General features: G+C 40.5%; 1 protein-coding gene across 1 annotated transcript; it reads left to right on the forward strand.

Annotated features, from left to right (window-relative positions):
* Positions 1–25,794: 25,794 nt before the first annotated feature.
* On the forward strand, positions 25,795–92,962 carry MBD2 (methyl-CpG binding domain protein 2). The gene is made up of 7 exons (XM_066352280.1): positions 25,795–26,452; positions 42,880–43,039; positions 57,115–57,252; positions 84,760–84,850; positions 86,138–86,315; positions 89,557–89,695; positions 91,347–92,962. Exons 1-6 carry the CDS (start codon positions 25,917–25,919, stop codon positions 89,681–89,683), a joined length of 1,230 nt encoding a protein of 409 aa, XP_066208377.1. The 5' UTR covers positions 25,795–25,916; the 3' UTR covers positions 89,684–89,695; positions 91,347–92,962.
* The last annotated feature ends 51,217 nt before the right edge of the window (positions 92,963–144,179 follow it).

Consider the following 144,179-nt stretch of genomic DNA (forward strand, 5'->3'; position numbering starts at 1 on the left):
TGGCCACTAAGTGCTTCTTAGACAATTTTCAAGGGTCCAATTGTAGAAAACTAAAGTGTTTTTTTTTTTAATTCTTCTATGTTGAGAATGATCCAAATCATGGAGATAGCACGGCTGATTAAAACTGCTTCTTTTTAAGAGCTGTAGGTTTACCACACACAACAGCTTCAGGAAAAAATGAGCCACCATGGAAAAAAGACAAACGAAGTAAAGCCCTCGTTAGTTTCATTTATTTCCTTGTCAATTGACAAACTGAAGAACATTAACTTAATAGATGAATAGACAGTAGAACCTTGAAAACCCTAGGGGAGGGAGCAGGGCTGCAGCCTATGAGGGTGCAACTTATGCAGACACACAGAGCCCCGTGCTTAGGAGGGTCCTGCACTTGGTTTAATGTTCTGCTGTTGTCATCTTGAAATTCTTAATCTTTGAACAAGGGATCCTGCATTCGCATTTCGCACTGGACCTCACAAATTATTTGGCCAGTGCTGAAAACAAAGGAGAGAAGTGACATAGAAAATGACACTTAGAAAATACAGGGCTAAGAGCTTAAAACAGGTTATTCAATATGCCACTGAGAGTAGGTATCATTAATTCTCATTTTACCAAAGATAAAATAGCTCAGCAGAGGCTAAGCTGCTTAACTCAAGGTTATGAATCTAGTAATGGTAGATCCACTTTTCAGTTTCTCATATAAGAGAATTCATTAATAATATTTCTTCCATGAAGGAAATCATTTTCTCTGTCCATTCTCCTTGATGCTTCAAACACCAGGCAACTTGGGGTAAGGAGAATAAACATCCCTTGGATATATTAGGAGGCATAAAAAGAAAACTCATAGCAGCTAATATGTGTTGTTTTGTTGTGGGATGAATTAGGGAAAGTAGGGGGCGTTTTTGGCTTGTTTATTTCTTAAATTCCATAACCTCCAGTTTTAATTAATAAGCTCTAATCTAAGAGAATTTCAGGAAATAAATATTTTAAGCCTGTATTTTTAAATTGTGTATTTAAGTACAAAAACAATTGCAAGGCAGAATAAACATATTTAATTAAATAAAATGATGGTTGAGCCTGGCCTGTGGTGGCACAGTGAATGGAGCATTGACCTAGAACACTGCGGTTCCCGGTTCAAAACCCTTGGCTTGCCCAGGCAAGGCACAAATGACAATCAATCAATTAACAAAAACAGTAAAGTGAGTATGAGTTGATACTTCTCACTTCCCATCTCTCTCTCTCTCCTCTCTCTGTAAAATCTATCTTTAAAAAGATTGTGCTGGAAACAATATTCACGGGAGAGCACGAGGTTTCGTAGTATAACTAGTGGCCAAAGAAACAGAGGGTGTTTTAGAGCTGCAGAAGTCAAGACACTTAACTTAAAGACATTAAAAGTTACAAACACTGATGTCAGTGAAAAGTAGAAAAGTTACCAGTGCCTGCTTCTCTCCTCCTAGCTGAATTGGCCCAATGTGGTTCAGATGAAGAACCCTAGACCATGTTTAAGGGCTTAGATATAAAGAATGTGAGGGTGTTTATGTGTCTGTATTTTATGTCAGTGGGTGGTAGGTAGGTAAGGTTGACCATGGGGTCAAAGGAACAATTTGAATTGGCAAAGGCAAAAAGGGCTTGGTTTTGTAAGGTCTTTGGTCCAGTGCACTAGTTCGTAATCAGGATCAATTTTTATTTGTTTGTTCCCTAGGAGATGTTTGGCAGTATCTAGAACATATTCTTGGTGGTCGTATCAGGGAACTGGAGTTCTGCACCACCAGCATCTTGTGGGTGGAAGCCAGAGATATTGTTGAACATCTTACAGTGCACAGGATGGCCCTTCACAATAAAGAATTACCTAGCGCAAAGTGTCAATGTGCCAAAGTTGGGGCACTCTGGCCTAGTAGTGTTTATGCCATCTGTCCCCACTCTTTAACTCCCTCCTCAGCTTAAGAAGAATTGGTCTTCAGATATGTGCTTTTAATTATAAATGACATATTTTAGGAAAAGGAAGATGTAAGGGAGGGTGACAATGTTATTTAATTGCTTTTCACTGTGGAAATCTACATTCTGAGAGTAAAAAATAAACAAATGCATTTGCAAAAAAAGAGATTTAAAAAACTATACACCCCTTTATAGAGCTTATGAGTTTGCCCTAGGCAACTATGAGGCTAATGAGTCAGAAATAATTTACAAGGCTTAGATGCAAAACCCAGAAAACACAGAAAGGTTTCTGTTGGTTGAAAGTGAACTATAATTATGATGCATTGTTGTACAATGTGCTTGTCATGCAATTTTAATAACTTTCATCCAAGGATCTGAAACCCTTCGCATAAAAACTTCAATTGTCATGAAGAAACCCTCTCTCTCTCTCCTTCTCTCACTTTTTCCTCCCCCTTCCCCCTCTCACTCTTGCACACCAAAGCTGCAGTTTCAAGCTTTCTTAGTGAACCTAAAAATACTTGCTGCATATCACGTGATTGTGGCTAAGAGAAGGTGTAAGAAGCTGGCGTTTTCTAACAGCTTCTCTTTGCTTTGACCTCTTTTTGTGGTTCTGTAGTTCTGATGAAAAGCCTGCATAGTCACTTTAGTAATGACATTTAAAATGTTGCTTATCAGGGTGTATTTGATGGACTTTGCCTCTTCATTTTGGCTAGAGAAAGGCAGGAACCAACATGATCACAAATCATTTGGTCTCAGTTTATAAACAAAGTCTGCAAACTTCAGTCATTGAGAAAAAGAGAACTACCTGAGGTCATACAGAAAGTGCAAGCAGATTAACATAGGTCAGGTATATGGTGTTAAATGCATAGACAACTAACTTTAATGTAACAATTAGAAGAACATTTTCTGATTGCAAAAATAATCTGTTACTATTATGACGAATTTGGAAAATAAAGACACTTTGTCTTTTTGTAAAGCACAGCTTAAAAAAGAAAATTTTTCTTTTATTTCAAAAGTAAATATTTGTATCTATTTTATTACCAAACCACAAAACCATTTCAAGATGCCTTGCCTGAATAAATGACATAGACAAAACTCTATATACTTGTTTTTGATGTCAATTTGAAAAAAAAAATGAGTTAATATGGTCTCAACATCATCTTGGAATGGTTAATACTTTCAATTTAATCATTAATCTCCATTTTCTTGGTTTAAATGAACATAAACTCTCTATTAAGGAAAATAACATTTATATTTATAGGATTTATTTCTGAAAGTTGATTCAAAGTCTCCACTCAAGTACTTATTAATCCTCAAAGTATTGCTTGTGCCTCTGATAAAAAAAAATATTTTTTTTCATCCATTGTTTAAGACATTGCTATGAGAGAAAAAGATATCAAGTATAAGTGAAAATCAGCCATAATCCTCACTATACCTTGAGATAACCACTGTGAACAAGATATTTGCATATACTTCATCAGACTTTTTAAATAATACTTCATACAGGGTGGACATAGTGAGAATCATTTCTAATTCATATGAATAGAATTATACAATGCAGAGTTTTTTACAGACTCTTCATCAGGTTTTAAAATTTCTTTTACCTTGAATAGCATTTCCTTTCCCTGCAGGAAAATCTATTGAATCTTTTTTTTTTACTTTTTTTTTTTATTTTAGCAAGAAACAGAGAGAGAAAGAGAGAGCGAGTGTGCATGAGAGAGAGGACAGACAGGGACAGACAGACAGGAAGGGAGAGAGATGAGAAGTATCAATTCTTCTTTGATCATTGATTGCTTTATAACATGTGCCTTGACCTGGGGGCTCCAGCTGAGCCAGTGACCCCTTGCTCAAGCCAACGACCTTGGGCTCAAGCCAGTGACCTAGAGCTTCAAGCCAGTGACCTTTGGGCTCCGGCTAGTGACCATGGGATCATGTCTATGATCCCATGCTCAAGCAGCAACCTCACGGTTTCCGACTTGGGTCCTCAGCATCCCAGGCTGATGCTCTATCAACTGCACCACTGCACCATTGCCTGATCAGGCCTACTGCATCCTTTTTAATGGACACATTGTTTCAACAAGTTTACATTGATAGACACGTATTCCTGACCTTTGGTGCAGTGAACATCTTTGTACACGTTATATATACCTTTGTGCCCCTCTTCAGGAGTTTGATCTCACGACACTTCCCTAAGACAAAGCCAATCTCCTAAAATTCGATTAGAATATGACCCGTATATTTTTAAATTAATAAAAGCCATATGAAGGCACACCATGATACATGAGTCTTGTCAGTTTCTTTTCCAATCATCTTTTCAAGCCCCCCACTTGCAGCATCTGTGCTGGTGCATCCCTTCTCCAGGCCACATGGACAGTCATCTCCAGCTTAGCCTAAGAGGTGACTAGTCAGCCCCTTACATCTGTGGGCCCCAGAGCGATCCTTTAATAGTGTATGACATAATATAACTTTCTTGTGAAGAATCTTTCAAAAGCTTCCAACAAACAACCTTTAGAGTAAAATCCAAACCCCTTTCTCCTATGGTCTTCAAGGCCTCCCTGGGGCAGGCTTCACCTTTCTTCCCTACTTCTTCTCAGAGCAGTTTATCCTCTTTCTTTGCACTGGGCCACACCAGACACCAGCCCCCTTCCGTTCTTTGTGCATATATTGTGTCTGCAGGCAGCAAGCTGTAGACCCAGGAGAGATGATGCTATAGCTCCAGTCTGAGCTTAAGATCTGTGAACCGGGAGAGCTGATGGTGTAAATTCCAGTTCAAGTCCAAGCCTAAAAGCGAAAGACCAATGTCTCAGCTCTAAAACAAGCAGAGTGAGTGAACTCTCCCTTAATCAGCCTTTGGTTCTATTCAGGCCATGAACACATAGGCTGAGGACCAGTCACATTGGGGAGAGCAATCTGCCTTCCTCAGTCTATTCGACTGTTGATTTCATCCAGAAATGTCCTCATAGACATAACCAGAATAATGTTTAACCCAATATCTGTGTTAAATAATGTTTAACACGCCCTGTGGCCCAGTCAAGTTGACTCATGAAATTAACCACCACCGGACAATATCCTGACTTCAGACCACTTTGTCATTTGAAAGGTTTTTCACGGAACCTCTCAAGTGTCAACACCTCTAGCTGACCTCTCCAAACCACACTCTCCCAGATGGCCTCTGGAATTACCACATTCTCTCACGACACATCTTTCAATTTGTAATTTTATATTTGCTGTTTGCTTGCTTTTAATATCTCTCCCTTACTAAAATATAAATTGTATTAGGTCAGGGACCTAGTATCCTTGTACTTTATTGGTATCTACCAAGAACATATGTGCAATAAATAAATAGCATTTTTTTTTCAACACCAATTGGATAACTTAATAAGGTTAAAGTCCTGTATAGACAAATCTTCCTTTAGAAGAATTTAATAATATACGAGGTGGGGAAAAGGAGGTTTTCAGCTATTTGTATGGGAAATAATAATGAATAAATAATAACACAAGAACAAACTCTGTGTTTTATGTACTCACAACTGTAAACCTACTTTTGCCCAACCATGTATGTAGATAAGAACCCCTCAAGGAAGTGGAGTTTAGTCTCCACACGCTTGACTTGCTTTCAAAAAATAGAGTGTGGAAAGAGAGAAATAGTAAGTTTACAATGGAGAAACCTGGCAGCGACTGTCCTAACCAAATTATCATGTGGCTATGAAGTCCCACTGATAGGATGCAGGCAGAAGAGCATAGCATTACTTCCGTATTCTTGCCAAAAATTCATAATCTCAGTGTAATCATGAGAAAACCACAGAAAAATCCACCAAATTGAGAAGTGTTGGACAAAACAGTTAACCAGTGTTTATTAAGGGTGAAGGTCATGAAAGACTAGATAAAAGAAACTATGTCAGGGAACATGCAGACACTCCAGTACTTGCAGCCTTTTGTATCGTGCATTTTCACCAATAAAATAAAAGTTGGTTTTGAGTCTCATTTACGTAATCGAACAGCTTTCTTTGACTTGTATTTTGCTTTTCTGATGTTGTCTCTTTTTTTATCAAAGTGCTTCCTTTTTTATTGCTTCATATTCATTTTGAAATATCCCCTAATTTTTGTAAGCAGTATATATATTTCATAAGTATATTAACTATATCAAGATCGTAGAGTACCTTTTAATAATGTATAATACTGCAGTACACTAAATGCATTTTTTAAAAAGCCAGAAAAAAATGTCAATACTTTAAAGAAGTACTCAATGTTTACTTCAAAAATTCCACTTCTTTGGCCCTTTATTTACCACTCAGAACTATAGTGAAAAATTTATGATAATCTTCTTGGTACATTGAGAGGTGCTACTTAAAAATTTAATTATGGACTTATGGTATGGAAAATATTATTCAGATGAGCTTTTATTCTAAAATACAGAATACCCTATCATTGAATTGGTAGACAAAGATCATTCACTTGATAAAGAGAAAAAGAAAACTTTGTGGCTGTTGTTGCTTTCACCTTACAATTAAAAGTGACATAATTAGATACTGTACTTCAGCACCCTGTTATAAGATGCAGGGTTAACCCTGTCCCTTACACCACACACCCAACAAGTTTCCTTCCTGTGCCTCAGCAGCCCTTTTCAGTGGAGCTGAAATGGATTGAAGGGGTTCTGAGGTCTTCTTGGCCTCGGCAGACAATGTCTTCTCTAGCTCACTAATAAATATAGCACAGCAACAACATTCTTTATTTATGTCTTCAAAAATGGCCGGTTTGCTCAGTGGTAGAGTGTCGGCTCTGAGTGCGGAAGTCCTGGGTTCAATTCCTGGCCAGGACACACAGGAGAAGCACCCATCTGCTTCTCCACCCTTTCCCCTTTCCTTTCTCTCTATTTCTTCTCTCTTCCTCTCCCGCAGCCAGAGCTCCACTGGAGCAAAGTTGGCGCAGGTGATGAGAAAGGCTTCACGGCCTCTGCCTCAGGCGCTAGAATGGCTCCAGTTGCAGCAGAGCAATGCCCCAGATGGGCCGAGCATCGCCCCTGGTGGGCATGCCGGGTGGATCCCAGTCTGGCGCATGTGGGAGTCTGTCTCTCAGCCTTCCTGCTTCTCATTTCAGAAAAATACAAAACAAAACAAAAAAAAACTAGAGCGTGACCTCGATGATCATTGTTTCCTAAAATTTCTTGATCACAGAATCATCCAGGTACCAGTTTAAAATACCTCTTACTAGGCATGTCACCTAGAAATATAATAGATTGGGGTGGAACCTGGATTTTACACAAATGTCACAGGTGAACAGGCATATTTGAGTCACAAATTTTAAAAAAATAAAATAAAGCATCTGTTACTGCTATGAGGTATTACTAATGAGTACCAGAAAGAGTAAAAACTTTGCTATCAAACTAAGTTCAGGCTTCCTCATTTACAAATATTTTAACCTTTCCTTCCTGGTCTGTTTTAAAGGTAATAATAATAGTTAACTCTCAAATTTATTGCAAATATTAAATATTAAGGAGCTTAGCTCTTGCTACACAAAGAGTGGTATGGGGACCAGCAGCTAGCAGTCACCAAGAACTCATTAAAGATGCACAATCATAAGCCAAACCTGCTGAAACTGAATAGGCTTGTTAAGAAGACAAAAAGAGCGTAACTGGGATGGATGTTAACTAGACTTATTGTAGTGATCATTTCACAATATATACAAATATGGATTTATTATGTTGTATACATAACTAATGTAATGTTATATATTAATTATACCTCAATAAAGGAGGAAAAAAAGCCTATTAAGTCCCCTCCCCATAAAGAAGACATCCTGGATGATTTTTTATCTTTTTTTTTGTTGTTGTATTTTTCTGAAGTGAGAAGTGGGGAGGCAGACAGACAGACTACCGCATGTGCCCATCCGGTATCCATAGGGCAAGCCCACCAGGGGGCAATGCTCTGCCCATCTGGGGCGTTGCTCCATTGTGGCAGGAGCCATTCTAGCACCTGGGGCAGAGGCCATGGAGCCATCCTCAGCACCCAGGCCAACTTTGCTCCAATGGAGCCTTGGCTGCGGGAGGGGAAGAGAGAGACAGAGAGAAAGGAGAGGGGGGAAGGGTGAAGAAGCAGATGGGCGTTTCTTCTATGTGCCCTGGCCGGGAGTCTAACCCAAGACTTCCACACACTGGGCCGACACTCTACCTCTGAGCCAACTGGTCAGGCCTGGATGACTCTTATACATGTTATAGTTGGCAAAGTGCTGACTTGGTCAATGAGTAAGTGTTCAGGAAATACTAGATTCTTTCCTTTTCATTAATATTCACTGTATTAATCATTTTAATTCAACTGGGACTTGGTGACTGTTACCACCATTTCTTGCTGTTGGTTTAAACCCATCAGTTACACTTTCAGCCTTTGCGCAGGGGAAAGGCACCCACAAATAAACAAATGCAAGGGCAGGAAATCAAGCTAATACTACAAAAGGTAACAGGATTTCATGTTCAGGCCTTTGGTCCTGTTTGATGCCACAGGCGTGAAGATGATAATGCACATTTTTCAATCTTCTCCAATGATTTTTTCTGAGTGGGAACGTGCCCCAATGATAGTTTCCTACACAGCTTTCATGCCTACCAGTTAGCATTGTTGGTAGCAGGCGAAGCATACAGCTAATAACGAAACTGGTCACTGCTTGAGCAAAAATTTGCGGAAGGTTTCATAAAAAGATTTTGAAGGTTCTTTTATTTTTGGTTTTGTTTTCACTTCCAGAGTTCATTACTGAGCCCTGCAGAGTCAGAAGAGGAGAATTAGGTAGAACCTGTCCTACTGCATCAAAGATATTTTCACTAATTGCCTGCATTGAAATGTACAGCACATGTTAGTACATGACAAATGAAAATGAAGACTGTATTTTGCACTTTGGGGATTCACCCAGGGAACCATGGAGGAGACTGGCTCCTGCAATGATATTTTATCTGGCATGCTTTTGTGAAAACAGTGAATAAATTTAGTTTAACGTTTAAAAGTATATAGTTATTCTTAGAAATAGAATTCTTAATTCTAATTTAAACTCTATAACTTTCATCTAATTCTCAGATTTTATCATCTTTACACATTATCATTGAATTATCACATTTACAGATAGTCCAACCACAAAAAGAAAGACTTCTTGTGTTTCTGAAAAAGCGTGCTCCCCGCAAAATTAGTATCTCGTATTTGTAAGTGTTCTACAACTGCTATGTTCCTTATACAAATATTCATTTTTATTTTCTCTTTAAACTGGTGAGCATACATTCTCAGAGACTTCTGATTACCCAGCATTTTGTAGCTAAGCCAGTGGCCTGACTTCAACCACAACCACACCTCTCCCAAATTCTACGCTCTCAGAGAAAGCGGTAAGACTTGTTCTCTCCTATTGTTCCTAACTTCTTGGGGAAAGATCTGTGTCTTGGGAGAGTAGAACACCTGTGGGTACGCCTGATATTCCACATGGTCGGTCTTGAATTTACTGACCATTCTTTGCAATATTGTGGAGGGAGAGCTGTTGCTTCTTCTCTGTTTCGGTGAGATAGATTCAGCAAAGGAAATGGGACATGCCTTCCTTGAAACTGAGAAAGGAAAGAGGGAAGATGCTTCTTTCACTAAAATCAGTAGATCATTGAAGAATTAGGTCTTCAAGATTAAAAGGCCTTTGTACCTAAACTCACACAATATCAACTATCCTTTAATAGTTTAAAATGTGTGGTCCTTAAATTCACATGTTGAAGTCCTAGCCCCCAGTACATCAGAATATAACCTTATTTGGAGATACAGTCCTTAAAGAAGTAATCAAGTTAAAAAGAGGTCACTAAAGTACATACATCTTAATCCAATGTAACTAGTGTCCTTATCAGAAGAGGGAATCTCAACAAAGACACAGAGGGAAGACGATGCGAAGAGACATAGGGAAGAGACAGCCATCTACAAGTCAAGGAAAGGCACCTGGAACAGATCCTTCCCTCACAGAAGGAACTAAACCCTGCTGGCATTGATTTTGAGCTTCTAGCCTCAAAAACTGTGATACAATAAATTTCTGTTTAAGCCACACAGTTTGTGATACACTGTTACCAGCAGTTCTGCAAACAAATTCCCTTCATGAGTATTGGGAAGAGAAGACAGCAGTGGATGTTGTATCTATCAGGATTAGGGCAGCTAAACTGTCTATTGTGTGCCTATAGTGTGTGTGTGTGTGTGTGTGTGTAACTGATTTAATGATTTTTTTTCTATTTTAATCTTGGCTTGCTTTTAGCTTAATAATAATAACTGTATATACATTATAGTTATATTGCCACAGCTCAGAAATACTTCCACTTATATTTCATAATTGTCATTATGAAGTACTTCTCATTCATTAACTTTGTTGATCTTCACAGAAACCTTGAGCCGGACAAGAATTTAGCATTTCATCCTCCAGAATGGGCCAAGTACCAGGACAAAAACATCGCTCTAGCCTCTGCTGATCTCCCATAACCCCAAACAGGAATAATTGTGTCAGATAGCAACAGAAAGCAGAAAGTATCTATTCTGGTTTGGGCAAAAATTGGCTCTAGTGACTCAAGGAAGAGGTGGAACTAAGGCCAACCTTTCATGGAAAAGGTGAGATCTGAGGGGCACACCAGGGGTGTCATGCCCTTCCCAGTCTCCACAGTCCTTTCCAGATACTTGAAATTCCCACCCCTGGAAAAGGATCCTTTTAGAGCCCTTCTATGGTGCAAATATCTCTGGGGGGAATTACAGAGTTGACAATAGAAGTTTCTCTTGACATTCTATGAGAAGGAACAAAGATCTTGTGAGAAGGGGCACAGATGAACTATCTAATCACCACAAACTTCAAAAACAAAACTTGCTTGACCTGTGGTAGCATAGTGGTTAGAACATAGACTTGGGATGCTGAGGTCCCACGATGTCACCAGCTTGAGTGTGGGCTCATTCAGCTTGAGCATGGGATCATAAACATGAGATCCCGAGGTCACTGGTTTGAGCTCAAAGGTCACTGGCTCAGCTGTAGCCCCCTGGTCAAGGCACATATGAGAAAGCAATCAATGAACAACTAAACTGTTGCAATTACGAGTTGATACATCTCATCTCTCTGCCTTCCTGTCTCTCCCTCCCTCCAAAAAAGAAGAATGAATGAGTAAATGCAGTTAGTTCATGATGGATTCAAGGGTTACTTCAGTTAATCTGAGCTTTCTCAAAAGGCTACTTTTCTTTTGAATTGAATATCTACACAGAAGTCAGTGAGTTTTCTGAATTATAATTTATGCAGGCTTTTATACAACACAAGAGTTGGCAAACTTTTTCTATAAGGGCCAGGTAATAAATATCAAGGTTTTCTGAACATAAATTCTCTTGATGTCTGTCATAATTATTCTGATTTGCTGTTGTAAGTGAAAGTAGCCACAGAAAATACATAAACATATGCCTATGGCTGTGTTCCAATGAAAATTTATTTACAGACACTGAAATTTAAATCTCACGTTTTTTTATGAGTCAAAAAATATTCTTTTCTCCCTTAACCATTCAAAAATGTAAAAATCATTCATAGCTCGTCCTGTTTTGCCAACTTCTGATATAACATAGTTTCCCACCAAACAATTGAAGTTCATTGAATTCATAAATGAAATCCTTCTTGAAGTTTATCTAGTTCGGTTACTTTGTGGGGAAATGGTTCTGAAGCAGTGGGAACCTTTCTTCAAATACAACTACAAAGAACACCCAGAAAAGGGTAGTTGCTCTAGTTGAATGGGGACAGGAAGAAAGGCAGCTGAGAGCAGCTAGCTCTTGCTTCGCTCCTCTGGGCCTGAAGTACTGTTCCAGAATCCACCCAACAGTATTAAAAGCCTTGCTTTAGTCTAAAGCCACAGGTTTTAAAAAGAATGGTCCAAGATGTCATACCCACATAGAGGATAAATGGAGACAATAATTCAGGTCCATATCTGTTTATGAAATATAATATGAAGTCTTTCTCAGCTGTGTTTAGAATCCTACTACACTGTTGACCTGCTAAGTGACTATGCTCCTATAACCCCCTTTTTATGAACTTTGAATTGCGAAATAAGTTTTACAACTACAGAAATGTTGTAAAAATAGTAGAAAGAACTCTCACATATCCTTTAGCCAGAGTCTTTAACTTTTAACATTTTGCCATGTACACACACACACACACACACACACACACACATCATTTTTTTCCCTGAACTATTTGGGAGGTTCTATGCATTCTGTCCTTTACCATTTAACATTTCAGTGTGTATTTTCTGAACCCTATCACTCCTTTTGGCATATAATTTTTCAGTCACAAACATTTTTTATTGCAATCTAACCACCAAGTTTTGCCCTTCCCTAGTCTTAATTCCTTCCAACATAGCCCATATTTATGATTTTTATATACTGTTGATTTTCAAAATTTTTTCATCTGAGTTTCTCATTTTACCTAGCTAAGTAGTGACAGTCCCCCAGTTCTTTGTCTTCCTTGTGGCCTTTTCCACCTACTGTCCCCTGTACCTTGTCTCTACATTCTGGTAAGGAGTGGCCATAGGTGAATCAAAACTTTGCTGGACACTACGGCCTCAAACTTACCTTCCCAGAGCGCAGTTGTTATCTTTCAATTCCTTGTAATTAGCTCTGTATTCCTATAACAATAAAGCACTGGTCCTTTTGTTCCTTTTATTTCTGTTATTTACTTTTAGTTTGAGTTTAGAGTGGTTTGAATAGCTAAAGGAAATATCAGTAGTAGAAGTCATTGATGCATATGATTAGTGATTCCAAACAGTTTTGCTTTCTCTCGTGTCTTTTTTGTGATTTACACAGGAATTTGCTGAGGTCAGAAGACCTGAGTTCATGTTCCAGCCCTGCTATTTATCAGACAGGGTGTCTTTGCCAATCACCTAATTTCCCACAACCACACCTAAAATGATACCTAACTTCTCTATCCTCTAAAGAGTTGTTCTGTATACTTTAGGGGTTCTTGTGAGGCTACAATGATAACATGTATGTGAAAGGGTTTTATAAGAAATGTCAGAGTATTTTAAAATAGTATATATTCAAGTAACCAGAGTTGGAATGAGCCGTAGAGATTATCCAGTCCAATGGGGTCACTTTACAGATGAGGAAACTAAAAACCAGAAAGATTAAATAAGGTGTTTGTAGTCACTGAGCTGTTTGGCAGAATCAGGTTCCTTTCCTGGTTTCTAAACTAGTGCTTTTTAGATCTCAGCAAACTGTCTTCCTGGACAGTCTACCTCTTAAGCTGCCCTGTTCATTTTCCCCACAGCATGCATTGATGTTGTGAAAACGCAATCCCAAGAATCAAAATATTTTTTTTTTTTCATTTTTCTGAAGCTGGAAACAGGGAGAGACAGTCAGACAGACTCCCGCATGCGCCCGACCGGGATCCACCCGGCACGCCCACCAGGGGCGACGCTCTGCCCACCAGGGGGCGATGCTCTGCCCATCCTGGGCGTTGCCATGTTGTGACCAGAGCCACTCTAGCGCCTGAGGCAGAGGCCACAGAGCCATCCCCAGCGCTTGGGCCATCTTTGCTCCAATGGAGCCTTGGCTGCGGGAGGGGAAGAGAGAGACAGAGAGGAAAGCGCGGCGGAGGGGTGGAGAAGCAAATGGGCACTTCTCCTGTGTGTCCTGGCCGGGAATCGAACCCGGGTCCTCCGCACGCTAGGCCGACGCTCTACCGCTGAGCCAACCGGCCAGGGCCCAAAATATTTTTAAAGTATCAATTGTGTAGAGTATAAGTAAATAGACAAGCTTAGAATGGGTGAGTCAACTTAAAACACACAAGGATTATAGGTGACTTCAAATTTTGTTTGACCTTATTTGAAATATCTGTCAGAAAATCATTCTTGTTCACTGAGGTGCAGGGTTTATAAGTGTCAACAAATAATATCTATGTTAAATTTGAACAGATGAGTCCTAAATTCAAGGTCAATAAGTGGCTAATATAGAATGTCAACAGTCATCATCTTTTCATTGATCTTGTTATAAAGACACTAACACGGTATAACAGGTCAGTAGTGGAACAGCCTTGCCTAAAGCTCAGTTCAATACTGAGCTAAGAATGTAGGCTTGTAATTATTGAAGGATAATTTCTAGATGGAATAGCAACAAATTGGTTTGTAGCATTGATGTTTGGGAGAATATCCTCTTGAACATGGATTGAATTGACTCTATGTCCGTTCAAACAAAATCGCACTGGTAGAATTTAAGAAAGTAAGATTGTTTAACCGTTCTGATAACAAAAGTCTCTACTATGCACTCTATTTAATCCAAAGTGTTTATTCAAGTGAATTATAGGAGGACATATTACTAGGTTTCAATCAGAGAAAAATACTATAATTACAAAGTTCAAGGCAATTGTCCTAGGACATTAGAGCTGTCATTCATACACCAGAGATATTCCCCTGTTCTCCGTGAAGGCTTGACTGGCCAGATCCAAGATTTTAAGCACATGTTTCCAGTAACAAATTTATGATAAAGCTGAAAATTATTGAGTTCTCAGATAGCTTCATTTGAGTTTGTGCCTCCAGCTCACTAACCATGGAAGTTTAAACATGAGAGGAAGAAAGCCAGTTTTAGGTTGGTATTGATTTTTTTTTAATCTATGGCAACAAATTTTAAGGAATAATAGAATTTGAATGCCCATGATTTTCAACCAGTTCATTTAACTTTTCTCTCTTAAGTTTAATAAACATTTTCCCTTCAGATAAAAGCAATGTGGTGACCCTTTATCCATCATGGAGGTCAAATTCTTAAAAATTACTGTGGTGAGAAAAATCACTATTGCTGCAATCCTGATCACAAAGAATAAACAGTGTGAGGAAAAAAATGCGTGCCATAAAAAATTGTGTTTTTAACTCAATAAGCAAAAGTAGAAGGCATATGCTTTAGAAACTAGATTTGCTGACTTTAAATGCCTGGTTCAGTAGGTCACCCTCTTCCTGAGTCACCTTTATCTATTATTCAGGCAAAACTGCTGAGATAGTTTCTCATATTAACATCATGTTATCGGCCTATAAATGTAAATATTGGTCATAAAAATGATTTGACTTTGGGTGATGGCCACACAACGCAATCAACAGTTTAAATGCTATGGAGATGTTCACCTGAAACCTATGTACTCTTACTGATCAGTGTTACCCCTTTAATTTAATTTCTAAATAAAACTTTTTAAAAAGAATTTAAAAAAATGTAACTATCAATGCTTTTGAATCAGCCTTTTCTACCTTGAAATTGACTATTGCTTGTACTTAGGCTCTCCTTTTATTATTTTCGAGTCTCAGCCAATGCTTGTGTGACGACCAGTTTTTCGCTATCTCAGTAGTTCAGAGTTAGGGGAGAGAGGAGGAGTCAGGTCTTGTGGGCATACACAGAACACACTGTGAACCACATTTGCATGTCCTCTGAACTGGGCAGTGCTGCCAGGAATGGAACAGCATGGCAACACACATTTACATAAGTCACAAAGCTTTCTTTTTTTTTTTAAATTCAATGCCCCTAGGTCAAATTCCCTCCAGATACTATTAACTCGGACATAGACCCAGGAGACAGAAAATGTTTTGATCCTCAACATTATCAACAGTTAAATTAGGTTTGAAGGAAAATGTTTTCTCCTGAAGCCTCTCTCCTCCCTCCTGCTTTGTTCTACCCTCCGTCGGTTGAAGATAAACAGCCCGATGTAAACAGCCAGCCTGATTTTTCCACCCAATAGCAGGGTAAGAAGCTGGATCTGAGAGACCTGAGGCCTGTTGGGGCCTGCAGGAGCCCTAACACACCTGCCAGTTTTACCCGATTGGAACCTGGAAGCACAATGAACCCACAATGCTTTGAAGAGGTGGTCCCGGGATGATTCTAAGGGCTGAACCCCTGCACTATTAACCTAACCTGACCTTGTGATTGTCAGGCTCTTCTCCCTAATTAAATAATAGCCATTCTTGCTTTGGGGAAAAGCAAAGAGGATGAAGAAAGAAAAAGAGAGAGACAAAGAAAGTAAATACATTGCTTCTAGGAGAGTAGAGTGAAAGTCCTTTTCATTGTTGGGCATTAAGTTTAACACCCCGAACACTCCCTAATCTGCAATGGTTGGAAAAAATAGATACCCACTACTGTTTTAGATAGGACTCCATATTTTTTTATCTGTTTTTGGTGTGTGTTTTTTCTGAAGTTGGAAATGGGGAGGCAGTCAGACAGACTCCAGCATGCTCCTGACCGGGATCCACCTGGCATGCCCGCAGGGGGTGATGCTCTGCCCATCTGGGGCGTTGCTCTGTTGCATCCAGAGCTATTCTAGCACCTGAGGCAGAGGCCACAGAGCCATCCTCAGTGCCCGGGCCAACTTTGCTCCAGTGGAGCCTTGGCTGCGGGAGGGAAAGAGAGAGACAGAGAGGAAGGGGAGTGGGAGGGGTGGAGAAGCAGATGGGCGCGTCTCCTGTGTGCCCTGGCCAGGAATCGAACCTGGGACTCCTACACACCAGGCCGACGCTCTACTACTGAGCCAACCGGCCAGGGCTTGTTATTTTGTTTTATCAGGTAGTATTTATTTCCAAGTCTAGTTATGCACACAACTCAGCTGGAAGTCAGCTAGTAAAGTTTAAAGAGATACCACTCACTGCCTATTAAAGTTCAAGATATTTACCCTGAGGATGGCAATGAGCAAAGAGAGCTTAATTGTTTTTCTACTAACCTTTGATTTTAAAGAGATAATGCTAAGTCCAAGGGTAAATCTAAGGCTCCCCTTAGATTTCTCCTGGCAATATCTTATTATTTATTGATACAGTTAGAGAAAAGTTTTCTATTTATGTTGGCATGCTCTCCCTAGAAGGATAACCATAAAGCAAAACACAAAGAAACCTTGCTCCCATTCTACATCGACACAGGGAGGCTTACTGTAGCCCCTGCCTCGATTCTAGTGCTCACATTTCCGATAAGAATATCTACCACAGGATATGTAAAATAAAGAGGGCGCCAAACGTAGCTGAGTACCCTAACAGGCAATGCGCGCTCAGCTGGAAAGATATAAACACAAAGTTACAGGGCATCTAACATCCTAGGCATTCAGAACAGCCCAGAGGAGGTACTTGTTATACAGAGAGGAAGGTAGCAGTCCCTTTGAATTTGGTGGGGATCAAAGTTACTGACTTATCCTTTACTGAGCCCAAACTTTTAACATGATGAAATGGGTTGTTTGAATACCAAGTCTTTCCCAGATACATTGATTAAAAACATATTGAAAACCTGGGAAGAAAATGAGCAAAAGCTTTGAATAGATACTTCACACACACACACACACACAAAAAGATGCTTAACATTATTAGTCATTGGGGATATGTAACTTAAAACCACTACATACCCACTAGAAATACTAAGCTTCTAAAAATTGAGTACACCAAGAGTAGATGAACTGGAACTCTCATACACTGTTCATGGGAATGTGAAATGGTGCAATGATTTTGGACAGCAGTGTGGCAGTTCTTAAACAGTTAAACATAACACCTATATGTAATTCCATTCCTAGATATTTATCCTGGAGAATTGAAAACAAGCCCGCAGAAAGACTTGTATGTGAAAGCTCCCATCAGTTTTATTTGTAGTAGTCAAAACTTGGAAACAACCCACATGTCCATTAATAATAACTGGATAAATAAATTGTGGTACATCCACATAGTGGAATACTACTCAGCAATAAAAAGGAATGGGCCCTGGCTGGTTGGCTCAGTGGTAGAGCGTCGGCCTGGCATGCAGGAGTCCCGGGTTTGATTCCTGGCCAGGGCACACAGGAGAAGCGCCCATCTGCTTCTTCACCCCTTCCCCTCCCCTTCCTCTCTGTCTCTCTCTTCCCCTCCCGCAGCCAAGGCTCCATTGGAGCAAAGTTGGCCCGGGCACTGAGGATGGCTCTATGTCCTCTGCCTCAGGTGCTAGAATGGCTCTGGTTGTAACAGAGCGGTGCCCCAGATAGGCAGAGCATCATCCCCTGGTGGGCGTGCCAGGTGGATCCCCAGTCGGGCGCACGCAGGAGTCTGTCTGACTGCCTCCCCATTTCCAACTTCAGAAAAATACAAAAAGAAAAATAAAAAAATAAAAAGGAATGGATGATCGCTGGTCATCCCAACATGGATGAATCTTAAAATGAATAGCTGAGTGAAAGAAGCCAGGCCAAAAAAAAAAAAAAGCCCCATTTTGGGAACATTTATATAAAATTCCAGAAAAATGTTAATTAACCTATAACGACAGAAAGTAGATCAATGGTCCTCTGGGGAAGGGGTTCAAGGCAGAGAAGGATTACAAAGAGGCAAAGAAAACTTTTGAGGCTGATAGACATGTTCATTATCTTGACTGTGGTGTGTGCGCGTGTTTAGATGGATCAAATTATTCTCGCTAGGTTATGTGGTTTCGTACACTTTAATTATACTCCAGTAAGAATGGCAGGGGGTGGGGAAACACCTTGAGAAACCTAACGCTCTAGCACATTCAGATTTAGGCTCTTTCCTGGTCTTATTCCAAGATTGAGGGGAAAACACCTGGAGAAACCCAACACTTTAGGACATTCAATTTTAGGCTCTTTCCTGGACTCACTCCAGAAGAGGAAGCCTTTGTCGCTTAGGAGGCATATACGGAGGAATTGACTGCGTTTGGGAAATTGCATCGTGGATTTTATGCAGCCTACAGTTAACAAAAACTATAGTTGGCAGTTGGAAGAATGACCTTGTGTGTTAAAAAACATATCTTCAGATCTTGGTGGTAGGAGACTTATTTATTCAGATATGTCTTACTTTGTGACACAAGATGGGCTATTCTGTATCTCTGAAGGAGATCACGAATGGGGTTTTTATCTGGGGCAAAAAACCCTTGGCTAGAGGAGGTGATGTCAGACCGGGTGGATATACAAATGGTTAAATTATATATTGGCTCCATAAATCCTGTTAAAGAGAGATGTGAATTAAATTATTACTTAATTAGGCTCCTGAATTTTCTAGATTCATTCACTAGCTGTAAGTCCAGCTTTCCCAATACTATCTGGTGCAAACTCTTTTGTGCCTTTCAAACCTTCTTAAAGTCATAGACTCTTTAATCAAGCAAAATTTCACTGACAACACCATCCCCATCACTGTCCCTTCTGTAGTTAAGAAATGAAACTGACAACCACATATTTTAAAGGTTCTATTTTTAATTCTTATTGATAAGTGCAATGTATTGTAATTAGAGAATGTAACCACAGACTCGCCATGTAGGTTTTGTGAAGGATGGTTGCTGATATATCAACTTCAGAATCCATTTCTGAGTCTTGTTTGGTTTGCAGAGTTTTCAGAAATACCAGATTCATGCAGATAAGCAATTTCAATGGGTATATTTTTAAAATCAGTACCCAAGTGTAAATTGAGTATATTGTTCAATTAAACTGGCCCAGAAGCTTGAGAGAATGTTAATAAATGTTTGCTTGTAAGAGGAATCACTAACAATACCAAATCATTGATTTCTAATTTCATTTCTTACCAAAAATGGGCAGGCAAAAGCACCAAAAATTTACAGTAAGTGTTAAAATGATTTAATATGAACATTTAATATCACAACTCAGTCTGCTGTGCACTTACTCGTTATTGCACAACTTTGCTTCACGGTAAGAAGACATAAAGCAGACGTACCTGAGCCTCTCCTGATATTTCACAATAGTGCACGCATGTTGTAACAGTGCTTTTACTTGTACCATTTTATGTGTTCAGGCAAGTGAAACTCTAAATTAAAACTAGAAAGAGAAAAAGCTGAGTCAGAACAAAGTAAACTCAATAGCCAGTGAAGCAATACAGGAAGTTCAAGTATCTAATCCAGATGACAAAGGTGAAGGGGTTCTGCAAATGTGGCTAATGTCCCTGACTAGTTGACTTTGAGCCAATCAAAAGGGGGATTATCTTTGGTGGGCCTGACTTAACTAGGTGAACTCTTTGAAAATAGGTCTAGAAATCAGAAGCAGAAACCAGAGACTCCTCTGTGGGTCTTAAATAAATAAGCCACTATAAGTTCTACACCTCCAAGGACTGAATACTGCTAACAACCACATGAGCTTGGAAGAAGACCTGAGCTTCAGATTGAGACCATGTCCTCTGTCACCACCTTGAATTCTCCAAGAGCAGAGGACCCATCTAAGCCTTGCCCTGTGGTCACTGTGTGATAATAAATGTGTGTTGTTTTTAGATGCTAAATTGATGACAATGTGTTATCCAGCAGCAGAAAATGAATGCAGATGCTTTAGTCCCAGGCAAATAAACACTATAAACACATCAGGGCTATCATTCAGAGCTAAAAAATCTTTAAGCTCAGAGGTATATAGCAGCAAGAAATCTCAGGTTGGAAAACTCAGGCCAGCTAAAGAAAAACAATATGAGTCACTCAAAATTATATAGTAAGAACCTGAGGAAGGTAGTAAATATCATTCTAAACTCCAAGTAAATATGAAGCAACCCACCAACTTGAAACAGCCTCCAATGAATTAAAAGTTAATTTATAACATGTTTGACTTTGTTTTATTATCATTAACACTTTAGCCTATAAACTTAAATATATATAAACTACAAAGGCAAGAAATATAACTTTATAGTGCAGGAGCTTGCCAGATACCATCTTAATCAAGTGACCAAAAGTAACATCGCCAGTAATGGGACAACTTGAAATCCAGTGTCAGGAAATAGGATGTAATGAGAAGAACACAGAATCACTTCTGCAATGTCCCTGCCAAAGCTGCACATTACCTGAATTTAATTATGAGGCAACATCAGGCAAACCCAAATTGAGGAACATTCTATATAATAACAACCGACCTGTAATCTCCAAAAGCTTCAAGGTCATGAAAGTCAACAAAATACTGAAGAACTGTTCCATAGTTGAAACAGACTAAAAAAACAGCACAGCTAAACGCACCGTATGATTCTGGACTAGCTTCTTTTGTGATAAAGGACATTGTTGGGAGAAGTGGCTGAACTCGAATGGGGGTCTGAGGATTGTGGTTCTGTATCGATGTCAATTTCTTGATTTTGATGGTTGGTTGTACTTGCTATGGAGGAGAATGTCCTTGTTTGTAACAATTGCACATGGAAGTATTTGGGGTGATAAGATATCATGTTAGCAATTAACTTTCAATAGTGAGGTTTTATGTGCTAAGATACAGTGAGAAGGTACCATAAGAACCTAAAAATGGGGTTGTGTGATCAAAATGATGGAATCTGGAAGTGATGAAAGGACAGGCCGGTGCTGAAGAATCTAGTGATGACATTATCATGTTAGTTCGAGAAGTCAATAGTCTGGGTACTGTGCTGCTTCTGTGGGGTGAAAATGACATAGGGCTTGAAGTGGAATACAAGATCAACACTGAAGTACCAATGAGTAAAAGGACTATTAAAATTTGACAGTATGATGATCTCTCTTATTCTTACAAAACAATTATTTCAGCGGAGGCTTGCAACTATACCCGTCTACCTCTTCACGTGAATTTTGAATGGTTAAATAGCACATACTCTAAACTGCTATTTCTCTGGCAAAGAAAATTCACATTCTCATGATGGTAACAAGAAGTTCATATTTCAAAGTATTATTCAGAGATTATTCCCTTATCTCATCTGTTCCATGATAAAGCAAGGTTAGGCAAAATGAGAACTGAATAAAATTATATTTCTTTCTAACCAACTCTTTCCTTGTGTCCCTGCAATATACACCCCAGTGAAATATCTAAACTTGCTTCACTTTACAGAAAAATTATATCACTATCTTATCCTTCTATCCTATTAGACCATTCAGATCTTATAATCTAGTTTTATTCTAAGTTTAGGATGAGCTCATTTGAATATTTTTCAAACTTCTCAGGAAAAAAATAAAACAGTGACATGATTTTGAAACATAACATTTAAAGGGATAATTTTCAGCGCTCACATGATACTACTTTTAGAATATAGTATGTCTTTTCTACTCTTGTTTTTAAACAAAGTGGGGTTTTGTTTATTTGTTTTAGCCACTTGTTTTCTTTTCTTCCTCTTTGGCATTTTGCTGCCAAGCTAGTCTATTTATTCTTGATATATTTTTGATTATTTTTGGCCATGTTATAAAGACTAAGAGTAAAAACTAGGTCATTGGGGGCGGGGGGCTAGTAGGGTTGAGGGAGAAAGTTTATACAGTATAGTAATCAGACAGGTTCAGCGATTAACTTCTGGTGTTCAGTAACAAGCCCGTTAAGCTCTCACACAATGTTATATTCTCTAGACTTTCTCTTTGATAAAGGAATTCTTTTGGACTTTATCTTCCTTATTCTTTTTCCTATATCTCAATTGGATTCACAACTCAAGAATGGTAGAGGGGTCCCAGGCTTTGGGGCCCTCAAGACTTCCAAAGTAGCCAATGAATGTGATTTCTTTTTATCTTAGCACTGGCAAGATCATCCTAGTATGGACACCCTATACTGGGAATGGAGATGGGAACAAAGGCGCTTTTCCCACTCTGAGGGAGCAGCAAGTTCAAGGGTAAAGAAATCAGAGACAGTAGGGCAGTTTGAAAGCAGTTAAGCAAACAGGCTCTAAACTGAGATGTACGTGAGACATTGGGACAGCCACTTACAGCACAAAGTGTCCTGGCAAGATTGTTTTCTGATTTATTCAGTATTGCTCCTCCTTCTCTTGTGAACAGCAGCCATACTCAAGCCCTTATTTCTCAGGGATCACATGTCCTAGAATTCTGGTGTTTTGCAGACAGAATCAAGGTTAAAACCCACTGGTCAGCCTGTTCAATGGTATCTTAAGGATTTGAAACCTAAAGATAATTTTCTTTCTCGGGGTAGTACTGTCTTTCTTATTTTAGGAAGTTAAATCAAATAAGCATCTCTCCATCCCTTAATCCTAAACACTTTTAGTACTAGCCATTTACCTATGGCTAATGTAACAACCAACAGAAAATTCAAAAAATATCAGACACCACTTCTGAAATGATTTGCTTTGGTTCAAAATTTATCTCTGCTAGTTTTCTCTTGCCATTCAACTAATTAACTCTTCTTGTTTTGAGCTACACAGTGTACGAGTCTCTGTAGTCATTCCAAGTGAAAGGTAATTTTAAAAAAACTTTATTTATACTGGGTGTACTTGAAAGTGTCATTCGGCCTCCTTACATGCCACACTTGCAACATTTCGTTTTAGTTGGGAATTAGGTGAACAATAGTTGGGCCAACTTAATGAATCATAAAACTTGCTAATTGGAGCTGGAAATGTTTTTTGGTTATGCCCTCATACCTATATAATGTCTTTATACATTCTGACCGTACTGTTTATGAAAAGTAAGTTTTTTAAATATTTAAATCCTTCTTTTACTTAGTATTGTATCACACTCAAAAAATCAAATTATGATTTTGACAAATACACACTCAAGTTATGTATTTGTCAATAAAATATATGGATCTCAAAACCAGTCATTATCTCCCAACAGTTCTTGAATTCTATTTTTCTCAATAAAAAGCCAAACTCACACTCAGTTTTCTTGAAAACTACTTTTTTCTTTAATGGCTTAACCTCAGCTTTAATTGATAGACAATAAAAATAAAAAATATTTTAAAAAACAAGTCTTGCAGGGGTGACAGCTGGTGTTTCAGCACCTGCTTTCACACTTGGGAGGCAGAGATCAGAGGTGGCTAAATCTCTATTGTTTGTTTAATGGGCCAGATTTCAAACATAATTCTCTCCTGTTGTTGTCTTTCACTCTTTCCACAAGGTAAGGCCAACAAGACCTTTTCCATTCTAAGAGAGATTTAATTAAAAATTTCGTCACAATTTTACTGAGAAAAAGTGTTGCTATCCTTCTTCATGGAGTGACAGAAAATGCAGTTTTCCAGAATTATAGAAGTTTATTATTTGTGCAGTATTTTAAGGGAAACAAAGGGATGTATTTAGCAACTGTTATCATTAGGAACCTTTAGGGTCTCATCTAGTCCCTGTGAGAATTTGATCTATTTCCTTATTTTAGTGGGAGAATAAATCAGTGATTTTTTTTTCTTTTGGCACTTTGCTTTATGGTATCACAGCAGAAAAATTCAAGTGCAATTCAAAAAAGCTTTTGAAATGTCTACATGAGATTTTTCTTAACAGAGTGAACTGAACTAGCTATACTGGTATTTAGCAAAAGAAATCTGGTAGTAAGAATCCAAGTAATTACCTTAAACCAATAGTGATCTATTCCTTTAAACCTGCTTTTATAATCACTATATCATTTGACGTATAGCCTTGGTAGACATAGCATGGAAAAGTAAAAATTTCCAAAAGTATATCTTTTCCCATCTGTTGTCCCAACTACCATTTCTACTAAGTTTTTGCTCACACTTACCCTTTAGTTTTAATTAGGTGTGAGAATCAAAGCCCTTTCTCTCACAGTGTTTGTCATCCAAACTTTGATCTCATATTTCTCTGACTTTTACTACTTTGGCGGAGCCTTAGTTGTACGTTGTTCCTTAGGATGCAATTATTGCTTCCCCCTTCTTTTCTTCTTTGTCTCTTTTTTCTCCTTCAATTATCACTTTCACAAGCTGAATTCTAAATGCAGCTCTCCACAACTGACATCTGTCTTGAAAAATTAACTTCACCTTTCAACTCTTTACTGGACCCATTTCTAGATAGATTTCCTGAAGTGTATTTCAAATTAAGAACACTAAAGAAGGGTACTATTCTCAGACTCAGAGACAGAGAAGTTTGTGTGGATGAGTTGGTGTTTGTATAGATTGCAAAGGCAAATTAAATAAAGTTTGATTTTTCATTATTTTATATTAATCAGATTATTTTCTATACGTTAAACTTGACCCTCAACTTTTAGGTCCTATGTGTACAAAAACCAAAGATAGTTAATCACTGATCTGATAAAATGTACTTTATATGTTTCAGTCTTCCAAACACTTCATACTACTATATCACCTTAGATTTCTATAGCACATTTCTATAAATGCTAAACAATAGATAGAAAATGTGCTTCTCTAAAGTTTAAAGCAGTTTTCTTAAGCAACTTGGCATTATTCTTCGATGAGTGAGCCAATCCAAATGAATTCCATACAGATTCCTAAAAGCTTGTTACAGTGGGTTGAGTTAGTCTTTCAACATAAGGGAATGTTTACCAAGTCAAAGGCCACTGATACCTGCCAAACGCCATGAGTCAAAAATGTCCAAATTAAGAAAAGATCCTGAAGTGTAAATTCTAGATGGATTCCAGGATTCTGGTCTTTTAAAGGAGAATGTAGAGGTAACCCCCATAGAACTTGAGTCAAGGTTCCAAGTTATCATTTCCCTTCCTACAACTGTAATGCCGGTGGCTGAGGCCAGGCAGGTTCACATTGGATTTGGGCAGATGGTAGAGAAACTGGAAGTTGGAAAGTGTTGGGCAGCCAGACTTTGGAGGACAGGGATGCGAATCTAAAGGGATACTTTGACTCACTACTTCCATCAGAGCTGCTTGGCAAGCTTTGGAGTACACTGACGAGAAAGGGGGTACCTAACATCCCGTTAAGTGAATATTCGAGTTAGTACATATAAACTATGAGCTATATTTTGTTTGTTGTTTACTAGTTGGGAAGCAAACGCGGGTAAAAACCACACAGCGGGATATCAGCCCTCTTTGAAGCATGTGAACCAAAGCACCGCGTACATCATCCCACGAGAGACGCCGGACCACACACCTTCCGGGCTTCGCACGCTGGTTGAGGCCGGGGGCCGGAAGGGCGCGGCTGGGGGCGGAGCGGGTGCGGTCGGGGGCGTGTCCTTGAGGAGGCGGAGACAAGATGGCCGCCCAGAGCGCTTGGAGGACCTAAGAGGCGGTGGCCGGGGCCACGCCCCGGCGGGAGGGCCGCTCTGTGCGCGTCCGCTCTATGATGCTTGCGCGCGTCCCCCGCGCGCCGCGCTGCGGGCGGGGCGGGTCTCCGGGATTCCAAGGGCTCGGTTACGGAAGAAGCGCAGCGCCGGCTGGGGAGGGGGCTGGATGCGCGCGCACCCGGGGGGAGGCCGCTGCTGCCCGGAGCAGGAGGAGGGGGAGAGCGCGGCTGGCGGCAGCGGCGCTGGCGGCGACTCCGCCATAGAGCAGGGGGGCCAGGGCAGCGCGCTCGCCCCGTCCCCGGTGAGCGGCGTGCGCAGGGAAGGCGCTCGGGGCGGCGGCCGTGGCCGGGGGCGGTGGAAGCAGGCGGGCCGGGGCGGCGGCGTCTGTGGCCGTGGCCGGGGCCGTGGCCGTGGCCGGGGACGGGGCCGGGGACGGGGACGGGGCCGCGGCCGTCCCCCGAGTGGCGGCAGCGGCCTTGGCGGCGACGGCGGCTGCAGCGGCGGCAGCGGTGGCGGCGGCGCCCCCCGGCGGGAGCCGGTCCCTTTCCCGTCGGGGAGCGCGGGACCGGGGCCCAGGGGACCCCGGGCCACGGAGAGCGGGAAGAGGATGGACTGCCCGGCCCTCCCCCCCGGATGGAAGAAGGAGGAAGTGATCCGAAAATCTGGGCTCAGTGCCGGCAAGAGCGATGTCTACTACTTCAGGTACCGCCCTGGGGGGGAGGGGTCAGGGAGGTCAGGCCGGGGTCAAGGGTCGAGCGCTGACCTGGGCGGACGGAGTCCGGATGAGGCAGGGGTGTCCTAGGGAAGTGGCAGACAGACTGGCCTGGTAGTGGGTGCCTGAGCCCTTGGGTGAGAGTTGACCCTAGTACAATGACAGGCACAGTGTCTGAATGGTGAGAGCCCAGAGCCCAGCATCTTGGGTCGAAGGTGCTGGAGAAAGGGTTTGTGAAGAAAGGGTTACTCTGGTAGGGATGATGAGTCCGCTGAAGGGTTAAAAGGAGGTGTAATTCATCGAAACTGTAAAACCCAGTCACTCTTGGCTCCCTTCCCAGCCTGTCCGAGACTCATCATCACTCGAGTGTTTAATCATGCACATGTACAAGAATTAGCCACCTATGGTAACAAGGTTTCAGTTACTTTGTGGGATCCAGGAAAGTTTCATATAAAGTATCCATTTGAAATGCCAGAGGTTTCTTAGAACGGTTGGTGTTGCAGAACTTTCACTCTTTTGAAAACTGAACACTGTAGTAAGTTGTTAGACTCCTAGACCAAAATAGTCTTTCAGGGGACATTTGGCAATGTCTGGGGACATTTTAGCTTGTCACACCTTGGAAGGAGCAGTAATGGCATCTAGTAGGTAGAGGCCGAGGATGCTGCGAAGTTTTTTAGAATACGCAGGACTGCCCTCACAACAAAGAATTATCTGTCCCAAAATGTCATCAGTGCCAAGGTTGAGAAACCTTGGTCTAAGTGATTCAAGGTTTTCAGCTTGATGTGATCTTGCAATCCTGTGGTCATACTGTCCATGTCATTAGTTTGGATGACCCAGTAAGATCAGGAAAGTGCTTGTGGCTATCGATATCACTGGAATTACATTTACAGAAAAAATACAAACATGTTATAGTCAGTGGCTTGCAGGCTGTGTTTGTGAGTTGATTGAAACATTTTTCAGGGAATATATTTAGGCATTGCAACCAGTTGTCAGCCATTTGGCCATTGGAATAATGTTATGAAGGCTTTCTGTTCTTCTGACCTGGAGTTGGTTAATACATTAACCTTGGGAAAATAATATTTGTGTGTATGTGTATATGAATTGCAAATAATCTAAAATAAATTTAAAAGGTTAAACAAATACACATGTGTATGTGTATATACATACATGTATGCACACGAGAATGTGATCACTACTAATGTAAATGAGTACATTTCTGATAGTTGCTTAGATATATGTATATAGATGAGCGGTTTCAGCAATTTCTTTCACCTCAAGTAAAAAATTAAATGAAAGTGGTGTTTTATTAGAACTTTGTCACTTTATATGAGACCACTTATCTTGAAATTTTAAATAAAATGGAAAACTTATTTTAAACATCCAAAGATGGTTATCTTGTTTTGTATTTTCCCATCATTAAATGCTAAATTTACTTGAATAATACTAAGAAAGGTACTGTTCAACAAAATGTTACTCCTATCAAGTTCACTGTTTCATGTAGTGCTTGTCACAGTTATTCTTTTTGTGGATCCTTTCATTAACAGCTCCTTCTGTTTTTCAAAGCAGGTAGTATGCAAAGCCTTCTTTAAGTGTACTGTTTTGCTGTCCTGCCAAGTATATTTGATAGGAATATCCTGTATCTGGGATTGAACTCCTTGAGAAATAGGAAACCAGTTTGTTCTCAGAAGAGCATCTTAAACTTTGAATTTCACTCTCTATGATATTTCTCATGGGATGTGGTTTGTTTGGTTTTGGGATGATATATTTGTTCAAACTAACTTTTGGTTATTGCAAAGCCTTTTTTTTTTTTTTTTTTTTCTTGCAATCACGAAAAATTATTTCAAAAAGGCAAATTGCTGTATTCTGATTTGTGGTCACTTAATTTTCTTTTATGTGTGTAAATTTTTGCTATTCACTTTTTAAATACAAACCCAATAGACACTTTATGGTAGAAACACTGATATACTCAATTTAAAACAAATGTTTCAAACACTTATCTAAGATGAATCACAAACCAGTATAATGATAATTACTCTCTGAAATTAAAGTCTTTATGAGACATTTTAACATGGAATGCTTTTTACTTGTTCATGCACACTTAAAGTACACATTGCACAGTTTTATTTCACATGTGCTTAGTGCAGGGCTGGAAGGAGTATTTTTTTTTGTTGACTACCTACAAAATGTTAGTTACTATGTAGGTTTGTAATATCTAGTCTTAAGTCCCTTCTGCGAGGTTACCTTCTGAGGCTGCAGGAGACATGTAGGATGTGATACTTGAGATACTAATTTCCGCTTTCAGTGATGAATTATGGAGATCACCTACTCATAATAAAGGTGAACACGCTACAGTGTGTCCGTAAAGTCATGGTGCACTTTTGACTGATCACAGGAAAGCAACAAAAGACGATAGAAATGTGAAATCACCAAGTAAAAGGAAAACTGTCCCAGTTTCATACCTATTCAGTGCAATTCGATGTGGGCTCATGCACAGATTTTTTAGGGCTCCTTAGCTAGCTGTCCCATATAGCCTCTACAGACTCGTCACTGACTGATGACCTACCAGAATGAAGTTTCTCCACCAAACTGCTGGTTTCCTTCAACTGCTTATCCCACCGAGTAATGTTATTCCTATGTGGTGGCGCTTCGTTATAAATGCGCCAATATTCACGTTGCACTTTGGTCACAATTCGAATTTAGCGAGCCACAGAACACACTGAACTTTCCTCTGTACCGTCCACATCTCGACTGGCATGGCCGTGGGCTGCTCTGCTGTATACATGGTGTTACGTCATCATGCGCACATGCTGCCACATCATCCTACAGAAACTGGGAGGGTTTTCCTTTTATTTGGTGCAGATTTCACATTCCTATCGTCTTTTGTTGCTTTCCTGTGATCAGTCAAAAGTGCACCATGACTTTATGGACACACTGTATTTTTCAATCTAGAGTGTAACCACTTTGCATATTAGCATCCCCTTATACACCCAACCCGTTAAAAACCAGTAGCTCAAAACCCACCATATCTGTTAATAGTGGGTTAAGAACTAACCCTCCATTGGTAATGTGAACACCTGCATCTAAATTGTTCATACTGATTCTAATAATGTTAACTCCTGAATTAGCCTGTCCCTGGGGAGATTAATTTAAAGACCTTGGTGTCTGTTAATGTTGGGTTTGTCTGAATACTTATTAATTGGACTTAAACTCATCAAGAAAGCCTCACATTTTAGTAAAATGGTGTTTTGATTGTTTCTTGAGACTGCCAAGTTCTAATAGGAAGGCCTGTTTCTGGTCGTCAGTTAAGCATTATAATTATGGCTACTGTCTGTACTACTGATAGTACAATGAATGGCAGTTCATATATTATCATCCAAAGTCTGTTTTTGAAAAGGGTGTGGTTTAATAAGGTGTTGGATTCAGTGATGTAATTTCTGAAAAAGTTCATTGCCATCATATGAACCCATTATTTAAACAATTATTTTCTTTTTTATTTAAGGTTTTATTTATTGATTTTAGGGGTGGAGGACAGCGAGAAGCATCAACTAGTATTTGATTGCTTCTGGTATGTGTCTTGATCAAGCAAGCCTGAGGTTTCGAACCTGTGACCTTGCGTTCCAGGTAGAGGCTCTATCCACTGCACCCCCACAGGCCAAGCTGAATAGCCTTTTTCTAACTGGTCACTTGACTCCTGTCATTTCTAGTTTTTGGTTTCCTGCACTTGTGGATTGATGTTTCTGAAATATTATTTTCGTCTATATAGGAATCTTTAGTAGCTGTCTCATGCCTTTTGTTATCAAGTCTAAACTTGTTGGGTTCTAGACTTGCTTATAACTGGGTTAAAGACCTGGAATTCATGGCAAACGTACAGCTGCTGCCATAATATACCATGTTTGGATATTGGAAACATAATTATAAACATTTTTGACCCTCGTATTAAAATTATGATCCATTCATATCTGGTCCTTTTCTCAAAAGAAAAGGCAGTGGAACCAGAGAACATTTAAAATAAGCATAGAGAGCAAGGTGCATGACGCGAGACTAAAAGATTTCACCTGGGTCTGAAAGAAGAGGACATGGATGCAGTATCATTGAGGTCTCTACAGTCGTGAGATGTATAATGAAAGTAGGCATCTCTAGGACAGGCAGTAGAGCACAAGGTTAGAAGGTCTGGAGTTGGTACCCTAACTCTGTACTTCCTGATGGTGCAACCTTGAGCATGTCACTTATACTTCCCAGTGCTGTAGTTTGTTTCTCCCTTTGTTAGCTGGGTATTATTGTATCTGTACCTCAGTTTATAAGAATTTAACTCAAGAACATTAATATCAATAAATACATTGAGCTCTTGAAGCTTTAGATATATTTAAGGATCAATTAAGAAAAATAACTCAGTCTCACCAGGTGGTGGTGCATTGGATAGAGTGTCCACCTGGGGCATGAGGACCCAGGTTTGAAACCCCGAGGTCGCTGGCTTGAGTGCGGGCTCATCCAACTTGAGTGCGGGATCACCAGCTTGAGCGCAGGGTTACCAGCTTGAACGTGGGGACTGGCTTGTGCATGGGATCATTGACCTAATCCCATGGTCATTGGCTTGAGCCCAAAGGTTGCTTGCTGGCTTGAGCAAGCGGTCACTGTCTCGGCTAGAGCCCCCCGCCTCTGCAATCAAGGCATGTATGAGAAGCAATCAATGAACAACTAAAGTGTCACAACCATGAGTTGATGCTTCTCATCTCTTTCCCTTCCTTCCTGTCTGTCTCTCTCTCTTGCCAAAAAAAGGGAAAAAAATAACCCAGTTCTGTTACTCAAGTTTTATGCACTGCACATGTATAAATAGGTTTAAAAAAAAATTATAGTGTGGCCTGACCTGTGGTGGAGCAGTGGATAAAGCGTAGACCTGGAACGCTGATGTTGCCGGTTCAAAACCCTGGGCTTGCCTGGTCAAAGCACATATGGGAGTTGATGCTTCCTGCTCCTCCCTTTTCTCTCTCTCTCTCTCTCTCTCTCTCTCTCCTCTCTAAAATGAATAAATAAAGTCTTTAAAAAAAATTATAGCATGAATAGACCTGGAGATTATTATGCTAAGTGAAGTAAACTAGTCAGAGAAAGACATGTACCATATTTCACCTGTATGTGAGATCTGATGGACAAAGTAACACAAAACAGAAACAGACTCATAGATAGAGAACAGACTGACAGGTGTCAGAGGGGATGGGAGTTGGGGCTGCGTGAAAAAGGTGAAGGGATTAAGCAAAAAAGAAAAAGCTCGTAGACACAGCAGTGTGATGACTATGGGAGGGAGGGGTGGGGAGAGTAGAAAGGGTAAAGGGATAAACTCGGGAGGATAGACTCAGGGTGGTAAGCAGGTGCTGTGTGTATAGCTGATGTGTTACACCTGAAACCTATGTAATGTTATTAACCAATGTCACTCCAGTAAAGTCAATTTAAAAAAAAATAGTAAAGAATAACCCTAGTGGGAAGGGAAAAATTATAATAAAAGTTGTAATTATAGTATCATTTGTTACTGAAGGCTAGTATGGTTCAAGGGCATGGATTCTGAATCATTGAGAATGTCGATGTTCAACCACCTCCCCACCTATTTTGTCTTAAAAATAGGCTCATGTAGTCTTTCTTGGGAAAAATAAAAACTAGTTTCGTAAACCAGGGGAGAGATCCATTCAAAGTTCTCAAAAAATAAAATCTTGACCTTTGAAGATTCAATTTCTAGTTGCATCACTTTAGTTGTTCGTTGATCCTCTCATATGTGCCTTGACCAAGGGGTCTCAGGCTGAGCCAGTGACCCCTTGTTCAAGGCAGTGACTTTGGGCTTCAGGCCTGTGACCTTTGCGCTCAAGCCAATGACCATGGAATCATGTTGATTATCCGACAGTCAGGCTGGGGACCCTTCATTCAAGCTGGCGAAAACCTGGGGTTTTGAACCTAGGACCTCAGCATCTTAGGTTGATGCTGTGTCTGCTGTGCCACTAATGGGCAGGCAAAAATCTCTGACTTGCAATAAACTGTCCTCATAATAGTTTCCTTGGTCATTTCTATGTAGTTAAACCCAGTGTCCCCTGTGTTACTCTCATATTCATTTGCATAGAATCAGTGACTTTCTCACCAACCTGTCTTCCCCTAGGCACAATGCTGAACCCACAGATGCTAAATAAGTGCCTACCAGTTGATATAACAGTTAAAATTCTGTAAACATAGTCGTTAGTGCCTTTTTGGCCATTGCTTTATATTATCTGTGGTGTTATGCTAGAATGGAATAGATTGAGATATTTTACTAAGTCAGGTTTCTAATTTTTATTATTAATGTTGGTGGTATTATAGAAAGATAGAAAGCTTTTTTTCTTTTTTAATGTTAGAGATACAGTATTTTTTTAATATTAGAGATTTAGTCTCTATAGCAAATAAGATGATCATCAGAGATACAGTGAAAACGGTAGTCACACAGTAAGAAATCAACATTCAAATTTTACTGACTACGTATATAGTATAGGATATAGAATAGGGTCCTATATACCTTAAATTTTATGTGTATTTAGTGTCACAGCCCTCATAATTTTGGCAGCTATTAGTATTTTGCTAAATGATCTTCGTGTATTATCTTACCAGGTTCTTACAGCCCTCTGAAGCATGGGTACAGCTATCCATTTTACACACGGGGAGTTAGGATAGGGAAGTTAAGTACAGTAATATGCTCGAGGCTGTACTGCTGGTTAGTGCAGAGTTGAAGTCTTGATGCAGATGGTTTAATCCCGGAACTGCCCTGTTCTGCAGCCTCCAGTAGAGATCCCTACTTGGATTCTCAAGTATTGCAACATCTCACAACTAATCCGCCTCAGAGGGCTTAGTGTGCTACTCACATAATGTAATTATTTACTTTTGTACTCGCATGTGGAAGTTGACAACTTCAGGGCAAATTTTAGTTCCTATTTGGCAGTTCTTCTAGCTCTGTAATATTGGAGGGAAAAAGTGGAAAAATTGTGGTAAATTACCATTAATGAAAGCAGTTTTATTCTGGATAATAGATCATTTTGTCTAGAAATATATCCCTCCCCCGATTTTCAAATATGTTTTACCTAGGTTGACCCTGTTATTTCTTAGATACTCAGGCAATACATTCCCTAAGGAGCAAGCTATAGGTCTTCATTTTAAACGCATTCACTGAAATGAGAAGAAATCAGTTGTGGCTTGCAGGTTAAACATAGCTTATTGAGATAGGTTTATACAGGTCCTGCAACAAGCTCATATGCTTCTTTCAGTTGATATGGTTGAAATGTATCCTACAGACCCAGTTTCAAAAACTCTTTAGTTGAAGAAAGAGAAGAAGTGCAGTATTTATTAAGCATTTATTGCATAATTGAAAGTTTGACCTGCTTTTAGCCTTTTTTTCTTGATAGTGCCTGTTTGAAGCCTGGATTGAGAAATAAAGTATACTGCTCACAAAAATTAGGGGATATTTTGAAATGAATATGAAGCAGTAAAATATCCCCTAATTTTTGTGAGCAGTATATACAGATAAGTATGGTGGAAGTGGTGCTCTGGTAGTTTTCTCTCAACAGTACCATTACATCTTTTTGTGATATGCTGGAGGAATTTTTGGTATGTGTGCAACATTGCCATCTGTCCTGCATTTGATTTTTAGAATCTGCCACGCATAATCTTACCTGCCAAAACACCCACCCACAGTACCTGCTGTAGAGGAAATGCAGAGCTAAAAAGGAACCGATACACATATATTCTAAAAATAATTTCCAACAGAAATTGATAGATGATCTCTTTAGATTGCTTTAAAAATTGCATTTGTGAGACGTAAGACGACATTGGTTTTAAAGATTTTGCAGAGAGACAGGAAGCATCAACTGTAGTGGTTGCTTCTTGTATGTGCCTTGACTGGGCAAGCCTGGGGTTTCGAATGGGAGACCTCAGCATTTCAGGTTGATGCTTTATCCTCTGCGCCACCACAGGTCAGGACATAAATTGGTTTTAATTATTGGAACAGAAACAGGTGAATTGCAAAGAAAGTGATGCTTTTTCTTTTTTAGATTTTATAGTGGGACTAAAAGAAAATTCATAACCTTTTATTCCATGTTTGAGATCTTTTCAGACTTTTATGATGAATTAGAGATAAATCATCAACTCTCATTTCATGTATTCCCTTTTTGTCTTGTTTAGAAAGCAAGAACCTTAACCCTTTGAGTAGTACAAACGTTCACGTATGTCCTTGTGTCTCCAGACCATCCAGAGTATGACCAATTTATTTTAAAAATGTGTAAGGCAACATTTAAAAAAGGCAAATGTATGTTCTCCTTGTTTCTATAAATTGGTTATCAAATAAACATGATTTTAAGTTAATAAAACTGGAACTGGAACTAATTTCATTTTTGGAAAAAAAACCCTCACTCCCGGGGGTCGAGCATGAAAAAAACTCAATACTCAAAGGGTTAAGGCAGTGGTCAAGATAGATAGAAGTCTACATTCATTCATTTTTCTATTTTTTAGTACATCATCCTAGTTTTTTAAAAACGGTAATACAGAGATAACAGAACCTGCCACCACTAATATACTGTTTGTATGTAGTTTTGTTACATAAGTGCTAGTTTATGGAATGAGAATGATTGGTTCAATTTGAATTAGATTTAAGGTCTTTTATACTGTTTAAAATTGTGTGGTGATTCCTTAAACATTTATGTTGAAGGAGAAGGTGGAATGCTGTCATGTTTTATTTGTAGCCAAATTATAAATTGTTTTTCTTATCACACCCCCCCCCCCTTTTTTTTTGCGATGAGGGATTGGGACAGACAGGAAGGGAGATGAAAAGCATCAGCTCGTAGTTGTGGCACCTTAGTTGTTCATTGATAGTTTTCTCATATTATGTACCTTGATGGGGGGGGGGGGTTCAGCCAAGCCAGCAATCCCTTGCTCAAGCCATGGACCTTGGGCTTAAGCCAGTGACCTCTGGCCTCAAGCCAAGTGACCATGAGATCATGTTTACGATCCATGCTCAAGCCGGATAAGCATGCACTCAAGTCAGTGACGTTGTGGTTTTAAACCTGGATCCTCAGCATCCCCAGCTGATGCTCTCTCCACTGCGCCACCAGCTGGTGAAGCCCTTATTGATTCTTTAAAAATAATTCACACAATAAAAAAATGTAAAACATAAACAATACAAAAAAATTTCACCATCTTCCAATCCCTACCCTAACTGCTGAAGAAATTCTTTAATGCTCAAATTTACTTGTCCAAACTCTTCATATTTTTAAAAAGAGCTTTCTAATTTTTAGGGAAAACAATTCACCTTGTATACTTTAATGTTTATATTTTAAACATAAAAAATTTCAAACATATATACAGAAGAAGCAGTAATCATATGAAAACTACGAAGTACCCAGTTCAGCATTTGTCGATTTTATTTTATCCATACTCCAATTCACTACTCCTGACTTAGCCTTCATTATTTTGAAAAAAGTTGACATCACATTATTTCAGTCATAAGTAACGAATTCAGTGCGCTGTTTGCGAAGGTAACCACACAGAACTCAGTACTTCAAAACTAGGATATAAGAAATGCCAACAGACAATTCATGATTATTTGCCTGATACAGGCAGTAATTGCGTATGGTTTTGCTAAGGCTTATGGAAGAGGTACAAGGAGCATTGCTATTCTTGGTCTCTTTGGGTTTAGGGGTGAAATCATGCATTATTGATGGGGTAAAATACATGGTTTACACAGGATTGCAGAGGGAAACCATTCAGCCTGTTCAGAATAGAGTGAATATACCCTGCGCAGATCGCTGAGTGGATAGAGCATCGTCCTGATGCGCTGATGTCGTAGGCTCCATCACTGGTCAGGGCACCAACGAAAAGCAATCAGTGAGTACACAACTAAATAGAACAACTAAGTGGAAGTACAAGTTGATGCCTTATAGTTCCTGCCTTTACCCTCTCTTTCTCAAGTCAATGGAAAAAAAAAAGCTGAGTAAATAAACCAATGTGGTTGGAGCAGAGGTCACTGGGTAAGAGGAATGGAAAATAGATTGAAAGGTTAAGAAGAGGCGAGATGAAAAAGGATCTCAAGTGCAGGGCTAAGGAGTTTGGCTCCCTTTTCTAATGAGTTCAAGTCCATCGTAGGTTTTGATCTGGTCTTTAGTCATAGTGGTGTTTTAGGATAGCAGTCTGGAGAGTTGAGCCTATCATGGTGATTTAGACAGTGGCAGTGGAAAGGAAGGATACATACAAACGTGATTATGAAGGAACTGGATTTAGTAACTGATTAGAGATGGAAGATATAAGTAAGGTAAGAGTAGATAAGATCTACTAGGAACAAATTATAAAGGAGGGCTCAGGGTAGTTCATTTAAGGAAAGGTCTGCATTTAAAGGTTGGGAGGAAAGGATCTAAAGACTGGGGAGTGGAGAGCTGACTTTTAGATAGAATTTTCTACCTATGTGTCATGTAGTTTTGATACATGCCATGTATTTTTGGAATTAATTGGCTAGGCAGTTTTCTGACTGTATGCTTTGTACCTGAAAAGAGTCCCCCGACCTAATTCTTATGTGTGTGACAGCATCCCCACCCACAAGCAAATTGCAACCCCCAGCAGGGTGTCCCAGAATTCCACTCAGTTCTGACACTGTACTTGGAGATGGATTCCATAGGCTAAGGGCTCAGTCCCACAGCCTGCCCTCCATTTCCGATGCCAGTCATGTGCCAGGCGTAAGCCCAGGTTACCCGAACTTCTGACCATCTATCAATCAGAAGTCCCCACAACTCCCTCCTTGGGTTCTATTAATTTGCTAAAATGACTCATGGAACTCAGGCTAACCCCTGCCCCATTTACTCACTAGATGACTGGTTTATTACAAACGATATTAAAGAACCCAAATCAACAGCCAAAAGAAAAGATACATAAGGCGAGGTCCTGAAGGCGAGAGCTTCTCTCTTGGAGCTTGGGCCACGTGGAAGGAAGCATTTTGGTTCCCCCAAGTGGAAACTCACCCCAAAAAGGCTGAGGAGCTGTCCCTTTGGATTTTTATCAAGGTTCATGACATAGTCATAAATGACTAAGCCATTGGCAGTTGGTTCAGCCTCAGGGGCCTCCCTCTTCTGAAAATCAGGGGGTAGGACTGAAAGTTCCTATTCTCTAACCACGTGGTAGGCTCTTTGGCATCCAGGCACTATCCTTGAGTGTGATCCAAAAGTCACTTCATTAACAAAGCAAGACATTTCATTGTTGCTTTTATCACTTAGGAAATTCAAGGGGTTTGGGAGCTGTGAGCCAGGAAAGGATAAAGACCACACGTATATGAGATGAACAAATACGCATTTCTTATAAATTGCAATATCGCAGTACTAGAGTCCAAAAAGATAATTTTAATTTCAGATTTTTAGTCGCAGCAAAGGTTTGATTTCTGGAGGCAGTCGTTACTTAATACTAGCGAAGTCTTTTTAGTACTTTCTCTTGTAAATAACAGGTAAGCTTTAACATTTAAGGAGGTAGAAAAAGAAAGTTAATGTTTCCTTATTCTCAAACTTTTCCAGTTATTCCCCACAAAGCACTCTCTGGCGCTGTTGGGCAGTGTGTGCCTCTGAGCATGCTCTTCAGCCTTTTGGTTAAGCAGCTGCGTCCACAGTGCTGCTTGCCACACGTCGGCCAGTTCGTCTTACTCCATCCACTCCAGTTACTGCCACCCCCACCCCTAGTTCCTCCTGTTATAAATTCATGTGAAGATATACTTGTGTTTGCTCTGTCTGCTGGTCCCCTCATGACGTTTGACTACACATCGTGATTATCTATACCAAAGTGACATGAAAAAATGTGTTCTGTTAGAGTAGTGTTTTCAGTGTGTAGTGTCTCATTCATACAGCAGTTCTTCCTAAGAGGTAACTTGTGTATCAGACTGGCACAGTGTGTTACAATTGTCTAGCTCAGTAAGTAATGATTGCAGTGAGTTTGTGGAGTGACAATGTGAGTACCATCTAATTAAGGTGACCACAATTTATTACTTGTATCTCAATAGTTAGGTTATATTTTTGTTTTGTTTTTAATTTAAAAGCCATATGCCATATAAAGTTTTTTCTGCTAATCTTAGAAACCTTTAATAAGTTAGAAACCTAACTTATTAATAGTTAGAAACCTTTAAGAGTTTGGTTTAAGAAATGCTTTAAACAATTTAATCAAAAATGAAAGCAAGCAGAGACAGTTCAGTGATGAAATGTTCTTATACGAACTGGAAAAACATAACTCATGTTTTTGATTTTCACTTATTTTTTCAGGGTACTTAGTGGGTAAAGGTGAGATCACAAGTTGGTGCAGGGTTGGCATATCTAGGGGGCATTTGGGAGGGAATGTTTTTTGTGGTAGAAAGTGAAATACTAGTATTTCATTACCGAGATTAGAAGTAGTCACTCTGGACAGAGAAAACTGAAAATGACTAATATCATTCACTAGTCTACTAGGTTTTTTTTTTTATTTTTTTTTAGCAGTTTCTCTAAGTTACATATACTTTGGTTCTTTTAGTCACATGAAGGTCTGATCTGTCTGAGACCGGCGCCTACGGCAGCCATCTTAGAGTGAAGACACATGGTACTTTTGTCACCCTGAGTAAGACCAGAACTTAAATGACAAACTGTTTTTTTTGTTCGTCTAGCATTTCCTTTCTCAGCCACTTCCAGGGTCATTTTGCCGCTGTGCAGATGATCTTGTTTGTGACGGACAGAATTCCTGCTTAATTATTCCCATGGGGCCTAGTCTCTCTGATTGCCTTCATCTTCTGCAGAGGAAGGTCCCCATTCTTAACATCCACTGGGGCAGCCAAGCTAACTTTCCTCAAAGCACCAAGCCCAAGCTATAGCAGTTACGGAGAGTGAACGCCTTGCTCTTCTTCTCTGAAGGCGGCAGTGCGTGTGGCCAGTACCCGGAGTTACTCAGTGTAGAATCTTCCGAGAAGACCATCTTCATGACAGGAGCTGGGGTTTGGTAGGAATTAGATTGGATTGAATACTAGTTAATATTCCAGCTTTCTTTTCATACGCTAATAATTAGTTAAAACTTAATTTCCAACCATTTTCCTTCATTCCTCATTTAGTTTATCTGTTGAGTATGTCAGGGCTTTCTTATAATACATACTTCCTATGAGATTTTTTAAATCACTAAACATTAGAAGTATTTTAAGTCATACTAAATTGCTAATCTAGATCATAAACTGCCATCACCTCTTAACTGAGTTCTTTTTTATGCCATTCATAGGGCTTTTTGTCACTTGCCACCAGCTAGCAGGGGTGGGGGATACACAGCAGAGCCCCCCACAGGGAGAGTGGCACTGGGCCACACAGCACGATTTACACACGTGTCATGGAGGGGCAGGTGCTCCTCTCGTGGGCAGCAGCCCTGTGTGCCTCGGCCTCTGTCCCCTGCTGCCTTTGCACACACAGTGTTGGTGCATTTCTCACACTGCTGGGCAGCAGGAGCAGCAGCTGCACCCCTCGCTCTGGAAGGAGCCGCACAGGTGCAGGGACCTCCAGGACGACAGGCAGGATGCCTGTGGAGGGGGTGAATTGCTTCTCTGGGCAACTAGACACTCAGCTGAGTTCTTATGTGTTTAGATTTCCTTAATTTGAGGGAAGCGTATCTCAAACTGATCGATCTCTGATGAGTTTTGTTCTGGAGAGGCAGGAGTGTTCCGGTGAGGTTCTCGTATGCTTCCCGCTGCAGTGGCTAACTGGCGTTTTGCCTGTTACCTGAGGCTCATCTTATTGCAGGGTTAATTTGTGAGATTAAGTCAGTTGATACTTAACGCTCATCCTTGTATCTGGAAAGACGTGGCTGGAAGTCAGAAGTACATGGCATATTTTCGTAACTTTGAGTTTGGAAGGCAGGGTGCCCAAGGCTAGTGGGAAAAGAGTCTAGAAAACAATCTAAATAGACTTAAGGGTTTTGATGTGTCATTAAGGAGGTGAAGCTGTTTTGCCAGCATTGAGTCTGACATGTAGAAGTTGGTACTGAATGTGAGGCTGAGGAATGGGGCGCTGAAGCCTTGTGCTGTGCCTTCCTTCTAGCTTGAGGAGTAGGTTCCAGGTGGGCAGTGATGCTGCAGCAGAGGGCCATGCAGGAAGGTCGCGTTTGAGGCCAGCAGTGTGTGGTGTGCAGGGATGAGTAAGTTTTGAACAGTATTGAGGGTTACAGCCTATTTTATGAGACTGAGCACATTTTGAAATCTGGGTTAGAATGGGAGTTGAGGTTCGCTTCTACATAATCTTATGTCCTTTTTCCTCTGGTGTGTTCTTGTCTGCTTTGCCCTACTCTCTTACGTCTGGTTGCTATCTTTATCTGTAGGCTGAATTCTATACTTTGAATTGTGTTTCAGGAATACTTGTGTCATGTGATTGTGGAAAAAGAATGTTGATATGATTTTCCGTTGTCTTGAAGTCAGTGGTGGCAGAATACCAGTTTGTGACAAAGAGGGGTGTGTTGGTTTGGACTTAACCCAGAAAGAAGTTTTGCTGTTCCAGGGGAATATTTTATTGCTAGTTTTCCAGTCTTTTCTCTTTAGTCTTCCTGCTGATTTTTTTTTTTTATAGTAGTTGGTTGGTACAAGGTTAAATACTAAGTATAACGTGTTGACTTCTTACAGCTCCTTTCTGGTTATATATCCCACTGATTTTAACAGATAGTTTATTTTAGCACATCTGGCTCAAAATTTAGAAAAGACTTTGGGGCAATGCCTCACAGGAAAAATTTTTTTAGAGCAGACCCATTTAGCCTGATGTATAATTCTAGTACTTTTGTAATTTTCCAGCTTTGACAATATTCCTTACAGGAAATAAATTATTTGTTACGCTTCTCTAAGGAAGAACTTTGGCTAACAAAACTAATGTCAGTAGTATAAACACATTTGCAAATGTTTTATTTTTCTCTTTTTTTTTTTGGTGACAGAGGGACAGATTGGGACAGATAGGCAGGAAGGGAGAGAGATGAGAAGCATTAATTCTATTTTTTTTTAATTTTTATTTTTTTTGTATTTTTCCAAAGTGAGAAGGTGGGGAGGGAGTCAGACAGACTCCTGCATGTGCTGTACCGGGATCCACCCAGCATGCCCACCAGGGGGCGGTGCTCTGCCCATCTGGTCCATTGCAATCAGAGCCATTCTAGCACCTGAGGCGGAGGACATGGAGCCATCAGTGCCCAGGCCAACTTTGCTCCAGTGGAGCCTTGGCTGCAGGAGGGGAAGATAGAGATAGAGAAAAAGGAGAGGGGGAGGGGTGGAGAAGCAGATGGGCGCTTTTCCTATGTGCCTTGGCCGGGAATTGAACCCAGAACAATTACACTCCGGGACGACACTCTACTGCTGAGCAAATTGACCAGGGCCGAGAAGCATTAATTCTTTGTTGCAGTTCCTTAGTTGTTCATTGACTGCTTTCTCATATGTGCCTTGACCTGGGGGCTCTAGCCAAGCCTATGGCCTTCGGCTCAAGCCAGTGACCTTGGGTTTCAAGCCAGTGACCGTGGGGTCATGTCTATGGTCCCACGCTCAAGCCAGCAACCCTGTGCTCAAGCTTGTGAGCCCACACTTAAGCCAGTGACCTCGGGGTTTCAAACCTGGGTTCTCTGTATCCCAATCCAATGCTCTATCCACTGAGCAACCATCTGGTGAGGCAGTTTTCTCCTTTCAGAGTTAGTTTAGAGAACACTTAAATATTGTCAAAATTAAAAAAATTTTACCCTATTGTAAATAAGTTCAAATTAGTAGCCCAAAGATACATGGATTCCAAGTTTTGTGTGTTTATATGTGTGTTTTTTAACAAAGGTGTTGACTTTAGAAGAATTTGTTCTGAAGTTTTTTCTGATTATTACTGACATTGTGTGTATATAATACAGAAAAAACAGCATTTCAAAAGTCAGTTTGGAAAAAGGTTTGTAAGATTGAAGACTTTTGCAGGGTGCGTGTTGTGCTGTGCATGCAGTTTGTGTTGGGATGCTGTCAGTGGTTGCTGAGTGAGTGACAGTAGGGTAATCCCTAGTGACATCCGTGTGCACCAGTGGTGGACCTAGTGGAGTGTTACATTAGATGGCGCAGTATCTCTTTATAGTGAAGTTTCAAAGGTCCTTTAAAATTTGAATGTTTCTTTGAGTTAAGGTGCTGCAATGAAGAATTGATGCTTCTCATCTCTCTCCCTTCTGGTCTGTCTGTCCCTCTCTCTGTCTCTCTCTCTGTCTCTGTCACAAAAAAAAAACAAAAATAAAAACTAAAAACAACAAACAAAAAACTTGAATGTTTCTTTGAACAAATAAACCTGTAAAATTGTGATTTGGTAATAATTGGGGCCAGGAAGGAGAGCATGAAGAAAAGGTTTATGTAGAGCCTGGGTAAATATTGCTGTCTTTTGTACAATGGATGTCATCTTTCTTCTAGTCCAAGTGGTAAGAAGTTCAGAAGCAAACCTCAGTTGGCAAGGTACCTGGGAAATACTGTTGACCTCAGCAGTTTTGACTTCAGAACTGGAAAGATGATGCCTAGTAAATTACAGAAGAACAAGCAGAGACTGCGGAATGATCCTCTCAATCAGAATAAGGTGGGTTCATTTACTACAACATCCGTGTGCTATTTCAGAAGGTTTCCAAAAGTATCTTACATTTTAAATATGTAACACTGAAATTTTGGTTGTCTCAATGCCCGGCTTTTTACCTCCTTGCTAAGCATTTTGACTTGTAAATCTTACTTATTTTCTGGTAGTTGGTGATACTTGTAGAAAGGAGCCCAAGTAAATTGTGCACAGTTGAAACCTTTTCAGTGTCTGTCTCAGTCACCATACATCACAGTTTGGCCCAGTGGGACTACTTACAAAAGATAGATTCGTTGATATTTTCTCCCTTTAAAAAAAAAATTTTTTTTAAATAGTTCCTGTTGCCTCTTGTTTTAATATGCCAAGTGTCCTTACCATATAATTTGTATTAATAGTTACCTATTCATTTTCAGGATTAGAATTTGAGAAAGGGGAGTTTTTATTTTGCCTGGTAATGGTGTTGAGGATAGTGACTTTCAGGAATAATGCTCTCATCCAAATACTGTGATTCTAGGTTTTCCCATTAGCTCTTATTTTCATTGAACTGCTTAGTTGATGGTTTGTTGTGTAGAAATGTAAACACTTAGCATTTGAATTATAATGGTAGTTGTGTTAATGCACAGAGTATCTTCACTATCAAATCTCTAACCCCCTTCCTGAAGGGCAACTAATTTTGTAACCATTTTTCTCAGTTTTTCTTCCTCTAAATTTCATAGATATGTGTGTATATGTGTTGTTGCCACCATTGTGTTACACTGACTAAAAAGGTGAAGGGAAATACCAAGGGCTCTTATTTTCTAGGGATATGACTGATGTAACCCCACACGCTTCTTGGTAGTGTGTGTGCATTTTAGGAACCCCTAAGCGGCAATGCAGTAGACGGGGAGGGCTTCGAACCCAGGCAGGCAGGTGTGGTTCGATGCCCAGGCTCTACCGCATACTAGCGCCTTCGTAAAGGGCTAATGGGCAACTTCCCTAACCTCTCAGGCCTCAGACTGCTCATTAGGGTAATAAAATCTTTCCCTTAGCATTGTGAGGAAGAAAGAGGAATTTACATGAAAACATCTAGTCAAGTATTTGACCCACGTTAGCTCCTCTCCTCTCCTCATTGCACCTTCCTCAGCTCTGAGCTACTGCAGTGAGCAGTGTTGCCTCAGAAGCTGTTTTCCTCCTCCTCTTCTTACTTTTTCTGTGGGGTATGGAGTCTCTGCTTCATATCTCTTTATTCTAAATTCAGCGTCCTAGTTGGTTTACAATAGTTTAATTTCAAAAATTGTTATGGAGGTTAGAATGCACTGTTTCTCATCTATAGCATTGGTTACCATGCATGTGTTTCCATGGGACATTGGCCTGCACCTTGTTTAATGAGGCAGAATGCGAAGGGAAGGCTGAAATTGTCCCTGTAATGCTTAACTACCGTGTTACTTTGGGTGGATAGTTACAAAGCTGTTCAGATACGAGAGAGTGATAGTAGAGGGAGCTCATGTTGGCAAAACGTGGGGCCTTGAGTGTGTGATTTCAGCTTAAGAAAACCTTTATTCTAGGTTTATTTTGCTTCTTAAATATATAGAGGAAAATTAGGATTTCTTTTTCTAAACCTGCCTTTTAAAAACCCTTAACCACAGTGCTGGGTATCTGTTGAAGGGGCTCAAGTATTTGTGAAATGTTTGGAATGTTTTCACGCTACTCTGTTGTTACCAGAACCACCGTTAAGCTACAGTGAGTGTACTATGTAGATCAACTTCCTGATAGTTATGATTCATTAAAATCAAAACCTAATTCGTGTCTTTAGTTTGTGTGCACCTTTGCGCTCTAGCTGCGCTGGACTGCTCATCGTCCTGCACTATGGCATGTGCTTTCAAGATTCGGCGTGCTCAGGTGCTGTTTCCTCTGCTTGAAATGCGCTCCCCCTCCCCCTTCATCTGGCGAACTCCTTCTCATTCGAGGCACAGCTCCATTGTCTCCATCTCAGAAGCCTGCCCTGCATTCTCCAGGCAGAACCAGACCCTTCTTCATAATGCCTCTCTCATGCTTGGCTGTTGTATTTCAATAGACTGTGCGCTCCATGAGGGCAGGGACCATGTCTTTTTTGTTGGTTTTAGTCCAAAGCCTACCTCATTCCAGAAGTTTATAGTGGTGATAAATGTTTGTTGAATAAATCAATATACCATGCTTTTTTTGGAAATGCCTTTCATTGGACCTTTTTTCCTGAAGATTTATATCTGAATTTTTGGGGGCATGATCTTATTTTGCATCTGTTTTTCTTTGTTTTGTTTTGTTATTGTTTTTAGTTAGTCAGAAAATGTGAGTTTTGCATCATTTTTTAAAATAAGCTCTCTTTTGGAGTAACACCATTGTGAATATCTCTATACAACAGAAAATGTATTTTTTTTTTCCCGAAGCTGGAAACGGGGAGGCAGTCAGACAGACTCCCGCATGCGCCCGACCGGGATCCACCTGGCATGCCCACCAGGGGGCAATGCTCTACCCATCTGGGGCATCGCTCTGCCGCAATCAGAGCCATTCTAGCGCCTGAGGAGAGGCCACAGGGCCATCCCCAGCGCCCGGGCCATCTCTGCTCCAATGGAGCCTCGGCTGTGGGAGGGGAAGAGAGAGACAGAGAGGAAGGAGAGGGGGAGGGGTGGAAAAGCAGATGGGCGCTTCTCCTGTGTGCCTTGGCTGGGAATCGAACCTGGGACTCTCGCACGCCAGGCCGACACTCTACCACTGAGCCAACCAGCCAGGGCCCAGAAAATGTATTTTATGAGTAATTAATAACTATTAAGTCTTTTTTTTTATAATACAGTATAGAGAAAGCTTGGGGATTCACACTGGTGATGAGAATCTGAGGTAATGTTTTGCTGTGTGGTTATAAACCTGGCTAAAGTGTTTGATTAATTGTGTTGTTTTGAGTTTTTTAAAAAATACATCTTCAAACAATTAGAAATGTAATTAACAAAATAAACTTTGAAACAGGCCAAATTATAGTTTATATTAACTGATTACAAACTGATTTTAATAAATCTTCCATACTGAAGATGAGTTTGCTGGGTGGATAGTACATTCAAGTGTGGTTGGAAAGATACCTTGAAGAACTTTGCAAAGTAGCTTTTAATTAATTAAAGGTGAGTAGAGACAGTGAAGCAGGAATTATCTTTTGATTAACATTTACCAAGGATTTTTGCAGTACCTATTGTCACTTGTCTCAGTCTCAGTCTTACTCTGAAAATCTATTCCGTTCTTATAGACACAGTATCTTTCTGACTTTCTTGCCACTGTTATAAATTGCGATACCAAGTAGAATACTGAAGATACTCCATTAGGTTAATGGAAAGAGACTAGAGAAAGACTTGGAAGTCATCAAAATCAAGTTGATATTTGAAGTTCTGAGCAACTTTCTCAGAACTTTCTCGAAGGAAAAAGTTACAGAGCAACATTGTCCAGTCGTAATTTCTGTGCTCATGGAAATGTTTTACCCACCAGCCACATGTGGCTATTGAATACATGAAAGGTGTGGCTGCATAACTGGATTTTTAGTTTTATTTAGTTAAAAGTGTAAATAGCCACATAGTCCTACTGGCCACCATATTGGACAGCCCAGATCTAGAGCTATGTCCCTCAGTGTGTACATAAGACAACAACACCTGTGCTTTGAAAACTACATACTATTTAGGCATGTATGTAAACTTTCACTTTTCAAAGAGGAGATGTTTCAAGGTTTCAGAGATAGGATTCTCAGCCTTTTAAGAAGGAAGTTAATTTCTTAAGTTTCTTTAAAAATATAATTAGAGAACACTCTAGGATTAGATAAAGAAGAGTATAGTGATTCTCAGTGCAAGATATGTTTAAGGAGCTTAAGAAGCTTGGTTTTGTTAGAATTCCTTTTAGTGTTTCAGATGTGCAAACTCTAAACTCAATTCCCTATGCTTATAGCTCTTAACATCACCAAAATGTTTATCAATTAAAGCTACAAAACTAATATTGTAACATTCTGTAACATTAATATAACATATGATGTAGTTTACAAGTTTCTGACAATGTGAATATGGTATAAGACAAGTTATATTTTAGCTTGGCGTGTCAGTGCTACCAGTACCTTGGAAAGACTCAATTCTTTCACATTTCTTTTTTTCTTTTTTTTTTTCACCACATTTCTTTATTCATGCAAATTTGATACATTTTGAAAGACTTGGAAGTCATCAAAATCAAGTTGATATTTGAAGTTCTGAGCAACTTTCTCAGAACTTTTTTTGAAATAAAGAGCATCATAATCTCCTGAATGGAATTAATTGTAAAAGTCTGTCATTATTCATTTCTCACAGCATTGAATTCTCTATGGCTGTGTCCTAGGTGTTCATCTAGCTGGTGCTTGTTTTAATTATCTTCCACAAAATAATAATAAGTTCTTCTAGAGACTTAACTATATCATAGGGACAATAGGTGCAGTTTGAGAAACAAATGTGCTGGTTGAGTTTGGGATATGGAACGGGCAGTATGGAGAGGGGATTGGGAAGGGTGAAACTGGACATAGAGCAGTCTGAGTCGTCTAGAAAAGTAATGATGGCTTGAAATAATGCTGTAGCTGGAGATATGGGAAGGTGTGACTCAGGAGAACTAGTGCATGTAAGTCCTTGATGAGTGTAGAGAGAGGGACTTGTTGATGCTCGAATTATTTGGGGCCAGGGTGGGTAGGGAGTAGGGGAAGATGAGCAAGTTGAGGGATGGGGTGAGGAAGATTGAGTTAAAGTAGTTTTATTTCTTGAGATCTTGTGGATTCCAGGGACTCTGAGATCATACTTTGAAAACTTCTGTCATAGTGGTTTGCTATAATGTATTGAGATAGCCCAACATAAGTGACAAACAGAAGAAAAGCATTTTGCCACATGTAACCAAGAATAAATGAATAAATTAGTCTTATGGAATGTAGAAGGAACTTCCAGAAAGGCAGTCGGAGAATCAAGAGAATGTGGTGTTATAAAAGCCTAGGAAAGAAGATTTTTGTTAAATGTCATGGAGAAATCAAGAAGCATAAGAAGGACTTTGTGATATCCATTGGATTTTCAATTTAGAATGTGACTGGTGACCTTTGCTTACCAGTTTTGAGGGCCGGAGGGACCAGAAGTCATTTAGAAAGTCAGAATGTTTCTGGGAAATGAGAAGTTGAATACATGTGGTGAAAGGACATTTAATGAGAAATGTCTCCCTTCCTTTTCAGTCTTTCAGGCTCAGTCATTTTACCTAAAGGAAGTTTATTAACCAGTTTCCTGTGTGTCCTTCCAAAGCTTCCGTGCATTACAGACATGTAGACATACGTGCATGTTTACTCCTCTCCCGTAAATATGGTTAGAATACTCTTCCGGAGCTTGAATGAGATGTGGAGGAGAGAGGACAATACTTAGAAGAGACTGCACGATCAAGGAACATTATTTCCTTCAAAGGTTGAAAAAGGCTAGCTTGGAAGAAACCGTCGAGTCAGGGAAGTGTCCCACTGAGAGTCCAGGAGGCCCTCTGGGAATCTTTGAATTTGTACAATATTTTCGCCTGTGTATTCTCAAAGGAAATGTAGTTTAAGAGTTAATAACTACTGTTTTAGAAGCAGGAGAGGGAGCAAGGCCTTGGGAGAAGATGTGAGGGACCAGCTCACTTGCTGTGGCTTAATTTAGACCTTTGTTTAACTGATTAGGAATTTTTCAGTGCACTGACTTATTTATGTCCTAGGGAAGCTATGGTCAACTAACCACCACTTTAAATTAAAGAGGCCAATGGTAGGAGCATTCTGATTACCAGCTCCTGGTAGAGCATAGAATTTTTCTATCCAAGCTGAAAACAGAGCCTTTATTCCTTCCATCAGCATTCCTGGCTTATCAGGAAAGTAACTAAAACCTTGTCCAGGGAGGCTGGTGTTCTTTTCTTCAGTGTCTTAAACCCTTGCTGAACACTGTCTTCAAGTCTGTATCTGTTGGATATTGTTGGGGGTGGAGAGTGGGAGTGAGTGGAATACAGGTGATAAATCAAGCATTTCTAAGCCTTGGAAGTTATTACAAGGGATTACTGGCCTCTCCCTTAAGTGTAGGCCACTGTTGAGGACACGTTTCTATTAATTTGCGATGAAATTGATGGAAGTGGAAGTGAGGCGCAAGCAGCTGTTCCAGGAGTCCAGTGAGGAATGATGATGGCCAGGACACATGCGGTGGAGAGAGTGGATCGATCCAGATCTGTTTGAATAGAGACTTGACAGGATTTGCTAATGGATTGGATGTGGAAGATTATGGAAAAGAATCAAGTATGAACCCTTAGTTTTTAGATTGAGGGACCAAATGGATTGGTTTGCCATTTACTATATGAGTTGGTAAAATCAGTTCAACATTGAATGTGCATAGTTTGAGGTGCTTATTAAATATGTAAATGAAAATGTCACAGGTAGAATTCCAAATAATAGAAGTGGAGATTACTCAGGTATATGAAAGAATCCAGAACCAAGCCCTGAGAAAATCCAGGAATAAGAATTTGGTTAGAGTAGAAGGAATCAGCAAAGTGTATTGTGAATGACTGGATAGTAGTGTAGGCAAGACATGGGAGAGGAGAATTTCAAACGGAGAGTGGTCAGTTACATTGATTGCCACCGAGAGGCTGAACAGGGGAAGACACATTGCCATTGAGTTTGGCCGCATGAATGAAATGAACAAGCTTGGTAACAATAGTTTAAGAGGGAACAGACAGGAGATTGGGTGGGGTTGAAAGTGAAGGAACCATAACATTGGTCGGAAAGGCAATCAATAAAGTTTCTTGGGTAGTGAGGAGAATTACAAAATGGTAGATCAGAAGGATGCTGATTTTGTTAATCTACAATATTTTAAGGACTTTGGAAAGGTTAAGAATGGGGTCTTTGATGCAAGTGGAAAAATCAGAGATCAAGAAAGGTTAGCACATTTGCAGTGTGATAATGATGGTGATGGACTGTGAATCTATACTGGGTGGGGAGGACTGAAAGAAATTAAGGAGCAATGAGAAAATCAGGCTCCATTTGAGAGAAATTGAGGGGAGATGCTATCTTTGAGGGACAACCAAGTAAGTCCAGGGACTAGAGAGAAGTTTCAGGAAGGCAGGGACAGTATTTAGAGAAGGTATTGACCCTATAGGAAAGCCTGCTGATCAGTGTTAAGGATTGAAGGTGGGGGTAGGCAAGGTAAAGGGGTTGGTTTTCAAACTTCAGATCATTAAATCACTGTAGTTGTTCATGACTAGAATTTTTAAAAAATGAAATTCAAGAGGATTAGAAAATTACACATCATACTGAGTAAGGCTGAGTATTTTAGGCAACTTGTGTGTACTGAGTGATGATGTAGACGATATTTCTAATTTTAGTTGAGGTCAAACTAGTTTGAGAGGCCCCTGGAGCATGTATGATGAAATTCTATGGGATGAGTGGTGGGCGATAGTGTATATGATCTGAAAGACCAAGCTAGGGACTTTCAGTCCTCCACCTCTTCAGTTAGCTACTAGTGTAAGTCCTTTTAATGAGCTCAAATTGAAGTCCACCCATTCTGTTGTTTAAAATAAGATCCATTGATCTCCTTAAAAAACGTTTTTTAGAATGTCACATAAGTGAATTTTCAGTACAAAAATCATAGATCCCATATATATATTTCTTTATTCAAATATATCATCTATTGATTCAGAATTTATGGGCCAGCATGACTGTAAGTTATAAACTGACTTTGTTCATTGTTGTCTTCCTTCTACCCCAGGAGGTAAGTTCCGAGGGGGGCTTTGGGGCTTTGTTAATGACTCTGCTCCCCGCACGTAGTCAGTGCCTGACAGATAATAGGCACTCAGTGTTTGTTCAGGGACTGACTGCGTGAAAGATGCATCGGCAGCAACAGCATTACACAAGTATTTTTTCACTTGATCTTTATAAGAATCTTACGTATAGTTACTATTATCCTCACTTGTAGATGAGGAAAGTAACCTTAGAAAAATAACGTCTTTATTTCTCAAAGTGGGGCTTGAATATCTCTTGGAGGTCTGGGGTTTATGCAAAGCCAGAGAAGGAAAATAATATTTGAACGATAACTTGGAATTGGCAGTTTTATTACAACATTTTGGGTAGGTAGAGTAACATTCTTACATGAAAACAAACATGGCTGATTTTTAAAATAAAGTGCACAATTTGCATGAACTTTAAAGATGAAACATATACAAAGAATATGGACAATTCTGAACTGTCATACAAAGCAGCTTTATTTCAAAGCCAGGCTGAGAAATGTGGTGTTTAGAATATACAGTTTAAGTCCTTGCTGTTCATACTATGCTATGTTGTGAAGGCTTCACATGGTATCTACTACATGGATGTGTTTACAGGAGTTATTTTTCTGTATCCTTAATTTTCATAAATATATATTTTATATATGATATATATATTTCAGTTGATCTGAGAATATACCTAAGAAAGGTACAAGTTCTTTTTTCCACAGTTCCCCTTTCATAGTGGAAGAAGATGAAGTGCCTGACCAGGCAGCACAGTGGATAGAGAGTTGGGCTGGGACACAGAAGACCCAGGTTCGAAACCCTAAGGTCACTGGCTTGAGCGTGGAATCATAGACATGACTCCATGGTTGCTGGATTGAGCCCAAAGGTCACTGGCTTGAGCCCAAGGTTGCTGGCTTAAGCAAAGGGTCACTTGCTCTGCTGTAGCCCCCCGAGCAAGGCACATACGAGAAAGCAATCAGTGAGCAACTAAGGTGCCACAACAAAGACATGATACTTCTCATCTCCTTTCCTGTCTGTGTATCCCTATCTATCTGTCTCTCTGTCTTGTCACACACACAGAAAAGAAGTAAATGTTTAAATTAAAACATTTTTGTATTCTCAGCACCTGGGGGATAGAATAGACCCTCAAAATTATGTTTTTTGAGTACCTTCAGCTAATATACACATTATTATAAAGTACATTAAACTTTGATTTGGGAACTAGCCAGTATACTGAGAAAATTTATTACAGGTTGGAAACTTTTAGGTCTAATAGTAAAGTGTGTGTGTTTGCCAGTTTAATTTTGTAGAGCAAGGAACTTCTTCACTTTTTCTTATATTGAAAGGGAAGTTTTCAAATACATGTATGACTAGCTTTAATCTTGTCCCATAAAAAAAGTGTTTGTTTTATAGCTTCTAAGTTTATGGTAGATTGGTAGTTATCAAAATTTAGACACAACTGGGTGGGAATTAACAGGGACTGTCTGGCAGTCCTCAGGAGAGTAGTAATAAAATTTACTGTTTTTGTGACAGTTTCTGGGAAAACCAGTTTGTCCAGCTTTTCAGATTACTCTACATGGTACTGTTTTGGAATACAAAATTAATTAGTAAACACTTCTTTTTGTCTTCAGAGCTTTCTAGGCCAATGAAAAGGAGAAAAAATAATTTCAAAAAAGAAGATCAAAAGAAGAGTAAAAGCACACTCTTGAATAATTTTATTTCATGCCACTGGGGAATGATTTGCCTGTCTCAGTGTCAGACAATGGACAATGGAAAGTACATGTATATTTTGAATAGTTTCAGCCAGCTTTTCTTATTTTTATTGACTGAACCAAAAACAAAGTTAATGAAAAAAGAGAAAGTTGGATCTTACCATTGTAGCACTGGTAGTGTTATGTTTTATGCTTCCTTGCAGTCTTTGTGGATTAGGAATCCATAGTTTAGAATAGTCTCTGCTGCCTTCAGACATCTTCTGTAACCATGAGACCCTTCCTGGCATGAGGATGTTTGTTTTTACAAACAGTTGTAGTATACTTTTGTGTCTGCTGAAGCCATCTTCGTTCTAATACGAACAGAGTATATTGTTTTTTATGAAAGAACAAAACCAAAGGGATTGTGTAGTGATATATACTAATTATAACTAATTAGTGACAGGAAAAGTTCTCTTTTAGTGTTTCTATGTTAAGCTTCTTTAGGATTGATTTTTTTGTGTGTGTGAGGGAGAGAGGGATAGACAGACGAGAAGGGAGAGAGATGAGAAGCATCAACTCATAGTTGCTGTACCTTAGTTGTTCATTGATTGCTTTCTTATATGTACCTTGATGGAGGTGGGGGACTCCAGCTGAGCTAGTGATCCCTTGCTAAGCCAACAACCTTGGGCTCATGTCTATGATCCCATTCAAGCCGACAACACTGCGCTCAAGACGATGAGCCTGCACTCAAGCCTGCGACCTCAGGGTTTTGAACCTGGGTCCTCAGCATCCCAGGCCAACACTCTATTCACTGTATCACCATCTGGTGAAGTGAGGATTGAATTCTATTTTACAGGTTGAGTGGCTTCACTTAGGGCCTCAGAATGCTGTAGATCAGTGGTCCCCAACCTTTTTTGGGCCACGGACCGGTTTAATGTCAGAAAATATTTTCACGGATTAGCCTTTAGGGTGGGACGGATAAATGTATCACGTGACCAAGACAAGTGTCAAGAGTGAGTCTTAGACGGATGGAACAGAGGGAATCTGGTCATTTTTAAAAAATAAAACATCATTCAGACTTAAATATAAATAAAACGGAAATAATGTAAGTTATTTATTCTTTCTCTGCGTATCGGTACCAAATGGCCCACGGACCAGTACCGGTCCGCAGCCCAGGGCTTGGGGACCACTGCTGTAGATGTCATAAATCAAAGATGTCCAAACCTGTGGTATCACAGAATTACCAGAAAGCTTTTAAATATGTGTACTCCTGGGCCTCTCGTTTTAGAAATGGCACATTAAGTGGTTATTTTGCAGACTGTTGGCCAAATTTGTACACTTCTGAATTAAAGTTTTTTTTTAAATACATAAAGATAAGAAAGCTAGATAACTGAGAAATAATAATGTTAAGAGGTAGTTAAGATGAATATATCTCTTAAAGGTAGACACACACATTGAGGAAGAACTGAGTGAGAAAAAGGAATGATAAGATGCTCAGTACATACAGAGGAGTGTGTGTGTGGGTGAGTGGGTGGAGGGGGGTGAAGTGAGGGAAATGGAGACACATTTAGTAGTGGGTCGGAATTATAATGTAATTGTTAGATTAATTTATTGTGATGCTTATGTTCCTAGACATTGCTAATATATATATATATATATATATATATATATATATATATTTGTATTTTTCTGAAGTGAGAAGCAGGGAGGCAGACAGACTCCCCCTTGTACCCGACCCAGATCCACCTGGCAAGCCCACTAGTGGGCGATGCTCTGCCCATTTGGGGCATTGCTCCTTGTGGCCTAAGCCACTCTAGCACCTGAGGTGGAGGCCATGGAGTTGTCCTCAGCACCTGGGCTAGCTTTGCTCCAGTGGAGCCTTGGCTTCTGGAGGGGAAGAGAGAGAGAGAGAGGAGAGGGGAAAGGGTGGAGAAGCAGATGGTTCCTTCTCCTGTGTGCCCTGACTGGAAATCGAACCACTGAGCCAGCCGGTCAGGGCTGACATTGCTAATATTCTTTAAGCAGAGGTCACAAACTCAGTACCTGCAGGGCTCAGACAGGTAACACAAATGTTAATTGTTGAGAAATTCTGCAAAAGGAGAATGCCTGACACCTCAAGTGGGTCCCTGTCACTAATTAATTGTGGCCCGTGGTGGCTGGATGAGGCCTAGTATTTCTAGATATTTGAGTTTTTTAAAAGAAGCAGCCCTGGCCGGTTGGCTCAGCGGTAGAGCGTCGGCCTAGCGTGCGGAGGACCCGGGTTCGATTCCCGGCCAGGGCACATAGGAGAAGCGCCCATTTGCTTCTCCACCCCTCCGCCGCGCTTTCCTCTCTGTCTCTCTCTTCCCCTCCCGCAGCCAAGGCTCCATTGGAGCAAAGATGGCCCGGGCGCTGGGCATGGCTCTGTGGCCTCTGCCTCAGGCGCTAGAGTGGCTCTGGTCGCAATATGGCGACGCCCAGGATGGGCAGAGCATCGCCCCCTGGGGGGCAGAGCACCGCCCCTGGTGGGCGTGCCGGGTAGATCCCAGTCGGGCGCATGCGGGAGTCTGTCTGACTGTCTATCCCCGTTTCCAGCTTCAGAAAAATGAAAAAAAAAAAAAAAAAAAAAAGTTAAAAGAAGCTAGAATTCTGGGTTTTATGTGAAGTCTCCAGATTTATAGCTGTTGGCTTAATTTACTGTATTAAAGACCTTGAAAATGGAGAACATGTCTATGGGCTAGACTTGGTCCGCCTGCCACCAGTTTGCATTCATTTAGAGCAGGGGTAGTCAACCTTTTTATACCTACCGCCCACTTTTGTATCTCTGTTAGTAGTGAAATTTTCTAACCGCCCACCGGTTCCACAGTAATGTTGATTTATAAAGTAGGGAAGTAACTTTATAAAATTTATAGAGCAGAGTTACAGCAAGTTAAAGCATATAATAGTAATTACTTACCAAGTACTTTATGTCAGATTTTTGCTAAGTTTGGCAGAATAAATCTTTATAAAACAACTTACTATAGTTAAATCTTATCTTTTGATTTATATTATACTTTGGTTGCTCTGCTACCGCCCACCATGAAAGCTGGAACGCCCACTAGTGGGCGGTAGGGACCAGGTTGACTAGCACTGGTTTAGAGCAACAGTTATCCAAGTGTGGTCCCTCGGGCAGCCACCGCGCAGCGCCTGAGACCTTAATAGAAATGCAGCTCCCCAGGCCCCACCTCAGACGCACGAGGCCCAGTGCTCTGTATTTTAATAAGCCCCTTGGGTGGCCCTGGTGAGTGCTCCAGTTTGAGAACCACTGTTCTGGAGTTGAGAAGTTGATATTACAATTTTTCTCTGGAGATAGTTGTAAAAATAAAAGTTCGCCGAATATCCTGCAGATTTATCAAGTATACTTATTTATCAAAAATTTCAGATATGTATTGTTTTTAGATATATATGACCTTTTATATTTTTTGCCATAATCACATTTTGTTGTTTTTCTTACCACCCCTGGGCACCCCACCCGCGGTTCAAGTTTTGCAAATGAACTTCATGGCAATTCGTGCCCAATTCTGACTTAGCTGGAATACAGCTTACACTTTGTTACTGGGGATTAAAAGTAGATAAGTATGTGACTTGACTTTCCAGAGCTCAATTTTAAGCCTCTTCTTTAAAAGTATTAAATGTCATATAAAAATAAGTAATATTTTCTGATTACATTTTTCTAAATTGAATTGTTTGCTAGAATTAGAACTTCTCGTTGTAATTCTGTTTCTGTAAAAGGAGAAGATGAATGTGTGTGTTTTATGTAAGCCTGGCCTCCTGACTGCTGATCAGGTGGTTGTATTTTAACGGCCGCTATTTTCCTCCGTTCTCCGAGTGTCCTGATGGTTGTCCTGAGGTTCTCCTTCCTTTGTATAACCCAACTCCATTTCAAAGTCCTTAGTATCTTGCCAAACTAATTATGAATTTTTATAGAGAAAATTCTTTACCTTTAAAAATATATTTAAAAACTTTATTTTGGAAAGAATTTTATGTACAGGGGTGGACCAAAGTAGGTTTATAGTTGTTTCTATGGAAAATAATACAATTAATAAAAATATAAGGATAAATTCCACATTTTGTGTCCTCACAACTGTAAACCCACTTTTACCCACTTGTATGTCTTACATAATAAAGTACTAACAATGTACTACTTTTAAAATACGTATTTAAAATACTGATATTGAGAAGTTTGGGATAATCTGATTTAAAGTAACTGATACAGGATTAACAAAAAAGAATTCATCTAATTTATGTATAACAGGGGTCCCCAAACTTTTTACACAGGGGGCCAGTTCACTGTCCCTCAGACCGTTGGAGGGCTAGACTATAAAAAAAACTATGAACAAATCCCTATGCACACTGCACATATCTTATTTTAAAGTAAAAAAAACAAAATGGGAACAAATACAATATTTAAAATAAAGAACAAGTAAATTTAAATCAACAAACTGACCAGTATTCCAATGGGAACTATGCTCCTCTCACTGACCACCAATGAAAGAGATGCCCCTTCCAGAAGTGCAGAGGGGGCTGGATAAATGGCCTCAGGGGGCCGCATGTGGCCCGCGGGGCCGTAGTTTGGGGACCCCTGATGTATAACATTTACTAATGAAAACATGCTTATATCCACAGGGTAAACCAGACTTGAATACAACATTGCCAATTAGACAAACAGCATCAATTTTCAAACAACCAGTAACCAAAGTCACAAATCATCCTAATAATAAAGTGAAATCAGACCCACAACGAATGAATGAACAGCCACGTCAGGTAAGGATCTAATTGGTTCTCCAATCTTATTTTTCAGAAGATTCTGCTATTTTACCAGATATAGTTCAAGTAAACTCGGTTTAAAATGGAATTATGTTCAGAAAGGAAATTGTTTTATGTCCTAGGTGATTACATGAATGCTGGAGAAGAACTAATAATTCAATGTTTAGGTAAAATGTTTTAAGAAAAAAATTAAGTTAATTAAAAATGAATCAAAATTTAACATAATAGACTACATTTTTATGCTTTTGTGTGGTAATGTACATCAGACAATCTTGATTCTGCTAATCCTAGTTTATTTTAAAGATTTCTAGAGCTGGTATTTCCTAAGGGGATGACGGATGCAGTTTGTGTGTTTAGTTTAAAAATATTTTCTCTTATTTGGAAACTTACTTTTTGTTCTGATTTCTTATTACATGAAAGCTATCCCTCCCCTTTTGAAAAACAGAATTAAATAAACTTTGTAAATATGGTATATTGTCCTGTGACTTCCATTTTTGTAAAATTGGATGTGTTCTCTCTCTCTTGCCTCAAGCGGTATATCGACCAGAATCTTTTAGGAAAACAGTGCTACCTGAAAGGCCTCCCCACTGCTTAATAATGCCGTGTAGCCGGGGGGTGGGGGTGGGGGGGTTGGGGGGGGGTGGGGACTTGACAAAGTGCTTAAGTTTTCCAAGTCAGCTTGCTTATTCAGTCCCTAATTGCGGTCAGAAACTTTCGGCACTTCGTGAATTTTTAGTAGCAATTGGGGTGAGGGAGCTGAGGGAGAACTTCTGTGCATTTTTTTCCTCTCCTTTCTCTGCCTCTTCCCACTGACTGTGAGAAACACAGATTTACCTATGACGATGGTCTTGTGCTCTCGAATTCCCCCTTTAGCTGCCTCACTCCACCTTTTCATTTGAATTTTGTTTTCCACTGGTCCCTCAAGTGTCTCATCTCCAGACTTGAGAAAGGATTGGGCCAAAACTTTCAGACAGTTGCTCTAGAAGAAACTACCTAAAGAAATTCAGTTCCCACATCCTCTGTAGTGTTTTTTCCTCTTCAGGTGAGCCAGGAAAACAGAAGATATTTGGAGCCACATTGGATCAGCATCTTGCTATAGATGTCTCAAGATTTGAAGTTCTAAACTTGCTTTACTGTTGGTCCCCAAGAGATTCAACAGGGGCCATGTAAGTGTATCACATCCAATATAAAAGATGCGTACCTGCATGTGCCTTTAGGCTCTTGTCACCACTTAGGTTTTCTTTGAGCCATTCAGTTTTTGTACCAGGCTTTTCCCTTCTGTTTTACTGCTGTTCCCACTGATAGTCACCAGACCATGCCAATAGGTTTAGCGTATTCATTACCACAGGGAAGGAATCCTACCATTCTGAACTTTGCCCACCTTGGTAAAGCCCTTCCCTGATTATAGTCTTTCCTATATATTCTCTAAAGTCTTGAACATCTTGTCTTTTAGCATTTTGGTGATTTTTAAATCATTTTTTTGTAAAGATTTTTGTTGGAAAATTTGCAAGTATCTAATTGGCTAAGGCAGTTTGCTTCAAAAAGTCCAAATGATATAACAGAAAGTAGAATAACTAAAATATTAGTTCCATGTTGGGAATCTGCATTGTCTTATTGAGGACAGATTGTATTTAGTAGATTTTATCCTCATCTTTTCTTTCCCAGATCATTCTCAATATAGTCTATAAACCCAACTATTTTGTTTCAAGACCAACTGAGTAGCAACTTATGGTCATTTTAATTGTACTTTAATTGTTTTCTGCACCTAAGTTGAGTCACAGGTTTTTAAAACTGTGGTAATTATGTTTACTGAGTGTTCTGACTCTAGAGATATTGGTAACCTGGATTTTTTAAGTTGTAAGTAACCATATTAGCTGTTCTTTGTATTTTGGTACGTTGAGTAGTTTTTTTTCTTCTTTCATTAAGGTTCATGAGATTATTATCAAATGAAAAGCATGTAAAAAAAATAAAGTCAAACCTCACCTCCCAAAAGCCCTCCTCCCCCCAAAAACGCATGTCATTTTAACCCAGATCTTTTGATGGTTTTATCTACTTGTAGCTTGCATAGACAGGAAGTGTCAAAAATTATTTAGGGATTACTTTTCCAAGAATGTGGACTGTTTTTCACTTTATCCTCATGTTGCCCAACAATTTTTGCTGGATGTTTTTGATTATATTAAGACATTAGTTGTCGTTCCCCTTCTTTATCTTCAGTGTAAAAATTGAGTTAATGGCCCTGGCCGGTTGGCTCAGTGGTAGAGCGTCGGCCTGGCGTGCAGACGTCCGGGGTTTGATTCCCGGCCAGGGCACACAGGAGAAGCGCCCATCTGCTTCTCCACCCTTCCCCCGTCCTTCCTCTCTGTCTCTCTCTTCCCCTCTGGCAGCAAGGCTCCATTGGAGCAAAGATGGCCCGGGCGCTGGGGATGGCTCCTTGGCCTCTGCCCCAGGCGCTAGAGTGGCTCTGGTCGCAACAGGGCAACGACGCCCTGGAGGGGCAGAGCATCGCCCCCTGGAGGGCAGAGCGTCGCCCCCTGGTGGGCGTGCCGGGTGGATCCTGGTCGGGCGCATGCGGGAGTCTGTCTGACTGTCTCTCCCCGTTTCCAGCTTCAGAAAAATACAAAAAAAAAAAAAAAAAAAAAAAAAATTGAGTTAATATTTGATTACTATCTCACTGGTGGGATTTCAAAATATAGGATTGTGTATTGGACAAATCCAGGAAAATAGAGACAACTTTTGTATTAATGTTTTTAAAATTACCTGTCATTCTATTATAGTTTACATTCAAGTTTTTTAGTAAAGATGTTTAATTATATTTAACATACATATGGCAGATGACTGCTAATCAACTATTATTGAGAAGATAGTAAAATATACATAGGTAAAAATGATTCTTTGATTTTTGCTAGTTTTGTATAGCTTCATTGAACTAGATTGGTAATTGCCAAATATTGCATATGGAGAAGTTATTTTGGTAAGTAAATTAGGCAGTGAGGTTTCTATTTTTGAAATTTATTTAGATATAAATGTTTTTATTTTTTAACCATATCACTTAAAAAAGTAAGATATTCAAGCTGGCGTTTTTAAGGTGTTTAGTTTTCAGGATTAGATTTTTGGATCCTAATCTAGGTTCTACCTTGAAGAGCTTAATTTAGATGTAAAGCATCCATAGAAATTAATAATTAACTCTTACATGACAGGTCATTATATGACAGTCCAACTTGAATTTTGTAAACTGTATAAATTATGGATTCCTAATGTATTGTATCCTTGAAAATGCCTTAGCTTTAAGTGCAAATTAGGGTGTGTAAGCAAAAGTCTGTTAAAAGGAATTCAACAGTAATTAAAAACATAAGGTAGAGATGGAATTTGTAAAACCTGGTTTGGTAGGGTAGGTAGATAGACTTTTCTATATATATACTGTCATCATATTTAATGAGTGCTTGTCTTTTTTTTTTTAATAAGTTTATTTTCACTGAGTATAATTGTTTTTTTAAAATTAATTTTAATGGGGTGACATTGATAAATCAGAGTACATATGTTCAGAGAAAACATCACTAGGTTATTTTAACATTTGATTATGCTGCATTCCCATCACCCAAAGTCCAGTTGTCTTCCATCACCTTCTAACTGGTTTTCTTTGTGCTCCTCCCCTCCCCCAACCCCCTCCCTTTCCTCCCCCCACCCCGTAATTTATTAAAGAGGCTGTCTTTACTCCATTGTATGCTCTTACCTCCTTTGCCAAATATCAGTTGTCCATAGAGCTGTGGGTTTATTTCTGGGTTCTCTGTTCTGTTCCATTGATCTATATGCCTGTTCTTATGCCAGTACCAGGCTGTTTTGAGTACAGTGGCTTTGTAGTATAACTTGATATCTGGAAGTGTGATACCTCCCACTTTATTCTTCCTTTTCAAGATTGCTGAGGCTATTAGTGTTCTCTTTTGGTTCCATATAAATTTTTGGAATATGTGTTCTATATCTTTGAAGTATGTCATTGGTATTTTAATCGGTATTGTATTGAATTTATAAATTGCTTTGGGTAATACAGACATTTTAATGATGTTTATTCTTCTTAACCATGAGCACGGTATATGGTTGACTTGTTTGTATCTTCCCTGATTTCTTTTATCAGTGTTTTATAATTTTCTGAGTACAAGTCTTTAATCTCCCTGGTTAAATTTATTCCTAGGTACTTAATTTTTTTGGTTGCAATGGTGAAGGGGATTGCTTCCTTAATTTCTCTTTCTGACAGTTCATTGTTAATGTATAAAAATACCTCTGATTTCTGAGTATTAATTTTATATCTTGTCACCTTGCTGAATTCATTTATCAGGTCCAGTAGTTTTTTGACTGAGACTTTAGGGTTTTCTATATACAATATCATATCATCTGCAAATAATGATAGTTTTACTTCTTCTTTTCCAATATGGATGCCTTTTATTTCTTCTTCTTGTCTGATTGCTGTGGCTAGGACTTCCAGAACTATGCTGAATAAGAGTGGTGAAAGGGGGCACCCCTGCCTTGTTCCTGATCTTAAGGGGATTGCTTTTAATTTTTGAGTATGATGTTGGCTGTGGGTTTGTCATAGATGGCCTTTATCATGTTGAGGTATGTTCCCTGTATTCCCATTTTGCTGAGAGTTTTGATCATGAATGGGTGCTGAATTTTATCAAATGTTTTTTCTGCATCTATTGATATTATCATGTGGTTTTTGTCCTTCCTTTTGTTTATGTGATGAATCACATTGATTGATTTACGAATATTATACCAGCCTTGTCTCCCAAGAATAAATCCCACTTGATCATGGTGTATGATTTTTTCCGTATATTGCTGGATCCGGTTTGCTAATATTTTGTTGAGGATTTTAGCATCTAAATTCATTAGGGATATTGGCCTATAATTTTCTTTCTTTGTGTTGTCTTTGCCTGGTTTTGGAATCAGAATTATACTCGCCTCATAAAAGGAGCTTGGAAGTCTTCCTTCCCCTTGAATTTTTTGAAATAGCTTGAGAAGGATAGGAGTTAGTTCTTCTTTAAATATTTGGTAGAATTCACTTGTAAGCCATCAGGCCCAGGACTTTTCTTTTTTGGGAGATTTTTGATAGCTGTTTCAATCTCATTTGTTGTAATCGGTCTGTTTAGGTTTTCTGATTCTTCCAGTTTGATTTTTGGAAGATTATATGTTTCAAGGAATTTGTCCATTTCATCTAGGTTGTCTAGTTTTTTGGCATACAGTTCTTCATAGTATTTTCTTACAATATTTTGTATTTCTGTTGTGTCAGTTGAGTGCTTGTCTTTTCATTAGTTTAAAAAGAAGTCTGCAGTGGGGAGGGAACTCTGTTCACTCTGAAATATTATCCCAGACAGCAAGGTCATTGAGATGTCCTTATTTGTCCAGATACGTGAAATATTTTAAATTATTTCTAATTGAATTATGATTTTGCAGTTAAAGTTGTCTTTCCTAGTTTTCTGAAGAACTCACATTTCTGTTTCTTCCTTATTTCTTTGATGCTGTCATCTTTGATACTTTATCGTCTCTTGCTATTTTTCTCTTTTTTCCTCAAATCAAAGAAATTTTGTCTTTGACCAATTACTTTCTTCTAATTATTAGATTATAGAGTGCTGATCGGCTTCAGATGTTTTAGATAGTCTTTGAATATCAATTACAATTCTTATAGACTAATCACTTTTTACCATAAATTAAATATTTTAATCAGTGAAATGGATTTAAATCTTTCATATTATCCTAGATTTTTTCTTTTGTTTGCTAATTCTTCTTTCAAAGGATATGAAACTTTCCTTTATTCTTTTCCAGAAGTCTACCTTTTTTTAGGATGATGTTTTCCCCAGCTTTATTGAGATATAATTGACTATAACATTTTGTAAATTTAGGTGTACAACATGATAATTTGATACACATATGCACTGCGAAATGATTACCACAATAACATTAATTAACACATTCATCACCTCACATAATCATCATTTTTTGTTGTGGATGTGGTGATGAGAATGTTTAAGATCCTTAGCAACTTTCGAGTGTACAATGCAGTACTGATCACTGGAGTCACAGTGCTCTACATTAGGTACCCAGAACATGCTCATCTAATAACTGAAGGTTGGCACACTTTCACCAACATCTTTCCATTCCCCTCACCCCTTTGCCCTGACAGTCACCAGTATACTCTGTTTCTATGAGTTCGGCTTTTTCAGATTCCACATATAAGTGAGATCATACAGTATTTGTCTTTTTCTGTTTGATTTATTTCACTTGGCATAATGCCCTTAAGTATCATCCATGTTGTTGTAAATGGCAGGATTTCCTTCTTTTTATGGCTGATAATATAGTATTTGTGTGTGTAGCTCACCTTTTCTTTTTCTAAAGATTTTTTTTTCTGTATTTTTCTGAAGCCGGAAACAGGGAGAGACAGTCAGACTCCCACATGTGCCCGATCGGGATCCAGCCGGCACGCCCACCAGGGGCGACGCTCTGCCCACCAGGGGGCAATGCTCTGCCCCTCCGGGGCGTCGCTCTGTTGCGACCAGAGCCACTCTAAGGCCAAGGAGCCATCCCCAGCGCCCGGGCCATCTTTGCTCCAATGGAGCCTTGGCTGCAGGAGGGGAAGAGAAAGACAGAGGGGAAGGAGAGGGGGAGGGGTAGAGAAGCAGATGGGCGCTTCTCCTGTGTGCCCTGGCCAGGAATCGAACCCAGGACTTATGCACACGACAGGCTGACGCTCTACCACTGAGCCAACCGGCCAGGGCTAAAGATTTTTTATGTATTGACTTTAGAGAGAGGAGGGGGGGTTGGAGAGGAGCAGGAAGCATAAACTCATCCTTGTTGCTTCTCTTATGTGTCCTGACCGGGCAAGCCTGGGATGTCAAACTCCAGTGCCCTCAGCATTCCAGGTTGACGCTGTGCCCCCACAGGCCAGACTAGCTCACATTTTCTGTATCTGTTCATCCGTTGATGGACATGAAGGTGTTTTCCGTTTCTTGGTTCTAATGAATAATGCTGCAGTGAACCTGCGAGTACAGAAGAAGCATGCCATGTCCCGTACTGCATACAACATGATTCTGGGCGGTGCTGGGAAGAGGCCGTGTGCTCAGGGTCAAATGAACAGTGCAGACAAGTGTTAGGGTGTTGGAGAAGGGTGAGGTTACTATGACTAAGAGGTTTGGGGAAATCTTTAGGAGAGATGTGGGAATATGCTGAACTATGCAAATTGAGTGGGATTTAGAAAAGCAAATAGGAGGGAGAGAACATTCCAATGAGGAAAAATAGTGTTAGGAAAGCTGTTACATGGGAATGGTCAAGGAATGAGGAGACAAAGACAAAGAGATCAGGGTTTTCATGGGAAGTAGTGGGAGCTGAGAGTGTTGTCAGGGGTTTTCTTTTGTGTGTGTGTATGTGACAGAAACAGAGAGGGACAGATAGGAACAGACAGGAAGGGAGAGAAATGAGAAGCATTAATTCTTCGTTGTGGCACCTTAATTGTTCATTGACTGCTTTCTCATATGTGCCTTGACCAGGGGGGCGAAAGCAGACCAAGTGACCCCATGCTCGAGCCAGCGACCTTGGGCTCAAGCTGGTGAGCCTTGCTCAAACCAGATGAGCCCATGCTCAAGCTGGCAAATTCGGGGTTTCAAACCTGGGTCCTCCGTGTCCCACTCCGACGCTTTATCCACTGCACCACCGCCTGGTCAGGCAAGGGTTTTAAACATCAAGCCTTCCAAGTTCCAAAAATGTTATTTGCTTTACTTACAAGAGAAAGAAATTTGGGATAGACAAAAGAAAAAGTAATCATAATTCCTTTTTCATAATATAATTACCATAGCTATTTAACATTATTCTATTCTTTCAGTATTTTAATACATCTTTTGAAGACATGATGATCACAATAAATATTAAATATTTGTACCTGAGATTAATTATATACATTTTATCCTTGTTTTATATAATTTGTATGCATTGTTCCAACAACTGCACGGTGCTAACATGTTCATAGTCATTTCCAAGTTTTCATTCTTTAGTGTAAGTACTCCAGGTAGTCTCCTTATGTATATAAGTTCCTTCCTATGTTTTACATTGTTTCCTTGGCTAGATTCCCAGACATATAATTTGTTGACTATGATTTTTGAAACATTTGGGGAAATTGATTTCCAAAGGATTGTACCCAATTAAGAGTCTATTGTAAAGTCATGTGCATTCCGGTTTCAGCTCCCCTTCTGTGGCATTGGGTGTTATCAACACTTTTTCTTTTTGGTAATTCAATGTATGAAAATGTTATTTCATTTTAAATTTGCATTTATTTGAATATTTGTGACGTTGAACAGGTTAATTTTGCAATGAAGAAATGTTTAGAGGATTTTGAACAAGAGAGTATATTTTTTATTACTCCTCTGAACTTTACTTGAACTTATCTCCTTATTGCCTTCAGTAATTTTCTTTTTAAAAAAATTTTTAAATTGATTTTGAAAGAAAGTGGTAGGGGTCAGAGAGAGAAAAAAAATTTTTTTTGGCTTCTTGTTTCATTTATTTATTCATTTATTGGTTGATCCTTCTTTGTGCCCTGACCAGGGATCGAACCTGCATCCTTGGGACGATGCTTTAACCAACTGACGTACATCGCCAGGGCCAAGAGTTTTCTTTATTTCCCCTTGACAATCAAACTTCTTGTATTTGTGCTTATTTTGTATCTACTTTACCTCTTAAATTTTATATCTCTGAAAGATAGCTTTTGTTTCTACTATGCCACTTAAACTGTTCACAAGATTCCTGATGATCCTTGTTATTTGGATGAACCAATTTCAGTACTTAAATTACGTGACCTACTTTAGTAATAGGTGCTGTGGCTACCCTTGCCTTCTGAAATATTCTCTTCTACTCTGTGACACTGTACTTGTTTGGTTTATTCTCCTCCTTGTTTTTTCTCAATCTCCTTCTTAGATTCTTCTTCTCTATCTTTTAAAATGGTGGGGTTTTCCAGGGCATACTGTGCTTTCTCTGTGCATAAACCCTCCATGGCGATTCCATTTATTCTCTTGGCTTCAGTTATCTGTGCGTGTATAATAAATACAGAATAAAATTTACATCTTTATTCTGAGCGTCAGTTGTTCGTATCACTTTATCTGCTAACTACATTGTTCACTTGGAAGTCTCACCAGCTCCTCTAATTTATCGTACTCAACTCCATCATCATTCTATCAGACAGGCCCTTTCTTCTCTGTGCTTTATCTCAGTGCAAGCACTGCTGTCCACCTGGCTGCCTCAGCCAGGAACCTCAGCATGTTCTTGACTCTTTCCATTCTTTACCCCAGGGATCCAATTAGCCAACAAGTGAGTCTCCCTAAAAAGTCACTTCCTGCACCTCTGTTCAGGTGACTGTCATTGCAGTCCACCTACTGCTCCTTCGCTTCACATTACTTACAGAGTCCTTCATGATTTGGTTTCTACTTACCTCTCTAGCCTTACTTCCTTCTCTGGTTCCATACTTGAATCACACACTTCTTGTAAATTTTGAATGTGCTATTCATCTCCCTCCTGCACCCTGCCCTTGTAATTCCTGATCTTATTTCATGCCGTTTTCTTTCCCACCTATAATTAGTTCTTTCCAAGTTATCTCTCAAGTCTGATCTTAGACATCACTTCCTCTGTTCAAAAGACCTCTGATTCATCAAGTCTGGACTTAATGTTTCTCCTTTCTCCTTTTCTGATCATAACTGTAGTTGCTCATTGCTTTATCTATAGTGTCTCTATTATGTCAGTACTTACTAAGTATTTGTTGAAGCAATGAATTAACATTTTTAAATTCAAATATTATTAATTGAGCTCTCACTTTGTGCCAGGCATGTTTCTAAGTAGTGGGGATATGCACTGAACAAAACCTGTTCCTGCTCTCATGGACCTTATCTCCTGGTGTGACAGGGAGAGAGACAATAGACACACCAGTACGGGGAGCCTGGCCTGTGGTGGCGCAGTGGATAAAGCGTCAATCTGGAACGCTGAGGTCTCCGGTTCGAAACCCTGCGCTTGTCTGGTCAAGTCACATGGAGTTGATGCTTCCTGCTCCTTTCTCTCTCTCTCTCTCTCTCTCTCTCTCTCTCTCTCTCTGTCCCTCCCTCCCTCCCTCCCTCCCTCCCTATCCCCCTCTCCCTCCCCCTTCCTCCTCTCCCTCTCCCTCTTCCTCTCCCTCTCCCTCTCCCTCTTCCCTCTCTAAAATGAATAAAATCTTAAAGACCTGTACTTTAAAAAAAAAAGTATGGGGAGAACATTCTAGACAGAGGTTTTAATCTGGCTATTATATGTAATGAGGACTGATTTAAGGCTAAGAGACCATTGAGAAAACTATAGGAAGTTAGGGCATAAATAAATTTTTTTTTTCATGTTGGTTATAAAACAGTTGACAAGATTTATTGACTGACCATCTGTATCTGTGAGGAGAGTCTTCAAAGCTAGGTATCTGGGAGAATGATGTTATTAAGAGAAATACAGAGGTATTGAGAGGTATATATATATATATATATATATATATATATATATATATACACACACACACACACACACACACACACACACATTTGTGTGTGTGTGTGTGTGACAGAGACAGAGAGGGACAGATAGAGACAGACAGACAGGAAGCGAGAGAGTTGAGAAGCATCAATTCTTCATTGCGGCACCTTAGTTGTTCATTGATTGCTTTCTCACATGTGCCTTGACTGGGGGGGGGGGGCTACAGCAGACTGAGTGACCCCTTGCTCAAACCAGCAACCTTGGACTCAAGCTGGTGAGCCTTGCTCAAACCAGATGAGCTTGCGCTCAAGCTGGCAGGCAACCTCGGGGTCTTGAACCTGGGCCCTCTGCATCCCAGTCGGACACTATCCACTGTGAACCACCTGGTCAGGTGCTCAATATATTTTGTAAATAAGAAAATATAAATATGAGTACCTGTATGAGAAAATGTACTCTCTTAAAGCAATTATGGGATATCCAGGTTGTAAAAGATGATTGATTGGAGCCCTGGGCAGAGAACTTGTTAATTTTAGACATTATTTCTTGACTTCCCACAATGGTAGATGAGTAAATAGTTCTCTTTCTTGCTCTTATGCTTCCAACATAGTTGTTTCGCAGTTTTAGTTAAGTTAAATAGTCAAAGTTTATATTATTCTGACTGAAATATTAATGAGTAATTAACGCTGTATCATGATCACCAGAATTACTTTCATAATTCTTTGTTGTTGTTAATGTTAAGAATTGTATGCTAAATGACAAATATCATATGATGTCACTTATATGTGGAATCTAATGAACACAGTAAACTGAGGAACAAAATAGAAACAGAGGCAGTGTCACAGGGAACAGGACAGCTGTCAGAGGGAAGGGGGGTGAAGGGAGGGGATCAGAGAAGGTAAAGGGAATAGCCAAATCATATGTACGTAACGTGCAGATACAGATAATAGGGCAGCAAGCTGCAGAGGGGAAGTGGGGAGAGAGGTAGGGGAGGGGCGTGGGGGCGTGATGCGGGAGTTGATGGTGTTGTATTGAGTGGGACACTTGAAACTATGTTAACACAATAAATTTAAAAAAAGAATTATATCCTAGGTTTTCTTTATAGTTTTTAGTTAATATTTCCTACTGCTTTAACAATTCTGCTATATGCCCATCAATAATATTTTTCTTATGCTGAAATCCATGGAGTTCATCCTTGGGTTTTTCCTGGAGTCACCTCTGCTCTCCTCAGTCTGGATCTGTCCTCTGGTTCTGTGACATGTTTAAAAAAATTTTTTCCGTCCATCTATGTCATGCACATTTATTTCCCTTTGACCTCAGCTTAGGCATGGCTGGGCTCTTTCCTGTCCAGTTAAGGAAATATATTTAAATACAGCCACAATTCTTGAAGAAACTATAGGAGAGTAGAAGACACGGTTGTTTGTTAATTTTAATTATTAACTTTATAATCTTTTAGTTGACTTGAGAACAGGTCATATTTGATTCATTTGTGACCAGTAGCTCAACACCCTCTTCTTTTTATTCGACTATCTTAAAACATTAAGAATCCGCTTATACTTTTCTTTATGGTATCAGGGCCTTGTACAGATTAAATGCTCTGTAAAGTATAAACAGCAAATAGCTATTGTATGAGATCATAGTGTCTTTTGGAACTGCTGAATTGCTTTGTGCTAATAAACTCTAGTTCATCATCATAAAAAAAAAACCAAAAAGCAAATTTTTTTGCTTACTCCCAAGGTTATGAGTTTATCCTCCTGTCTTCTGAAAGCTTTGTTTTGCTTTTGCATTTAGCTCTACTGTCTGTCAGGAATTGACTTTTGTGTAGGATATGAGGTGGAGTAATTGTTTTCCCATGTGGCTATCCCCTTGACCCAGCGCTATTTACTAAAAAGATCATTTTTTCCCCCATTGCTGTACATTATCACCTTCATCATATGTGGAATGTCATATGAGAAATGTCAAATGGAAAGTGTGACAGTCCTGTGAAAATCAGGTTTTTGGACTCTCCATTCTATTCCTTTGCTGTGTTTATCCATGTGAATCTGTCTCTAACTCTGTTCTGTTTCATTGGTCTGTTTGTTTTCTTTCCACATACTGCACTATCTTCATAACTATCGTTTTTGACATAGTCTTGATATCTGGTAGTGTAAGTTTTCCAGCTGTGTTATTCTTCAAGATTATCTTGTTTAGTCTTGGCTGTTTGCATTTCTATATAAATGTTAAACTCAGCTTGTCCTGCCTTGTCCTGTTAGGATTTATATCTATAGATCAGCTTGGGGCAGAATTAATGATATTAAGTCTTATAATTCATGAATCTTGTATATCTCTCCATTAATATTTTATAGTTTTCAGCCTGGAGCTCTTACATATCTTTAATTGATTTCTAGATATTTGATGCTTTTTGATGCTACTCTGATTACATTAAACTTTGAAAATTTTTCTATTTGTTGTTAATATATACAAATAAGTTGATTTTGTATATTGACTGTATTCAGTTATCTTCCTAAATTCACTGATTAAATAATTATTAAGTCTCTTTGTCTTTATACATAAGCAAACATGTCATCTTCAAATGAATTTATTTCTTCCTGGCTGATTCTTAAACCTTTATTTTCCCCTTTGACTTATTTCACTGCTTAGGACTGAGAGTACAATCTTGAGTAGACGCGAAAGCAGATGTACCTATCTCATTCATGATACAGGGAACGTTTTCAGTGTTTCTTCATTAAATGTGATATGTGTTGTAGGGTTTTTCTGTTTGTTTGTTTATAAATACCCTTTGTCAGAGTAAAGAAATTTACTTTTATTTTATTCCTGGTTTTTTACTAAGAATGTCTTTCATGAATGGGTATTGAATTATATCAAAATTTTTTTCTCTACCTAGTTAAATAATAAACCATTTTTATTCTTTTTCTGTTAATATAGTGAAGTACAGTGATTGGCTTATGTGGTGAATTGCACTGCTTAGTTGTTTGTTTTTTTCCCATGTGAAACAAACATTGAATTTCTGGATTCAGCCCAATGTCATGATGTGTTACTGTTATCACTGCTTAGATTTGCTGTAATTTTGTTCTGGATTTTTTGCATTTATATTTATTAGAAAGATGAACTTGTACTTTTCTCATAATCTTCTCAAGCTTCAGTATCAAGGTTTTGCTGGTAAAATAAACTGGGAGGTTATTCCTCTTTTAATATCTTTCGGAAGAGTTTGTGTCAATTGGTACTCTAAATGTTTGGTAGAATAAATTATGAAGCCATCTAAGCCTAGGTTTTTTGTTTTTTTAATATGGGAAAGCTTGAAATTACAGATTCAATGTAAAAGGTACATGGATAAATATTATTTTCTATTTCTTCTATCAATTTTGAGAACATGTTTTTCTAGGAATACTTGCACTTTATAGTTTTCAAGTTTAGTGGTATAAAGTTGTTTGTAATATTATCCAGGAATAGCATAACTATTTTGTAGTCTCTGTCTGTTGGCCCTGACTTTGGTAGGTAGTGTCAGGCATCCCCAAACTATGGCCTGCGGGCCACATGTGGCCCCTGAGGCCATTTATCCTACCCCCCGTCGCACTTCTGGAAGGAGCACCTCTTTCATTGGTGGTCAGTGAGAGAAGCACTGTATGTGGTGGCCCTCCAACAGTCTGAGGGACAGTGAACTGGCCCCCTGTGTAAAAAGTTTGGGGACCCCTGGTAGATGAAGGTGGATGGAGTGTTGGGATTCTTCCCTCTATGTGAGTGCTTTTCCCACGGAAATCCAAACTCCACTCTCATCATCAGATTTGTTAAGATAACATTTATATAAAAGAAGTTCATTATGATGGGTTATACTTTGTCTTAATGTCTATATTTGCTTGTTATTTCTTTGCTCTGTCTTTTCATTTTCAGTTTTCTGAGTCCCTTTGGTTTTAGGTAATGTTTCTTGCATAAAACATATAGTTGATTTGTTTCCCCTGTCTGATCTGACAGGCTCTTTTTTTCTTTTATAGGTGAGTCTGCCATTACATTTGATAGTATAGACAGGTTTGGTCTTGAGTCTTACCATTGTGTTTATATACTGTTTTTAGTATTTTATTGTAATTTTCTAGTATTTCTGGTTTTGTTCTGTGGTATGGGTTTTCCATTTAAATCCAGCCTTCTGATAATTTTTAGAATTTCTAACCTGATTTTAGATAGTAAATGTATATGTCTATTTCTTGATTTATCAGTATTAAAAAGAAATAGTATCTATTGAGGTACCACTATTTAAAAAGTAAGGAATTAAATTTTGTTATTGAAATTAGTTTCAAGCAAGCTTTTCTGAAGGACATCCCTTCTGATAAACAGTGAGGATAATGAAAGCTCTCTGTCTCTTGCATATCAAACTTCCTGCCCTTGCCTGGGTTTTGAACTCATGGGCTTATTTATTCAACAGCACTTACTGTAGGTTATGTTACAGGTGCCGTGTAAACACAAACGTCACACATGTACCCTGTCCTCATAAAACTTTCAATATAATGAGGAAAAAAACGCACTGAACAAATAATTCCAAGTGTGTGGAATGTGGCAGTGAAGTAAAATGAAGGAACGTACCTAAGTCCCAATACGGACTCACCATGTATCAATAAGAAAATTACTATTAAGACCTCCTGTGGGCTGACCAGGCGGTGGTGCAGTGGATAGAGCATCGGACTGGGATACGGAAGACCCAGATTCGAGACCCCGAGGTCGCTAGCTTGAGCGCAGGCTCATTTGGTTTGAGCAAAAGCTCACCAGCTTGGACCCAAGGTCGCTGGCTCGGGCAAGGGGTTACTCGGTCTGCTGAAGGCCTGTGGTCAAGGCACATATAAGAAAGCAATCAATGAACAACTAAGGTGTCGCAACAAAAAACTGATGATTGATGCTTCTCATCTCTCTCCCTTCCTGTCTGTCTGTCCGTATCTGTCCCTCTCTCTGACTCTCTCTCTGTCTCTGTAAAAAAAATAAAATAAAATAAAATAAACCTCCTGTAGGAGTAGCACATGAGAAACTTACAGGCATCATGAATAAGTACTCTCATTGCTTGGTCATCCTAGGAAAGGGTACCGTTTGAGGCATTGGACGAGTAGTCTCACCACTTTGTGTGCGTTAGGTAGTGTCCTGACAAAATTTAGACAGCACAGCAGGTGGTGACTGCTCCCCCGTCCTCCTCAACCCTTCTTGCTTTTTGCTTCATTCGTCTATTCTCGTTAGCCCCAAACATTATCTTTTGCCTTAATAAGAGATCTTCCTGTAGTTTGCACAGCCACATGAGTTGAGTGTTTCCTTGATTTACATAGTAATTTTCTCATCGTTGTCCAGCCCTTCCTAGACCGCTCTCCCAAAATAAGGGAGTAGCTCGTGTTTGACTTTTGATGTTTACAGGCCATGGTATTTAAGTTAAGATGGTTTTTGCTGACCAAAATTAGTCACCTCAGATATCATGTGGGGTTGATTTGAAGAAGAACAGTTTATAAACTGGATGGCAAATTGCTTCTGGGCAGGGAATGCCATTCCTCTGTGTAGCCCTAACACAGTGTCTCCATATTTAGCTTTTCATGAGTCAGTGAATTGAACATTTTCTGAGTATTGCTTTAGTCTACAAATACATGACAAAGGATTAGACAGATTTAGCAAAAGCCTTAGGAAAGTGAATAAGATGTTCATTGAATTCATGAAATCTTAACATTGAAAAGTATCCTGAGCAGTCAATAAAAAAATTTATATTTTCAAAGAATTTTCTTATTTTCTGTCACTGTTTTGATAACCTTCTGAGATAGATAAGGTAGGTACTAGTATTTCTATTTACTGGTGAAAATACACAGAGTTCAAATGACTTACCTAAGACTGTCTACCTGCCTGTTTAGTGGTTGAGTCAGGACTAAAGCTTCCAGACTAGTGTTCTCTCTGTCACCCTGTGCTCCCTCCGCTTGGCCACACATTCACCGTGCAGACATCTGAGTGCCTTCGGTGTGTCTGGCATCATGCTCTTGACAGAGATGAAGACTGCGCCGATTAAAACTTAAAATAGTGAGAGTTTAAGAGTAACTTTGGCTCTTCTATTTTACAAAGCACTAACACTTTTGTCTTCACATAATTTAAAAGGTTTGACACTTAAGTATTTACATTAGAAAAAATGTTAATAGTCTTATTTCTTTGACAATTACTGTTAGATAGAAGTTTTCATTTTTAATGTTAGAAAATATGAAACATACAGAGTAATAAAAGGCAGACTTGGTAAATGTTCTGACCACCCAAGATGGCTGCGGGGAGGTGGGGCAAACAGGAGGCTTGAATCAGGAAGTGGATGCGGTCATCAGAATAGGGTACTGTGACCTTGGGCAGGTCAGTGTTAAGACACAAGTAGGAATAGAGTCTAGGTTAGAAGAAAAAAGATAAATGGAACGTGAGGGAGTAGAGTGGAAGGAGGGAGATAGATTTGGTTTGAGGGAGAAGTGTGAATAAGAACAGTTTTTAGGTTATCAGTGTTTGTGAGGATATCTGTCACTTGAAGGGAAGAAGCCCCAGGAGAGAAAGGGGAAAAGGGAAAATGGAAGTGGAAAAGTCAAATTGATGAGACAAGACCGGGAAGAGGCTGGAGAGGATGTGGCCAGTGGCCAAGTGTAAGGGTAGTTTTAGGAAGGTCATGGAATACTTGCTCCTTGGAGCCAGGAGGTAAGGAAGGAAGTGACCGTAAATGGCTCAGAGGAAGTTTGTGCTAAGCAGGGTATTTGAAGAGGCTCAAGACTTGAGGCCTGAGTTCCTGGTTTTCTAGTCTGCTGTGGAGTTCATTATCACAGGCTTCTGGAGTTAGGAGCTAATATTCAGCTTATGGTATTTACAATAAACTCATTATTACAGGCTTCTGGAGTTAGGAGCTAATATTCAGCTTATGGTATTTAAAAGAAACAATAAGAGAGGAGTTCAGATATAGAGGAGGTTGAGATGAACTTGACTTAGTTTCATTATTGAAATTTCAGTGTTTCTTTATAATCATTTTTTTCCCTAATGGAGAAAAATTCAGAAGGCAACGGAAGATGCATTTTAAGACAATAAATGAAGACTAAGATAATTTTAAGTTTTTTATGTGGTTCCGTTTGGTGAGATAATTTTTCGCTGGGCTTTTAGTGTAGAACTAGCCAGGCCCTACTGATAGCTATGTACTAAGCATGTACGGAAATTAACATGTTCAAGATTGACTGTCAGTTCTGTTTTGTCACTTCACCTATACTGGAACACCTGAAGTCATTTTGAATGGAGCTGAACCTTTTCTTTTTTTCTTTCTTTTTTTTTTTCTGAAGCTGGAAACGGGGAGAAACAGTCAGACAGACTCCCGCATGCGCCCGACCGGGATCCACCCGGCATGCCCACCAAGGGGCGACGCTCTGCCCACCGGAGGGCGATGCTCTGCCCCTCCGGGGTGTCGCTCTGTTGCGACCAGAGCCACTCTAGCGCCTGGGGCAGAGGCCAAGGAGCCATCCCCAGCGCCCGGGCCATCTTTGCTCCAATGGAGCCTCGCTGCGGGAGGGGAAGAGAGAGACAGAGAGGAAGGAGAGGGGGAGGGATGGAGAAGCAGATGGGCGCTTCTCCTGTGTGCCCTGGCCGGGAATCGAACCCGGGACTTCTGCACGCCAGGCCGATGCTCTACCACTGAGCCAACCAGCCAGGGCCTGGAGCTGAACCTTTTCTAGGTATCAGTCACAGATTTGCACATGCTTTTGCTCTCAGAAAGCTCCTTGTAAAACCTGGACATATGAGTGCTTTCTAGCCTGCAGGTTAGAATGCAAAATGTCATGTTTCAGTTGTTTGAAGCAATACATGTTCCAATACAAGTGTTAGTATAAATCAGGGGTAGTCAATCTCTTTATACCTACCGCCCACTTTTGTATCTCTGTTAGTAGTAAAATTTTCTAACCGCCGACCGGTTCCACAGTAATGGAATAAAGTAGGGAAGTAACTTTACTTTATAAAATTTATAAAGCAAAGTTAACAACTAGTTAAAGCATATAATAATAATTACAGCTAGTGCTCGACTTACGACCACTATTGGTTCCGACAGACCAGTTGTAACACGATTTGGTTGTAAGTTGAGTAGGCTATATGTACAGACTGTGAAATGATGTTATAAAAATCTTTAAGTCATATTTTATCATAATTTTCTTTCATTATTGTTATGTATTATAATTTTCTTTGTTCATTTTATGCCATTTGTATCATCTCTACACCATTTTGTTTCTTATTTTTACATTCGTCAGGTTTAAGTAAAACACTGCATTACCAGTACAACTGGTTTAATATTTGCAAAGACAGTTTCCTCTTGGTAGACATCTTGGGAGGGGTTTGATGAAAAATATCCAAGATACAAAACACAAGTTGCTATACCGAGTCTGGGATAACAGTTGAAATGGTGTACACGGAGATGGTAGTGCTGCTGGAATCTGGTCCACACTGTTTTACGCCCAGCTGGGCAATGCTTGCGCTGCCAGACGCAGAGCAGTCATGGCTAGTGATTGTGGTCGTAAAGTCGAATGGTCGTAAGTTGCATAGGTCGTAAGTCAATCAATATTTGTACTTACCAAGTACTTTATGTCAGATTTTCACTAAGTTTGGCAGAATAAATCTTTATAAAACAACTTACTATAGTTAAATCAATCTTTTTATTTATACTTTGGTTGCTCTGCTACTGCCCACCATGAAAGCTGGAACGCCCACTAGTGGCGGTAAGGACCGGGTTGACTACCACTGGTAAATGGTTCTAGCATCCCAGCCCAGCCCACAAAAGACCACTGTATCATTAAAAGTAACTACTGTTTATAGCCATGTCCCTATCAAGAAGTTATTAAATCTCAACTCCTATGGTAAGAAATGTTCCTCCCACTCCTACTTGATCTTACTCACTCTTGTTTGGCAGCAACAGAGGGGCACCCAGCTCCAAGCCACTTAGGGTGGTTCTTATGAGGCCTAGGAATGAGGAGCCGGGACAGAACCTCCTGGCACAGTGATGGCATGTGCCATTGGAGGGGTTGCCCTTCTGCTTCAGCTGTGAGATCAGGCCGCTGCCGTTGTAACCTCCTGCCCCTACCCACTTTCTCTGGACCCGTGGTTCTCAACCAGACCTGGGGTTGTCCCCCACTCTTCTCCCTCCGCCATGTACGGAGAAACAGGGCCATGTCTAGAGATGGTTTTGGTTACTTCAGATGGGGTGGTGTTGCTGGCCCCATGGGTGTTGGCCCAGGACACGCTCAGCCTCCACACGGAATTCTCCAGCCCCACGTGGCAGTAGCGCCAGTTGAGGAACTCCGCGCCAGGCTGTTGCTGCTGGTTCGGGTCTCCTTTCTCCTGGCCTCGCGGCAAAATGCAGATGGAGTTTGTGTTCCTGGTTCTCTTCTACCTTCTATTCTTGAAAACTGCTCAGAGCCCATTTGAGGTTTTTCTAAAGGCTTTCCTATCATCGCAGCATGAAATAGATGGGGTAAAAATAACAAGAAAATTACACTTTCAGGAAATCTTAATTAGAAGTTAGCCACTGGTCTATAAATAGAACAATTCTGGTCCTTCTCTAGGCTTCAGTCCATTCCTCCCTGTATGGTCTCCTCATTCCTGGGCTCCCCCTTCCTGTCCTGTACTGCCCATCTGGGGACAGCCGGGGTGTGATCCGCTCACCAGCCCCCCAGGTGAGTGATGACAGGAGGGATGGACGTTCAGGGGCGGGTGCCTGTCGTAGCATAGATACAGCCAGAACTAGGTTCTGTTGCCGTCCTTATTTTAAGAAATTCAAAGATGAGACTGTATACTTTTTGAACAGAGGCCTCACATTTTCATTTTGGACTAGGCCCTGCAAATTATGTAGCCCATCCTACCTACCACAGTTTGTCCAACGTTTGGTCCTAGGCAAGAGGCAGTCTGGCGGGGATGAAGAGGAGGGAGAAGTTGAGTTTGAAGATTCTTGTAGTTACAGCAAGAAAACCCCAGCTGAAAATCTGGGAGGTTTGGGCAAATGTATATGTACATTATCAGTCTTCATTTGTGAATACTCCCCTTTCACAGTTGATTACTTTGTGTTTGGTTTATATTTAATAATTTTAATGAGATGACCAACTACTGACAAAAGTGCTCTTGTGCTAGAAGCCATGGGTGAAACTCAGTAGTAACATGATACTTGTTCTTTACTGGGCTTGGTCCAGGGCTTATAAAACCTCTTCCCTTAGTTTCTATCACCTTTTGAAATTGTTTTTATTGTCCCAGTCCATAGGGTAGGAAGCTGGTGTCGTGGCAGGTTAAGTTAGTTGTCCAACTTTAGAAAGCTAGTAAGTGAGCATAGGTCATCTGACTCTGAAGCCCAACTCCACACTCTCTGCTACTCAGAAGCTAACTCTTCCTGCTCACCGAACTGACCCTCAGGTTGAGGTCATGAGTATTCATCCAGAGGAGGCCAATTTCTTTTCATCAGGGAACTTTTTAAAACAGCACACATTAATCTTCCTAAATTAGATATAATGGTGGAGGAAAATAATCCTGTCATATTTGATCTATGTGTTTTTCCGTGTGTTCATGGAAACAGATATTAACTAAAATAGTATTCTTATATAAAAATGTAAATGCCTTCAGTGAGTAAATCACGCCCTATCTCCTGTTTTATGAAATGTCTGCTGTCACTCCATTGTTAGTGGGATTTGTCTGGAAATGTTGTCTTGCAGTCGGGGTCTCAGCCTTTAATATTCATCCACCAAATAAAAATTTGGTGTTCAGTGCGGTTGATATTTGCAGTTAATGCTAAGAAAGCATATTTGCAGAGAATATGTAGTATATATTACACCAATTCTTTTTTTTTTTTTTTAAGAGACAGAGAGTCAGAGAGAGGGATAGATAGGGACAGACAGACAGGAATGGAGAGAGATGAGAAGCATCAATCATCAGTTTTTCATTGCAAGACCTTAGTTGTTCATTGATTGCTTTCTCATATGTGCCTTGACCGCGGGCCTTCAGCAGACCAGACCAAGTAACTCCTTGCTCGGGCCAGCAACCTTGGGTCCAAGCTGGTGAGCTTTTGCTCAAACCAGATGAGCCTGTGCTCAAGCTGGCGACCTCGGGATCTCGAACCTGGGTCTTCCACACCCCAGTCCAATGCTGTATCCATTGCGCCACCGCCTGGTCAGGCTACACCAATTCTTTAGTTTTTATCAAGTGTGCTATGCCAAATAATGGTTTGATATTTTCTTAAAACTCTGCCAGCTTTAGCCTAAATCTCTCATGAGCCTCAGTCTCCTAATTCTGCATGAGGAGGCAGGTGTTATAGCACAGGTCGCCTGCAGTTGGTGACTTACACAGAAGGTAACCGACTTAGTGGGTAAATGGATGAACTTACTTTCTTAGCATTTATTGATCTTTCAGCAGCCTATGGTTTTATGGACAGAAAGATCTTGTAGACCTGACACTGAGCCGGAAGTGCAAATGCTCTTCTAGCTTGTGTTGTTAAGATCAGGACTGGTCACTGACCTGAGTTTTCATTCCAGCCGCACCACTGACTAATTGTGCAGCCTTTAGTAAGTGACTATAAATGGGACGTAATACCTTCTTCCAAATGCCACAGGGAAGAGGGACTGAATTGCTGTACGTAAAGCACTTAGTGCAAATGCCAGGCCCTGGGGAGGGCCTGACGGGTAGGTGGCAGTTGTTCCCCTCCCCCTCCTCTTATTCCACCCAGATTATGACTGGGCAGAAAGAGAACTTTGGGTAAGCCCCTTTTTCTATTTCCCCTAAACAGTTTGGTATACTCTCAAATAAATAAGCGTTAACCCCGGTCCTGCTGCAGTGAAAAATAGCAAGGCACATACCTCCCTCTACTCTGCAAGGACAGGATGGAGTCATTTTGTATTTTTCTGAAGTTGGAAACGAGGAGGCAGTCAGACAGACTCCCGCTTGCACCCGACCGGGATCCACCTGGCATGCCCACCAGGGAGCAATGCTCTGCCCATCTGGGGCGTCGCTCTGCTGCAATCAGAGCCATTCTAGCGCCTGAGGCAGAGGCCACAGAGCCATCCTCAGTGCCGGGACAAACTTTGCTCCAATGGAGCCTTGCTGTGGGAGGGGAAGAGAGAGACAGAGAGGAAGGAGAGGGGGAGGGGTGGAGAAGCAGATGGGCGCTTCTCCTGTGTGCCCTGGCCGGGAATCGATCCCGGTACTCCCACATACCAGGCCGACGCTCTACCACTGAGCTAACCGGCCAGGGCCGGAGTAATATTTTTTATCTGCTGGTATAAGCAGTAATAAAGCTCAGATCCCAGTGATCAGCACGCACCGCTCCTTGTGTGCACCCCCATTCTCTGAGTTTGAACCAGCCAGTCATCTGAGCTGAGGCCCTCTGGCTTGTCCACTCGGCCTCCCCTCCTGCCTTGGCTCAAGCTATTCTTTTGCTTGGAGTAGTCTTTGTTCCCCTCTACTGAATGTTTATGCATTTTTCAAGAGCTTCCTCTTCCTAAAAGATTCTCCCAAATTGAAATTAATGTTCTACCTTCATTATTTCTTCCTTGTAGAGTTTTTGCTAGTTCTCCACCAGACAGTAAACTCCGGTGGGCAGTGATGACCAATTATCTGCATAACCAGCAGAATACTTTGCACATAACGGGCACTAGAAGAGTATTTGTTTAATTTAGATCGATCCTCTAATTACTTCTTTCCCTAAATGATCCTGTCTGACCTCCCCAAATGAGTGAAAATTCCTTCGGGGTCCATATTATTAAGCTCTAGATGACGGGAACAGAATTAGTAATAACCACGACCAGCCTGAGTCCCCAGCACATCATAACGGGATGTGTTTGTGTGCAGTTGCGAGGGTCTGTAATCTTCTGTCTTCCTCGTCTTCTTGGAAATCCGTTGTCAGCAAGTTGAACAAATCCCTCAAAGCCCCAGTTAAATCTACAGCAGTGAAGAAAGGCTACCGTTGTATTCTGGGTTGGTTTGACTGTCAAGAAACTGATGATTTATCTTGCTAAAGAGCGGCTCCCTTTCCATACCACCATGTTTGTCCTCTGGGACTCTAAGACCAAGTACGGCTGTGCCTCCACGATGTCACTGTGGTTCTTGCTATGTCTGCATGAGAAGCACCACCAGATTCAAGGAGATGGTTTCTCCCGAGTTCTCCTGCCTCAGTCATTGTTATTTTAGGCACTTTTGTGGTTTTGGATGAATATTAATTCCATCCTGGGCATCTCTATCAACTGACTAGGTAGGTCATTGCTCAGACCATTAGCAGCATAAAGTGACACACAGATGAGAGCTCTCCAGTTTTCTTATGGACTGGAGGCGGACAAAGTGAACAGGACACTAGAGGCACCTGGAGGGTCTGATGAGTGGGGGATTAGACTGGGGCGGTCTCTCCAAATATTAAATCATTGCCCCTGAGAAACACTGCATTGGTGGTTTACCCTCACACCAGGCAGCAGGGTTACGCTGAGGAAACCGGTGGATTTGGCAGGTGAGATCAGATTTTCAGGGGGTGGGTTAGGGTTTATGAAAGCAGTAGTGTTTCTGAAAGAGACTAGATGGCAGTCACAGAGGGGGGCTCCTTACAGAATCAGGGAGACCGCTCTTTTCGGTATTTTTGTCTTTCGATTTATAATGGTTGGAGAAGTAATGCAATAGGAAGAACTGCATATAACCACAATCACCTCGGAAAAAAACATGGAATTCACAGATCGGGAAATCTTAAATTTTGGGAAAGGAAGACCTGTCCCCTTCTCTGCATCCCTCTAGAGCCACACAAGGCTGTAAAGTGACCAGGGATAGTGAGGAAATTTGGTGAGAGTTGCTGACTTGTAGAGTACTTTGAGTGAACAGTCCTGGGTGGGGGTTGGGCCTGAAGGAATAGAGACAGTGCATGTTGATCTTTCTTTGCCTCACTGGCTTGAAAAGAAAAAGGAAACGGTATTTGCATCTGCCTGGTAAAGTTTGTGTTTATAGAAATGAGAGTCCAAAGAATCCCTGGGCTGACCCTTTGTAGTCAGACCTTTCTTCCACCCCTAACCCCACAGTTCCTTCTTTTTTAGAAGATCATAGGAATTGAATCACAGGATCTGAAAGACCAGCTTCCTTCACTTAGCAGAATGCCTGTTCTATGTAAATTTAAAAAATATTTTAAAATGCAAAGAAACCTCCTCCTCAAAACTAGTAAAAGGGGCAGGAACCTGAGGAGATGAATGTGGAGAAGGGGCATTAGGAACGTGCCGTAGGGGTGTAAGCGTGAGCTGTGAGCATTGTCTCGTGGAGACTGTTTCCGTGCTCGTGGACCATAGGGGAACATGCCGTAGGGTGTAAGTGTGAGCTGTGAGCATTGTCTCGTGGAGACTGTTTCCGTGCTCACAGACCATAGGGGAACATGCCGTAGGGTGTAAGTGTGAGGTGTGAGCATTGTCTCGTGGAGACTGTTTCCGTGCTCACAGACCTTAGGGGAACGTGCCGTAGGGTGTAAGTGTGAGCTGTGAGCATTGTCTCGTGGAGACTGTTTCCGTGCTCACAGACCTTAGGGGAACGTGCCGTAGGGTGTAAGTGTGAGCTGTGAGCATTGTCCCGTGGAGACTGTTTCCGTGCTCACAGACCTTAGGGGAACGTGCTGTAGGGTGTAAGTGTGAGGTGTGAGCATTGTCTCGTGGAGACTGTTTCCGTGCTCACGGACCTCAGGGAGCTTCTTAGTTCTGGGCTGAGGGAGGACTGGGGTGACCTTGATCAGTTAAAGGCTGTCTTCTCAAACCCGCCTCCTTGCCTTTTCTCACCTTTCCCCTTCCTTCACCTCCTTTGGGGGGTTGCAATTGAAGAAATGTATACATATGCACGTGTACAAATGCAAATACCATGTATCTGCATTTTCATGGTAAGAACATCTGTTATAAAGAGGTCATTCATGCATGTCAGATTCAACTTCAGATTTAATGGAGGGCTTTCTGGTCATTGGTAGTACCAGGGGCTGGAGTCTAGAGCCTTAGGTTTGTTTTCTCAATCCATGGTTTCTTTTGCAAAATTTTCCTTCCTTAGTTTTTTTCATTGTTTTCCTTTGAATTAATAGGAATTTAAAAATTACGAATTAAAAATTACAGAATGTAAAAAATTTAACTTTGGATATTTTAGAATTGGAACTTTTAGGTGTAAAATATTAATCATACTGTATATAATTTTAATTTTCCTAGTGTTGATTTATTTTTTGGAAATTAAATTATATATTATATATATAATTTTATTTTAAAAGTATTTAATGTCATACTGCTTCTTCTGCATGTTTTCATTAGAAATTAACTGGCTTTTGTTTTCCTTGTCTTATTCTGTAATTGTGATATCCAAAGCTTAGATGCTCTTATTGCCCTAGGACAAAATAGAAAGCATGCAGATTTTCTTAGGACATTTAGCATCCATCAGTTACAACCTCCACCTAACTATTTTTCATTTGTGATGATTAATATATTTGTGTCCTCTTACATATTGACCACGTATTCAGCTGATGATGGAATTTGTAGGGAGTTGTAAGGAAGTCCCACCATTTACCAGAGCTCTTCAAAGGCGAGTGGGCCTTTCTGTTGCAGGTTGCTCTTGGTACTAGCATCGGGGTTATTGTAAATTCAGCATAATACTATTCTGCCAGAACTACAATTATTTTACTGTATCTCCTCATTTGTCAGGGTGGGGGGGCAATTACCTGATACTTTTTATAAATCTGGAAGTCAGAATTAGAAGCCGGAAGAGGCCTAAGAATGGTCAAAATTTACAAAAAGTAAACATAATGAACCTTATGTTTATGCTGTGACAGGAGGTGCTTTGCATGCGCCCTTGTTGAATCCCACGATAATCTTACATGGTAGTTGTTGCTGCCACAGTGCACAGAAAAGGACATAGAAGCCTCTGAAGTTAGAGTCCTTGTCCAAGGACCTCTGTCTAGAGCTGCGGTGTAAACGTGGGTTTCTGTGTCCCTCAGGATCCTCCCTCTGAGGCCAGTTTCTCCCATACTTAGTCATTCTCACGAACATTTTTTCAATACCCACTATGTGACAGGCCTTGGGTTTCCCAGATTAAAGACAGATACACAGAGTCCTAGGGAATTCCTTTATCTGCTTTTGGGCTGCAGTAGATACGAACGAGACTAGAAAAAGGTGAAGGCTTGCGGACAAAGACGCTCTCTCTGTTACCTATTGTTGCACCCAGGGCAGGAGCTCAGTGAACATGCTGCGTGTTTAGTGACAGCAGTGAGCAGTAGCAGCTGACGGGGAGGGAGCATGAAGGATAGAAGGATATGAGCTCAGACAGCAGGACGGCGTGGGCTGTTCAGAGTTGGACTAAGCAGCTGTATGCTCAGTAGCCCCACGGGGTAGGAAGAGCCTCTGTGTGCTCAGACGCCAGAGCGATGACCTGCGGCAGCCGAGTGGCCAAGGTGACCGGGCCCTGCACAGCAGGGAGGCGGTCACTCATGAAAGGGGCATCTGTTTAAAAAGAGCAAGGGAGTGTGTAAAACATTTTAGAAAAGTTTCCATAAAAAATGGCCTCCCCCCACTAAAGTATGCTAATGGGCTAAACTCCAGTGTTGGGAAAATCACATAGTTGGAGAGCTCTTTCCCTAATGATGCTGGGGAAAGAGGCATTACATAATGTAATTTGTTTTCTTTCCCCTGATAAAACAGAACATGATATTTTCATGCCAAACAAATCTTTACAAATTTAAGCTCTCTTCTTTGAAAGAGACCTTATAAAGAACTATATATAGTATACATAATCTATAGTACTGTAACAGGTGAATAGGTTGCATAAAATAACAAAATACCATTTTTTGAGGAATATCATTTGAAAGAGTTATGATGTGATGAAGTAATTCCTATCTGGAGTACCATTTAGCCTTTTGTAAGGAAATGTATGGGACAATTAGGAAACAATTGAAATGATTTCAACTTCATTATTCAACAGCATCGATGCGCTACTTGCTTGTTCCGAGAATGTATCCATTAACGGTGATGTTTTGCCTTACAGCTTTTCTGGGAGAAGAGGCTACAAGGACTTAGTGCATCAGATGTAACAGAACAAATTATAAAAACCATGGAACTACCTAAAGGTCTTCAAGGTATTATCTGAGTTCAGCTGAGCAGCGCCCAGTGTGTGCCAGGCTCTGTGTCAGATGCCACGGAGTCAGTGATTGGAGACAGGCCTCCTTCCCTTGGGGCGATGGCCGCCTTGCAGGATGACCTGCCTCCCGTGTTTTAGTAAAGCCAGGGGGAAATACACATGAAACGCTGTGTGCTGCAGGAATGCTTCAGGGCAGTTATTACCTAAGAACTTTTTTTCCTGTGTAAAAATGTCAGCCTCAGGTTAAGTTTCTCATATAAATTAACCCCTGTGTCGCTTTTAGAACCAAATGCAGCTGAGAGGCAGAATTTCCCAAGCCACTTGCACCAAGCAGCATCGGGCCCCACCCAGCACTTGTTCTTTCTTTCTCTTCTGGAAGGGATGGCTAGCAGTTCCCCCTCTGCCTCTCCCTCCACAAACTGTGGCAGAAAGCGGTGGGAATGGACGCACCTCTGTCCAGGAACAGCAGCGAGTGGGGTCTGGGTGGAGAACTCAGCTGCTCTGTGTCTGTCATACCATGTTAACTCCAAGTTGAAGAGAAGCAGTGCTTTTCCAGTATGAGAACTTCCAAATCTTGATGTACTGTGGATTGCTTAAAAGTCCTCACAATTCATGGTTAGAATATTGTCGCATCCTTCTCTGTTGGAAATTGCTTTAACTGGTTTTACAAGTTGATGACTTTAAACAATGTATTTAAATGTGGCCATAGGAGCCAGACTCCTAAAAGTAGTCAAGGTATGTGATTATTAAATAAATCTGTTCACTTGGAATTTTGTTAGGTATTTGGAAAAACGGTTAGAGCTGCAGGTGCAGCATGCTGGCATTGGCTTCTCCTTTGAAGTCTTGAAACAAAGAGGATAAGTGTTGTGATATTGCTAGGCATTAATGTTAAAACTAGGAGAAACTATTCCAGGCATAGTTTAGGAATACATTAATAGGAATACTTAAGCATAGTATATCTTTAGAAGGGACCTGGATCATTAAAATAATTGACCTTGCCTGAGGACATGTAGCCAACTTTTAAAAAGTTTAGAAAAAATTTTGGAAAATGTATTTTAAAAGTTAAATGTTTTATTGAAATGCTCAGTTATTTTGTCACTATTTCTTTCATACTTATTTTTTGGTGTATAAAAACTATTAAATAAATATAAAATCCTTTAGCTGCTTTGGCTTATATTAGTTTTAAATACTACATGATCAAATGAATATAAAAAGTACCAGTTGTTTTTGGTTTGCTTAGCACATCTAGAAATGTCCTTTGACAAGTACCTACTTATTATTGCAGGAGTTGGTCCAGGTAGCAATGACGAGACCCTTTTATCTGCTGTCGCCAGTGCTTTGCACACAAGCTCTGCGCCCATCACAGGACAAGTCTCCCCTGCTGTGGAAAAGAACCCCGCTGTTTGGCTTAACACATCTCAACCTCTCTGCAAAGCTTTCATTGTCACAGACGAAGACATTAGGTAAGGCAGTTGGACATAACTTCAGAAAGTTCTTTTTTACATTTGGTAAATTGTATGCTGCCTTTTGGGTCCAGGGGCCCATTAGTGGTGAATCGGTAGGAAAGTTATGTGTGTGTGTGCCTGCAGAGCTTTTGTGACAGCAGTGGAAGGCAGTGTAGGACCCTTAAAACAACATGTGCTGAAGTTCAAGTGTTGCAGAGAAGGGAATCATCCTCGCAGTCATGTCCAAAGGACAAGTCAGTTGTCCTCTCCAGTATCTTCTGCAGTTAAGCGTTCTTCCTTTCACTCACTTATGCCTTTTCTGACTGTTCCCTGCATTGGTTTGTGTGCAAAATCAGTCTCTATAAAGCAAATAATAGCCATCCATGCAGCTTTCAGCTCAGCTGTGGTTTCAAAGTTCAGTTTACTTTATTTTGATTATGTTAACCCTTTATCTCGGTTTAGAGATGGATTTCTCTCTATTTCACCTTGTTTCAAGGAAGGATTTACGGTGGCTCTGGATAAAAGAAGAGGCAGACACCGACACTGTCTCCCTCATGGTAAAGCCCAGTGAGCTGCAGGGGAAGCAGAGTAGAGGGAGGCAGGGAGACGGCTGCAGCTCTCCACGTCTTCCACCTAGTCTGAGGCCGGCCACAAACTAGGTTTTGCAGCTAATAGTGAAAGGAAAGCATACGACTCAAACTCATAATGTCTAGAAAGCATGAGCAAACCCCTGCTGGGGAGAAGCTACTCTATTGCAGATACTAAGACCTCAGAGACATTCTGATAAGGGACTTGTGAACTTGTCTCATTGTCATGATAATGTAGTATACTGTATTTTGTTTTAAAACAGGGCATTGTGTGTATGCTTCCCTGTTTCTGTCCTCTGAATGTAAATCAGAAACTGGTCTGGGTATTATTCTTAGATAAAACCAGCAGAGGGCACTTTTGAATCATAAATTTAAAAATGTGTTTTATATTTGTATTTTATTTCTAAATTCATAAAAGTTAACATGAGAATGTTTTTAAATACATGTGTCTAGCCAGGTTTATAATTGGGTGTAAACCTTTTTGGATTTACAAAGATATGGAGTGGTTCAAACTTGCATTCATTCAGATGACTTGATTACCTAGAATTAATTTAATTTAATTAATTTTTTGTTCAGTGAGAGGAGGGGAGGCAGAGAGACAGATGCCTGCATGCACCTTGACCGGGATCCACCCAGCAAGCCCACTAAGGGGCAGTGCTCTACCCATCTGGGATGTTCCTCTGTTGCTCAGCAACTAAGCTCTTCTTAGCGCTTGAGACAGAGGCCATGGAGCCATCCTCAGTGCCCAGGGCCAATTCACTCCAATTGAGCCATGACTGCAGGAGGGAAAGAGAGAGATAGAGAGAGAGAGAAGCAAGAGAGGTAGCGGTGGAGAAACAGATAGATGCTTCTCCTGTGTGCCCTGACTGGGAATTGAACCCGGGACATCCACACGCTGGGCTGACACTCTACCACTGAGGCAACCCGGCCAGGGCTGATTATTAGAATTTATAATCAGCGTTGTTTTTTTAAGAAAAACAAAAGGTAAAATCAGGGAGAGGAATCAGCTTGCTATTTTGATTATTCTTACCCTCCAGGAAGGAAGTTACTCAGGAGACAAGTTATTTTCTGTCTTACAATGAGTAATCAGCAGGATTTCACCAGGTCATTGTGGGCGTTGACTGATGTTGTCTGCGTGATAGGCTGGGAATGCCGATGGCTCCAACTCCAGATCTTCTGATAGTAGAGGAAGCTGTCTCAAAGCCAGATAGGGACAATGTCCTTTTAGGGGAACCTTGTTTAACAAATTGCCCGTTTGACCTAATTGTCATAAAACAGAAATTATGAAGCAAACATTTCTTGTTGAATTAGTACAGGTTCAAAATAAATTACTGCAAATGGAATTGTTGCCTTTTCTCCAATGGTGTAGCCAATATCTTGTTTATATTAAACCTTTAATTACAGATCTCAACATTAAATATATATTTTTTCAGCATCTTTGATAAGATTCTCATCCTTGGGTATATTTGTTTTCTAATACCGAGTAACAAATTCTCATAAACTTAGCAGCTTGAAACAAGACCCATTTTTAGCTCCCAGTTCCATGGGTCTGTAGTCTGGGCTGGGCAGGACTAGGTTCTCTGCCCGGCCTTTCGAGGCTAAAATCAGTGTCTGCGGGACCGATTTCCTTCTGGAGCCTGGGCTCTCCTTTCAAGCTCCCGTGGTTGTGCCCGAGTTCATTTGCCGATAGTGGCAGGACTGTGGCCCCTGTTGTCTTGTGAGATGGGGGATGCTTTAGCACTGAGAGGCTGATGGCAGTCCTGGCCCAGGGGTCTCGCCATACTCCCTCTCCAGCTTTCAGAAAGGGCCGGCACTTTGTGAGGGCTCTTATTAGGTCAGACCCTCAATGATAATCTTGTTTGACGACTCAAGGTCAGTTGATGAGTAACCTAATCGTGGAGTTTTATCCCATCATATTCACAAGGTCTGCCTGCCCTTAAGGGAGTGAATTATGGGTTAGGACAGGGGGCAACTGGGGGGCTGTGTTAGAATTCTGCCTTTCCCTGCGGACAAATGCTTTAATTTCAGCTTTCACAAATGTGGGAAATAGTTCTCAAGATGAGAGAGAATCAGTGCAGATATTAAAGTCTAAGATATACTACTCCAGCCAAAAGTACCATTCACTCCATTTTCCTTTTCTTCCTAATGTGATTACTCTAGGGCAGTGTGCACAGTCTCATGCTCTATTATTAGGAGTGAGAGACTGGCAATGCGACCGATATGTCATTTGTCATAAACCTTGAGTCACTGAGCCGGAGGCAAGACTAAATATATAAGAAATAAACAATGCGTTCTTCTTGACCTTGCTGCACTACATGAAAATCTGTTGAACTCCAATTTCTTTTAATATGACAGAAGCTACAGAGCTCAGACCAACTCAGTGACAGCCTCCCTCTTTTTGAAAATTCATTTAAAAAGTGGAAGTCTATACCTTTTAACTATGCTACTTTCAGAATTTAATAAAGATGATGTAATACAAAGTTTTTGTGTACACAATACATGTTACCTCCAAGGTAGTAACATGAGGTAAAGAGACATGTGGGCTGGAACACATATATGCAATATATACATGTTTTTCTCATGATTTTGAAAGAAAGATGAACTTTAATAGCAATTTCATATTTCTATTACGTGCCCAATGACCCATGTCTTTCCATTTTATTGTTAAAAAGGAAACAGGAAGAGCGAGTCCAACAGGTGCGTAAGAAATTGGAAGAAGCCCTGATGGCAGACATCTTGTCACGAGCTGCTGATACAGAGGAGATGGATATTGAATTGGACAGTGGAGATGAAGCTTAAGAATCTGATCAGGTGAGCTAACCTAACACCAGAGACAGAGAGAGACATGAAACTTAAGATGTTTTTTCCCCTTGCTTTTGCCTTCTGTCGCCTGCCTCTGCAGGGAGGAATGCGCTTCCCCTTTGCACAGCCCTGCGTGAGCTCTGCGTGGCCCCCGTTGGGGTCAGGGACCAGAGGAGCCCTGCAGCCCTGTTCTCACATGGGAAGGCGCTCACAGCCCTGCGTGAGCTCTGCGTGGCCCCCGTCGGGGGTCAGGGGCCAGAGGAGCCCTGCAGCCCTGTTCTCACATGGGAAGGTGCTCACAGCCCTGCAGCCACTTGTCAGGGACCTGGCCTCCTTTATCAGTGATGGGGAGACCTCCACGGTGTCCTCGGAGAGAAGCAGGGGAAGAAGAAAAGGACTACCCGGAAGGGAGGAGTGACCACAGGAGGTGGAGGTGGCTGTCCTCTCCCCCACACTGGCTTTCTGGGGTTTTTCGTCCCCCCTTTAAAGTGATGGCTGTCAAGTAGGTAGGAAATTCTCCCTTCTTCTAGATTCTCTCCAGCACAGATTGGATGCTGGGAGCTTGAGGACATTTTAAATGATAATAAATAATTTACCTTAAAAAAGAAATTCATATTTTGATTCTGTCCTCATCGTCATAATGAGTTTCATGGACTTTGTTCACTGAGTCTCTTTAAATGATGGCATTCAAATCTCCAGGTGTTTATGTGGCATCTTGCTTCCTGCTTCTGTCTTGCTTCTTTCTGGCAGGCCTTGTCCTACTTTCTGTCACTCATGGCTAATGATTTGTGTCCTTTGAAGTCAAAACTGAGGAGAGGAGAGAAAAAAGAATAAAAAAGGGAAAGGGGAGAGGAAGGGAGGGAGGGGGAGATAGTGAGACAGAGAGAGAGAGAGAGAGAAGGAGGAGTAAGGGAGGGGGAGATAGAGAGAGAGAGAGAGAGAAGGAGGAGTAAGGGAGGGGGAGATAGAGAGAAGGAGGAGTAAGGGAGGGGAAGATAGAGAGAGAGAGAAGGAGGAGTAAGGGAGGGGGAGATAGAGAGAGAGAGAAGGAGGAGTAAGGGAGGGGGAGATAGAGAGAGAGAGAAGGAGGAGTAAGGGAGGGGGAGATAGAGAGAGAGAGAAGGAGGAGTAAGGGAGGGGGAGATAGAGAGAGAAGGAGGAGTAAGGGAGGGAAAGAGCGCAGTGAGTTACAGAGCTGGAACCCCATCATTGGCTTGGAACCCGTCCTCCTGTTCCTCTCAGTCTGGGGACATGCACCTCGTGTCCTGACAGTCATCCCGGCATTCAGTGCTGGGCTTGTGGACGCACTGATGGACAGGACCACAAGTTTCTGTGCGCACAGAACCTCACAGTGGAGTCCTAGTAAATAAACGCTCATACAGCTATAAGCAGCAGTTTAAAGGCCCTGTGAGCTGCTGGCTGGGGAACTGACGTGCTGTGAAGGGCCCGCAGAGCCTCCCTGAGGAAGGGGCATTTCTTTAAGCCTGAAAGATGAGGGTGTGGTGAGCAGTTTTTATGTACAATGCGCTATAGCTAAATGCTGATCAAGGTTTTAAAAATGTGGTGCTAAGTGAAATTTAACCTCTAATTACTCTTCAGGTTTGCTGACCTCACCTGAGAAATCACTGAATTACTTACATTTGTTTGCTTTTCTTTACAGGTAACTTTCAGCTGACTTTCCCCAAGAGCAAATTCCTAGAATTGAACCAAAACGTTTCCACTGGGTTTTGCCTGTAAGAGAAAAAAAATGTACCCGAGCACATAGAGCTTTTTAATAGCACTAACCAATGCCTTTTTAGATGTATTTTTGATGTATATATCTATTATTCAAAAAAAAATGATGTTTATTTTGAGTCCTAGGACTTAAAATTAGTCTTTTGTAATATCGAGCAGGACCCGTCAGGTGAAGCTGAGCTTTGAATGAGCTTTGGATGCCAGGTGCAATCTACTGGAAATGTAGCACTTATAAGAAATGTTTGTTTCCCCAGTTTTAATATGAATGGATCAGGAGTACCAAATAAATTTCCCAGTGAAAGATTATTGTGACTTCGCTGTATATAAACAGATTTTTATACTTTATTCAAAGAGGACATCTGTACATTCTTCCATCATCACTGTAAAGACAAATAAATGATTCTATTCACAGACGGATTGGGATTTTTCTGTTAAAGGACATTTACAATCAACTGTCTGTCCTTAGATTCTCGATTCCCATTCAGCTGTGACCCCTGGGCTGTAGGTTTGAGATGGAGGTGGTAGGAGGTAGTTTGTACATTGGCAGTAGGCCTCCAGCTGTAGTGAGAATGGCTGCACCAGAATTCTTACGTTGTCATCTAGCATGTGTCATTTTCCCCCTTTTGCCGGTGACTAGTACTTCTGTCAGTTTGTAAAAATAAGTCATTTCTTCCTTTGGGCAGGAATGAGGCACACTGGTACCCTTCGATGTCACTGGATGCCCATGTTGTTTTTTCCCAGATCATTTTGCATTTTCTGATGTCCGCTAGCTTCCCTAGTTGACAGGTGTAGGTGAGACCCTTTGCCACAGAGAGACTCAGCTTTCTAGGCAGCACTGCTTAATGAACCAGGTTATAGTATGTTACTAGTCAGGACCCAGCCTCCAAAGTATTAATTTTTCTTTCTGTTAATAAGTGTAACTTCATTACCACTTAAATTCCTTGATATCTAATTACTAAAATTGGCATAGTGTTACTGAATTTTACAAGTCAAAACACGATTAAGTTAGTCTGATGCCAAGGAAAGGAGGCAGTGGTTTTGAGCAAATTTAAGTGCATTTGGAGAAATAGAGCAAAAATATCTTTCTATAGGTTGGGTTTCTATACTCCTTCACTCTGAATTCTTTTAAAATTAGACCCAGAAATGATGTGGTCAAGGATGTGTCCAAGTCTATGTGAGTGTCTCTTGTACATTTGATTACCACTCCCTCCAACCCCCTTCAGCACCCAGGACAGACCAGAAGAGAAAGGAGAATAATATGTAACTAGCTGGCCTTGGGCTGCTGTCTCTGTGGCCCTTATGCTAAATTACATAAGTAAGCACTTCTTGGAATTCCTGTTTTCCATTCAGCTTTGATCTCTGGGCCTCAGACCACCGAGGTCCTTGGAGCAGCCCTGCTGGTGGATGAGCAGGGACTCGCAGACTCAGGGAAGGCTGTTGGCAGAGGGGAACTCTTCTGGGCCCGACAGACTGCCCCCGTGGGGGCCTCAGTAGGGAGTTCATGTTGATTTCTTTTTAAGAACTGGTGTGATCAGTTAGAAAGATGTCCAAAAGCTTCCCTTAGCCTCTCCTAAGCCCATGGTTCTTCATCTGTAATCAGGCTTGGGGTAACTTCATTTTTGTGGTCATACGTTCTTTTTACAAATCAGTCCAATCAAAACATTCATGCTTTTATTAACAACTTTTGTAAAAGCAGAAACACAATGTGCACACATGAAAAACTTTAATCTTGTTCTTACAGTCTTTGCTCAGGTAGAGAACAGGAATGAAAACCATTACATGGTGTCCAACTGGGGATTGTCTTGTAAGTCCGGCGTTTCCAATATTCCCACAGGGTGACACTCCCCACATGAAATTCTTCATGTTATCCCCACACACCTGTCACCATCTTGCATTCCCTAGCACCTGTAAAAGCCAGTCGTGTGAGGCGGTTGCCCAGGGCGGAAGCCGGGCGTGGTCCCAGATACCATCCTCTGCCACCACACCCCGTCTGGCCTGTTAGAACCAGGAGCCACCCTGCTTGGTTCTGTGCCCCTCCGTCCCGCACTCTGCTTCATGCGATCTCTTCTCCTCCCCTGCACTTTCAATGGGTTTCTTTCAAACAATAATTTCTTTTTCCTGCCCCTTCCCTTTCCTTCTCTTCCCTCTTCCCTCTCCCCTCTCCCCTCTCCATCTCCCTTCTCTCCATAGAGTCATCAGAATAGTCCTCAAAGCAAACGTGACTGTATCATGTCCCTGTTCACAATCCCTCACTATCTGTATATAGTGTTTAGAATAACTTTTAAGAGCGAGCACTTTGAAATGAAGAGAACCTGTGTTTGAACCCTGGTCTGCCATGTGTGTGACTTGTCAGGTTACCCAACTCCTTAAGCTTGTTCCTCATCGGTGACTTAGGAATAATAATACCTACCTCGTAGAGTCATTGTGAGGACGCAATGAGATGCTGTTTGTAAGGTGGTTGGCACAGTGCCGGGTGTATCGGGAGTGCTCCTGTTGGAGCACCTTGCTGTGAGCCCTGCAGGTGTCCCTGTTGTCACTTCCAAGAGGCATTTGCTGATAACCCTAACTACTCTCACCCCTGCCCCCAAGATACTTACTTTCTGCCTCGGCACTCTGTTTATTTCCTTCAATGAAATCTTCTAAATCTGTATTTTATTTATTTGTTGGCTTTTTGTCTATCTCTACTAGAATGTGAGCTCCAAGAGAGCAGGGGTGTGTGTGTCTGTCTGTCCTGGTCCCTGTTACAAGCCCGGCACTTAGCCTCGTGCCTGGCACACGAGCTCAGTAGACGTTTGTTGAATAAATGGAAAAATGATCAAAAGGCTCTTCACAATCTGATCTCCACCTACTTGTCCAGCTCCCGCTGCATTTCCCCCTTGCACCTTCGGCTCCAGAAAAACGGCATAGCCTGCTCCGTCCAAGTGCCCCGTGGGCCTCTGTCTGTGCAACTGTCATTCCCTTTGCCTGCCCATCTACCTGTCAGATTTCCAGTCATTGGTCAGTTTCAGCTCAGCAGCTGCCTCCTCTGTGAAGCTGTCCCTGATTTCTTCAGGCAGATGATCTTTTTCCTTCTTCCACTCTGTAAATACCTCCATGGAAGCACTTGACTGTACTGTATTGTAATTTTTTTTGGCACATTTGTTTCTACTATGAGACTGTAAGCACTGTGAAAGCAGAGGTTGCATCTTTTCATCCTAATGACCCCGGAGCCTAGCACAGTGTCTGGCACATAACAGTTTGTCATAAATATTTGTTGATTGGTTTTGTGAATGAACAAAACATCTTGCAGTTGGAAAAGTGTTGCAAGTCTGTATTGTCAAGGAGAGGAATGCCCCTGGTGGCTTCAAGTCAAGTAATATAAGTCTTCATAAATGATTACAAAAGATCAAAGAGCTTTGTGATCTCTCAGATGCTACAACGTCCAAAATAAATATTTGCACTATTAGTATTTCCATAGTAAATGCTATGCGAAAATGTACAGCAATAAATTTTGAAGCTTTAAAAATGTTTGTGTAAGTAATCTTCAGTGACTTGATCTGGGAAGGGCTTGTCCGGCCTGTGTTTCCCAGACACAAGGGGATGTAGACGGGGTTGAGGGCCCCAGAGCTCTCAGAGCCCATCCAGGGACATGGCTTTGATTCACCACTGAGACAACTGCTCAGACATTCTGCCGGCATTTCTAATAAGGGCCTGGAAGGGTTCTCCGTGGAGTCAGTTGCAGGCCACACTAGACGTCGTGAGGCCAGAGCCTCCGGGCCTCCGCCGCGGCACTCACGGTCCCCTCGTCCTGCCGGCCCCACTTCTGGGATGCAGATGTGACCCCTGTACCACATATCCTCTAACGGGCTCTGCCAAGTGCACGGGTGGGGCAAGTACATCGGCCACTTACAACAGGATCATCTGGGGATGGCTGCGGAATTGGGAATAGGGGCAGCGGCCGTCAGTCTGGATCATTCATAGGGCCTGGGTGGACTTGACAATTTTAAGTTATAGTGTTTCCTCTGGAAGGGCACATGTCAGTTCCTTTGTGAATTATTTGGCTTTGATTTTTGTGGCCAGAGGACAGAAATTTTTATTTCCTCATTTATACAGCGTTTTGTAATTCCCAGAACATGTCCACCTCCATCAAGCTCAAGTTTGAGTTTTAGTTTACTTATGAGCCACGTAATAGGCACATGTTGTTATCCCCATTTAAGAGTTGAGGAATCTAAGACCCAGACAGGCTAAATGACTTCCTCGTGCTAAAGTGAAGAGAGGGGACTTTGAATGGAGAGGTTTTCTGATTCTAGAATGCCATGTAGCCTTCCAAAGCTCTTCCCCGGCAGGGAAAACCGCCTTTCTGTGGCAGAGAAGAACATGGTTTGGTTTAGAAAGTACAGTTCGCAACTTACCTAGGGCAGAATGATTCTTTATAGGAAACTTGGTTCTTTATGTGTGAATAGTCAAAGCTTTTCTGGGGCCCTCTTCTGCTGAGAAATCTTGACTAGGCTTATTTATCTTTTATAAAGAAGAACAGGTGCAGTTTCTTAGTCACAAAATTGGGAGTTATTTTTATCTAGGGCATTAGCGGTTTTCTTCCTTCCATAGTACCTTCCAGCTTTTCTGTTTCCATTTTCCTCATCACCTCTTTATTTAAACATTCATGACCTTGCTACTTGGAGAAGTCTGACGACAGGATGCAATGGACCATCGCCCCGGGGAACAAGGACTCTTAAGGTGAGGTGTGTACATCGAGGGCATGTGTAAAATGTGTAAAAGCATTCATTGGGGGAACATATCTGACCTTTAAAATTTGTTTTCATCTAATCCTTTTCAGATTTTAATTTTTGAGTGTTTTATTAAGCACGTAATATATTAGAGTAGTCCCCATGTATATAATTTATAATCCATAAATTTGGGACACATGCTTCTGTTTTGAAAGGGTTAAATATTTAAATAGCTTTGAGACCACTACTCTAGTACAAGACTCCTCATCTGAGGTTCATGGACCCTGGAGTCCAGGAGTCTGCCTACTTGCCATCCTGGACAAAGTTTTGTGGCCATGTGCCCTAATTTTGGGGTAGTATCCATGCTTCCATAAAATTCTTTAGTAATTATTTTTATTTATTGATTTCAGAGAAGAAGGGAGAGAGGTTAATTTGTTGTTTCACCTATCTGTGCATTCATTGGTTGACTCTTGCCGGTGCCCTGACTGGGGATCAAACCCATAACCTTGCTGCATTGGGACAATGCTCCAGCCAACTGACTTACCCAACCAGGGCCATAAAATTCTGAATAGGGTTTATGATAACATATTTCATAAATTGTAGCAACTCCTTCCCTCAAAAAGAGCAAAACAAAACCCTGGCGATTTCTTTCAGGATTGAAGTCTGCTTTTTGGAGAGTTATCCTGAATTTTGCTGACTAGACAGATAATGCTTGGACAGAGAGAGGACCGTAGCAGAAGGGGGGTGTGTGTTGGGAGCTGATAGCCAGCTGTCAGAGTGCCTTGTTGATCAAAGCATGATATATACTAAAGGGTCTGTACCCCAACATTCACTAGTTGTGTGGAAATAGAAACATTTGGAAACTTCAGGGAAGACTACAGAAAGCAACATGGTGGACTGCTGTCTATGATGAGCGTGAAAGCCTTCTTTTAAAACCTTTCTCTTTTCCTCCTCAGTCTCAGCCCCTGCTCCCCCCCCCCCAAATGCAGAGCCCCGTAGTGAGAAAACCCCAACCTTATGGCTATGACTAATACTTTTAAAACTACCGTGACTCTGGGGCAAACCAGATTTTGGTTTATTCGAGCGCTGTGAGGAAAATGGATGAGTCACCTAACACTGAAAACGCTTCACGCCCAGGGTCACATGTGGTATTAGCGAGTCAAAAACACATTCGACTTTCCTGGAACTTGAAATTATTCATTCAGGGAATAGTCACAATCTTTCTTCTTCTGAGTTGTTTTTTTTCTAAATAGCCTCTTTTGCCATATTTTTAAGGACCCGTAGAGAAGCAAGAGGAAAATGCATGATGTTTAAAGAAGGGAGATGAGTCAAAACCACTCCAGCATATTTGGAGATAGGCACCTCAGAGGACATTCAGGGCAGAAGGAAATGTGACAGTGAAGGAATGTAATCTTACAAACATGTCCACACAGTACTCCCTTGTGCATGGAAATGCCCAACGCTAGACTTAGCTCATCTCAAATAAAAAGGAAAACCTTTTATCTTTTCTATTTATTTAACCATCTGATGTGTGGCTGGCACAGAAGGCTGGCTAACCTCGTAGCCATTCACAGGTGTGCTGGTGCCACGTTTGTGCTTCTAATTAAGGTCTGACGCCTAGCTCTTCAGTAGCCATCATGTGACATTGAAGAGAAAACCGTGAGGATGAAAAGCCGGCATACAAGCACGGCGATTGGAAAGGCCTTGTTTTAAGCTGTTGCTAACGAGTCCATACCCAGACTAGACCCAGCTTTGAACACTAATAGTCAGTCAGTCACTGGAAGTCCTGGTAGGTTTTCTTTCCCATTGTCATGGTTTCATATGCTGCCACTCATGGGCAGCTCTTGTTTAGCCCTGCCTGGAGGACTACAGGGCCTCTGATCTGCTCTCTCTGCCTCCAGGTTCTCTGGCTCCAGGGCCTCTGATCTGCTCTCTCTGCCTCCAGGTTCTCCGGCTCCAAGCCACTTCGCACACTGCCTTCCAGTGCTTCTCATGCACCTCTTGGATTATCTGATGTTCTGGGTCACATTGACAGTGGTCTTCTACCCTTTTGGACCAGGTCTGAGTTCCTCAAATGGCACTGGTCTACACACCTTGTCTGTGGATGGGTACTCCCAACTTAAACCCGGTTGGTTCCGACACCATGCGTTAGTGTTCTATTGCTGCTGCAACGAACTACTACAAATTGAGTAACTTAAAACGCTGTCCATCTATTACCTCTCAGTTTGCGTAAGTCAGAAGTCCTGGCACAGTGTGACTGAGCTGCCTCTGCTCAGGGCCTCACAGGGTGACGTGGATGTCGACCGGCAGAGAGTCTCTGGAGGCTCTGGGCAGGGTCTGCTTCAAGTGCATTCAGACTGTCTGCATAATTTGGGTTCATGCGGTTGTAGGACTGAGCCCCCATTTTCTTTGTTTTGGTTTTTTTATTACAGTTTTCATTCAATATTATTTTGTATTAGTTCCAGTGCACAGCACAGTGGTCACAGGGTCTCCATGGCTGTTAGCGGGAGTCATTCTCAGCCGCTAGGGGCTGGCCGCCTGGCCTGTGGCTCCCTTCAGCTTCAAAGCCAACGAAAGTGGGCCAGAAATTTCTGTTTATGAGAGCTCACTTGATTAGATTAAACAACCTAATACAGATCATCCAGGATGAGTGTTCTGTTTTACGGTTCACAATCTTAATTGCATCTGCAAAGTCCCTTTTGCCGCATGATCTAACTAACATTTATAGTTTCTAGGAATTACAGCATGGACAATTTTGAGGGGCAATTCTGTTTGCTACACACTGTTGACTAAAGGTAACAGAAAAATCAGTCTCAAATGGTTTTAAAAATAAGAAAGTTTGCCTGACCAGGTGGTGGCACAGTGGATAGAACCTCGGACTGGGATGCGGAGGACCCAGGTTTGAGACCCCAAGGTCACCAGCTTGAGCATGGGCTCATCTGTTTTGAGCAAAGCTCACCAGCTTGAACCCAAGGTCGCTGGCTTGAGCAAGGGGTCACTTACTTTGCTGTAGCCCCCTAGTCAAGGCACATATGAGAAAGTAATCAATGAACAACTAAGGTGCCGCAACGAAGAATTGATGCTTCTCATCTCTCTCCCTTCCTGTCTGTCTGTCCTTATCTGTCCTTCTCTTTGACTCTCTCTCTCTGTCATAAAAAAAAAAAAGTCTGTGTTAAATGTATATAAAACACAGTTATTGTGTGAGACAGACCCTCCCGTGCAGAGCTTTGGGGCCAACTTTGCTTCTGTGTAGTCCTCTGGCCTTCCCTCCCTGTATTAGCCTCATTCTCTTCTCAGTAGCACGATGGTTCCAGATGACATGTTGGGACATTACAATGGCAGAGGGAAAAGATAGACTGCTTCCTTCTATGGCTGCTCATTAGAAAGCCCCCAAACATTTCCCCCCATACATCTTTGGCTAGAATTGGGCAACATGGCCATTCCTAAACCACTCTCTGAGAAGGGGGTTGGGATTACACCAAATTAGATTAATCACGGGGAAGCGATAGGACTATTGGGAGTCAAGCACAATTCCTGCTTCAAACTGCTATTCTTTTGTGTCATACCCACGCCCACCTTTGTGCTTTCATTTTTACTGGCTTCATGGTAGAGTGAGCTTCTTTTCCTTGCAATCAGTTCAAATCCTAGATTTTCTTTAAGCCCAAGAGCATCGCATTTCTTTTCTGAAGGCTATCCAATGCCTCCCTCCTTCCAATCTATCCCTTCTTGTTAGCATGCCTCTCTACCTGACCTGTTGTATGAGACACCATAGTGCCTCTTCCTCAAATATTTCTCATCTTCACTAGGTTATAGGTTCCTCTAGGACGTGAGCATGACTTTTAAAAGGACTGAATCTGGGGATGAGATTAGCTGTAAAGTGTGAAAGCACAGTCCTCTACAACAGTGGTCTCCAACCCCCGGGCCGTGGACCGGTACCGGTCCATGGGCCGTTAGGTACCGGTCCGCAGAGAAATAATAAATAACTTACATTATTTCTGTTTTATTTATATTTAAGTCTGAACGATGTTTTATTTTTAAAAAATGACCAGATTCCCTCTGTTCCATCCATCTAAGACTTACTCTTGACGCTTGTCTCGGTCACGTGATACATTTATCCATCCCACCCTAAAGGCTGGTCCATGAAAATATTTTCTGACATTAAACCGGTCTGTGGCCCTAAAAAGGTTGGGGACCACTGCTCTACAAGACCACTTTTGACACTAGCTACAAGTTTAGGAGTCTCCCAAACCACCCTCAGTTTCAATAATTTGCTAGGGGGACCTACAGAGCTCCCTAAAAGCTAATATATTCACGATTATGGTTTATTGCAGCAAAAGAATACAGAATAACATCAGCCAAAGGAAAAGAAACATAGAACAGGGTCTGGGAGGGTTCCAAATGTGGGGGTTTCCTTGTCCTCCCTGTTGAGTAGGAACACACTACCCTCCTAGCATCAAAGTGTGATAATATGCACAGGGATTGCCAACCAGGAAAGCTCACCTCAGCTTCCGTGTTCACAGATTTTTGGTGGGATTTAACCACATAAGCATAATCGATGGATGGATGGATGGATTGATTGATTGGCCATGTGGGTGAGGTGTCTGTCTCCAAATTGACTGATACTGCTTGATCCAAACTACCCAGCCCAAATCATATGGTTGGTCTTTCTTGTGTCACTAGCTTCTTTGTCCCAGGCTGTTGGGCGTGATTGGCCTCACCCTTAAAATCTAATACGACCAGGTCTCGCCCTAACAGACACCGATATCGGTTTTAGTATTGGTCTTGGTTTTGGGTTTAGTATCAGTTTTGGTTTTGGGTTTGTTTCAGTATTGATTTCAGCATCAGTTTCAGTTATGAATTCAGCACTGGTTTCAGTTTGGGGCTTGGTATCAGTTTCGGTTTTGTGTTCAATTTTGATTTTGGGTTTGGTTTTGGTTTTGAGATTGGTTTTTGGTTGGGTTTCAGGTTCCAGTAAGGGTTTTTTTTCAGTTTTGGTTTCAAGTTTGGTTTTAGTTTTGAGTTTGTATTCAGTTTCAGTACTGGTATCGGTTTTGGGTTCAGTTTTAGTTTTGATTTCAGATTGGGTTTGGTTTTGGGGCCAGGTTCGGTTTCGGGTGGTTTCAGGTTAACGTTTAGGATTAGGGTCATTGTTTGGGATGGGGTCAGGATCGGAGTCATGTTTTATGTTCAATGTCTGGGTGTGGGGGTCAAAGATTAAGGCCAAAGGTCAGAGGTCAAATAACTTGGTTATTGCCAGCGTCTTCAGCAAAGTTCTGTTGATGATTGTTAGATTCAGGGAGTACTGGGGCTGCCAAAGAGTGTAACTATTGAAGGAACAGTAAGTGCTGATATGGCTCCTGTGAGGCTGGGAACCAAGAAGGTCAGAGACCCTTATCAGAAGTTTAGGTTTGAAATTCACCACTAAGCTAAAACTGGCCCCTGTTGCTATGCTGCATGTGACCTCCCTAGCCAATAGCTAAACTGCCACATCTGCTTCTGTACTATACTTGCTCACTTAGCAAGCATAGATATATAAGGGCCTGGCTGTAAGCTTCAGGTGCGGCTTCCGTTTGCAGCTCCTCGTGAGCACGGTGTCTCCGGACATCTTGGGAGTTCGCCCCTGTGCAGGTTAAACTGGCCAATACAGTAACATCTTAACTCCTGAAAGTCTCCTACGTTTGTTCTCGTACCCAGTGGATGCTACAATGATCAATTTAATATTTAGCTATCTAGAATGATAATGCTTAAGAGCAATAAGCATTTAGTGCCATTTGACTAAAACCTTACTTTCAACTCTATTCCTGCTATAGTACTCTTCACTTGCAGTCTATCTTTATTTAAGATAATGAAGATATAATTGCTTTCTCTTTTTCCTTAATCTGGTGCAAATAAATGGTGTAAGAATAAACAACAAGTCCACAGACTGCATAATCTTGCAAACGCTTTACCTCCTGGAAAGAAGAAGCACTGATCTCCATTAAACTTTGGCAGTAATACTTAATTATTGCAGCAATTACAAAGTCATAGGTCTTTCCTACCTTTAACTTAGTATTTTAGACTCTTTTTTTAACCCATTCTTTTATCCATATCACATTAGAACTTTCTTGGTTCTAATCTAATGACTTCAGTAAAAAGGGTAAAACTGCTCAGGGAAGCTATAGGATAACAGAGAAAAAGTCTTAACACATATTATTTGTACAAAAAGTAATCATATCTGGGCAGTGGGCTCCTGAGCTTCCAGCACATGAATGAAAATATGTGGTCAAAACGTGGAGATATCTGAGCATTTATTTTGCCTTTCAAGAACATGTCGCTCAGCAGAGGTGAATGGGAGTGGGTAGGAGGGTGGGTAGAGAAATCTAAAGCGCTCCTGCATGCCTGAAGGGTTAGACTCCATTCTGGGGTTTTAGAGAAATATTTATTTTGAAAATTATATTAAATTCGATCTTTTGATATGCAGGCCTGTGAGTGTCGACAAATGAATATAGACCTATGTCCACCACTATAATTGATATTCTTATGAAATCATAACTTAATCCTGACATTTATTTTAACATTTCCTTATCAAGTATTTTGAGTGATCTTTTATTTTCTTAGGTACTTTCATACTGAGTGATTAGAATTTCTCCGCCTATTTTAGTATCAAACAAACGTGGATAGAAAGGCTTTCTGGCTTCAACATCTTTCCTACTGCTGCTCAGGCTGGAAAGGGGTGTGTGACCCTCGAAACTCTGTGAAGGGGCAGACTGAGCAGATAGATCTTGGTCAATGATAGTCCAATGTAGAATCTATGTTATAGTAGCATCTTCCTCATTTTAAGTTTCAGCTTTAATTTTTTTCCTCCCTTGGTGGCAGACTGGTTTGTTTTGTTGGATCGTTTTGGTGACAGATTTGAGTTAGCCCTGAAGAAAAACTGCTGAGGTCTCTCTTCATCTTCTATTGTGACAGAAAGTGGCAGGCTAGACTTGTCAACACAGGAAATAACTATTGGGTTGAACAAGGGATGTGCTGTTAGAAGATGCCACTACTTAGAAAGCTATGTGTGGAGATACAGGTATGTGGGGCGTACACCCAGGATCACCCTGTGGTCACATTAAGGTGCCACATCAGGAAGGGGGAGTGGTCTCTACCATGACTGGGCCTTCCTGCTATGTCTTTCTCCTAGCCCAGAGGGAAGTGACCCCGATCAAACACTTCCGTGATAAACGTGGCTCTGTTTCATGTTATAGTCCACTTTCATTTCCATGGCATAGAAAAATGAATTGGAGAACTTCCAGAGGACAGCTCATAATATAATAAATAATAATACCAGACATGGACATTATCTCATTTAGACTCACAATAACCCCATAAGGGAGGTAGTTCTCTCCCCAGTTTGTAGACGAGAAAATGAAGTCCTAGAGAACCTTCATCAAGGGCACTCAACCTGAGCACATCAGAGCCAGAACTTGAACTTGGGCTGCCTGGTGCCAGAGTCCACGCAGGACCCCACCTTCACCTCTCCGTTCTGTCTGTGGAGTGGGTGAGTATATGCACAGGAAAGAACAGCATGGCAGCAGTGCCAATTCTAGAGAGGAAGGGATGGGGTTAAGGTGAGCAAAAAACCTTTCTGGCAACATCGCAGTAAAAAATCTAGAACCGAGAGGAATCACATGACCTTTAACAAAGTGGGAAGTGGGGAGCTGGAGGAAAGCAGGACACCTGTGAATCAGAAAAGAGTGAGAAAGGTGAGAAAATATGCTTGGGATTAGGAACACAGCGTGGGGGCAGAAGTAGGTTTACAGCTGTGCGAACAGAATGTAATATAATAGTGAATAAACAATAATACAGGAATAAACTCTGTGTTTCACAGAGTGTAAACCTACATTTGCCCCACCCTGTATGTAGTATACATACACATATAGGGAATGATAAAGAAAAATGTAAAGGAAAAGCTCGTGTCAAAGTTTATAAAAATCGGGACAATAGTCCCATGTTGAAAGAAGATATTTTAGAAAATAATGTTTTTTCAGCATTTTGCAACTCCACTTCAATGGCAGGCTTTACCTCTTCACTGCTCCACTCCTCCTAGACTTTGGTTGGAGAGACAGCTGTTGTAGTAATATAATGTTATAGTAATTAAATATATAGAAATATAAAAATTATGGAAGATATATAAAAGTAATTAAGATATAATATTAAAATCAATTAAGGAAATTGAATAAAGTTATGCCGTCTGGATAGGAACTAATATAGTGTGTGCAGATGTGATAAACAGACTCTGACTTTCCAGCAGGGCCCAGTTAGTGTGTGTGGGAAGTTATACATAGATAAGAAGTGGCTTGATGTCATAACTCTGTAAGTTAACATAAACAAGAAGCTTCCTTAGGAACATCTTAAAAGTGGCTTGATGTAACATTTCAGTAGATTAACATAAAAAGGGATCCCTGTGAGGAACTCTCAAAAAGGTGGTTTGAGGTGATAATCCTGTAGATTGACACCTGTTAGATGGCATTGGCCAGAAAAGGTACTAAAATTGAGGGCCCCCTGCTGCAGTAGTCGCCCAGACTCCAACACTGAACGTGGACTGTCTCCACGCGGCTCTGAGCTCTGACCAAGATCAGCCGAGAGGAGCACGCTGATGTGGCCCCCTTAAGCTGTACCCAGGCACACCGAAAGGATCTGTGAGAAATAAATTGCCTGTGTGATTTTTGCATCTAACTCGTGTTTCGGTTGTGTTTTTCCTCCGATAGCAGTTAGTGTTGGCACTGACCAGTAGCATCCTCACAGCCGCCTCAAGAGTAGTCTCTAAGAGGCTGCCAGCCCTGCTGATAAGCAGGAGTGTCCCACTGCGCGGGGAAGTTGAATCTGGAACGCCTGATCCACATAGAGCTGGGGCTCTACTGGGTCAGCAGCCCCGTTACCTTCATTTTTACTAGCTCTCGAGGTCGCTCAGGTTCAGGCGGACCCAACCGAGATAATGACCCAGGCACGGCATATGGGAAACTCTCTCTACTCTTGGGAATAAGCCATCCATCTAACATATTTCTTGAATGCTACACTCTTTCTAAAAATAATACAAAAAAGTATGCGAGCTCATTTCTGAGTTGTTTTTATTCAAGAAAATTTAGGAGGAGTGTTGCCAGCAGCTCATTCCTCCGTGTCCGTGACATATTTAAAACGACGTGTGCCCTGAGAAACCGGCCCCGGAGAGTCAGTGCTGAGTCTCCGAAGTAACTTTCTGAAGTTTGTTCACCAGACTCTTGCAGAGCTCTGTCCGGATGCTTCGCCAGAGCTGAGATGTAATTCCTGCTCAGGCTCCACCAGCAGGAACCTGGTACCTGAGGGGGTTGTCCTGCCTGCCTTCTTTCCCTTTCTTCGCCTCTTCTCCTTTCTCCTCCTCCTTTTCTTCTGATCAGGAAATCAAAAATCTGTGAAAAACCTTTGACACTACAGTTGGCCCTTTGTGCCCACAGATTCAACTGTGGCTGGAAAATAGTATGTATTTCCACCCAAGTTTGGGAATCTGAGGTTGGAAATGTGAACACACTGTTTTTGATCCATGATGGAATCTGTGGATTTGAAACCCAGATAGGAAAAGCCGATTGTGTTTGTTGGAAAAAGACCCGTTTGTAAGTGGACCCGTGCAGTTCAAATGTGTGCTGTCCAGGAGGTCAGCTTTATAAATCACCGTTTGTGTGTGTGTGTGTGTGTGTGTTTTGTTTTTTTCTTTTTTGCAATTTGGGACGATTTATATTCTCCCAGTTTTTTTCAGAAATTGTCGCTGTGACTATGAAGACTTACAATTTGGCAGCAGGTGCTTGCTCTGCTACTGTTTGGTAATTCCAAATACACGTGGGAAAAGGGATGTATCCGAAGACAGACCTTAGGACTGACTGAGTCAGGGTTCCTTGTAAATGAACGTGGGGGCTCTGCAGACTGAAAGTTGTCAGCAGGATGGTGGGTACAGTCGATGAGTGCTTACATATTTGTGTGTTTCTTTTGCTTAGCTACGTGGCATACTTTGTGAGTGACAACTGCAGTGGGGACCCGGGAAACTCTCTGAATACTGATGATGCTCTGTGAATCTATGAAGGAAATGCATGAGGTCTTAGTGGGCAAAAAAAAAAAAAAAAAAAAAAAAAAATGATGTATAAGCTCCTCGTCTGTGCATATTAGCAACTCAATTATTTTGTCTAAGTCACCCATCAAATCAGGTCACTTCCCAGTCAATTACCAGATTACCAGTAGTAAAGACAGCCTGAAATACCAAATGATAGTGTCTGGGACAGTGCTGAAGACACAACTGTAATTTTCATGAAACAGGAAACTGGTTTTAGTCGGAGACACGAGCTATTGAATTACATTTTGTTTTTATGTCAGTGTCAAATCTAGTGTCTAGTTTAGAAATCCTGCCCCACTCTTTTGTAGGTATTTCTTTTTTAAAAAGAAAAAAAATTCACCCATGCATATACAGGCTTTCTCTGCCATTGAAAGGATCAACACATTTACCGGAGATTTTATTTCTTGGGCTTGCCACTTTTCAATACGTTCAGCATCTTTGCAAGTGCGTGTTCTGGAGAGGTGCGTGCTTTGTTGAGATGTTAACGATTATCACTGTAGCTGCTTGTAGGTGGGACCATGAAAGCCCAGAGGAAAGTCAATTAGGAACCCCCTCCCAACTCTTGCCAGCTCAGACCAACACAATCAGGGGATCCTGTGCTGGATACCACACAACTCCTGCCATTGGCGCCATGACCTTTCCAGTGCCCTTGGCATTCTCTCCGGAGAGCACCCTTCAGTTCTTGAGCCCTAATGTATGGCCAGGTGCAGACAAAGTCACTTTAAACCAGAGCTATCCTGGAAGGGCAGGGCCTCTTTAGGGAGGTCTAGGTTACTTGTATAGGGAACAGAGTCAAAAACATTGTAATAACTGGTATGGTGTCAGATGGGTACTAGACTTATCAGGGTTCACTTTGAAAGTTATATAAATATCTTAGCACTATGTTGTACATCTGAAACTAATATAATATTGAATTGTCAACTATAATTGAAAAATTAAAAAAACCTTTTAAATGGCAAAAAAGCACACAGAACCACCCCCCCACACACAAACACACACACACAACAAAAAACCACCCCACAATAATAAAGTCAAAAGACAAATGCCAAACTGGAAAAAAAAATGCCATTAAGACAGATTGAGCTATTGTTTTCGAGCGACTGCTTCCAAAGGCACTTATATTTTCCCCTTCATCCCTATTTGTGACACGGTGGATTCCATAACCATACACTGTGGGTGGTTTGGGTCTTAGAGCACATATCCCAGCCCCTTTTGGACAGACCGAGTTGGACTCTCTGCCCTGGTGGGGTTAGCTCCTTACTGCTGCCTTGGGAGACACTCCCAAACTCCCCAGGCCCCACCGTCAGACCGGCAGACCACATCTCAGCTTCCTGGACGTTTCCTGTGCTTGTTTTCCTTCCTTCCCCTCTGTAGGGGACAGATCCCTGGGTGGCCTGGCATGAGAAATCAAGATTTCTGTTACTGGAAGTGTGTCATTAAGGTTTTTGGGAGAGCTTGACAGGCCACAACGTTTTCTCCACCCTGTCGCCACGGTTAGCTTGCCTCCCTGGGGAAGTGCTGGTGTTTGCAGCTCCGCGTGACTCAGCCCTCTCTCCCAGATGAGGAACGAAGCAGGGTGCCAGGGATGAGGCGGTCCAGGTGGCCCGGGGCTGCCACGGACACACACAGCTCTCTGCCACCGTCCCTGCAGCCTCGGGAGGGACTGGATTGGCAGGCAGCTGGCCTCGGTCTCAGCTGTCACATGCAGCAGGACATCAAAGATGCATATTGAAAATGCAAGCAGTCGTTTCCAATCTTCCTGACGAATAGTGTAGCCAGTGGAACCACCGGAGCTCGGGCAAGAGACGTACACTGACGAAGTGGGCTGCTATTAAGGCGGTTTTAATTGATAGCACTTGGCGGTGAGATCCTGCTTCGCTCCTTTTCCCTACTCTTCACACCTCTTTGGGTTTTAAGAAAGCGAAGCAACCTTTTTCCTTATTTCATTTGTTCCTTTTCCCCCTGGGCCCAATGCTTAGCGCGTTCTGAATGAAAGCAGGCCTCTAGGGGTCAGTGCCGCGTGGAAAAGGGCCAGTGCCGTCGGAACTGGAGGCTGCGTTCAATCACAGCTTTCTCCCTATTTCATTCTAATGAGGAGCGGATCCCATTACTTCACGCTGAGCCGGGCTCCGGAATCAATCCCTTCGATGGCCATTTCCTTTAATATAAGTTTAAACATTTGCAATCAAAGGCAGCTCTAATCTGAAATTTAGGACTGGTACGGCTGTTTTCAAATATGTGGCTCTTCGGCTTTTCTGTGTGAACCTCACTCGCAGCTGGCTCCTCCCCCTGGCCTTTCGAAGCTTCACCCCAGGGTGGGTAGAGGTCTGCTGCCCTTTTATCTCATTTAAACTCCCTTTTATTATTTAGTGAAAGAGCCTTGAGTGTGTGTGTGTGTGTGTGTGTGTGTGTGTGTGTGTGTGTCGTTTTATTGATATATACATAGGTCCTTTCGGCCTTTGGCTTTCCAATTTGCAAAGTCCTCATTTCGTTCCTTATGTTATAAGGCGAGGTGAGTTGTGGGGCGGGGTGAGGGTAGTGGGGTTGCGTGGGGGAGACAGTGATAAAATGGCATGGCTCGCACTACCATGGCAGGCTGGGATGGAGACTCCCTGAGGTTCCTGGGCAGACACTGGAGAGGGTGAAGAAGGACCCTGGGGATTTCTTGAGGTCACAGTCTCGCCTCATTGAGATAATTTCAGCTCTTCCTGTTTACCCCTCAGTCCTCCTCAGTTCTGCCCCTGCTACATCATGGAGTCAGAGAGCAGTTCAATCACATATATCCAAATACCAGCACCCCTTTCTCAGCTCTTCATCCTCCATGGCTTCCCTGAGGCACTTGCCCCTGTTGAATATTTCTTTCTTAAGTGCTTCCTTGCTGTTCTTGTGTGTTGTTGTGTCTCTGGGATGCTGTCACCGTGTCTAGCCTCCTTCTCCCCTCTAACGACCTTGGGAGTCCATCCTGGCACCTGGAATCTCCCCTGGGGACTCCAAGAATACACTGCCAATTAATCACAGTTGATGTGATGGATGCCAGCTCCTTTTCACCCTGCCTTGGCCACGCCTCTTCTATAGACCCCTTTCCATTTGATACCCATCCTTTCTTGGATGGTGTCTTCCTTCTTGCAGCTCTTGTTGCATTAATATGCTGAAAACAACCCAATCTCTATCTCCAGAACAAATTTTCACCCAATCGCTAACACTGACAGTTCTACAACCTATTAGATTTTTCCATCTGCAATTCCTACAAAAGCTTCTAATATAATATGTCTAAAACAAAGCTCCTCATTATACCTTCCCAAATCTGGGTCTCTTGTATTCCCCAACATTGTTGATGGCATCTTCATCCATCCAGTAGCCCAAGCGACAGCCTCTTGTGACTTTGCTGTGTCTCATGCCCATTGTCTTACTAGTTCTGAAGAAATAGATAGATGTAAAAGCAGGACTGAAGGTGAAGCCTGATTTCAATATGAGTTTTTAAAATGGTTTGCTGCCTTTTATGCTTTAGAAAAATATTTCACCCATAAAAATGCATCTATTTAGAACTTATTGGTTCCTTACTCTGTGACAGGCGCTGTGGAGGAAATGGCTTTGAAAGGTGGAACAGAAAGATTCACAGGTGAAAACTTAGGGGACAAATTACATGTGAATGTGATAGAGTTTAGAAAAGGGAGAGATTAGATATCTGAATGAAAAGCACTATTGAAACGTACTCATCAACCATGTATGCGGTAGTAATATGAAATACCATGAGAAGCCAACAGGTTCCTTATGTGTTTGAAGTTTAGGCAATGAAAGATCCTCAGGGTTTATTCTCTGTGGAGCCAAGCTGGTGACCCCCAAACTGGCAGTTTCAAATCTGGGTCCTCAGTGTCCCAGGCCGACGCTCTACCCACTGTGCAGCCGCCAGTCAGGTGGGATTGCTCCTTTCTTAATCGCACTGTCTAGTGTCTCCCAGTCTTCTTCTGTTTCCTTCATTCTTGATCTATATCCATTCATCAGAACTGTTGCTGTTTTATCAGCAACCATATTTATGTTGAATATTGGTGAGTCACGACAAGGCTGGATTCCGTGACATCGTTTGAAATCTCCTGATTGTGCCCAAGACTGATGTAATTTTCTTTATCAGGTCGCATTAGCTTGGTAATTAAATAGTCAATACTCCCCTTCTGGCCCTTTCCTATCCTCCAATTCCAGGGCCTCCAGCAGCCAGTTATTTCTGGGTCTTCCGAGAGGATCTCATGTTGCTCATGAATAGAATTTCTCTGGTCACTGCAAGGTGGTCACACTGTTTTTCATTTTGACAACACAAGCTGATATTTTCTCCCAAGGCTTTTGGTGATGCTGTTGGTTTCAGAGCTGCTGCTGGCGAAGCTGCTCTTAGAACCGACATCCGCTGGTGCCCTTGAGGTTTTGCGGTGTCAGTCCCAAGGGCCTGCGTGCAAGCGCTGGTACTGCTTTCAGCCGTCTGACATCGGGCCCCGCGATGTGATGGTGCCCAGCTGTGTTCCTAGATGGAGTGAGGGCACATGCTTTCCCCAGCTCTGTGTCAGCCCTTCTGGATTCCAAGTCTCCCAAAATAACACTGGAAAGAGATCATGCACTTTTTGTAAAGTAGCTCTCAGCTTCCCAAGGCCCTAACGTAAGGTGGGAGCTCCATGAGCCTCCCGGAAGACCCTCTAGTCTGGGAGCTGGAGGCTGTCACAGCGCTGAAACTCTTGAATTGGAAATCACCAAAATTTCCTTCTGATTCCCCCCCTAGTCACCAAACAAAACATACGCATTGAAAAAATATTACTGTCTTTTCTTGAAAGAAGAGCTATCATAAGATGAATTGTGCTGGGTACTTTAATTACAGTCTTTTAGTCAATTTAAGTCAGTTTGCTGTGTGCCTGTTAAATAAAAATATTTTATACATTAAAAATTATTTTTCAGGTTTTAAAACTTTTTATTTGCATATTAAAAAATTGTCAATTCTGCCTTGGCTAGTTGGCTAAGTAGTAGAGTATTGGCCTGGCGTGTGGATGTTCTGGGTTCAATTCCTGGTCAGGGCACACAGGAGAAGTGACCATCTGCTTCTCCACCCCTCTCCATATGGGGTTTGCCTGGTAGATCCCAGTTCTAGGGCACGCAAGAGTCAGTCTCTCTGCCTTCCCACTTCTCACTTAAGAAGAAAAAAATTTGTGAATTCCAATAATTAAAATTATTTTAACAAACAAAAATGACACTCTGATTAAACTGCACTTTACAGCCTACAGGACACCTTGGACCAAGAGGATAGCTGCAGTACTCAGAATGGTTTCTTTCCTTGGACACTCGGACTCTGCCATGTGACCATGTGTCTGGGTCTGTGGACCTCCTAGGAGTGGATCAGATCTCATGCACGGCTTCTCCATTTCTCATGTAACCATGGCTCTGCAGAGCCGCTCGACTATTCTGAAAGATAGTGTGGATGTGTCCATTTCACATCGAGTTAGGATGGAATTATATTCTTCTGCCGGTTTAACAAAGATACTCCTCTAGTTGCAGGAAATTTCTGTTGTGGGAACCAGACTAGCAAGGGCTGAAATGCTAATCCTGTTTTCCCACCAGAGGGCAGATATGTCATATCTATTGAAACACACTCAGCTTATGTTTCACAATAAAGAAGGCCATGTTTTATTTGTGTGTGTGTTTTTTTAAAGGTAACATAAAAATTAGATTCCTGCATCTTTTTCTGTATATCTTTAATATTGACAGGCATCTACAGTGTACATTAGGATATGTAATATTGATCTTATTCCTCGGTGAATATGTAATTCTTAGAGTGGTTTTACTTCTACATTTACTTATAGTGGTTTTATGGGCTTGGAAATGGTACTTAGCAATAGAAACACTTGTGTTATCTTAAATTTCCTTTGAAGCCTAAAGCACACATCACACAAGAAATTTTTAAGAATTAAATAAATGTAGACTTAATTGGTATGTCACGTATGACATTTTGTAAGATTTTTTTGTGGTCATATCCTACTTTTGCCCAATATATCTTTGAAACAACAATTCTGATATATTGATTTGTTTCTCTGCCAAGATTTTTTTTCAGTTTGGAGAAGAGCAGCCTGCAATTTCTGAAGGACAACATATTCTGGTTTAAATATCCCTCTGGCCAATTTACTTCTACTGCACAGGACGTGAAATCCTGGTGAAGGTTGTGGCTGGTTGGTGGTATTAAGGAGTTCTCCAAAGTCCAAACCATGTAGAAATGGAAGCTTTATAATGTAAATGTGAGGAACGTCTTATGATGGACTGAATTCTCTTTGGCTGTTGGGAAAACCAAGATATAGAAATTATCCTGTGGTCTAGTTAAAGAAACGCTGTTTATATGCCTTCATTTGGGGGCCATTGCATTTTTAAAAAATTGCTACAATAGCATATCTACAATTTTTCAGTAAATACATTTCTAAAAATATAAAAATATAGTCTCATGGTTAGTTTGGAAGTTGATACAGTGTTTAGAGCCCAAAGGTGTTCTGGGGCTAATGTACTCCCTTTGCCTTAGTGCGAAGGAAAAACCTTTACATATTCAGCACTGTTCCAGAGACAGAGAGAGAGAGAGAGAGAGAGAGCGCACCAGAGTGAAAAAGCACACCATTAATTTTGTTGAAAGAGTGACATGAGCAGGCTCAGCGGAATAACACTGCCTGAAACCAAAGTGAAAAACCTTTGGCCATTTCCACTGTGTCCTGCCTTCTCGCCGCAGTTATAAAATGCAAAGACTCTGCAAGTGTTATGGCCACCGACCCCTGTTCTGAACAGAGCCCCCCCCCCCAAAAAAAAAGAGCGGGAATGTGCTAGAGAAGAAAGTGCAAGGAATAGATCATATTGTCTCAAGTGATTTCCTTTTTTGTCTTGGAGACCTCACACACATTTTGCCAGGCTGTTCAAGTTGCTGATAAATTGCATAGTACAACATAGGCTTCTAAAGCCATTCATTTGAAACTTGGCCTAGATACTTGGTACTCAGAGTATGGTCCATGGACTAGCAGCCTTGGCAACACCCAGCAACGTGTCAGAAATGCAGAACCTGGGTGCCTCACCACAGACCTCCTGAATCAGAGCCTCCATTTTTACAAAATCCAGGGGACTCCTGTGTGCATTAAATATATATCCGTCCCTCCCCCCCTTCCTCCTTCTCTCCCTTCCTCCCTTCCTTCCTTCTTTCCTTTCTCCCTTCCTTCTTTCCTTTCTTCCTTTTTCATTTCCTTCCTCTGTCTCTATCTTTATCTTGCTTTACCAGAAATTTTGCTCTAAGTTTTTTGGAAAAAAAGGATTTCTTCCTATTTTGGCTATTTCCTGGTATACTGGTCTACCTGGTGCAAGTTATCCAAAATGAGAGGAACTGTTCTTGTAACCTGACGCCTAGAGTGCACATGGAGATAATCCCACCTGTGTGCCGCTGTTTCCTCCACACCACTATTTTGAACATAAAATATAAGGTGCAGTTTGCCTTGCATTAAGCCAACTTGACAAAACTCCAAGTTACAAGACATAAAATGACGAAACGATTATTCACATTATAAAAAGAGTCTCTGCTTTGTAAGGATATTTGCTAAATTATTTCTTTAAATTGCCCTGGGGTACAGTTGAAATGGAATTTGACTTGAGCGTTGATTCACCTTCCAGTTTTTGAGATAGCATATAATGCATAAATTGAGACATAATTGTGCAGATAGTAGTTTGGGGCACATTAGTAATAAATTTCTGAAAGAGCTCATGACCACCCTCCTCATTTCTTTTTCTCATTTCATTCTAATTTTTCTAAGTCTGCAATATGGAATGACTTTTCTTTTTACTCTACCATCTCATATACCGTTAAGGTGTGGTTAGCCTTTGAAGTATTTTTTATATTGTTTTTTTCCGTATTGTTTTATACAGAGATTTCACTTGCTTCTATTGTGGTTCCATGTGGCTGACAACACTAAATTTTTTGTATTCCAGAAGGTGCAAAAAAGTATTTCACCTCCAGTATTTATCCACTATATTTCTCAGGAAGCCTGTCACCTCCAGCACAACTATTGGTAGTTGCTATTATTTCAAGGGTGGGATAGTAACCGTTTGTTTCTGTAGTTTTTCTCATCCTCTACTTCCATTGTTAAGGGATTGCTCAGCTTGTGTTTGCATGATCTACACTTTAGTGCTTTGGAGAAGAGGATGCCACCACTGTTGACAGGAAAAGGGACTTTCTGTTCAGAGACAGAGTTGAAAATGGATCCCCTGTTAGATAGAACTATGGGCACATGAGCGTTTCTCATGTAATGTTAAATACTTCACACTATGAATTGCAGAAGCTAAGTAGTGATTGTCTTTAAAATACTATACCCAATATCCCATAGAAGTTTCAAAATTAGTTTGTGTCAAGAACAATCTGGAAGGACAGAAGACAAAAGGAGATAATAAATAATCGAGATAAATCACTGTAGACAATTGATCTTGCTTAAACCATGGTCAAGAAACACCAGATTTCTCATGATTGGGATAAAATAGAAAGTTAAGACATTTCATTAGTAATTCTTAGACTTACATGACACAGTCTTCTCCCTTCTCCTTGAGAAATAGATGTAAAACTTGTAGTACATTCACTGTACCTAAGTCTGTTTTCCTCTTTTTTTGTTTCTTTCTTTTTTTCTTTTTAAATTTAAAAAACTTATAACCATTTAACTGAGCATTCAGAAGCGAAACTAAATATACACTTGGCCGATTCCCTGGAATGTCAATCTCTTTTTTGCTTGGGTGATGCATGGCTAGTTTAAGAGAGTATATGCATTAGGATGGGAAATTTTTGAGACAGGTGACTGGGTCCTCAGCATTTTCTCACTCTAGAGCTTTTCAAACAGTTTGATCCCTTAGACATCTGCAAGATGTGGTACATCTGGGGACCACTTTTATTTTTCATGTGGCTGTGGGAGGTATAACCAAAATCGTTATGGAATGTAGCCTGAGCAGCTGACAAGTGATAAAACAGTTGATCCCTAATCTTTTATGCTGTTTTAATGCTCTAAGCACTCTCTTGGATGAGATGGAAAGCAATCGATTTTTGCTCCATTTGGGGTAGGTTAGGCTTTTGTTGTATTGACAGATGCTTGTCCCCAAGGAACTTGATGGGAGGAATAAATACATCTCTGGGTCAGACAGGTCCTTTCTCCAGAGGGTTCTAACTAGGAATGAACATGGAACAATTCTTCAGACTCAAGTTTAATACTACAAAGTATTACCACCAGTTAATGGAAAAGGTTGGCGGTTTTCATTTCTTTTTGCTTAAAATAATTTACAATATTTAGGGTTCTTCAATAACTCAGGGTCATCTATCCCAGTTACTCAAAGATTGGAACCTCTTGCCATGGCAAGAGTAACTGGAAGAATTTGTCTAATGAGGAATACAAGCTCCTCAACATCTGCCAGGTGATCCAGAATTATTATAGTCGTCTGTAATTGTTGTTTTCAGTGTTTACATTGTTTACAGTTTGGATTGCATGGTATATTTCTTGGAAATAGTCATAAAAGGAAAATCCAATTTGAGCATATTGGAGAAAGTATCTAGTCAGGTCTGACCCATGAAAAAGCAAGGAGGAATGCAAATTTAACTTTAGCACCTTGAGTATTCTTTTTAAGTGTTAATTTCTCTTTTCTGTATTCTCTATTTGGCCTGGGAATGCCTACTTTTTTTTTTTACCTTAATAAAAAATTGTTGACATCTTTCCACACCAATTGAACTTTTTAGGATAGTGCTAACTTCTGTCATCGAAAGTTGTCCTTGGATTCTTACTCATTGGTTGGGCAATGCACACTTAGAAACAGAACAACAGGCTTCAGCCACTCCTTCCTGCTCTCCTCATTACCCTAGCATATTCCAGCCCTTCACCATGTGTTTGGTCACTCAGTAACCTCAAAGCTCTAGATCAGGGGTCCCCAAACTTTTTACACAGGGGGCCAGTTCATTGTCCTTCAGACCATTGGAGGGCTGGACTATAAAAAAAACTATGAACAAATCCCTATGCACACTGCACATATCTTATTTTAAAGTAAAAAAACAAAATGGGAACAAATACAATATTTAAAATAAAGAACAAGTAAATTTAAATCAACAAACTGACCAGTATTTCAATGTGAACTATGCTTCTCTCACTGACCACCAATGAAAGAGGTGCCCTTCCAGAAGTGCGGCGGGGGCTGGATAAATGGCTTCAGGGGGTCGCATGTTGCCCGCAGGCCGTAGTTTGGGGACCCCTGCTCTCGATCTTACTTTTGACGTCTTTGATACCCATCAGCATATATCTGAACCCCATTCCTAAGCACCCTAACCTGTGTACTAATGAATTTTATGCTTACAAAAAACAACACAGTGGGAAGACTATTGAGTCTGGAGTCAGGAGGGTGTGCTCTAGTGTCAGCTGATACAACGGGATATCTCTTTATTATATGTGATCTTGTCAGTCCTTCTTTAAGGCAAGAGGTTTGAAAAGTATTTCCACATTATTTAAATTTGTTAATGAAGTTTTCCCGTTATAATAATTTTTAAAGATGGCTTCAACGCATGAATGGTTGTTGGGAGACTGAGTTTTGCCTTCTTAGAACTTAACTCTCTCAATGTGTGAAAATTAAATGAATTAAAAACACACAAAGCAATCAGGACAATGACTGACACAAGAAAAGTGCTTAATAAATATTAGTTGTAATTCCTGTTATTAATATATGAGCATTGCACTGTTTTTAATGGAAAAATGAAATCCTGGTAGCTAACAGCTGAAAAGCAAACATATGAATGATGGATGTTGTTAAGTCAGGACCTGCCTTTGTTGGAACTGTGTCAGGGTCTAATGAATGATTTATGCAAGGTCATTCTGTCCTGTTAATTAACCCAATTGCTCTGTGAGCCCATAAACCAAGTACAGGACGGTCACCAAGGTGGATGGTTCTTCTTTCTCCAGGTGTAACGAAACTCAGAGGACTGGGGCATTTCAGTGGAAGTCTGCCCATCACTCAAGCCAGTAGTAGTATGCGACTGTATAGAATTTATTCTGTCTACATTTTCCCTTACCTACATTTGAAATTGCATCTGTTTCATTTTGTTGTTATTGCATATATGTGGAACACTTCAGGGAGAGAAATCCTTCAAGAAAAATGATGGCTTGGAAAATCGCCCTGGGTGGAAAACAAAACAAAAATAAAAGTTGTCTCTGAGACACCTGTCAGCACATATTAGCCTACATGAGAACTATTATTTTAGAGAATTCTTTTCAGAAAACGAGCATAAATATAAATATTTTCACAGACTTAGAGTTCAATTTTAGTAGCTTGAATTTCCTTGCATAATTATTTACAAGAGATTTAAAGAAGAAGAAAAACGCAAACAAAAGCAAAGAAAACCCATGTTTCTTTTCCTTCTCTCTCTACAAACTTTTGCCAGTACACAGCTTAACTGAAAATGCTACATTTTTGTGTTTTTTTTTTATGACTCAAATCCCTTGAGATAATTTTGTGCAATTTAAAGGCTGTTAGGATCACATTGTTATTATTTATAACAAGCTCTCATTGGTTGTTTGGTAAGGTCATTACTGCAGCTGAAGTAATTTTTCTCTTCTTAGGAAAAAAAATATCTAAGCTCTGCTGACAAGAAAATGAGATCATAAAGGAGAAAATTGGACAGTATGGTTTATTTTGTAAGCAGTACCTATTTAAGAGATACATTGTTTAATAGGAATTGTACAGAGCTTCCGGCTATATTCCTTCCTGTCATATTTATTGAAGAAGCTTATAAAGAAGAAAAATTAAACACTTTCAGGTTTTGCCTCAGGCTCCGTGTCTGTCTGGCATAGATCTCAACAAAGGTCAATATTACTATTTTGTCTGGGGTTTTGTTAAAGGCAATGAACAAAGACTTACTGAAAATACATCTTTAAACAAATCTTATTGGCAGGAATGTGCTATTTTTAAAAGGTGAAAATGAGGTGCAATTTTGTTTTTGAACAAAATTAGTTGGTGTAGTGCCAGGAACACTAAATAAGGGGTCAGAGTCGCTTGATTCTAAGTATAATTTTGCCACTAGCTGTGTGTCTTTGGGTAAATTGTTTTACTTCTCTGGGCTTCAATATACCCAGACACGAAATGAGAGCATTAGGCCATACCACTGGCTTTTAAATATTTCTGGTTACAATTCACACTAAGAAATATACCTTACATGATAACCCAGTATATATATATATGTATGAATAGATAGATATATGTGTATGAATAAATAGAAATTGTGTGAAGAAATAAATACTCTTGTTATCTCTGATGTTCTGATATTTTCTAATCTATCCCATTCCATTCTATCTCATTTAGAGAAAAATGCTGGTTGAGACACACTGAATTGATTTCACTTATAGGGAATTGCAATCAACAGTTTCATAAACACTGGGTTTGATAGTGTTTAAGGTCTGTTTCAGGTAGAAAAAATCTGAAGTAGAATAATGAGAGATCATGGAATTGCTCTTAAGTAAGAAAATACCACATCCCAGCGAATGAATAGCTCTTTTCTTTAGTGAGATTGTCAGCATATTTGAAATAATCAACTAGATTTTTTCAGGTGGGAATGTGATTTTTCTGCTTTTTAGGTAGGTTACCTCAATGGTCGGCAAACTCATTAGTCAACAGAGCCAAATATAACAGAACAATGATTGAGATTCTTTTGAGAGCCAAATTTTTTAAACTTAAACCATACAGGTAGGTACGTTCCTTATCGAGGTAGCGCCCGCACGTGGTATTTTGTGGAAGAGCCACACTCAAGGGGCCAAAGAGCCGCATGTAGTTCACGAGCCGCAGTTTGCCGACCAGGGGAGCTCCCGGAACCCTGTGTCAGTCGCTGCCTCATTGGCCACCAGGCCAGCTCTAGGTGAAATCATGTTACAAATTTGTTTGCCAAATCTCCCCCTCCTCCTTTGCAACAGCCTCTGCTCCAGGTTCCTGCTTTATTCTAGAAGGTCCAGAAAGTAGACATGGTCACTCTACAGGTGGGCTTGTCTCAAGTATGTTCTTGGGGGACCAGCTAAGACCCCAGCTTGTTTACATCCCAGGATTTAGTAGAACAAAGCCAAACATTCCCTTTTCAATGCTAAAGGACAAACTTCCTGAAAACAAGAATCAAGGTCTCCAGGCAAGTCTCATTGACCCTGTGGAAGTCTTTCTGATGATTGTGCTTTACTGCTCTCTTATTTTCCAGAATTCTTGGAGCTGTTTAAATCTAACATTGCTGTTTCGCTGTGTCCCAGGAAGAGTTCATGGGTATTCTGAGAAAAGTATCCAATGAGATTGAGATGTGATGGTAAAAGGGAGCTAAAGGTTTACTTACTCCTGATGAACACTGCATCGAAATGCATCTAAGAGGTGGAAGAGTTGGGTGTATTTTTTTTTTTTTTTTTTTTGCAATAGAGAGAGAGACAGGGACTGACAGGAAGGGAGAGAGATGGGAAGCATCATCTTGTTGTTGTGGCACCTTAGTTGTTCATTGATTACCTTCTCATATGTACCTTGATGGGGGGGGGGGATCCAGTTTAACCAGAGACCCCTTGCTCTAGTCAGCGACCTTGGGTTTTAAGCCAGCAACCTTTGGGCTCAAGCCAGTGACCGTGGGGTCATGTCTATGATCCCATGCTCAAGCCAGCGACCCTGGGGTCATATCTATGATCCCATGCTCAAGCCAGCGACCCTGAGCTCAAGCTGATGACCCTGAGCTCAAGCTGAGGACTCCATGCTCAAGCTGGTGAGCCCTTGCTCAGGCTGGATGAGCCCATGTTCAAGCCAGTGACCTTGGGGTTTCAAACCTGGGTTCTCAATGTCCCAGGCCAACACTCTATCCTCTGTGCCAGTGCCTCATCAGGCTGGGTGTATAATTTTAATTAAGCCTCTGGCTGATGTTGCTGCCCGAGTATGAATTACTCCTTTTCTTTTCTCTTAATTTTTGGCAAATATTTTTGTGATGTATAACATATATAACTAAAGTGTTCGTATGATTACTTTCACAAAGTGATCAGAGCCATGAAGCCAACACGAAGAACATGTCCAGTTCCTCAGCAGTCGCTCTTGTCCCCTTCCCATGTCTTGGGTCTCCCTGCCTCAACCACAAAAGAAAACCATTGTTCCATCTTTTGACACAACATATTACATTTGTGTATTTTCAACCATTATATAGTTAAAATCATGAAGTGTATACTTCTTTAACATATTTTTAAAGGAAATAGTTGGAGCTTATAAATATTTTAGTGGAACGTACATATTATTTTGGATGATTTTAATCGATTTTCCTTGATGAGCTCTTTTGTTCTCCTCTGATGAGTCAAGAAGGGTGGCTTTGAGATGAAGATGAATACACTTCTGTCAAAGGGAAGTTATGCCTGATTTGGAGCTCTGTTTGAACAGGTCAATTAATCAGATCGTAGTGGTAAAATATTGCCACTTTCAGGAATCATTGCAGGTGGTATTAAATTATAGAGTCTAGTCTTGATGTTTATGAATAACTCATAATAAATAAATAGACTTAGCATTTCTACAGAGTGACTAATAGAGTTTGATTTATTCCTGTGGGCTGATTTAATGTGTTCAATCAGCTGCCAGGAATGGGTGCCAAGGAAGCATTGCCAGCAAACAAAGTCAAGAGGAGGCATTTCTATTCAGGGAAGATAGGGTACTTACTGCTCCTAATGGATAAAACCCTCCGACCTTCTACGCAAACCATGTGGGTCTCATCAACTGGTGCAGTCTGCTCATCTGCTGAGCAGTCAGCGCTAACAACAGGCAATTTGGTTTTCTAACATATCTAGAGAGCTACCATTATGGTTTAAGAGGAAGACATAATAGATTGTATCTCAGTGTCTCATTTTCCATGCCTGTGAAATGGGGATGATGATTACACCTGCCTCATAGGTGTAAGGATTATAAGTTCTAAGCAAGAGAAAACATGGAAAGCATTTAGTATTGCAGCTGTTGCATAGTAAGTATCAGTCACTAGGGATAGGCTAATATATAAGTAGAGTATATAGCTGCCCATATGGTGTTTGAAGGGCTCCAAGAGAGATCCATCTACACAAAGAATTTTCAGTAATCCCCATCACCCATAAGAGATTTCCCACTGGTTTTGTTAAATGTCAGAGCCACTCATTTGAGGGCAAAGAGGTCAGACCAACACACTGCCAATCACTCAGTCTCTTCTATTATGCATAGTCCTTCTTCCTAGGCCTCCTCCTTGGTCTGTAACTTTGTAGCGGCCTCTACTGCTGACCGTCCATCTGCAGTCCATACCCACACCCTTCAGCTCTATACACCCGGCTCCCATGATCTACCCCAATCGAATGTGCTACAGGCACCTCTGGGTGGACAAACCTGGTCTCACCACCTCTTTCCCTTCAGCTGGATTAATTAATTAACTAATTAAGTTACTCATTCATCACGAATGTATCAATTGCTGGTACTATGCTAGACACTGGGAATACAGCGAGACACACCTTTGTGCTTCTCTTTTCTTACAAGGGCAGCAGCACATTGGGTTCAGGGCCTACCCTACTCCAGTATGACTTCCTCTTAACCAATTACATCTGCAATAATCCTATTTCCAAATAAAGTAACATTCCGAGGTATTGGGGTTAGGACTTGGGCATATCTTTTGGGTGGCTCAGTGATTCAGCCTAAAATGATTCTATTCCAACCACTGTATCACGTATTTTCCCACATCTTAAAAAAAATGCAGATGTAGACACAGATGCAGTTTTTAACCAAACTGAGATGATACTGTATATGCTGCTTTGTAGGCCTGTTTGTTTTTATAAGTTAATGATGATTAACTTTTATTATCTGCCTTCTTTTGTCTCACTTTGCAACCCTTGCTTTCTGGCTTATTTACTGTGATTTTTAGCCCTTATATCTGAAATGTGATTCTACAATGCTTTTTTGAATTGCTAAGCATATTTTCTGATTATGAAGGAAACTTGCTGGGTTCCCTGTGGGGATAACAAAGAAAAAAGAAACAATTTAAAGGCCCCGTTTTATTATGCATAATCCATGTAAGCATGTGTTCTGGACGTTTCTGCTCTAATTGAAGTTCAGAAATTGGAGGCCAGGCTGAGCGCCCACTGTCCACCCCAGTGGAGGAGGGCTGGGGTCAAGGGAAGCCGTCCTTTGAATCTCTCCAATTAGATTCAACGAGCTGTGTGCCTAATGAAAAGTTTCATCCAAAGGCTCATTTGTTCAGAGGAACTTTTTCTTAACCTTTCTTTCTTCTGTCTAATGCAAAACTCTGTAAGGAAAATGCAAAGGAAAAAAGCTGTGCTTAAGCACATGGCTTGATTAAGCATAACCTAGATAATTGTGCAAGTGAACTAAAATAAAATGAGACATATTTAAAAAGTGAGGCTGTTATTTAATTTTCTCTTTCCATCTCTTTCTCTTCCTTTCCCCTTTTGCAGCTGGCTCTGGTGATTTTTAGAAATAAGGCCATGTTTTTTGCCTAAAAAAAAGAATACATTGTTTTTGTGATGGCAGCTGGGACTGAATGGGAGCTGTCCTTCTGGACTAACGGAAAGTTGATCCCCCCATGATCAGCCGTGTAGTCCCTCTGAAACCGGTGCTTGGCTCTGAGTGTTTTACAGAGAGAAAGTGGCAATCGCCAGCGTGGGAGGATTTACGAGATATTAGGAATAAACTCCCTGCCCAAATATGTATTTCTTCCTACTGACCCACCAAGATGCCTGAATTTATGACATTGAACACTTTTTGGGTTGATGTTACCTAAGGACAAGTTTAAAGCACAATAAGCTTGGTGTTCGGTCATGTGATGAGTGTGCGCTCCTGGGACTAATACAGAACAGGACGCAGGAGCGTGAAGTTGTGCTGGGGAGAGGAGACCAAGAGTATGCAGGTGTTTAACTGCAAAGTGCTGCAGATGAAAGGGTGTTAAAGGGAAGCAGGGGCTGAGGGGCTTAGAATGGCAGGCCGAGGGAAGATGTGGCTAAAGATAGCAGATAGAATGCTACTGAGGACAAAGTCAGACTACTTGGGTTCAACTCTGAGCTCTTCCACTTGAAGTGCAAAACTTTGATCAAGTTAGAGCCTCAGTTGCTTCATCCGTAAAGTGGGGGACCTATCTAAAAGGGTTGATGTGAGGATTAAATAAAAATAATGAATGCTTAATGCAGAGCTTGGAACATAGCAAATGCCCAATAATTAGCTACTATTATTCCCAATGTTAACATATTAGAGGAAATGAGTTTAACACTAGTCAAGGAATGTTTTAAGTGAAAGTGGTAATTTTTATTAGCATTGTAACTTTTAATTTGCACAACAATATTAGTATACCCTTTAGAGATGAAGAATTTGAAGCTTACAAAGATTAAATAATTTGGTCAATTTTAGATGGCTAGTAAATCCTAGAAATTGGATTTGAACCTAAATCCTTCCCAGGCTCACCAATGAGCTTAGAGGCACTGATCTATCATGACTATGGGAAATGGAGGGAAACCCTATAATGTGGTTTCCAGCATATACTGCAGGGCAAGGTGGAGTTGCTTAAAAGATAGACCAACCTCTCAACTAACAAGCAGTAGATCTAACCTAAGAATAGGTGGAGTCAACCTGGAACGGTGGCCAGGATTGGTGGTGATTAGTGCATAAACCAAAGTCCAGTTCTGCTTCTGCAACATGCTCTTCGGCTGAGACTTCTACCCCTGAGCAATACCCCCTCCAACCCTAAGACTTGATTTTATTTTGTTGGCAAGACACCGCTGAAGTGTGGTTTTCACCCAAATTAGATGTGACAGTCTCTATATGCTTCACCAGTGATGAATGATGGGTTTACAGCTTATTCTTCATGTTTCACTTGGAAAAATCAATGAAAAGCTTTGAAAAATTGGTTTTCAATAGTGCTTGCGAACACATGTTTTGGTAGAAATAGATGGTTATGGCATTGGATGCATTCTAGGTTAGGAAGAGCTTATGAGGCAAAGAGGCAGACTGGTCCATCGTCTAGGGGGGCAAGCCCAACAATTACCATTTCAGAAGGACAAGAATCACATCTCCCAGAAATGCCATGGAGAACCATGAGATGGGTCTCTTGCTGATTAAAAGCAAAAGGGGGACCCCAAGTGGTGACTGCTGGTCTAGCAGTATATTCCCAGAAAAAATAACATGGTATCTTAGTGCAGTGGTCCCCGACCTTTTTTGGGCCACGGACTGATTTAATGTCAGAAAATATTTTCACGGACCGGTCTTTAGGGTGGGACGGATAAATGTATCACGTGACTGAGACAAGCGTCAAGAGTGAGTCTTAGACGGATGTAACAGAGGGAATCTGGTCATTTAAAAAAAAATAAAACATTGTTCAGACTTAAATATAAACAAAACAGAAATAATGTATTATAAGTTATTTATTCTTTCTCTGTGGACTGCTACCAAATGGCCCACGGACCGGTACCGGTCCGGGGCCCGGGGGTTGGAGACCACTGCCTTAGTGGACATCCAGTAGCTATGCTGATGTTTAGGATCTTTGGTGATGCTTTGCTCATTTAAAATTTTACTCTCAAGGGGACAATATCGCAGTATCTTTTTCCCCCTTGTTTCACTCTCCACTTGGCTCCAGTCAGTGTAAGTAGCACCCTGTGTAAATGATGGTTTCTATGAGTGTAACCCAAGGAAACTCAAAAGGAGACATTAAGAGGACAATCTTGAGTTGAGGTCCTCTGGTGTCCTTGGATAAAAATATATCCTTCGAGCTTAAAACAGTTAATAGCAAGTTGGATATAGGTTAGAGTGCTTTGTTAATCCTCTACTCTACCTGGACTCTTTCGGTAATGGACAGAGTACCATTCCTCTGTCAATTTTTGCACTTATTTACCATAGGTGTATGCTTGGGAACTGTTTGGAACTCACTGAGCCATACAGATTCCTTGACTGAGTGGAAGTCTGATGCTTAAGAGACTTCTTCCCTGGGTGTGCTGGGGTAAGCATATGTGGCCTGGGCTCTCAGCGGCTCTAGGAGGTGGGGAGTGGGTCTCTTTTTTCCCAGTTACTATTTTAAAAATGTTCAGGGCCCAGAGTCCAAGGCTGGAAGAGCTGTTGATTCACTACAAATGCACTAAGGGTCTATTATCACTTGCTAAAATGGTAGGAAGTCAACCAAGGTCCACTTGTATAACAAGAATAATTTAGACTAGAATTTTAAAGAAGAAAAACTTAGATCACTCTACAAAGTGGGTTGTTTTACACCACACCATGTATAGCCTGCCTATATCTGAGAAGAAACCATGGCCCGTTTACCCCGTGCTCTACGGGCTCCTTGATGACACCGTACCACATGCTCTGACACCTGTCCTGGATGCGAAGCTGACTAATGTCATCACTTACTCCTCTCTCCTTCAGGCCACCATCTTTAATTATATCTTGCTTAGTGGTTGACCTGCTAAAAGAGGCCTGTCTTCCAAACTAGTGTGAACTTCTAGTCAGCTCTTAGGCTTTAGGTTTGAGGAAGCAAATACAACCCAGGCTCATCCTGCCAATGAGCATTGTTTCATCTGCCTGAGAGCCTGGTGGACCCCTGCTTCCAGAACGACTTTGTCTGCTGTTGAGGTGCTGGTGTTTCTTAGCTTAACCAATAATAAAGCATTGAAAAGACAATCAGCTGGGCTCCCCCCCCCCCACCAATCTAATGTATGGGAATTATAATTTATACAAAAGAAAATAAACTAGAGATAGTTTCCTTTATAAAACAATTTCACATGGGATTCCTTTTAATCACAACCATGAAGCTACATACGTGACTCATCGTTAAATTAGCTAGACCAGTGGTAGTCAACCTGGTCCCTACCGCCCACTAGTGGGCGTTCCAGCTTTCACGGTGGGTGGTAGCGGAGCAACCAAAGTATAAATAAAAAGATAGATTTAAATATAGTAAGTTGTTTTATAAAGATTTATTCTGCCAAACTTAGCGAAAATCCAACATAAATTACTTGGTAATTTATTATTATATGCTTTAACTTGCTGTAACTCTGCTTTATAAATTTTATAAAGTAAAGTTACTTCCCTACTTTATAAATCACCATTACTGTGGAACTGGTGGGTGGTTAGAAAATTTTACTACTAACAGAGATACAAAAGTGGGCAGTAGGTATAAAAAGGTTGACTACCCCTGAGCTAGACAAACTATTACAAAAAAGCTGTAGACTCTCACCAGTGAAAGGATCCCTTTAGGACCCAGAGGAAAGTTTCTGCTGCCGCCATTCAATAAAGGCAGAAAGTGTCCTAAATGAAATCATCAAATGGTTTTTTAATATTAGTGGGAGACCAAAGGCCCATTATTGCTTCCCATGGAAAGCTAAAAGCACTACCCTCTCACCCCCCCAAAAAAAAACTGAACATGGGAAATATTATTAGCTACTTAAACAGAATACGTATTGTAAAATGTCACTGTATCTGCTAAACAACTGTCAGGAGCTTGGCTGCATATACTAGGTTGAAAAGAGAGAAGCTAAGAAACTTAATGTTGTGCCAAAGCAGGGCCAAAGCTAATCATATTTTGACACCTAGATGAGGGCCTCATACTCCACGGGGGTGAGGCCCATGACGATCGTATAAATGCAGCTGAGTGCTCATTACTCGCCGATGATGGTTTTGAATATTAATTTTGGTGGTTTTGTTTGCTATCACAGCATCTGAAATGGATGCTGGATGTACTCTTTTATGCATTGTCTGCAGGATTAGAATACCCCGTTTTCACATGAAAATCTGGCCATGGAGACACCCTGGCTCTTAGAAAACTTAGAACCAGAAAAGCTCCAGTTTGCAGAGGAGAAAATTGAGACCCGAATAAGAGTAGCCGGTTTTTTTTGGAAAGTCTGGTTTTAGGAAGGGAACAGGGAAAGCATGGTTTTATTTTTCTATAAACATTACCTTTAACCATGTTCATCCAAATTTTCCTTTTCTCCTCCTCTGTGACAGCTCAGGCTTATCCCATAGCTTTTCAGCCACTTTCAATTCAATGATTAACAACTCTAGTCCATTGTCGGCCAATTTAAAACAACCTTAATACAGTTGAATTGTCCACCTCTCCTCCTCACGTGGACCAGGTTGGTTCTGAAGGACTCGAAAGGGTGAGAGAGCATGATGGACTGTTAAACACCTTCTTCTCCTCACCCCTGAGGCTCTTGCTCTTTGGGGGTTGGAGATGGCAGGAGGCAATAGAATTTTTTTCATACTTAACTGAGCAGGGATTGCAGTCTTGTGTTGGGTGTTGATGTTCAACACTCTCTCTGTGGCATATGTCTAAATGCTGGCTCCTTTGGGGCAAATGTATGAGTTCTTTGGAGAATTTAGTGTGACTTTGAAAGCCACTGTGGATTGTCCTCTGTCCTTGTCCCACTATTAATTTAGGAGCTATGGTTGCTTTGTACCTGATTTGTCTCCTTCCTGCCACCTGAAATGTGAGGCATATCAACCAGTCTGTTGTCTTAACCGATGTCCAACTGGGGAACCAAGGGCAGACAGAGTTCCTTTCTTGGAAGTCTACCCTTTCCTTGTCTCTGACACTCTTTACAAAGCCAGTGATTCATGACTCTTAGAAGCGTCCTGCCCTCCTCTACCTGCCAGCCTGTTGTTAGGTAAACGGGAGGAGTGAAACACAAACTTCAGTGATCCAGTCACAGTGAGGAGCTGTAAGGAAGCAGAGGATACGAAGGAAACCGAAGTGTTACAGCGTCTCAGCCTGGGGGGATTGTCTGGATTCCAGCCGGTGCTGAATCTTGCCACTGCATCTGTTTCAGAGGCCAGGATTTCCTGCGCTTCTCAGTGATTTATTACTCTTGGTAATCAATGCACTGCAGTAATGAACAAAATGTAATGGACTGTGTTGGCAAATGGCATGGCTTCTGCCTATCCCACTTAAGGTTTTCTCAATTCAAAATAGTGTTCTGACCATTTGAGGAGCTTTAATCTGGCTTAGAGAGATAAATCATAATATCGTCTTAAATTTGTACATGTAAAACCATACCAGATAGCCCATTTTCTCAGGCACTTCTTAATAATTTGTCCAGTGTATAAAACTCAAAGTGATTTTTTAGCTTCTAGGTTTAAAAAAAATGTGTTTTGTTCACCACTGTTTTCATGAATCCTCATGAAGAGTTTTACAAATGAGATGATGTACTGCCAACCAAAATTAGTATTCAATAGCTATTGAATTAAGGAATAACTACGATTAAAGAATAACTATGAAACATCTTTTTTAAAAATGAAGAACTTATGATTAGAATTTATACAAAATTTCATCCTTTCTCACATGTACTTTTATTTTAAATCAACCTTTACCTTTCTTTTAAATAATTTTCTTTCAAGTCCAAATTGGAAAAAAAAATAGAGTCAGATGCCAGCATATCAATTGAACTCTGCTATTTATTGCCACATAATTTGGCTACAAAATCAACACAGGCTATGTAACTGGCCTTTCTAAGCCTCTGTTTCTTCATCTGTAAAATGGGTAGTAATTGCCACCACATAGAATGCCCCGAGAATGATCAGAGAGACTATGACAAGTGCTTGGAAGCAGGCTCTCCCACCATAAATGCTCAGACGTTCTACCGCTGTCATCATTGGCTCTGGTGGTAGATTGATTGCATTACTGGTCTCAATTCTTCACCCTCCTTGAATCTGTGCCTGTTGCCATGTGACTTTGCAGCTCGCTCAAGGTGGAGCTGGAGTTCCTTTTCTCACCTTCCAGCTCAGCTCAGTCATGTGACTGGCTTTGGCCAATCGGGATAGTCACAGAGGCTTGGAAGGGCATGGAATGTGTTTTCATTGCCTGTCTTGATTGTCTACCCCTGCCCTAGCCCCACACACCCCCACGAGAACTGCTGGAGGATGAGACATAAGGAAGGTCCTGCTCACCGGTCATCCAATAATAGTCATCCTAAAATAACAGACCTGCAGCTGACTGCCAGACACGGGGGTCGTCACCTGGAACCAGGTCAAGTCACTGATCAGCAGGCTTCAATTCACCCTTATGACTAGGATTAGTGCCCTTAGAAAGGGACCCAGAGAGCTCTCATCCTCTTTCTGCCTTAGGGATAAAATGAGAAGTCAGCCTTCTATAACCCTAAAGATGCTTCTTACCAGAATCCAACCATGTTGGCGCCCTGATCTCAGACATCCAGCCCTAGAAACATGAGAAATGAATTTCTGTTTTTCATAAGCCACTTAGTGTATGGTGCTTTGTTGTAGCAGACTGCACTAGGAAAAAGGTAAAGGTACCATTGCAGAGAGACTAACAGGCATGATGGAGAGCATCTTTAGGAAAAAGCAAGATGTTCATTACAGCTGAGGTCTAGGGTTTAGGGCTTCAAGATTTGATATGTAGCAAGAACAGGATTGGAGAGGAAAATGGAAATCAGATTAGATCAGAAGTGTGTAGTTTGTAGAGAAAGGGAATCTTTAAAAGGTTTAAATAAAGGACTGAGGTGATCACTAGACTTCTGCAAATCTGACACTACTGTGAAGGGTGGGCCGACTCCTGGGAAGGAGGTGAGACATGCAACTAATGCAGGACTAAGGTAATGAGTGTCTGGACCAGGACAGGGTAATGGAAGTAAAGAAGAGATGCTGTATGGGAGAGGTGGTGTGAAGGCACAATCAACAGGAATTAGCTTTTCATGGCACGCAGATGGGGAAAAAGGACAAAAATGTGCATGACTCCCAAGTGTTTTTTTGGTTAACTGGCTAGAACACTTTGTTGCGGCTGGAAACATGGTGGAAAGGGGATAATATTTAGGGGATAGAGAAATTTCAGCATGTATTAAGTTCCATAAAAGTGTTAAATGTTACTAGTTCATTAATAACAATAATAATAATAATAACACCAACAGCAACAGAAAGGAATACTCCCAGCTGAGGTGCTACTCCAGTGAGTTACAATTATATATGCATATTTTATTCCTTAGCATATGCTATGATGTGAAATTTATGGAATGTAATCTACAGACATAGGGGCACAATAGAGAAGGCAGTATCTAAAGGATGGATCAGAGAAATAGTTAAGTGAATTGCGTCTGTGACCCAGTGTGTTAACATCTCTGTTTATGCAGTGACTTCCCGGACGGTGATTTGTGTTGTTGCTGGCTACATAAAGATGTATGGTTGGGGAAGGCTATAAAATTTTTTTTAAGGAAAGTTACTACATTACAAGTCATAATAAACCTATATTTTGGCAAGCAGAATGAACAAATTTGTCTACATGATTAGGAGAAAACTCTAGCAAATCATCAAGATACACAGGACTTGGCAGCAGGTGCATTTTGGGTCGTCTTTTAGAAACATATTTATTTTCCCTCAAAGGGAAAGAAAAATCTAAATGATTGTGTTGCCAAAAAGGAGAAGGTTACATGCTTTCTCTGCCTGGGGTGCAAATGACTTCATCTGTATGCAGTGTGTTTCATGTTCTTCTACAAAGCTACACTGTTAACAAGGGGGCGAGATGTGAAAGAAAAATTTCTTTAATTGTGATTCACAGTTGGGAAGGATAAGAATTTAAATGTTAATGACAATAATATCATTACTATTCTACCTGAAAATAAACCCAGGTATGAAGAAATCAGCTCATGATTAAAAAGAATTAAATTGGCAACAGGGTCCTGCTTAAAATTCACACCTCTTATGAAATGTTAAGGTCACACACCAACCCTATCATGTCACTTAAAGTGGCTTTCAATGTGATCTGGTTTGGAATAAGGCCATCTAGCTTGAAATGAATAGGAGCTTGACATTTCTGTTCATATCAGTTTTGTGGGCTGTTTCAATTAAAAAAAAAATTAAACTGGAAAGTTTGCAAAGAACTCCGGTATGCCCCTCACAAAGATTCTCTGCTTTGTCATTTTTATTACATTTTCTTTATCATTCTGTCTCTCTCCCTAGATACAAATACATTTTATATATAATATATATATTATTACTATCTTTTTCTTGAACCATTTGAGAGTATACTGCCTGCCTCCTCTAAAAACCCAAGGGTATATTTACTACAAACAAAGACTGTCCCCTATAACCACAGTACAGCCCTCAAAACCAGACATTTAATTGACACACTGTTATTATTTAATCCATCAAACCCACGCAAAAATTTTCGATTGTCCTAATGAGTTCCAAGATCCGACCTAGGTTTACACGTTGCATTTAATGATACTGGCTCTTAGGTTTTCTTTCCCTTGGAATGGCTCCTCAGTCTTTTCTTATCTATCATGCTTTTGATTCTTTTGAAAAGTGTAGGTCAAGGAGACAAGATGGCCATGGAGTAGGCGGATGTTCCAACTCCCACTTCCCAGAACCAAAGTGAAAAGTGTAGGTCAATCACTGGAGAGTGTTCTTCACATAGGGCTATTTGATACTGAGGTTATGAATTTTTGTCAGGAACACATTAGCTATGATGTGTTCTTCCTCATTTCAGGAGATGCACAATTTCATATTTCTGGTGACATTAACTTTTGTCATTTGGTTAGGATGGTGTCCTCCAGATATCTTCATGGAGAAGTTCATTAATAAGCATTTTGTACTTGTTAATTAAAAAACAAATGATAGCTTGGCCTGTGGTGGCACAGTGGATGAAGCGTTCATCTGGAATGTTGAGATCACGGGTTAGAAACCCTGGGCTTGCCTGGTCAAGGTACATATGACAAACAACCAATGAACAACTAAAGTGAAGCAACTATGAATTGATAATTTTCTCTGGCCCCCTCTCTCTCCTTTTTCTGTAAACTCAATAAATAAATAAAAATTAAGTGATTACAGTTTTGATCCTGCTATGAGGTAGAAATATATCATGGATTCTAGTCATTGGGTTATAATCAGTTACCATCATTATTTATTTTGATGCTTCAGTTGTCCCAGATTTGGCTAGTGGAAGCCATAGTTCTCCACTTTAAGGTGCATAGATTTTATTTCACATTTTTAATATTTGTTAGGTATAGATGCAGCTCTTAGTTATTGATGGGTTTATTTGTTATGGTCACTTTTGGTACCTTTGTCCTCTTTCTTCAAGCATTTACTTAAAAGACTCATGAAGCTTTTAACTATTGGCTTCTCTCAATTGATGGAGTGTGATATATAATATATAACATGTATCACAAATAGATTGGCTTTTTTAAATCGAGGAGGTGATATATATATATATTATATATTATACATGTATGTATATAGCATCTGTACCATAGAAAAAATAGTTAAATCATATCAAGCTCTTAGTACTTCATTTGGCAAATAATAAGTGCTTGGTAAATGGTAGCTATTTTGAATTTTATATCGGAAACTCCAGTGTTCATAAAAGAAACACTAGTAAATATTACTTTTTTGAGGCTTACTAACTAATGAAACAGACCTTTCTTTTGCATGTTGTATTTCTAGAGACATTTTTTTTATTAAATATTTTATTTGTTCATTTTAGAGAGAGGAGAGATTGAGAGAGAAAGGGTGGGGGGAAGTGCAGGAAGCCTCAACTTGTATTTGCTTCCCATGTGTGCCTTGACCGAGCAAGCCCGGGGTTTCGAACTGCTGACCGCAGCATTCCAGGTCGACGCTTTATTCACTGCGCCACCATTGATCAGGTAGAGACATCTGTTTTTTGTTTTGTTTTGTTTTGTTTTGTTTTGCTTGTTTCACTTAGAAGACATTATTTAATTTTAATTAAATTTATTGTGTTTACATAGATTCTAGTGTCGCCCTGAATGCATCCCCCCTCCCCCCGTATTCCCCTCAACATCTTTCTTGCCCCCTTCCCAACATCTCCCTTCCCCCTTCCCTCAGGTTTATCCCATCCTATCATCCCCTTTCCCTCTGTCTTCTTTTCCTCTGGTTAGAGACATCTGTCTTAAGACTGGTTCATTAGAAAAGAAAAACACACAAGATACTTGAACTGGCAGTTTGGGATTGTAATTGTCTCTTTGATTTTGCTTAAGTCATTGCCAGACTACAGAGAGACTGTGTTATTGTAATACTTTAAAGTATTTAATTAATAAAGAAACTTAAATAAAAACCCTTCCTTTAAATATTATCTATGAAATACAGTGGCTGAGAATTCAGCCTTAGGTGTCAGGAAGTTCAGATTTACAGTCCTTGCTTCCCACCAGCCTAAGCTTCTCCTGAATTTATGCTTTACTTTGGCAATCATTCACAATTACCTGCAGAGGATATATGGTATCTCTCTATGTACAAGGCACATATATTTGCTAAAACCACCTACGGAAGCGACAAAATATTTTAGTTCAGGTGTTGTCGGGCTATTGTCTAGTGCCGAATTTCTTAGCTCGTTTGCACTTTGCTTCTCATCAATAAATGACTTTATATTAATATAAGGTTTTGTGCAGGATGCTTTTTAGGTCACTTTTATTAGTTGCAAAACCCAAGTCATGCTATAAATAGTGCTGTGTTTGGGGGACAATAATTTAGGCAGATTCAGTCTCTTCATAAACACATCTTACTTGCAAACAGTCTTGGCCATAACTCTGTTATCCATGTTTCTCCATATTTTTCTTTATAAATAAGAAGGTTTGTTAGGATTCTAGAATGTATATGGTGCCGTACTCTACTTTAAGGAGCCAAACCATGATAAATTCTGCGGTGTTATTTCTGAATTTTGTATTTGATGCCTGATTTTTAAATATCAATATTTAAGATCTCCCAGTCTTCAGATTTCAAATGAACGGTGTCATCAACAGTATCAGAGCGTTAAATGTTGGCCTCCTGGAATTTTGAGTCTCTGTGTGTAGGTATATCCAGCGGTACGCAAGCTTATGAAGCAGGTAAAATTTGCCTTATTTGTTATAACAGGCTCTGAATTCTGAATTGTTTTTGAGCCTTATGGCTCCATTTCTCACATGCTTACTCTATGTTTTTTTCCCCTCAAGCCTATCAAAGGTCAGATCCACATTGCAATTCCAATATAGTTTGTTTCTCAAAGTGCAGTTCACGACAATCTACATCAGAGTTATTTGAGAGGCTTATTAAAAACACAGACTCCCAATATCATTACTCCATCGGGATATTTGGAGATAGAGCTTGGAAATTGGTATGTTACCAAATTTTCCAAGTAAATGTTAGGCATGACACATTTTGAAATCACTAATTTAAAAAATTACCTCCCCAAGGACATTTTTGTCTTTTAATAGGAATTTCTTAAGTTGAAGAATACAGTTGCAGTCGTGCAACTTGAGATACTTTGTGTTGCCTTTCTGTTTTCTCAGAGAAATCGGACCACAGTAGATGGCATGGCCGTTTCTGGTAGAGAATCCTGGGGAAAAATTATTTTTAGGATCTGAAGAAGTCAGCCTAAATGGGATATTTTAGGATATTTATAAAAAACAAGAAAATGAATTAGTTGACTATTTTGTTAGACATCTGATATCCTATATAAAATATTTTGGGCAGTCAAATGTTAGAAAATAGCATTTTCTAATTTTCCTAGAGAGGAGAAAGCATTACAACAGGATGAATTCTACCTGGACACTAGGATGAATTTCTGTATCTTTTTGAAACCAAAATGCATCTTTGAAGTAATTATCAGGAGAACTGGAGCTTAGAAACCATTTACTTGCAATATTCAGAGAATCACATCAATGATCATTTTTAGGGAACTCGCATTATTCTGATAAATCCCTGATGAACTCGAATCACTTTGTGACTTTATGGTGGATTCATGTTGACTTAGAGACACAAGAACCTGGAATGTGTTTTCTAAGGACTTTATAGAATTTCTAAATGAATCAGATATTATAATTTTACAATGATCATCATCAGGTCGCTGACACATAACTGGGGAAGTGGAATTCATCTCTCTGTGAAAATGTTTAGAATGAACAAGGCACAAAATTTTTATAAAGGTGCTTTTTTGAGCAATGAGTGTAGCCATTTTCCTGAGTGGAAAGTTGATGCTGTCTGGACTACCTCAATCAGCCTACAGAATGTTGCTTTCCTCATTGGCTGATATGTAGTATCATCAAACAAAAATGCTTGTGGAAAGAGCTGGGATTTTGAGGGAAAGAAACATTAAGGAGGAGTGCCAAAAATACGGGAAAGAGGTTAGAAAGATGAGTTTCATACACGGTTTTGCCTTGGGCTGGCCCTGTTGCCATCTGTTACAATGCTGTCTGCATAACAGTCCTTTCTGCTTTGGAGAGACTAAGAAATATTTAATGATACTGAAAAGTAGAACATATGAATCAATTTCATAACTTCATTCTTTACTTATTTTTAATCATCTTCATTCACATGTCTAAAAGTAATTATACATGAAGAAAAAGAATTGGTGAATTTAAATAATAACTAACTTGGGGACCTGGGTACATTAATTTTATGATAAGCCATTTGCCTCTGATAATTAGTTTGATGATATTGATGTTCTTAACAAATCATATAAAATAAATGAGGTTGAAAGATACATTACTCCAAATTAAAAATAAGGTATAATATGCTTGTATAAAACAGTGGTGATTGTGTGTTAGATTCTGGAAAGGAGGAAAGGGAGGCTGATTTAAAAGATGTTCTATGTGGAGGTTTGGATTCAAAGAGTGATGATACTTTGTATTTAGGGATTGATGAAAAATAACATAGGTTTCGTTCTAAGAAATAGCCAGGGCGGGGTTTATTAAACCCAATTATTTTTCATGATAAAGTTATTGGAGACTATATCTATATGAGATCAACAGAGACTTTTTACAGTGAAAGGCATCACCTCTGCCCAAGCAATAAGGAGACTATATCCTTTAGTTCTATTTTTATATTATCCCTCTAGTTTAAGTGTTAAGGTATTTTAGTTGCATAATAAGGAAACTTTGGTATCAGACCCTCATAGAAGCTGGCAGACTTTATCAGTAAGTATAAACATAGTTATAGACTAATTAAGTAATCAATGATGTGAAATACATTTGTATATTTTTTGCTTTAGTTTTATTAAACTTTGCTTAGTGTCTTTGAAACTGTTATTTGGTGCACATACATTTGAGAATGATGTTTTTCTTGACGAAATGACTCTTTTATGATTCTGAAATGTCCTTCTTCATATCAGTTAGTACTCCTTGCCTTGAAGTCTACTTTGATCTTAATGGTGCCATTGTATTTATACGATGTGTTTTCCATTATTTTACTTTCAACCTGGCCGATCTCTTTACACTTCAGATGTATATTTTGCAAACATCATATAGCTGTGTTATTTTAAGAAATCCAATCTCATACTATCTGCCTCTTAATTGTAGTGTTCAGTGCATTCATTTTTACTATACAGGCATACCTTGTTTTATTGTGCTTTTCTTTATTGCACTTTGCAGATGTTGTGTTTTCTACAAATTGAAAGTTTGTGGCAACCCTGTGTTGAGCAAGTCTATGGGCACCATTTTTCCAATGGGCTCAGATGATAATTAGCACTTTTTTTAAGCAATAAAATATTTTTAAGTTAAGGTATATACTTTTAAAAAGACAATGCTGCTGCATACGATTAGACTATAATATAGTATAAAGACATTTTATATGTAGTATGAAACCAAAAAACCCACATGATGTGCTTTATAAAGTGTAGCGATTATCAACCGGTGTGCCAACGCACACTGGTGTGCTGTGAGAATTTTAAAAACATGCAATTTTTAGTCAGGGGCACTGACCTCTTTTCCCTTAATTGTCAAATAAAAAATGACAACAGCTAACACAACAATAACCATCCAGTGTGAATGAATCAAAATTATACCTACTTTTTTCAGATCAGCAAAGAATATATATATTTTTGGTGTGCCACAGAATTTTAGTAACTAGTTTATGTGTGCCATAAAGAACAAGGCTGAACATCACTGCTGTTGTGCGATTTTCACTTCATTGCCATAGTCTGGAACTGAACCCACAACATCTCTGAGGTATGCCTGTAATTATTGGCATATTTGAAATTGTCTTGTTTTCTATTGGGTCCATATACTCTTTGTTTCTTGTTTTGGGTTGAGTATGTTTTTTAGTCTTTCATTCTAATTACTCAGTTGGCTTTTTTGCTAAGTCGATTTGGGTTATTTTTTTAGTGATTACTCTAGAGATCACTATATGTGTCCTTAATTTATCATGGCTTACCTTGAATAGATAGTATATGACATATAAGAAGTTTATAATTCAATGTATCCTTTCAAGAGCCTTGTGGTTTTTTTTTTTTTTAAAGCAAAAGAGAACAAGCAGACAGGGACAGACAGGAAGGGAGAGAGATGAAAAGCATCAACTCATAGTTGCGGCACCTTAGCTGTTTATTGATTGCTTTCACATATGTGCTTTGACCAAAGGGCTCCAGCCGAGCCAGTGATTCCTTGCTCAAGCCAGCGACCTTGGGCTCAAGCCAGTGACCTTAGGCTTCAAGCCAGTGACCTCTGGGCTCAAGCCAGCGACCATGGGGTCATGACTCTGATCCCACGCTCAGGCTGGCAATCCCACACTCAAGCTGGTGAGCCCTCGCTTAAGTGGCAACCTCGTGGATTTGAACCTGGGTCCTCTGACCCAGGCCGATGCTCTATCCACTGCACCACTGCCTGGTCAGGCAACAACCTTATGATATTTTTTCATATGTTATAAACCTCATCTTATGTCATTATTTTTGTTTTAAAAAGTCCTTCGTCTTTCAGAAAGTTAATATATATAGCCAAAGTTATTATAATTTTCAGCTCTACTTAATTTTCCCATCCTATATATTAACTTTCCATATGGTATTAGTTTACTTTGGCCTTAATAACTCTGTTTAGCATTCCTTATAAAGTCCATCTGCTAGTCATGAATTTGCTTTGCTTTCAACAGATCTAAAAATACCTTTATTTAACTTTCAGTTTTGAGGGATATTTTCCTTGGATTTAGAGTTTTGGTTGAGTGTTTTTCTTCTTTCAACACTTCAAAATCAATGTACCATCACCTCTGCCTCCCATTATCCCTAATGATCAGTTGTTTACGATTCATGTTATTCTTTCTCTGTAGGTATACAATGTGTTTTTTCCCCTCTGACTTCTATTATAATTTTTTTATCTTTAGTTTTCAACAGTTTTACTATGATATGTCTAGTGTGAGTTTTGTGTATGTGTATTCTCCATGTTTTAAGCTTACTGAGTTGATTGTATACATTAATTGGCATTTTTCATAAAATTTAGAAAAATTTAAATTCATATTTCTTCAAGTACTTACTTTCTGTCACATTCTCTCTCTCTCTCTCTCTCTCTCTCTCTCTCTCTCTCTCTGGAACTCCAGTTTTACACATATCAGTCTGCTTTATGTTCCAGAAACCACTGATGCTCTATTTCTTATAGGAGTTTGCTAGGAAAGGGAAGTTGAATTGGGACCTAAATAAGGTTTTTGGCTTTATTGATATATTGACTTTTGGTTTTTTAAGCAAGAGAGACAGAGAGAGGGACAGATAGGGACAGCTAGGAAGGGAAAGAAATGAGAAGCATCAATTCTTCATTGCAGCACTTTAGTTGCTCATTGATTGCTTTTTCATATGTGCCTGGACCAGGGAGTTCCAGCAGAGCAAGTGATTCCTTGCTCAAGCCAGCGACCTTAGGCTCAAGCCAGCAGCCTTTGGGCTCAAGTCAGCGACCACAGGGTCATGACTATGATCCTTCGCTCAAGCAGCGACTCTGTGCTCAAGCCAGGTGAGCCTGCCCTCAAGTCGGCGACCTCAGGGTTTCAAACCTGGGTCCTCTGTGTCCCAGGCCAACTCTCTATCCACTGCACCACCTCGTGGACAGGCTGATTTTATTTTTATTTACAGAATATTGATAGCATTACTATCTTGAGAAGTTTCTGAGTACCAACTGCAAAGAATTCTCCCCTAAACTCTTTTCTCCTTGGTGATTCATACGAAAAGGAGAAAAAAACAAACAAACCCTGATACCTGAGATATTTTACCATGGAACCTGGTAAAGCCCTTAACATCTTAGAGATCTTAAATATATATATTCAGCCAGTTCCATTCAGCTCTTCCCATGTTCAGGTGGAAGAGGCCCTGCCCTTCCACAGCTCCATCAGGTTTCTGAGGTTCTGCTCACTTCTGGAAATTACAGTGTACTTGATTTGCGCAAGAAGTTGTCCATCCAGGGTAAGTCAGATGGGCACCAAACAGAACCGTAGCGTGCAGACAGGTATAGTTCCTCTGGCTGCCGGTGGAGGGAGCTTTGGCTGATGCCCACTGGAAGGGTAAAGTGCAGAGCGATGGAGGAGAAGGGCCTTGGTGATGGGTGGTGCCTGTTCCACTGAAGCCCCGTGGGTACTGATAAAGCTTCAATTTTTCTGTCTCATCTTCCTGGGCTCTGCCAACCTCTCTCACCTGCCTCCAACCTGGGGTCTCTGTTAGGATAGGTAGGTAATACATAGTACTTATTTGTATTTTCTACAAAATTTTAAATTCCTGTCATGAGCTTTTGTTGTTGTTCTCCTAGGGGGTTCCTTCCTCCCTGTGGCTTTTGCTTTTAAATTCCTTCCCAGGGGCAATGAGCACAGAATAGTTTAGCTGTTTAAATGGGAGGTAAGGCGAGGAGACAAAGAGACACTGTCGCAAGTCAGTTAAAAGTACTCTAAAAGCAATAAAAACAAGCTAAGAAGTAATGCATCTTAAAAACTGCTAAATGTTCTCTGCCTCTTTATAAATACTGTTCAGTAGATATATTGGTGTTTTATTGACCTTAAATTGTGTCTAAAATACAATCAATGTAAAAAACAAACACACACACGGTTGAATGGTTGGAAAAATCGAAAACAAACATTAAGTAATTGTTTCATACAATTCACTTTTCCTTCAAACTGCTTTTGAGATACATTTGTAGGTAAATTTTATGGCCACCGCTAGAAATTTATAGCTTAGCAGTTTCTATTTATAAATTTTTAAAATTACATTTCTGGAGTATACTTAATGGGCTGAAAGGCTTTTTTTTTTATGGTTTCCAGCTGTGTGTGTGTGTGTATGTGTGTGTGTGTGCAGACTTTTGGTGTCTGTATAATGATCTTTTACTCATAAACTTTATGAATAAAGATGAGAATATAAAGACATTTGTTAGGATGTAATTAGACCAGGACACACTATATTTTACTGATGTATGTTTAGATGCTGTTATTCACCATGCTTACAAGATTTAAGACAATGCTTGGTTCTAAAAACACTGGACAAAAGCTTCCTTAGGAAGCATATTCCATGGTGTGCGATTGGAGGGCCATGTGAAACATGATGTGATCACTATACGAGCTAAACTCTTTCCATAGGTGTAAGCATTTTCCCTGGAATCTAGGTGTCTTACCATCACTGCAAAGTAACATACTCAATTTGGCTTGGGAGAGTTGAGACCAATGTGGAATTAGGAGAATCAAGAGATGTGGTATCTTTGGACCAAGTACTTTGGACAAATCAGTTCACTGGCTTGGCCCCAGGCTCCTAGCATCCAATCAGAGGGTTGGAATAATAATCTCTAAAGTCCTTCCCAGCTTTAATGTCAACAGTTCTATTTAATTTTGTATGACTACAATAGAATTAGAGAGAAGGGAAATGTCTTGAAACACCACCTATTTCACTTAGGTTTCTAGGTAGGGCTCCACCTAAATTACTTTGGACAGATGCTCTATCTAAGCTTTTCTAAACACTCTCCTGGGACCACTCTCAATAATTCCTTCTGCCATCTAACTCTATCTAGCATTTTATAGTATCTATATCTATTGACTGACAATAGTAATTATACTCTACCTTTTGGCCCTCATGCTATAGTCAAAGTCCAGAATAATGAAATAATTATATCTTCTACTATTATTATTTCATTTTTCTGGCATTTTATTGACATATTGAGGTTTTAAAGCAAAGGGTTTAAATTTAGCAAACAGTAGGATATAAGTAGCACGGAAGCATGAATTCTTACTATTCTCTTATCTCAGATATCTTTAGATGGGTGTCATGGATCCAGCCAAGTAACTTGTCCAGGTGCATGCTTTGAATATTCTCATCATTTTACCTTCCAGAACAAAATATTTTCCACTCTGTCAACAGTTACACTCTCAGTGGTAACCTGCCTCAGAGTTGCAGAGTATGTTTTCCATGTTACCTTTGAAAACGTTCTATTTGGAGCCCTGGGCTACCAGCTGCCTTCATGTGTGGCCCGAGGCCATTTCTTTTCCAGCCACACATTGACAGAGAGATTGGTCTTTTCAGCAGGTAGAAGTGGTTAAGCTTAATGGAAGGTTACGCCTATGGAATTTTGACTATATGCTTGATGGAGAATAATAAGGTCTCAGTACATTTCAGGGTTTTCAATCATTTAAAATAGATGCTAGGTTTGATATGGTAATCAGTCTCCATCAAGCATATTCAGAAAACCTTGAATCAGTCAATTCAGCAAATCTCTGCTTATGATCATTCAATTCAACAAACCACTGCTCATGTGGCACTCATGATAGCAATTTGAGTGGTGAGCAAGCTTTAGAATGGCTTTGTTCCTATTGAGAACATTTCCCTAGAATGTTTGAAGGTTGATGAATTTGGCCAAAATCATGCAGGGGTATGTCAAGTGCCTATGGTCATGCTGCTGATAATTTATATTGCATTTTAATTTTATAGGATTTAGATTTCTTTTATTTTTCCTCATAGACTTCATGAAGTAAAGAATATGAATAGGAAGCTCTTTCTATAAAGGGATGTTTTTGGACTTATAAAGCTTCATTATTTTTAGATATTAGAGGCAGATGTTTTTTTGTCTTGGACCTTCGCTTTTTGAGACATTTGACCTTGTGAGTCAGCATCATATATTTTTCTTTTTAATTTCTTATTGAATTTATTGGAGCGACATTGGTTAATAAAATAATATAGGTTTTAAGTGTACAGTCCTATGACACATCACCTGTATATTGCGTTGTGTGCTCACCACCCCAGGTCAAGCCCCCTCCCATCAGCATTCATCCCCCTCTCCCCTCTCCTACCTCCCCACTGTCTTTCCCTCTTGTCATCCCTACACTGTTGTCTGTCCCCCTTAATCAGTCGCACAAGAAAACCATTTGTATTTATTGCCTTTGTATTTAGGACCATGGCTACAGGACATGCAGAACTCCGCTGCCTTCACTTTTTTTTTTTTTTTTTTTTTTTATATATAATTTTATTTTTTTAATGGGGTGACATCAATAAATCAGGATACATATATTCAAAGATAACAAGTCCAGGTTATCTCGTCGTTCAATTATGTTGCATACCCACCACCCAAAGTCAGATTGTCCTCTGTCACCTTCTATCTTGTTTTCTTTGTGCCCCTCCCCACCCCCTATCCCTCTCCCATTCCCCCCTCCCCCCCGTAACCACCACACTCTTATAAATGTCTCTTAGTTTCACTATTATGTCCCACCTACGTATGGAATAATACAGTTCCTGTTTTTTTCTGATTTACTTATTTCGCTTCGTATCATGTTATCAAGATCCCACCATTTTGCTGTAAATGTTCCGATGTCATCATTTCTTATGGCTGAGTAGTATTCCATAGTGTATATGTGCCACATCTTCTTTATCCAGTCATCTATTGATGGGCTTTTTGGTTGTTTCCATGTCCTGGCCACTGTGAACAATGCTGCAATAAACATGGGGCTGCATGTGTCTTTACGTATCAATGTTTCTGAGTTTTTGGGATATATACCCAGTAGAGGGATTGCTGGGTCATAAGGTAGTTCTATTTTCAGTTTTTTGAGGAACCACCATACTTTCTTCCATAATGGTTGTACTACTTTACATTCCCACCAACAGTGGATGAGGGTTCCTTTTTCTCCACAGCCTCTCCAACATTTGCTGTTACCTGACTTGCTAATAACAGCTAATCGAACAGGTGTGAGGTGGTATCTCATTGCCGTTTTGATTTGCATTTCTCTAATAGCTAAAGAAGATGAGCATCTTTTCATATATCTGTTGGCCATTTGTATTTCTTCCTGGGAGAAGTGTCTATTCATATCCTCTTCCCATTTTTTTATTGGATTGTTTGTTTGTTTGTTGTTGAGTTTTATGAGTTCTTTGTATATTTTGGATATTAGGCCCTTATCTGAGCTGTCGTTTGAAAAAATCATTTCCCATTTAGTTGGCTTTCTGTTTATTTTGTTATCAGTTTCTCTTGCTGAGCAAAAACTTCTTAGTCTGATGTAGTCCCATTCATTAATTTTTGCCTTCACTTCTCTTGCCATTGGAGTCAAATTCATAAAATGCTCTTTAAAACCCAGGTCCCTGAGTTGAGTACCTATGTCTTCTTCTATGTACTTAATTGTTTCAGGTCTTATGTTTAGATCTTTGATCCATTTTGAGTTAATTTTTGTACAGGGGGAGAGAATGTAGTCCAGTTTCATTCTTTTGCATGTGGCTTTCCAGTTTTCCCAGCACCATTTATTGAAGAGGCTTTCTTTTCTCCATTGTGTGTTGTTGGCCCCTTTATCAAAAATTATTTGACTATATATATGTGGTTTTATTTCTGGACTTTCTATTCTGTTCCATTGGTCTGAGTGTCTATTTTTCTGCCAATACCATGCTGTTTTGATTGTCGTGGCCCTATAATAGAGTTTGAAGTCAGGTATTGAAATGCCCCCAGCTTCATTCTTTTTCTTTAGGATTGCTTTGGCTATTCGGGGTTTTTTATAGTTCCATATAAATCTGATGATTTTTTGCTCTATTTCTTTAAAAAATGTCATTGGAAGTTTGATGGGAATTGCATTAAATTTGTATATTGCTTTGGGTAATATAGCCATCTTGATTATATTTATTCTTCCTAGCCAAGAACAAGGTATATTCTTCCATCTCATTATATCTTTTTCGATTTCCCTTAACAATGGTTTATAGTTTTCATTATATAAGTCCTTTACATTCTTTGTTATGTTTATTCCTAAGTATTTTATTTTTTTTGTTGCAATCGTGAAGGGGATTATT

This window comes from Saccopteryx leptura, chromosome 11 (assembly GCF_036850995.1).
Source record: "Saccopteryx leptura isolate mSacLep1 chromosome 11, mSacLep1_pri_phased_curated, whole genome shotgun sequence".
In the NCBI taxonomy this organism is placed as follows: Eukaryota; Metazoa; Chordata; class Mammalia; order Chiroptera; family Emballonuridae; genus Saccopteryx; species Saccopteryx leptura.

Excerpts from the sequence above, each read along its gene's own strand:
- MBD2 (XM_066352280.1), top strand. The coding sequence starts at position 25,917 with ATGCGCGCGCACCCGGGGGGAGGCCGCTGCTGCCCGGAGCAGGAGGAG. Across the intron at positions 84,851-86,137 it reads ACTACCTAAAGGTCTTCAAG|GAGTTGGTCCAGGTAGCAAT; the intron begins GTATTATCTGAG and ends TTATTATTGCAG. Across the intron at positions 86,316-89,556 it reads GTCACAGACGAAGACATTAG|GAAACAGGAAGAGCGAGTCC; the intron begins GTAAGGCAGTTG and ends ATTGTTAAAAAG.